At 38.9% G+C, this 143,781-nt stretch overlaps 8 protein-coding genes and 1 long non-coding RNA gene across 18 annotated transcripts in view; 4 read left to right on the top strand and 5 right to left on the bottom strand.

Annotated features, from left to right (window-relative positions):
* The window catches only part of LOC129751127 (cyclin-T), a 13,729-nt gene extending 6,789 nt beyond the window's left edge, over positions 1-6,940 (top strand). For both annotated transcript variants that reach the window (XM_055746437.1, XM_055746436.1), the window contains exons 3-9: positions 1-9; positions 77-287; positions 361-497; positions 586-744; positions 815-962; positions 1,060-3,710; positions 5,423-6,940. The exon at positions 1-9 is cut by the window's left edge and continues 109 nt beyond it. In XM_055746437.1, coding sequence (XP_055602412.1) covers positions 1-9; positions 77-287; positions 361-497; positions 586-744; positions 815-962; positions 1,060-3,710; positions 5,423-5,791 — 3,684 coding nt within the window. In that variant the 3' untranslated portion in view covers positions 5,792-6,940. The remainder of the gene's footprint in view (positions 10-76; positions 288-360; positions 498-585; positions 745-814; positions 963-1,059; positions 3,711-5,422) is intronic.
* A 5,575-nt stretch (positions 6,941-12,515) lies between these two features.
* LOC129754113 (protein lin-7 homolog C) lies at positions 12,516-14,428 on the top strand. Of its 2 annotated transcripts, none has more exons than XM_055749976.1 (4): positions 12,516-12,687; positions 12,793-12,859; positions 12,944-13,210; positions 13,785-14,428. In XM_055749976.1, exons 2-4 carry the CDS (start codon positions 12,823-12,825, stop codon positions 14,072-14,074), a joined length of 594 nt encoding a protein of 197 aa, XP_055605951.1. In that variant the 5' UTR covers positions 12,516-12,687; positions 12,793-12,822; the 3' UTR covers positions 14,075-14,428. The 2 variants fall into 2 exon arrangements, with proteins under 2 accessions (XP_055605951.1, XP_055605950.1); XM_055749975.1 differs by having other exon boundaries at positions 12,517-12,687; positions 12,787-12,859.
* On the bottom strand, positions 13,791-15,995 carry LOC129754112 (actin-related protein 6). The gene is made up of 4 exons (XM_055749974.1): positions 15,790-15,995; positions 14,675-15,664; positions 14,470-14,610; positions 13,791-14,351 (listed from the first exon to the last, which is right to left on the bottom strand). The coding sequence occupies exons 1-3, from the start codon at positions 15,867-15,869 to the stop codon at positions 14,481-14,483; spliced, it is 1,200 nt and encodes a 399-aa protein (XP_055605949.1). The 5' UTR covers positions 15,870-15,995; the 3' UTR covers positions 13,791-14,351; positions 14,470-14,480.
* A 4,413-nt stretch (positions 15,996-20,408) lies between these two features.
* Positions 20,409-43,943, bottom strand: LOC129751927 (protein nervous wreck). The gene is made up of 9 exons (XM_055747715.1): positions 43,332-43,943; positions 40,525-40,754; positions 30,880-31,963; positions 30,675-30,810; positions 29,860-30,431; positions 29,561-29,801; positions 29,373-29,492; positions 29,266-29,288; positions 20,409-23,162 (listed from the first exon to the last, which is right to left on the bottom strand). The coding sequence occupies exons 1-9, from the start codon at positions 43,350-43,352 to the stop codon at positions 22,473-22,475; spliced, it is 3,117 nt and encodes a 1,038-aa protein (XP_055603690.1). The 5' UTR covers positions 43,353-43,943; the 3' UTR covers positions 20,409-22,472.
* Positions 43,944-62,384: 18,441 nt separating this feature from the next.
* LOC129758169 (PHD finger protein rhinoceros) lies at positions 62,385-103,460 on the bottom strand. Of its 3 annotated transcripts, XM_055755632.1 has the most exons (8): positions 102,744-103,460; positions 96,481-96,501; positions 87,813-88,069; positions 75,559-76,086; positions 75,285-75,479; positions 75,003-75,219; positions 74,753-74,942; positions 62,385-74,599 (listed from the first exon to the last, which is right to left on the bottom strand). In XM_055755632.1, exons 4-8 carry the CDS (start codon positions 75,792-75,794, stop codon positions 64,788-64,790), a joined length of 10,650 nt encoding a protein of 3,549 aa, XP_055611607.1. In that variant the 5' UTR covers positions 75,795-76,086; positions 87,813-88,069; positions 96,481-96,501; positions 102,744-103,460; the 3' UTR covers positions 62,385-64,787. The 3 variants fall into 3 exon arrangements, with proteins under 3 accessions (XP_055611607.1, XP_055611605.1, XP_055611606.1); XM_055755630.1 differs by lacking the exon at positions 96,481-96,501; XM_055755631.1 differs by lacking the exons at positions 96,481-96,501; positions 102,744-103,460 and adding an exon at positions 94,796-95,377.
* Positions 103,461-105,142: 1,682 nt separating this feature from the next.
* Positions 105,143-131,836, top strand: LOC129758425 (BTB/POZ domain-containing protein 10). 3 transcript variants are annotated; one of them, XM_055755927.1, is made up of 5 exons: positions 105,143-105,388; positions 105,484-105,955; positions 123,475-124,001; positions 124,070-124,447; positions 131,211-131,836. In XM_055755927.1, the coding sequence occupies exons 2-5, from the start codon at positions 105,681-105,683 to the stop codon at positions 131,369-131,371; spliced, it is 1,341 nt and encodes a 446-aa protein (XP_055611902.1). In that variant the 5' UTR covers positions 105,143-105,388; positions 105,484-105,680; the 3' UTR covers positions 131,372-131,836. The 3 variants fall into 3 exon arrangements, with proteins under 3 accessions (XP_055611902.1, XP_055611903.1, XP_055611904.1); XM_055755928.1 differs by lacking the exons at positions 105,143-105,388; positions 105,484-105,955 and adding an exon at positions 120,874-121,408; XM_055755929.1 differs by lacking the exons at positions 105,143-105,388; positions 105,484-105,955 and adding an exon at positions 123,304-123,326.
* Positions 106,501-108,364, top strand: LOC129758427 (uncharacterized). The gene is made up of 3 exons (XR_008739979.1): positions 106,501-107,724; positions 107,781-107,978; positions 108,037-108,364. It is a non-coding gene; the product is annotated as an uncharacterized LOC129758427 (long non-coding RNA).
* On the bottom strand, positions 131,729-134,042 carry LOC129758423 (glycerol kinase). Of its 4 annotated transcripts, XM_055755926.1 has the most exons (5): positions 133,947-134,032; positions 133,827-133,881; positions 133,101-133,742; positions 132,163-133,044; positions 131,729-132,104 (listed from the first exon to the last, which is right to left on the bottom strand). In XM_055755926.1, the coding sequence occupies exons 3-5, from the start codon at positions 133,590-133,592 to the stop codon at positions 131,925-131,927; spliced, it is 1,554 nt and encodes a 517-aa protein (XP_055611901.1). In that variant the 5' UTR covers positions 133,593-133,742; positions 133,827-133,881; positions 133,947-134,032; the 3' UTR covers positions 131,729-131,924. The 4 variants fall into 4 exon arrangements, with proteins under 4 accessions (XP_055611901.1, XP_055611900.1, XP_055611899.1 ...); XM_055755925.1 differs by having other exon boundaries at positions 133,101-133,760; positions 133,827-134,042; XM_055755924.1 differs by having other exon boundaries at positions 133,827-134,042.
* A 782-nt stretch (positions 134,043-134,824) lies between these two features.
* On the bottom strand, positions 134,825-136,305 carry LOC129758426 (acireductone dioxygenase). Its single transcript, XM_055755931.1, has 4 exons — positions 136,048-136,305; positions 135,779-135,984; positions 135,498-135,594; positions 134,825-135,055 (listed from the first exon to the last, which is right to left on the bottom strand). The coding sequence occupies exons 1-4, from the start codon at positions 136,168-136,170 to the stop codon at positions 134,930-134,932; spliced, it is 552 nt and encodes a 183-aa protein (XP_055611906.1). The 5' UTR covers positions 136,171-136,305; the 3' UTR covers positions 134,825-134,929.
* Between the last annotated feature and the right edge of the window lie 7,476 nt (positions 136,306-143,781).

The following is a 143,781-nucleotide window of genomic DNA, read 5'->3' as shown; positions in this document are numbered from 1 at the left end:
GCAGCCAAGGTAAATGGGTCTCGCCGCCATTATCAAAGGTAACATTCCACAATACTAACTAGGTGCGTTTTCGCAGGTCGAAGAGCAACCGCGCAAGCTCGAACACATTATCAAGGTGGTCAGCATCTGTCTCAACCTAGAGGCACCCGATCCTTCCAAGGAGAGCTACGCCGAACAGGCTCAGGATCTGGTGTTCAACGAGAATGTGCTCTTGCAAACGCTCGGTTTCGACGTTGCGATCGATCATCCGCACACGCACGTCGTCAAGACCTGCCATCTGGTCAAAGGTAAGTGGTATCTGTGCCCTTTTAATGTGTGTACATTTCAGTAATTGTTTTTTTTTTTTTAAATTTGTTGCAGCTTCCAAAGACTTGGCACAGACTTCTTACTTCATGGCATCCAACAGTTTACATCTGACAACCATGTGTCTTCAATACAGACCGACAGTGGTCGCTTGCTTTTGCATACATCTAGCTTGCAAATGGTCACGATGGGAGGTGAGTAATTTTATTGTTTTTTTTTTATATTTTTAGTTCGCTCCACAACTTGAAACTAATTGAAATGTATTCCTTTTTTTTTTTTAAGATTCCTCAATCGAACGAGGGTCGCCACTGGTTCCAGTACGTAGACAAAACCGTCACCTTGGACATGCTAAAACAGCTGACCGACGAGTTCCTTCATATCTTCGATCGCTGCCCAACGCGGCTCAAGAGTAAGATGAAATCGATACGTGCAGATCCCTCGGTAAGTGATCACTATTGTACGATATTTTTTGTATCCAAACATTCTCACCAATGTTCGCTGAACTCTACAGGAGGATTCGAGCAGACGGAGTGGCTCATCCGGGATGCCCGCCCCCTCCATTCCGCGGGGTATCGACGACGCTGGATCGTCGTCCTCCTCTAGTCACCACCGATCGTCATCATCGTCGCATTCACACTCTAAGCAAAGCTCTTCTAGTGGTGAGTACAATACAGTTTAAAAATCTTCAAAAATTGATGTTTTGAAATGATTTTCCTATTCTAAGTCAAAAAATTATTCACTCTTCCCTATTTACAGGTGACCCAATGATGAAACAATCCTCAGGAAACCACAAAATTCCTTCCCTTTCGTCGTCGTCGAGTTCGCGATCGCGAAATGATCGTATCCCATCATCGCAGCAACAGATGCATGCCCAACAGCAGCAGCAGATGATGTCCGGTAGTGGTGGTCATTACGGTTCAAGCAGTAGCTCCGGAAATAAGATGCCATCTTCAATGGCACATCACAGCAGCAGCAGTCGCTCAGGTATGCCCCCTACTTCTTCGTCCTCCTCTTCGCGAGGGCCAGGCTATATGCACGATGGGTCATCAAGAGATTCCAAGAACCGTATGATGCCAACGGCTGGAGGAAGCAGCAGTAGTTCCTCATCCATGGGATCGATGCATCCGTACGGACAGAACAAAATGGACCGGCACAGCAGTAGTGGAAGCAACAGCAGCAGCAGTCAGAAAAGCCAATCGATGGCCCACATGGATAGTAAGAGTGCGATGAAGGCCTCCATGATGGGTGGTCATTTCAGCGCCACAAGTCAGCCGGATGGCAGATCTTCAACTTCCATGGTGAAGCAACAGCAACAAATGCCCTACGGGTCTCACCCGCCAAGCTACAGCCAATCGATGAGTAACCGTAACAGTGGCATGCCAACAAATGAAAGCGTTTCCGTCCCTACATCGCAGCAGTTTAAAAATCCTATGCAACCCATTCCAACGGGATCCGAGTCTACCTTCCGACTCATTGATGATAATAACCGATTAGCCGATCCCGTACAGATATCAACACCTCCCAAGCAGTCAAAACCCTCGTCGATTTTCAGTCCAGATTGGAAGGACAACCAAGGGGACAGCGTATCGAATACCGCTGGTAGCAAATCTCGCTCACAAGTGCACCCATCAATTAATCCTGCCACGGGGAAACCTATCAAAGAGAGCCCTAGCAGTAGGGATAAGAAACCAGTTCTGCCTTCGTACGCCGATCAACAAGGCCAAAAACCTCGTACAGAAACGCCGAAAAAGGACCGACGCACGGATTCAGGTACAGGTGCTGGAGGTGTCAATCATCAACCAAAATCCGCGGAAAAGAAATCCTCCACAACATCGTCATCAAGCTCATCGAGCAGCTTGAAACGATCATTAGAATCTAACATGATGCCGCCCATGTCCGGGTCATTGGGAGGTGCACACACGGGCAGTACTATTGATCCTATTGAACTGCTAGGTATCAATAAAATACCATCTAGCCAGTCGTCCACATCCAAACGTTCACTACCCAACAGTGAACAGGTTCGACAAGAAGATGGAACCGATTTCCGAGAGGCAAAGTTGAGAAAAGTGGAAGTACCTTCGCCTTCCGATCAGCTTTTTGCATCGACATTCGAGATGGGCACAACCTTCGATAAAAATGATGACGGATTTTCATTGTTTTCATTCAACGACCCTGGATCACTACTATCCCAACCGTTGCTTAGTGATTCTAAACCAATAATCTCTGGTAAAAGTAGTAGTTTCCCCAGTACGCTGAACGGAATCGAAACGAATCCGGCGCTTGTGAGTAGTTTGTTGAAAGAGAGTTTAAGCAGCAATGAAACCAAATTCGGAACACTCAGCAGCAACAGTGGTTCGAGTAGTGCGTCCAACATTACAGGAAACACAACCACAAGCGGTATCTCATCAGCACCATCGTTGGCATCTACCGGTGCTAGTGCTGCCTTATCATCAACTTCCAATCTCAACGCACTGTCCTCAACGCAAAGCGTATTGTCAAACGTACCTGATAAAATCAAGAAAGAGGCTCCATCGCTTATCGATATCAACGCCCCAGCAACGATCAGTAGCTTACTCGCCCAACCTACTCCGGCCGTATCAGCGATGTCTACGATACCGACGATCGCGAGCAACTCTATCGCCAAAACGTCGAGCGGCATCGACACTCTTACAGGTGATATCTCGGACTCCAAAGACGATGATCACCGGTCCAAATCCGATAAGAAGAAGAAAAAAGAGAAACATAAGCACAAGGAAAAGAATAAATCCAAGGATAAAGATCGGGAAGAGCGTAAAAAACACAAGAAGGAAAAGAATAGACATAAGGACCGCGAACGATCTGATCAGAGCGCTGATTCTGGAACGCTCAATCCGCCAGGTCCGATCAAAATCAAGCTTCCGAAGGACAAACTGAATCTCCCTACACTCTCGGATGGTGCTACGGCGGGACATCCTCCATTGGCATCGGATTCAGGGCTCAAGATTAAAATACCCAAGGATCGACTATCCGGATCATCCTCAATCAACACCTCGGGATCGGCGACTACCGCGTCTGGTTCCGGAGGCAGTGGTGCCAATACTGGGCCACCGCCAACAAATCCGCTCAAGTTAAAAATCTCCAAGGATAAAATTGAAAGCTACATCAGCGGTACGGATGGGGTCGGTGGTTTTAACAATGGATCCGGGCACGGTCAAGGCGCTGGCGTCACCGGCGGTGTTGCCTTGGGATCTTCAGGTGGAAGCGGCCATCACGGTCACAGCAGCAAAAAGAAAGATCGCGACAAAGAACGTGACAAGGGCAAATCGAACAAATCCAGCAGCGATCACAAGCAGAATGGTAGCGGAGGGTCATCTTCAATAGGTGCTCCGGCCGGGACGACCACTTCCAGTAAATCTTCCTCCAGCAAGGTAAGTGACGATCTGTCATTATTTTTCTGACAAACGTGTACTGTCGTAGTTAAAAAATTAGTTTTTTCTGAAGTTGAGCTTTACCTGTCGGGTATGGCGTTGCAGCCGTTTTAACGGCGGAAAATTCTTCCGATGAATTCCGTTGACAAAACCTGTCAATCCACTGTATATAAACCCCTTTGTTCCTCCCAGACGTGTTCGGAAACTTGAGAAAGATCTGGAATCAGTATGGACCAACATGAGGGTATCCAACATGATTTGTCTGTGCAACAATTTACTTTTCTTGTTCCTTCTCAGCTTCGTACGGTCTGTGTTGAACAAATATTAATGTTCTATTTAGCATTAGAAATAATAAAAGAATAGGGTCGTCCTAGAAGGAAAACATCCCACAAGCAAGAGATATTTTTGTTTAGTTAAACAACGACTATTATATTATTCCTACCGTTTATGTTTGGAGCTTGGTACTAAGTGCTCGTTTCGTTCATTCGATGAATGCAGAGTATGTGCTCAATTACACCAGCTTTTATAGACAATTGTTCAAATTCGAAAATGTTCCAGTACGCATGTATCGCTCTGATGCGCCAGCCATGTGATACCTCTTGTTCTTAGATGAAAAACGCAGAGACAACCGTTTCAATACAAAAGACGTTAGCAAAACCTGAAGATGTGGTTGATTGGATTCAACCGGAAGTAACGATAGAGGAAAAGCCAGACAATGTTATGTGATTCGCTACTAGTAACAGATCGATAGTGACTGTCATGATTTGTAATGGTATTAAATAAAAATGTATTTTTTATAAAAAAAAAAAAATCAAATCATTCACGTGCAAATTTCAATTGCACCTTCTTTGTTTCCAATACATAAAACTGATCGAAAGAAATTTCCACTGTAGCCATTTTGAATTGGACGTTAGATCCTACTGGATTTTCATTCCTCAAAATATATTCGTATTCATCTTCTAGTGATGTTATTTGGGATAACGACTTCCATCGATTTTGGCTTCAATTCACCAGACGTTCGAATTATAAATTTTTCATACTGTTCATGACATAAATATTACAGGAGTTAATTCATTAAAAAATGTTAGACGACGAAAATTTAAATAAACGTTCAATTAATTCTTTTAAAAACACAGTGCAATTTATTCATTAAAAAAGAAAAAAAAGTCGAACTTACAAATCTAGCCTTTATGTTTGCATTTCAATGAAAACCACATTCCATGGGTAAGTATCAGTATAAAAGTGCAGAAAGATGGCCAACAAACCTTCAGTTAAAATCTTCAATAAAGCCAATAAATGACTTGTTCAATGGATCTGTGTTTTTGTTGATCTGTTCCAAAAAAAAGTTATACCCCCAACGTATGGACTGTGAAAATTTTCGCATTAAAACGATAACAACTTTAGCTTTAGCTATTTGGAATTATGGTTCATGAAGTTTGGGCTATTTAATTTAAAATTTCAGAGTTATTTCTCGGGACGAATCCAGCAGACAGTAATATTGTAGAGTTATTTTACAAAATGACTTGTTGATAACACTCGTAGTACTTTAGATTTACTTATAGTGTTTTATAAGTAGAAACTATCTAGACATTTGATTTAAACGGCATAAAACGAATTGATAACTAGATATTACTTATGTTCAAAAATCATTTAGCAATGTTTCCGAGCCTAAACTTCTATGTGATTATACCTTCCCTCGTTTTCGATCACAGCAAAAAATAGCTTCCATGGTATCGCAACAACAGTATTCTTTGTTCGGTACTGCGGCCGGTGGTTCTGACCAACATCCGGCAGGCACGACGGTTCCTGCTATGCCGCAGCATCCGGCGAGTTTCGATTTCATGCAGCATGCTCAGGCACCGACACTGCAGCAGCAGCAACAGCAACAACAGTACTACAGTCAGTTCGGTGCCTTCAACACGACGACGTCCCAGCAACAGCAACAGCAGATGATGCTGAACACTAGTGCCATGAAGATGTCTGGCACAGGAAATGCAAATAATTCTACCGGCGCATTACCAAACTATGGTTACTATGGTTCCGGTAGTCAGAATAACGGTAGCAACACTGGCAAAAAATAGCAACTTCCGCAGCCGAGGAATCCGCTTCTGCTAAGTTTGCGAGTTCGGCAAAGAAAACCCTAGATTTAAGTAGTTGAATTATCTTTTTTTTAATTATTTTTTTTTTCATGTTAAGTTTTTTTTATACTTTCCAAAACGTTTTCTTTCTGGACAGAAAATAAATTATGATGTTACTGGTCATCATCCGATTAACTTAATAGGGACTGTACATAGTAGTAAATATGGAAATATATAGAATTTGAACACCTTACAAAGCAATATTTATAATTCGTTTGCTAATCTCCGTTGCAGAGTGGCACGGAATGTTATGAAAATTAATGTTAGAATTTCAATTTAGGCATAATCCCAAGCGGAATATCTATATCATTACTCGAGCGCCTAACAGATAACAGCACTAATTTTAACCATATGGATGCTAACTGTCTAGTATAATGCACGAGTGTGCTTGAAATTGGAGCTATTCATCTGGCGAGATCTAAATTGTTAAAACAAAATACTATCTAAAATGTCGATAAACTGCTGCAGATATTCGACTCAAAAAGGTTAGACAAAATTCGTTCACCAATCATCAGCTATAAAAAAAGGAATCCCTTATTCGATGGCTAGTATAAAAAAATTGTCACCAACCTAAAACGGTGAACACTTAATACACGAAATCAAGCACATGATAGTTGTTAAATGCGTTAGGGAAACACTAAAAATTCCTACTAGTTACAGAAAATATTTATATATTAAAAACATCAAGCATGAAATGAAAAGTCTGAGCCTGAGAAGTGAAAAAGCATAGGAATATAAAACAAAACACCCAAGCACCTTATCAGAAAAAATAAGCATACTAAAATCGTATCGGACCAATTTCTGTCGCCGATACGCGCTAATGAACATAAACTGAAAATAAAACTATGATATTGTACTGAATAAAATGGAAAATCCAATCTTGTAGTTAGTTAATACAAAAAAAAAGGAAATAACAATCGCATCGTATCAACTGTTCTGAACGTGGTGGTACATTTGAATAAGGAAAAAAAACCCTACTAAACCACTACCTATACAAGTACATAAGTGTAGTGAGCAGAGGAAAAGCATCGAACAAAAAATGTGAATAATAAAAATAAAAATAAATGGCGCACCACGCCTTTACTACTTGCAGGTTACAATCGTTTCTAAATTTACTCAATCAATCCGAAATGTCCTTGGCATTCCTAGGTAATTCACAAACCAAATTTTTGTTGGAAAATCCGCTCATAGACTTCCACCGTAATTTTTTTATCACTAATTATTTGGTAAGAGCTAAACACGTTCCCTAAATTACTCGATACACTACAGAGTGTGTTCATAAAGTTGAAAGAAATCTTTTCTGGCAGTAACGAATTTTCCACATTTTTCTGGTGCCGCAAATCAACCACGAAGAAGCCTGTCACATTCGAAAAAATAGTCAAGCTGTGTTACAGTTCTACAAGAGGTAGTTCAGCGATATTGGTCGCAAATAGTAGGATCTAGCCGATCCTCAGACAACCCAGCCTTTAGATCATTTCTAATCTACGTATACTGGTGTCTTACACCACTTACACGTGTTTATGAGCTTTACATAAACGCAGTCAAGCGGCCAGGTTGAAAGAAACCGAGAAGGTGTCTCCAGGTGCTCGTCAGGGAAAAAAGCATAGAACTCTATCATCCAGGCTTACGTTTCATCTCCCTGTGGTAGCTCTTTCATTTCTCTAATGAGAGTGAAATCTACTTGAAACGATCAGTTGGTTAAGGGGATCGACTGCCGTTCCAGTTAAAACTGGCAAGTCTATGGAGAGTTGAACAGACCATTCAGTAGGTGCGGGCGCCGGATAGCTCCCTCCAAGGCCCCGAAAGGGATAATCTGGGGCTTGTGGTAGAGACCTAGAAAAGGCCATACGCAGTGGAAACCTCCAGTTTTTACACAGCACTAACAGAGGAAATTCTGGGCAACCATTCATTCAGTCAAGAAACTTGTTTATTTTATAACCCTGGTGGTAAATTGTTTTTACGAATTGCATCCCTAGGCATGGCAAGCACCCGCATTCCGCCAGTGTGCTAATCTAGATTACGGGCACAGTAGGACGACTATATATACACTCTATGCCCTAAAATCTACCTGGAGCTCTTAATCCCACCTGGAAACTGCTCGAAGGCATTTGCATCGAATGATAGGCCATATTCGCGTTTAACGTTAACACATCCATTTAAAGCTTATATTACTCTTATAAAGACCACTCCTGTAACAATTCCTGTAACGGTCCCCGTGAAGGACAATACATGTCCAATGTTCGAAGGCGGAGCGTGAGGAGTCTGGTCTATAAATATTGTAGAAATGTTGGTCAATAAAATATACAATGATTTTACAACAACTGGTGGTGATTCCAATTTCTAATCCGGACAAACCTAATGACCATGTGCCACGTGCTCCTCTATGTGCATAGCGACGAGTTCACGTGTCTAACTAAACCCATTGTACATGAAGCATCCGTGAACCGTGAACCGTAACGCAGTCTACACGTAGACCGTGTAGACTGCGTTAGGATTGCTTCATGTAGGAATTTACCTCACCGTGGTTTTGGTCAAGCCAAAAACCGAAATTGGGGATCAAGCAATAGGTTCACCATCCGCTTTCCGAGCTGTCCCACAGCTGCTGCCAGTTGGTCATCGAGGCCTCTCTAGCGTGTCTCCGCGCTGCAGGCTTAAATTTATCCTAGGCCTAACACAAGGGCCCATGCAAAATTTGGACTAGATCGGACCACGGGAAGTGGTCGCGCAACAAACCTGAAGTTTGTTTGGAATTTTTACACATTTTTTTCGGGAAGAACATAAAAATCAGTTTTCCATCAAAGCTTCCTTTCTTAAAGACCGAATTCTTTTGAAGATGGACCTTGGCATATTTTGTCAAATAAATTATAGATTTCAACTATTTTCGTTGCGTTGAAAAACAAAATCATTGAATTTCATTCCAACAAAAATGGTTGACATTCAAATACATACAAATATTATATTTCAGGGTGTTCCATGATCGCGGCCTTCACTACAGTATTTGGGATGCCATCAGGGCCCGGAGCCCCAGAGCTTTATTTTCAGCTGGATGGGCTTAGCAATTTCCCACAGTTCCTCCACTGAAATTTGCTCCTCGCTCGCATTCAAATTGTACCGGACCCGCAGACAACTGGTTACCTTTGTTTCGATAATAGTCGTTTTAACATCTTTATGTTTTTCGCGATATATATATGAACGATGCAGTTGGCGGACAGAAATTGAAAAACTTATCCGGTACAACTGTGATCGATGGGGCTCGAACTGACGAACTCACGGACATCGTCTCAGTAAGAAAATGAAATACTTTTGTTTTGTTAGGATTTTAAACCAAATGGTTTATTCAGCCTCGAAAATGAAATGCTTTTTTTTTTCCGGGAATTAAACACAACGGTCATTCTTCCCAAAAGTGAAATGCTTTTTTTTTTTTTTTTTTTTTTTTTTTTTTTTTTTTTTTTTTTTTTTTTTTTTTTTTTTTTTTTTTTTTGGTTTTGGGATTTTAAACAAGTGAAATGTTTTTTTTTTTTTCCGGGAATTTAACACAACGGTCATTCTTCCCAACTAGTGAAATGCTATCGCCTCATCGATAGTTAGATACAGGCGAGTCCTGTTATAGCAGCGATGCCTAACATCGGTGTAACTTCAGTGATAGACAGCGACCATATAAGCGCAGTTGCATCACAAACTCCTTTCATCGTGTTGAGCTCGACCCACACAATGGTGCATCCCCACTCCGCGTCTTAACACGTTCGAGACCGATTGCACACCGTGTGTGCAATGGAATTTTTGAGCCTTTGTCAGAACAATCATTCATTGTGAGTTTACTATTACTCAGAAAAATTATATTTTTATACGAATGGAATCCGAAAATGTTAGGCAAAATGTATTAAGAAATAGTTTTGATGAAATTCAAACGACATAAAAGTTATCTAAGGATAAAGTACTATGAGTTCGAATGTAGTGAAAAGGCCTCCGTCTCGAATGGGTTAAGCGGGCCATACACTACACCACACTTGTACAAATGCGATGACATTCTGTCGCTGTGATCACGATTTGCGTCGTGTATGGCACTGCTTGAATGAGCGCGCAAACGGTTGGAGTAAAATCGGTCGGGATCGAAATATTTTGTACAAACCATCCTCCCAGCCGGGGCGGAGATGGTTTTTTTTTGTTGCTGTTGCTGTTTTCGCCAGCAATCGTTTGTGTTCGCATGAAATATGTTTGTATCGTGTGTGGGCGAGCATAGATCAAGCAATCGTCGTGGAATCATCGAATTTGCCCATTCCAATTTATGTAGTCTATGGCCCGCTTCAGCCATGACAATCCTGTATCAAATCCCGGCAATGTTAAGCAGACCACAGACTACACCACATTCGTACAAATGCGATGAAGTCTGTCGCTGTGAATACGATTTGCATTCGCTTCAAGGCCAGTTGGGCACTACCTTATTGTAACGGATAGTCTGAGCTCTGTTGAAGCAATGCGCTCAATAAAACCGGGAAAGCACTCGCCGTACTTCCTCGAGAAGATACGAAATAATTTGAGTGCTTTATCAAAACGTCGCTTTACCATCACCTTTGTTTGGGTTCCCTCCCATTGCACGATACAGGGTGATGAGAAGGCAGACTCTTTGGCAAAGGTGGGGGCGATGGAAGGCGACACGTATCCACGTGAAATCGTCTTCAACGAATTTTACTTTTTGGTTCGAAGAAACTCTCTTGTCAACTGGCAGCGCAAATGGGACGAGGATGACATGGGTCGGTGGCTCCACTCGATTATCCCAAAGGTAAGCCTTAAACCCTGGTTTAATAGATTGGACCTGAGTCGGGATTTTATTCGTATATTTTCCGATCTCATGTCCAATCATTGTTCCTTAGATGCGGTACTCTATCGTTTTGACATTGCTGGCAGCAATTTGTGTGGTTGCGACCAAGGTTACCATGACATCGAGCATATTGTTTGGTCGTGTGAGGTCCACCTTATCGCCAGAACGAATTTTATAGACTCCCTTCGGGCCCGAGGAAAGCCACCCAACGTTCCGGTGAGATGTGCTTGCTATGCTTGACTTGGACTACATGTTCGAAATGTACCTTTTCCTTAAAGCTATCGATCTTCGCCTATGAATCTTTTTATTTTCATGTTTCCCTTTCTATCTCTCTTTTCCTCTAAAATAAGTGTTAAGCTAAGAAATAAATTGTTAAAAAAAACGAGTTTGGCTCCTTAAAGCCTTAAGGTATGAGCCGTTTCAAATAAAGGATTTACAAAAAAAAAAAAATACGAATTGCATCGTGTATGGCATTGCTTGAATGACCGCACAAACCGTTTGAGTGAAATCGGTCGGGATCAACATTTTTTGTACGAGCAACCCTCTGTGACATGGTGTATGGTACTGCTTGTACAAAACTCCGGCCATTTACTAAGCCCCAACCGGGGTGGAGAGGGTTTTTGTTGTTGCTGTTTTCGCCAGCAATCGGTTGAAATATGTTTGTATCGTGTGTGGGCGAGTGTAGAATCAAACAATCGTCGTGGAATCATCGAATTTGCTCAGACCATTTGTGTAGTCTATGGCCCGCTTTATACACACCGTGCACGGTCCACATGTGGAGCACACCTCTAAGATTTAAGCTTTTTTGACAGATTTAAGCTTTTTTTCTCAGATTTGAGCTTTCATCTCCTATGCTCTCAAGGCAAAAAAAGCTTAAATCTGAGGAAAAAAAAGCTTAAAAACTAGATTCACCATCACTTATTTAAAAGATGTTGGTCACACGATACAGAGACAAATCGTGTAAGGTTGCCGAGATCTGTCCTGTATACGCATTAGCCCGAGGCTGTTATTGGCATCTTGGCAGAGTTGCATGGAGCGTACCGTTTTACTCGCCTTGATCGCCCTGCAGAGAGCAGAATTCGCACTTGTGTAGGAAGGCCTACGGAGACGCTCATCCCTTACTAACTGAGTCCTCGCTCACGGTAAACGTCGGCTAGCCTGGAGACAGCTAGTACGCAGGTTTGCGATTTCCACCGTTCATCAGTATACAGGTTGCCGAGCGTCTTTGCGTTTGGCCTTCCACGTCGAGGGCCCGTCGCAAGCGCGTACAAGTACCCTCACAAGGCTTTCTGCGGAAAGCCATTTCCAGGTCTTGCTTTCACTTCAACGTTTCGACAAAAAAGGTCTGATCGAATTGTTTTGCTAGGGCCTCCAGCAGTATTTTTGGTAACGTTTGCCAAATGGCTTTATGTCAAACGGTAGGCAATCATCAGAAAAGGCATCAAACACAGAATCAGAGAGCTCTGATTTTGATTTGTGACTTTGTGAGTCTCCGAAACTTTTGGCGGTTACGTCAGATCTCGATCTTTCCGAATTTTTATCTCTAATCTGTGCTCTAATATCGAATTCGTGCTGTTGTACGGGAGCGAAATTTGGTGCATCTCGAACGTGGATGATGGAACTACCTCATCGTCAAAAGCAATAGAATCGTGATAAATGTTCTCGAGATCTGCAACGAGATCTTTTCCCACTTGCACCTTAATCGAAAGCCTGGTGTTCGGATTCAGTACTAAACATCGAATCGGTTCAACCTGGTTAAACCCGTCGTTGACGTTCTGTTTTGCGTCGTCTCTTTTCCCTTGCTGCCTGCTGTGAACATCCCACCCACTTTTTTATGCTTTCATGCTCCCTCATAATTAAATCTTTTATGTGTTTTGTTGGGTGCGGAGCAATTTTAGCAGTCAAATTGAAAGTACCAAAAGAAAATTTCGAAGTTCAGGGTAAAACAAAATTTGGATTGACCATTTATGGACAAAAATTGAACAATAAGCGAGGATCACTTTGTCTGCAGGTGGAATTGGTGAGATAATGGAGGGTTTTTAAGGGTTTCCAAACAGGAATAAAATTTTTGAAGTAGAAAAAATCGATTATTGCTTTTTTTGTTCTCTCTCTCTGGTAGGAATAGCTTTTGGTTACGAAAATATAAAAAGGAACAATGGCCAACGTTTGCGAACCTTTAACTCTGGCGAAAGGTATGTTGTTGGGTGCCAACTAAAAATAAAGTAGCTTATGCTGGGAAAAGGAATTTAATTTCTCTTCTAATTTTTGTCCCGAAGATGTGAAACGATCGATCGAGCTGTTGGAGAAGCTGCAGATGAGCGGAGAGGTTCCGGCTACCAAGCTGGCCGCCCTGCAAAAGGTGCTGCAAAGTGACTTCCTGAATGCGGTCCGCGAGGTGTACGAGCATGTGTACGAAACGGTCGACGTTCAGGGATCGCTGGATGTGCGTGCTTCCGCCACGGCGAAGGCCACAATCGCAGCATTTGCGGCCAGCGAGGGTCACGCACACCCGCGCGTTGTCGAACTGCCCAAAACCGACGAAGGTGAGTGGGTTTGGAATGGTGGGGTGGGAAGTGTTTGACGACAATGGTACAGTTAAATATAGGAAAGAATTCATTATTGTTTCGATTTAAAGATTAACAGCCATAATCAGATTCTATGTGGAATCAGTATCAAAATAGAGATTACAGGTTTAGAATTTAAGTTCCTAATTAAAGATTTCCAAATCAAATTTAAATTCCAGAATACAGATTCAGAGTTCCGGTTACAAAACTCAGAATTCAAAATGAATTTGGAATTCAAATTCAAAATTAAGAAATAAAACTTTAGAATACAGATTCAAGAATTTAAATTCGAAATCTAAAAATTAAGATTTGAAACATTCAAAAATCATACTCAGTAATTTTGATTAGATTCCAGATTAAAAAAAAAACAGGCAGAATTCAGAATGAAGATTCAGATTCGGAATTTAAGATAAGAATTATTCTAGTTTATAGTATTTAGTCGGATTTTAGTTTGTACATAGATCAAAATTTCATTGTCAATTTGGAAAAGCAAATAAAAATCCTTTAGCTGTGTGTGGAAAGGACAATAATTATTGAAAATCAAAATTTCCAGGTCTAGGATTCAACGTTATGGGTGGCAAGGAGCAGAACTCACCCATCTACATTTCCCGTATCATCCCCGGTGGCGTGGCCGATCGCCACGGTGGTCTGAAGCGGGGCGATCAGCTGCTTTCGGTCAATGGAGTCTCAGTCGAGGGCGAGAACCACGAGAAGGCCGTTGAGCTGCTCAAGCAAGCCGTGGGATCGGTCAAGCTGGTCGTCCGATACACTCCCAAGGTGCTGGAGGAAATGGAGATGCGTTTCGATAAGCAGCGTGCCGCCAGAAGGCGCCAACAATACTAGGTCATGATCTCCCCGGTTACATGTTTGCCATGTTATGTTTAAAGAAAAAAATCAATCACTTTCGAAGCAAAAGTGTAATTGTAATACCAATCTCGATCGATATTCGCAACTTAGCAAGGATTTCTCATATTTTCATACAAAAACTACTCCGTTTCTCACAGTCGAGGGAATATTTATGGAATCATTTCATCGCGTAACTGTCTTCGTAGAATCATCCAGCTACCGAATGCCCATTTTAAATAGATGCTATTTACAATTTATGTTACTCAGCAGTACTCTATATGTTATGAAACAAGAAAAACGTTTGTCAAAATAAACCTTGAATGTCACGTTGACTGTGTAAGAATCCCAAAAGCAGAGTGGTTTGTTTTTAAGAAGGAAAGAAAAACACTTACCTTCACTTAGATCAGGATTCGTACTTTTCTATCAGATGTTTAATTCCGCCTTCTTCGTACTGAGCGCGACTCATGCAGGATTTGAGAAAACTCAACGATTGGGAATACTCTTTTCCACCTCGCCATGAGTAGGATACGGGACTGCAAAAAAAAAAAACAGAATCAAGTTAAAGGTTAAAATTTATAAAACAAAATCAATGCTCACTCTTTTGGAACGGTGACACGAACGGCGAATTCGTCCGGTGCTAGGGCCCGGACTTCTTTCTGTATTCGCGGCTGCATCCCACTGAATAACGAGCTGCCACCGCACACGACAATGTTCTGAAAAAGGTGCGGTTTTGTTTCCTCTGGACACGCCTGGATGGCATCGACGATTGCTTCGGCCACTCCCATCTGCTGGATTCCGATATCCGAAGGATGGAACAGCACCTCGGGAATGACAAATCGTTCATTATTCAATCGCAACGTTTGTAGTTCATCGTTTTCGGTGTTCTTGTCATCCAAAGTTTTAAGATACCCCCGACGGATTTGAGTGTAGTCTGGAAGAACGTACTCCCTGATGATGGAGTTTTCAGGAAACTTTTTCCTAGCAATCCGCATATCTTCATTGAAGTTTTGCGATACGAAACAGCTGTCTTCTTTGACCTGATTTATAACGTAGGACTCGTCCATTACATTCAGTTGTCGATAGGAAATAATTTCCTTTAAATGATTGGTTAGCAGCTTCCCTCCAACATCTATCCTCCGGATGGCATCCTTAACTTTCGTCCCCTTTATGTAGGGAACGATGTGTGTGAAGCTGTATCCCATATCTACGACCACACAGCATAGCGGTTTTGTTTGGCTGTCCCCATGTGTATAGTTAAACGCAGCAAGGTCCACGGAATTCGTTTTGCAAACCGCATCGCATTCGTATTCTTCGTAAAGTATTTCAAGCATCGCCTCTTGAATAGATTGAAAGTTAAATAACGGTTCCGTTATCAGCAGGGGAACTTCTGCAAAATTCACCGAGCAGCAGTCCGCACTAAACATGTAATCCCAGACCGTTTTCTGTATGTCCCAATTAGTAAGATACCCGCGCTGGAAGCACAGTATGTAGAACAAACCAGACACATCCCGACATTCGTTGATCTGGTCGCCAATAAAAGGACGCCGTCGCTCCGATTTTGCTTTGGTGATACAGTTTGGTATGATCCTAAGCAAATACAAAAATTAAAAATTTTATGAAAATTAAATACGTGTTTTTTGAAAATTTAAACTAGCCACTGTCCAGTATTAGAAAACCGTACGGTACAAAACCAGAATGGAAATAAACATTACTTGGGTTCGTTCCAGTCGGAGTATCCGGCTTTGGCAAAATAGGCACCGTTGTCTAGCACGAAGACATTACTGTCGGACATTTTGGTCCATTCACTTAAACTTAAAGCTCTTGTAGTCGGAACAAGCTTCACGTAGAATTTAACAAACGAATTTTAAACGAAATCGTGAGCGACGAACAGGCAGCAAACCGGCGCGAACTTTTTTGTTTTTGTATTATTTTTTGTTTGGACATGCACGCTTTTTATTTTTAAGCCAATATAAACAAAATTACAGTCATTCCACATTTCTGGAATTCATTCGTATCCATTCAATTAAAATTTAATTGAATGAAGAAAATTGTTTTAATTTCTTATTTGATGACTTTATGACTATTTGATATCATAACGCCCACCACAAAACATTTTCAACTGTAACAGCGTGTTCTTAAATTGATTTTTTCTATTTAGAAATTTGGAAGCTCCAGAACATTTATCTGCACCATGAATGCTGTGTGACGGAAGTTTCCAGTTATATTCTTTGTTGACTTTTCTAGTAAAAACCCGAAGGAATTAAATCTGCCACGTTTCAGGATTTTATTGTTGGTAATTCCTAAAATCTCTCATTTAAGTTCGAGGCTAAATAACATGAATAAGACATAATGCAAAAAGTCAGATAAAACACACCGAATTCTAAATGGATAAAACTTATAAATTTCGATCTCATGAAGAACATGGTTATGATCTCTTTGCAATAAAAAAATATTAAATAATTATTAAATTCTAATTCAAAGTATATGAAATTTATATAAATATTAAATTCTTAAAATTATTCAAAACTAATGTGAGTTCATATTTGTAACAGTGTAGGAAAGAATCAAAAACCGATGGCTGCACGGTTCTGTGGGCGAAAAAGAAAGTCCGCGTGCGCGATAGAATTTTGTGATTTAAATTTGAATTATAATTAGTATGAATATTAAAAATATTAATCAAAAATCGTTCTAGTGCAAGTGAATATTGTGAAATTAGTGTGATTATGTCGTCGATTACAGTTGAGTTCCCTTTCTGCTGGCATCGAAAAAGGTAAGTTAAAGCAAAATTCTATTTTTTGCATCTTGCATGGCATGCTTTTCGCGTGGTTCCGTTTTCCTTTCGTTCCGAAGGATGCAATGGTTCGTAAATGAATAGGGTGTTTCAATGCAAGAACATAAATGAGAAATTTTCTTCAATAGTCCTATTTACCGGTAGTTGATTTGGGTCATAAATATTTTGTTTCATGCAACTCGACACGAAACAATTTAAAGTCTTTAATAAAAAACTTAATAAGGTGATCGCCAACCCGCCGTAGGAAGCGGCGGTCTTATTAAATTGGTCTAGGTCTGCGGGGGCTTCGAAGATCTGCGTGAAAGCTATATGGAGATCTTTCACGTTCGAACGCGCAGCGTGAGGAGTCCCCTACCAAAACGATTTTTAAAAGGCACGGTGATTAAAATAAAATAAATTAAAGTACCCAAACCTTTAACAAAATACAATACTGGTTCTAGAATAAATTTAGTTGGAAACGAATGTTCAATTCAACAAAATTACTTTGAAATTTTAATTTCAAATCATATGAAATTTAATAAATAATTTAGATTAAACAACAGTGAAAAAAACTCTGGAGATTTTTTTTTCAGGGAATTGGTTCATTCTGGTTTGATTTGAGGTATTTGTCATTCTGGGGAAAATCATTCTGGGCAAAAGTTTTCTAGTTAACGGGAAACAATGATAGATTTCTACTTATTTTTATTTTATTTATTTATTTACTATTGACTATTTAATTATTCACTTATACCGTATTTGTTTATTCCGAGCGTTGCACTAGTGCACCACTAAGTGCTGTCATCTTGTTTGTTTATTCGGACAGTGTTTCGTCTCACTACATAATTTCGGCGCGGCTCGTTCCTATCGGATACGTGGCAGGCGTCCGGCATTCGCGCAACATGTCCTGCCCAGCGTATTCGGCCAGCCTTCACCACCTTCTGGATACTGGGTTCGCTCGAATACTCCGAATGTACGCAGGTCCTCCTCAAGCAATATCCATGTCTCGTGCCCTTAGACAACGACCGATCTAATGAGCGTCATTTACAGGTTACACTTCGTGCGAGGGCTAAGTCTTCTCGACCGCAGTTGCTTGTGGAGTTCATTGTAGGCACGACTTTAGCTGGTCATTCGCCGCCGGATCTCACGGCTGGTGTCATTGTCTGCGGTCACCAGGCCGAAATAGACAAAATCTTCGACTATCTCCAGCTCGTCGCCGTCGATTGTTAAAGGGCAAACAGGAAATTATTGCGACACATTCATTAGGGCATAACTTTTGTATCATTAGGTAAAAAACAACCAAATTTTGCTCACTTTCTCATTGATGTGTATTGTTTACATGCTGTCAAACTCGAAGTCGTGTTTTTCGATTCAACGAAAATGGAGGTAGAAATCGCTGGATATATGGTCTTTCCATTCAGTGGATCTTCGAAGAAATCCACGACTAGAGGAAGAAGAAGAAGAAGAAAATGGATGTGAACCAACGCGAGTCAAGAGCACAAAATATTCTTTCCAAACACCTGAAATTTCCTGACCTGTCGCACCGGCAGTTGGGAAAAATGTTAAACAATCACCATTCAAGCGTCTCCAGATTGATGAAGCGGTTCCAGGAGCGGTTGACGTTGGACCACGGCAAATGAGATGGAAGAAAAACGGGACCGGAGAACAAAAAGGCGACGGGAAAGGTGAAACGGATGATTAAAGCAAATCCCAACGTCTCAAGCCGTGATTTGGCTAAAGAGAACGGCATGTCGCAGAGCTTCGTCCAGAATGCAAAGAAGAGGTGGACTACATACATACAAGGTACAGAACTTCCCAAACGGCGATGAGCGGCAACAATCGACGGCTAAAACTCTGGCACGGAAGCTCTACGAGAAGATGCTGACAAAATATGGCTGCTGTGTGATGGACGACGAATCGTATATAAAAGCCGATTTTAAGCTAATTCCGGGGTTGGAGTTTTTTACCGGCAAGAGCAATTTCGATGTCGACGACAAATTAAAAAAGAAGAAAATGTCGAAGTTCGCCTCTAAATATCTCGTTTGGCAGGCCATCTGCTCTTGCGGACTAAGGAGTGAGCTTTCCGAGACAAAGGGCCCAGTAAATGGCAAGATCTACAAATCTGAGTGCCTCGAGAAGCGCCTTCTGACGTTCTTGCAGCAGCACGACGAAGCTCCGCTATTTTCTCCAGATTTGGCGTCATGCCACTATTCTAAAAGTGTCCTGGAATGGTATGAGGAAAACTCTGTCCATTTTGTTCCAGAAAACATGAACCCGGCAAACTGTCCGGAGCTGCACTCGGTGGTGCAGTACTGGGCAATAATGAAGCGGGAACTTCGGAAGAGCAATAAGACAGTCAAAGACGAGAAGGACATGTTAAACAAATCTGAGAAACTGGTACTGGACGACCTGAAAAGACTGATGAAGGGTATCAAGCGAAAATGCGTCAATTTTACACTCAAGGCTCCATCGATTAACTTTTCTTTTGATTTTTTAAGCAAATATATGTATAAAACAACCCCCAAATTTTGATTTGATTCTAAACATATGAAAATTGGCATGACATTTTCGGTATCGCAATAATTTCGTGTTCGTCCTTTATTACTGGACAAGCGGGTTCGATCGGTTTCGGATCAGCAGGCCAGCATGTACTTCGTCTTGAACGTATTAATCATCAACCCAATCCTTCCTGCTTCGCATTTCAGGTTGCGATAGATCCCCTTCACCGCCGCAGATTATCTGCCGACTATATCAATGCCATCTGCAAAGCAGACAAGTTGAATGGGTCGGTTGAAAATCGTGCCCCGCATTTCGTCCACCGCTCATCGAATTATACCTTCTTTCTAGCGCCACGTTGAACATCCTGCAAGATGGACTATCACCTTGTCGAAGCCCCCTGCTTGATTCGAATGATCTCGACAATTCACCCAAAATCCGTACACAGCACTATCTCCATCGTTTTGATCAGTCTGGTCAGCTTCCCCGAAAAGCCGTTCTCTTCCATGATTTTCCAAGCTTATCACGGTCGATTGTGTTGTATGCGGCTTTGAAATAGATGTTGCGAGGGGGAGAGAGGAACTTGGTGTTCCCGGCATTTTTGGAGGATTTGTCGTAATGTGAAGATCTGGCCCGTCGTAGAACGTCCCTCCATGAAGCCGGCCTGATGACTTCCCACGAATCTGGCTTTTGGCCTTAGGCGGCGGTGTAGGATTCGAGATAACATTTGCTACAAATTTGAAATATATACAGTACTGAAGACTCGATTTTTTTCTTTTTCCATCAATCATGTAGAAAGATTGTGCAAAATCAAAAGAATTAACTTTCTACAACTACGAAAATTTATTGTAAACCAAATCATCACCACTTCTTCATTACCAACACTATTTCCTTTATTCCTTTTCCGAAAGAGTCGTTCTAGTTATTTGGTCCCTAACGAAAGTTTGGACTCTCTGGAGCCACCTTAGTTTAACTTGCGATGGTTTGTGAAAGGTTAATCGAAACACACGTGTTGCTGTTTGTCTGGTGGGATTTCTCAACTCATCATCGAATCAAATGTACCTGTAATTGACTTATTTTTATTTTTATACTTTTATTCTGTGGATAGGATACTGTCTTCCTTCTTCATCATTTTAATGACCATTTTTGCGGTGGAATTAAATACAGTTAATAGAGCATAATATTTTTCTTATTTTCCTTTCTTTTTTGTTTTTTTATATATAACCACAAATGACAATGGTGATGGTTACCAATTCCATGAGGGTGGAAAACCTAAAAATAGGAATTTATACTACTGTAAATATTGCACTTAACGTAACGTTTCTTTTCGTCCTTCATAACTCAAGCATTTTTACTTATGTTGATCAATAAATGTTAGGTTTTGTATATAGTTGCCTAATTTAAGTACTTTTTTGCTCAAAGATTTTCGATATTTGTTTCTTTCCGTGATAGGTACGAGTATAGTGTTTTTGGTTCAAGTCAAGATAATCAAACAATAGTTTATAATTCGGCGCTGATCTGCTAGTCTCGCTTTATTTCTGTTTGGAAATGGTGACTCTATGAGGTTGAAGAAATGGGTTTCTTGCCGTCTTTTTGCGTTTTTATTTATCTCGATTAGAACTAATTCAACAATAAATCCTTATTATTGCTACACATAATGCTTGACTATTGGTATCGGGAGTACTAAATTGATGTCGTGCGCTTTTTACTTACGTAAACATATGATTATTTTTTGCAGAGGATGCGTTAATGCTATTTTTTCATTCTTTTTTTTTATTACTTTAGATGGTATTTCCAATTAAGAGTTTATCAGATGGTTTGTTAAGATTATATATTTTTTGAAAGCGTTAACAGTACGAACGATCTAGAGGTTCTTATTATTCGTCAAACAGAACGCAATTTTCTACAAACGACGTTTGAAAATTATACGATTTAACTTGAAAGTTATACAAGTTACAAACGATAATCATGAAATCACGCGGTTATTTTATCAGACAAATTTATAGTTTGGTTTTTGATTGCATTTCGATAATATTAGCGTTGAAGGCTAGTGGAGAAGAGTTGCGCGACTGTCGGTTTGTTTTCTTCGATCTTTTGTTTTTTCACTATCCGGTCGATTGTTTTTTCAATAATTTTAATCTGTTAAGCGGTTCATAAGCAACCACTGCGATTGGATTTCCAGGACCAAAAGCAGCCTTCTTATAGTTATAAATAAATCGATACTAGAGGCGATAGGCTATGTGTGTTTCAGTTTCCTTCAACAATTCAGAATGATCTAGTTCTGCTCAGGTTTAGCTACCATCATATTTGTTCTATGCTTTTCTTTATTGATTACAATCGCGAAAACATACAATTTATTTTATTGTTCATGGTCGGTAAAGTTGTATCAATGGAATCTCACTTGGTTTTCATTTTAATTTTTTCATCAATACAACAATAATCAAATGAACCTTCTTTCGAAATCATCCATTACATTGAAAATTATCCCTCCGAAAGGCTTCGAAGTTAAAAATTTAAAAATAAAATACTGAACTGTTCACGTTAAATATGAAATTTGAAATCCAATTTGCTAGAAGGTATGTTCTCTATCTCTGCTCTGGATCTACATTCTGAGAGTTTGAATCTTGAAAACATTCTTGCCATTTACGGATGGAGACCTTGAAGTAATTCGCCACGAACAACGTCCAGACAGGAATCTTCCAAAACAAGGAAGCTGAAGAAGGTTTTCAGAGATATGCAGTTCATTTATCTTTGAAGGGATCGCTCACTTACGGAATGAAAAACAGCCAATCCATGAGCTGCTTGAAAATATCGCTAGTTCAGCTGAACCCGAATTTTACGTAAATTTTACCTTGAATCTGAATTAAGTTTAAATTTAGCTATTAAGATTCAGTATAATATGATAGCTTCGATCGTGTGTTTATTTTTACACAATTCTAAGTTGTTACTTGTATGTGCTTGTATGGATGATGCATTTGTAGATGCCCGTGTGTATGTTTGTATATTTTCTGGTACGATTCCGCTAAATAGAATAGAAGTAATTCGTCGATAGTAGTGAACCTTTTGCGTTTTTGTATGTTTACTATAACAGTTGTGTATGTGTTTGCCCATAACAGTAAGCGATTGTGCCCATTATGCGTTAGATTCTTTGAGATTTTGCAGCCGGGCCAGCTGATGCGGTTCCAGTTCCTCAGGAATGCTTGCCCTGCCACCGACCACTTGTTTCGGTATTTCCGGTTCCGGTTCCGGCTGACTGTTGCTGCTGCTGCTGCTACCGAATGCATCGTCGAAGTTGGCCGCAAAGTTTGCCTCGAAGTTGGCCTCGAATGTGGTCTCAAACGGTGCAACCGGGTCCTCGATAGGTGCTGCTGGGGGCTGTTCAGGTTCCTTCGCGGCCGCAGGTGGATCCGGTTTTGGCTTAACCTTGGCGATGACGGTTGGTTTGGCCGGTTTTGGGGGAGACGGAGGTTTGGCAGGTTTCGGAGGAGTCGGTGGCTTTGTCACGGGCGGTTGGGGCGGCTTCGGTTGTTCCTTGGGAGGTGAGTCCACTTTGGACTTTTCCTTTGCACTTACCTCTGCCTTTTCTTGTTCTTGCTTTTCAATGATTTCCGTTTGCTGCTCCTCGGCTGAGTCCTCGTCGGCCTGGGCGTCTTCCGGCGGAGGCGGGAACTTCTTGTCGGGCTCTTCATGCATGGGCGTGGCAGCAGTTACGATTATTTGGGCCGACATCAGATTGAGCTGGTCCTGTTCACTTTTAGCAATAGCTGCTGCTGTTTCGGTACGTGGTGGCTCCTGCTCTTCTTCTTCCTCTTCCTCCTCCTCCTTTAAAAAAAAGTTGAAAAGAAGCAAAGTTATTCTACAGGTTTAGATGGAAGTTGAAAATAAAATCTTGAATGTTTCTTTTACGTGTGACCAAAATTATTTGTCAAACCGTTGTCTTTGTTAGGCGATGAAGGTGTTTGTTTTTATTCTACAGGTTGTGCGAAGAAAATTTGTCTAGATTTATAGTGTTCGAAAAGTTACAATTAACTAAAAAAAATCACAAAATGTGTTGCTGTAAACACGGAACCTTAAGGAGTCCATTACCGAAATAAAAGCAGCTGAATTTACGGATCAACATGGTAAAAAATATTAAAAAAAAACAGATGGCGGCAACTAGGTAACCAACAAATCATAATCGGCCGCGATGTGGATAACAGGAAAAACCCCTATTTCAAAAATAGATATGATTTAAGGCAGAAACACAATACAGCGTCGGTCGTCTCTTGACGCTGAATTGTGATGCAAAAATCGTCGGGTGCGTCGCGTCCGCGTTTTAGTACTTATCGACAGCGTTGACCGCTGACGTGACGCGACGACCGACGCTGTATTGTGTTTCTGCCTTTAGTCGAGGTGCTCACGGGGGAGAGCCCCATGTTCATTGCCGGGGACTAAAACGCTTAGACCGAAAAATAGGGTCGCGGACTTACAAACCCCAAATACATATGTAACGGCCTGTAGTTGGCTAAGTGGTAATATCCGTAGTATCTCCAATGCATAATTTGAACTTGTATCATGTCAGTATTATTGGGAGTGGATCTTTGTGTGCTGAAATGTATTTCGGTAAAATGGAAATTCCACTCATAACGACTACGGAATAACTTATCGTTATTTTGACAGTCATCATGAGCTACCAAAGGTGGCTTTCCTATGGGGTTTTCTTTGAGACCAAAAAAAAAACCTGGAGGTCTTAGCATTTTGAACCCTACTGCCTTCAACTATTTTCCTCTATAAATCCGCCCGAATAGTACGTGCCGCGCAAGTTGTGATTCGAGTCTACGACGATCTCGGGAGTTAAAAGCCTAGCTATACGTTTTGGCATCCAACCTCAGCCCGGGAAAGTTTTCTGGCGGTAGCTTGTGTGCAGGTGCAAGGACGATTTTATCGGTAAGTTTGCAGTTTAGTTACCTTTGTAAACGTCTTTTTTAAGCGTTGTGTTTGGTCATTTTATGCTGCGGAGAACTACGGATATTACCCCGGCGACTAAGTTCGTGAACCTACACAAACTTCCCTCATTTCGCCAACACCATTTTGTTTAGTCTTCTCTGGAAGCCCACCCCTGGGAAGAAAGTCCGGGTTTTAAGAGACTTCAGCACATCAACTTTTTAGTTGTTGACGATGAAGTGCTGTCAAGTTGAGTCTTTTCCGAAAGGGGAACTTTGATAAGATTTATAAGGAAAACTTCACACGCCAAGTCAGTTTAAAACTAGAGAATGCTCCGGAGCCAGGCGGTATGCACGTTGCAGTAGAGACCTTGACAGTGGAATTCTTCGAAGGCCATTCAGAGAGCCATCAGTACAACTTGTAAGATATTAGAGAAGATGATTCAGAGATGGACCCGATCCATACTGCGGTACGTGGCCTGGCAAGTTGGGCAGGTTAGACAAGCAGTGTAACTTGCGGAAACTCAGTAGTTTGCAGAGACTGATAAACCTTTGAAAGTTGCCAGCTTTATGTATGGCGTATGTATGTATGTATTATGCATACCTGTGGAAACCACATAATGCCAAAGTGACGATTGAGGAACGTCCGCGGTGCATAGGAGAGGTCCATTACGATAGCGATAGCTAACGACGAACTCATGACGAGTGCCCGTGCCCGTAGATGCGTCATATAATATGCACTGCGGTTCTCATATTGAGCTTGACCCACACAATACCCATCTCGGTTCTGCTTAAAGTAGAATGTTTATTAAGGAAATTAGGAAACGACCGGTTGACGAATTGAATCTGCGATGTGACTTACAAAACTCCCTCAATTAAAACAAAAGTGCGAAAACGAAAATCTAAAGGGCGAACACGAAATTATTGTGACACATTTAACAGGGCATAATTTTTTTCTACCATTGTGTAAAAATCAACAAAATTTGGCACACTTTCTCATAGATGTGTATTGTTTACAAGCTGTGAAACTCAAAGTCGTATTTTTTGATTCAACAAAAAAAGGAAGTGAACCAACGCGAGTCCAGGGTAACAAATTCTTTCCAAAGCCCTGGAATTACCGGACCTGTCGCACCGGCAATTGGGAAAAATGTTGAACATTCACCATTCAACCGTCCCCAGAGTGTTGAAGCGGTTTCAGGAGCGGTCGACGTTGAACCAAGGCAAAGCAGCTGGAAGAAAACCGGGACCGGAGAACAAAAAGACGGAGGGAAAGTTGAAACGGATGATTAAAGCAAATCCCAACGTCTCAAGCCGTGATTTGGCTAAAAACATCGGCATGCCGCAGAGCTACACTGCCGGCCAAAAGTTTGGGATCACCCACTAAAAAACATGCTAATTTTGATCGTTCATATCTCAGCCGTCTTAGGACATATTGAAAATCTTCTGATCTCATTTGAAAGATAATGAGCAATAGCTATCTCGGAGGTATTTTGCTCAAATATAATGTTTTAGTTTTGAACTTAAATCTTAACCTAAAGTTATAACATTTTCAAAAAATCGCACTCAATATTCAAAGCCGATCATCTCGGGATAGGGTGGATCAAATCTCAAAATTTGAGTGGCATTAGAATCCCTATTCTTTACTCCTCAAAACACAATCAAAAAAATTTGAGAAAAAAATCAAGAATGTATTTTCAATTTATAAAATAGACACTTGAGTTATCGTCCAAAAGTTTGGGATCACCCCTTTGTATGGTGAGTTTGGGATCATTCTTATAAAAACATGCAAATTTTTTTTATTCATATCTTTCTCATCTAACATCGTATTGCAGATCTGAAGGGTTCATTTGGAAGCTTAGGAATTGTTGTTTATTAATAAGTTCATTCAAAAATTATATTTTAAGGTGAGAACTATTAAAAAAATCCGGGAACTTTCAAAAAAACAATTAATTTTAGGTGATTTTTTATGGTTATCACTTCAAAATATAATTTTTGAATGTATTTATTAAAAAACAACAATTTCTTAGCTTCCAAATGAACCTTTCAGATCTGCAATACGATGTTAGATGAGAAAGATATGAATAAAATGAATTTGCATGTTTTTATAAGAATGATCCCAAACTCACCATACAAAGAGGTGATCCCAAACTTTTGGACGATAACTCAAGTGTCTATTTTATTCATTAAAAATACATTTTTGAATTTTTTCTCAATTTTTTTTTATTGTGTTTTGAGAAGTAAAGAACAGCAATTCTAATGCCACTCAAATTTTGAGATTTGGTCCACCCTATCCGGAGATGATCGGCTTTGAATATTGAGTGCGATTTTTTGAAAAGGTTATAACTTTAGGTTAAGTTTTAAGTTCAAAACTAAAACATTATATTTGGGCAGAATACCTCCGAGATAGCTATTGCTCATTATCTTTCAAATAAAATCAGAAGATTTTCAATATGTCCTAAGACGGCTGAGATATGAACGATCAAAATTTGCATGTTTTTTAGTGGGTGATCCCAAACTTTTGGCCGGCAGTGTACGTCCAGAATGCAAAGAAGAGAGCTGGACTACATACATACAAGGTACAGAACTTCTTGAACCGCGATGAACGGCAACAATCGACGGCTAAAACTCGGGCACGGAAGCTCTACGAGAAGATGCTGACAAAATATGGCTGCTGTGTGATGGACGACGAAACGTATATAAAAGCCGATTCTAAGCAAATTCCAGAGTTGGAGAGCAAGTTCGATGTGGACGACAAATTTAAGAAGAAGAAAATGTCGAAGTTCGCCTCCGAATATCTCGTCTGCTCTTGCGAACTAAGTAGTGAGCCTTTCGTGACAAAGAGCACAGCAAATAGCGAGATCTACAAATCTGAGTGCCTCGAGAAGCGCCTTTTGCCGTTCTTGCAGCAGCACGACTATTTTGGCCAGATTTGGCATCATGCCACTATTCTAAAAGTGTCCTGGAATGGTATGTGGCCAATTCTGTCCATTTTGTTCCAAAGGACATGAACCCGCCAAACTGTCCGGAGCTGCGCCCGGTGAAGCAGTACATACTGGGCAATAATAAAGCAGGAACTTCAGAAGAGTCAAAGACGAACATGTTATGAAAATGGAAAAAAAAACTGTGAAATTGGTACCGGTAACACTGTAAAGACTTTGATGGAGGGCATCAAGCGAAAATGCGTTCAATTTTACATTCAAGGCTCCATCGATTTACTTTTCTTTTGATTTTCGAAGTAAATATGCACAAAACTACCTTAAACTTTTGGTTTGATTCTAAACATTGTAAGAAAATTGGCATAATATTTTCGGTGTCGAAATAATTTCGAGTTCGCCCTTTTCTAGTTTGAGCACACTAACGAAATATAGCAATATTACAATCAAAGATAAAGGGTGATACGGGCAAAATTTGGTCAATATCAACTTGACGAGTTTCTTTCAATTTTGCATTTAAAAAACCTGAACACCCCTCATTTTGAAGGTGATTGTGTGTGTGTAGAATGTTGCTCCTATTTTAATTTTGGAATTCACTCTTCAGTTGTCAAAATGCCGTCCAAGGAAGAAGAGCAGCGTATCAAAATTTTGCTCGCGCATTGCAAAAATCCGAGCTACTCGCACGCAAAGCTGGCAAAATCGCTAAAAGTTGCCAAATCAACCGTTACAAATGTAATTAAAGTGTTTGGGGAACGTTTGTCGGCAGTCAGGAAGTCTGGATCGGGGGGAAATCGAAAACCGGAAGCCGCTGAAACGACAAAGAGAGTTGCCGGTAGTTTCAAGCGAAACACTAACTAAGCTGGGTGTATCGTCTACAACCGTGCATCGAGCCAAAAAACGAGCCGGACTATCGACTTACAAGAAGGTAGTGACTCCGAATCGCGATGATACGACAGCCAAAGCGCGATCCCGGAGGCTGTACACGACGATGCTGACGAAGTTTGACTGGGTGGTAATGGACGACGAAACCTACGTCAAAGCCGACTACAAGCTGCTTCCGGGACAGGAGTTTTATACGGCAAAAGGAAGGGGAAAGGTAGCAGATATTTCCAAACACATGAAACTGTCAAAATTCGCGAAGAAATAGCTGGTTTGGCAAGCCATCTGTACCTGTGGCTTGAAAAGCAGCATTTTCGTAGCTTTCGGGAATGTCAACCAAGAAATTTACGTGAAGGAGTGTTTGAATAAACGTCTGCTGCCTTTCCTGAAGAAACGGTGGTTCCCAAGGACATGAACCCTCCCAACACACCAGAGCTCTGCCCTATTGAGAAATACTGGGCTATTGTCAAGCAGAACCTAAAGAAGACCAAAAAAACTGCTAAGGACGAGCAGCAGTTCAAGGCAAACTGGCTTTCTGCGGCGAAGAAGGTGGACAAGGTGGCTGTACAAAATCTGATGACAGAGGTTAAGCGTAAGGCCCGGCAATTCGGGTTTGGAAAAGCGGAAGCCTAACTGAATATTTTTCCTGAATTTTATACTAATTAAACTTGAAAAAGAAATTTAATTTGATTTTTTAAATAAACGATTTCGCCGATTTACACGCGTCTTGATCAAATTTTGACCGTATCACCCTTTACCTAAATAGAAGGCATTAAAGTGCTGATTTTTGATAACACATTCGCATTTCGGTTATGAAACTCCGGGAAATGTGTGTTTCAAGGATTAAAAAGTAAACAAATAAACGCTACACTTGACTAGACTCTAGTAAACCTTCGGTATGATCAGTAACCTCTTCGTGCGGATGGGAAACGAGAGAGTCCACTTGTCTTGTCTTGTCTACAAATACAACATGTGGTTGTGGTGGCTGTATCTTCTTCGAGCACAATGGCAACTATGGCAGTGACAGAAAATAAGCTCCCTCTACACGAAAAGATAAGGAAAATTATATCAGTCTAAAAAGCAGGGGCCATTATTAGGGAAATTTATCGATGTTTAGCTCTTGCAGATTGGTCAATGTTATGTCGAGAGTGATCGATAACTATAATTTGTATGTGAACGTTTAAAGGTTACCTCTGGCTCTTCACATATAACAACTGAGCAGCGTTGGAGAAACGATAGAAAATTGTTAGTTGAATTAGCGTTTTCAATTGAGTTTATATGAGAAGTTTAGTATTCACCTGGTGGAGGCTGAGATGGTGGCGGTGCCGAAAACTGGGAACCATATTTATCGTACTGATCATCGTTAAGTTCAAGTTCGAATCGATCTACAGCCGGAACTGAGTTTCTGCTCTCGGGATCTGCGTAAAATGTAAACAAAAAAATCTGTTAGATTAGAAATTCAACAATCAATTTAGGATCAATCGACCTGGGCTCTGTCCTTCCGGAGGAGTGGCCTCATGTAGAACCATCGGCGGTGGAGCTGGTGCCGCGAACATTGGTGGAGCCGATGGTGGGGGTGATTCATCTTCGGCATCCGTCAGTGGTTCCCCGTTTTCGTCACATTCTTCAACTACGAGTGACGGGAAGTTTCCAATTTTGCCTCCCAACTCACCCTCCCACCAACCATCGTCGACTCCGTGGGGGCTCTTGGTGATAAGTTTAATTATCTGTAAAAAAGGATTATTCGAACAATACTCAAATTTTAATAAACTTGCAGATTTGTACCTGTCCTTCTTCGAAAGTGAGTTCGTCTTCTGCTGTGGCATCGTAGTCATAGAGTGCAACGCAGTACATCTGCTGAATCTTGCGCGGAGCAGAGATGACTGAAATTTGATCCGGCGATTGACCAGAATCTTGCATCTGATCTTGATCCTCATTATCCACGGTATAATCGACCGAAGAGAATGAAATCTGAGAAGTTAGTTGGGCTGGTGTGTGAGTGTCCACCGGTGTATCCCGTTCCACATCCAGATAGTTATGTGGGACGAATCCTTCCTCACCACGATAGTTCCGGGCGCGCAACCATCCATCTCCATCGCCCTCGCCAACCACCTCCAGCTGCTCGCTTTCGACGATCGTTAGCTCGTCCGGATTTTGTGCGGTGTAAGAGTAGAGTGCCGTGCATTTGAATGTTTGTCCGGCACCCGATTGTTGAGCCGGAATTTGAGAAGACGGCATTGCTGCTGCAGCAGCCGTTTCAGCTTCCTCGGCGCCGGCACCCCAGTCGACGTTGATCGGGTCATCCCAGGTGTGGGAGATCTGCTCGATTTTCTGGCGTTCCTGTTCGACTTCGAAGTCTGAAAATAAGCGATGATGTTTCTTGTTTGAAAGCGCCCTGTTTTAATGTTATATATATGAGGCCCCAGATCTAAGAGGTACAAGTGCCAAAATGATCGGTTTTGAGTTTACCAAACGATTCTTCATTCTTCAAACTATAAATTGATGTTTGTTTAGAATTTTAGAATTTTATTTACATTTCTCGAAATTAGGCTTTCTTGCACTCATACTCCAAGGGCCTCATATTTAGAATTCTATCTCACCTTCATCCTCATCGCTATCGATGGGGAAACCATCCGCTGGCGGTTCCGGTTGTTTCGGTGCTGGCGATGATTCCGACATTGGTTGATCTTGTTCAGCATTGTCACTGTCATAGAATGAGTCAGAGCTGGGATTCTCCTAGAATGAATCAAAAACAACAATCAATAAAATCCACCGGTTGGAAAAACCCCCCAGACTTTAACTCACCCCTTGTCCAGAGGCATCGGTTCGCATTGACAACGAACTGGCCGATCGGGGCATCTCCTGCACGCTCAACGTTTCCGCCTCTTGGATCCATTCGTCCACGTTGATGCCGCCGACTCTCAAACACTCTAGCCGGGCTTCGGCTTTGCATTTGTAGGTTTCAGCCTTGCGAATATTTTCCCGGAACTCTTCGATCTTGGTTTCCAAATCCGGTCCGTTTTGGTCGTTCGGATCATTGCGATGGCCCGCCTCACGCAGCGCTGTGCAAATGGCCAGTTTTTTGGCGTTCTCCCTTATGACGTTGCTTTCGCGTGCCACACGACCTGCCCAGCGTTTGCCCTCTCGGTTCAAAGTTTCAGTGGCAGATTCGTGATCGGCCGTGATCTTCCTGACCGGGTCATTATCGCACGGTTCGAACTCGTACTGAATGTGTTGCTTGAGAACCGGATAGTACAGATAACAACATTGAAGATTGTACTCGCGCGTGAGCTGCTGAGCTTGGTCTCGAATCTTTCCGAAAGAGTTCTGAGTAGCCGAACAGGTCAGAAGTTCCGTACGTCCTATTAAGGCTAGATAGTCGGCTACCCGTTCGTAAACGTAATTTTCCATCGTAGCCATTGTGGTCTGCAGATCGATGGTGAAATAGTGATTCTGATGAGCGTTGGCCGATGCCAAACTCAAAATGTAATCGTTACGAGCCCCGGTAGATTTCTCCTCAAGCTGTTCCTTACGCGAAGTCACTCGAGCACTATTCTTCTGCAGCGATGTTATCGACTGGAAAAATGATCCCTTTTTCTTCTTCAACTTTTCCTCTATGTCACGCGCTTTGTCACGCACATCATGAGCGCAATGTTCCTCGTCGAAATAACACTTTTTGGTTTTGTCCACATCCTGCACCGAGAGCTGGAGTTCTTTCTGGACCACGGCCAGATGCTCGACACATTTCTTGCTGGTGCCGAGCTTGCTGCTGCGAAGAAGTTTGGCCTCATCTGCTATCTGCTGCTGGAACACTTCTACTGCGGCCAGCCTAGCCCTGGCGAGCTTTTCGTTCTCCTCCAGAACCGTCTGCCATACGCTCCACATATTCCTGATGGAAAATGAGAAAGAAAAGAGGCTTAGAACTGGAGATGTACCGAATATTCGGTCGGCCGAATACATGTAAATTTTTTTAAATGATTTTGGATAATTCATAAAATATCCAAACGTATGTTGTAAGACCAGGCCCACCAATGGTTGCTAAACCTCGAATCGCGTACATTCAGCAACATATCTATCAACCCATCATCGCACCAACAGTCGCTAACTTGATTCGAGAAATAGCATTCGAGCAGTAGGTTGTTACAGGATGCGTTTATGTAGCAACCCGGTAGCAACGCAGCCGGTCGTCTCTATCAGAAAATAAACAAACACCAACCAAGATGGCAACAATGGATGCGAAAATCAGTAAGTAGATAAAAACGCAACCAATCAAAGCATCTTAAATACCGACCGAAATAGCAACGCCCGGTGGGTTTGGTCTAAAGCTACACAATCATTATAAATTTGTGGTTTCAGCAAAACATCTAAGGTGTACCCGCGAATCTTTCACTGTAGATCATACAGGAGAATGCTGACAAGTATCGCTTTATACTTTGATTTTAGTTTATTCTAGATTTTCTGTATATATTCATGCTTGCCCATAAATCCAGTGAAGATTCCAGATAAGCCTAATCTGGCCGGAATGTCTAGATATTTTTAAAGCTTTCCAAATTTTGATCGGGTTTATTCAGATTAATTGCTAAATCAAATAAAAAACTCAAATTTCTCTTTGAAAATTTTTAGATTTTGTGTTAATAACAATTTCCCAAAAATTTCAAAATAAATGTAATTTTTGCCCTTTTTTTAATTATTTTCTCATAAATCGTCCTGAATGCCTGACCGTGTGGATACGTGTGGTTGAAAGTATGGTATGCTCAAGGTTAAAGATCATCGTTCTTTTTAATAAATATTTTGAAGATATCTTGCTCAAACTCGACCTTTATCTAATTAAATATCAAAGAAGCACTTTCGAATAGCTTGGCACCTGTTCCGACATGTTTTGTTTCAGATTTCACAGGAACGCAATCTCTTTGGTGATAAACGCCCTAGAAGCGACTAGACCAACTTGCCTAACTGCCATTGCTTATTAACTTAGCCCCAAGTACACGCTCTCTCCTATTAGGAGGGCGCAGCAGTTGCATAGAAGATGCTCTGCAGTTTCTTTTTCGAGCCCCCTTGGTTCAAGCAACGAGCAAACAGATTCGTGGGAAGTCATCAGGCCGGCTTCATGGAGGGACGGTCAACGACGGACCAGATATTCACATTACGGCAAATCCTCCAAAAATGCCGGGAACACCAAGTCCCTACGCACCATCTATTCATCGACTTCAAAGCCGTCTACGACACGATCGACCGTAACGAGCTAACTATGGAAAATCATGGACGAGAACGGCTTTTCCGGGAAGCTGATCAGACTGATCAAGGCGACGATGGATGGAACGCAGTGCTGTGTGCGGATTTCGGGTGAATTGTCGAGTTCATTCGAATCGCGCAGGGGGCTTCGACAAGGTGATGGTCTATCCTGCATGATGTTCAACGTGGCGCTAGAAGGTGTTATTCGACGAGCGGTGGGCGAAATGCGGGGCACGATTTTCAACAGATCCAGTCAACTTATCTGCTTTGCCGATGACATTGATATAGTCGGCAGATCATCTGCGGCGGTGGAGGGATCTACCGCAAACTGAAACACGAAGCAGGAAGGATTAGGTTGATGATTAATACGTCCAAGACGAAGTACATGCTGGCCTGCGGATCCGAGACCGACCGAACCCGCTTGTCCAGTAATAACAAGGTCACGATAGACGGCGACGAGCTGGAGATAGTCGAAGACTTTGTCTATCTCGGCTCACTGGTGACCGCAGACAATGACACCAGCCGTGAGATCCGGAGGCGAATTATCAGCGGAAGTCGTGCCTACTATGGACTCCACAAGCAACTGCGGTCGAGAAGACTTAGCTTTCTCACGTAACCTGTATATGACGCTCATTAGACCGGTTGTTATCTACGGGCACGAGACATGGATATTGCTCGAGGAGGACCTGCGTACACTCGGAGTATTCGAGCGACGAGTGTTAAGAACCATCTTTGGCGACGTATAGGAGAACGGAGTTTGGAGGCGAAGGATGAACCACGAGCTCGCGCGACTCTACGGCGAACCCAGTATCCAGAAGGTGGTGAAGGCTGGCCGGATACGCTGGGCGGGACATCTTGCGAGAATGCCGGACGACTGTCCTGCAAAACAGGTGTTTGCTACGAATCCGGTAGGAACAAGACGAGCGGGGGCGCAACGAGTGAGGTGGTTAGACCATGTGGAGCGTGATCTGGCGAACGTGGGATGTCCGAGAAATTGGAGAACGGTTGCCATGGACCGAGTGATTATAGGAATTATGTTCGTCAAGTTATGTCGTGAGACGGTATACTATGTAAATAATTAATAATGGTTCAATGAATCTTGAACCAAGCGCACGACTCTCCAAAACATGTTGAACCTAAGCAAGCACGAGTTAAGTACTTACACAGGTCTCTTGACCGGACATTGTCCTACAAAACTACATCTCAAACGGATAAACATTGTTCAAAACGATGACTGTCGGGTCTGCGGGCTCGGAAAAGAAACTGCAGAGCATCTTCTATGCAACTGCTGTGCCCTGCTAAATAGGAGAGAGCGTGTACTTGGGGCTAAGTTAATAAGCAATGGCAGATAGGCAAGTTGGTGATAAATTTGCTGTGGCTCCATAGAGTGCTAATAACCCTAAGTATCTCTACATTTTATATCGACTGGAACTGGACGGCCTATAGCAATGATCATTTAGTATCACTTTGTTTCGATGATAGCTACGTTATTAGAGCTCGGATATGCAAAAATTTAGCAGCGTGTGTTGGTTATAAAAAGGACTATCGTATCTGTCAATTTCAGATTTTTAAATTTACTTGAGTTTGAGATATTTACGATGCAGAAAGACATGATAAAAAATTTTTTCGCACAATCGCTTTAGAAATTCTTCATTGTCGATTTGAAAATTCATGAACTGTTGATTTTTTCTGAAACTTTTTTGGGCTCAAATGGTTAAGAAGTATAAGAAGCCACTCTAGGATGCTCACGGAGTTCAAACCATACATCGTAGTGGAATCCTTGATCTCAACTAAGGTTAAAAATCTTTGGTTATTGGGGATAACTTAATGCAGACTCCTTAACTTAGCAGTAAATCCGTTTCCGGCAGGCAAAAAGTGCTGTCTGTCTAGTAGACACCCAAAAAATAACAATGGGCAGTTACATGGATCTATGCAACCGGTTTTTGCGCAATGTGACAGATATGTTCTGATAGACAAAGAAATTTATGTTGAAACCGAATTTAAGAGGTCAAATTCTTCGAGATGCCTACTCATGAAAAGGTTCCAACCAGATTCCAATTTGTTTTTCCAGGTTAATTTGTGTAAAATATCATGATTTTGTAAAGGTTTTGCGTCATAACTGAAAAAGTGTGCAAAGATAAAAAAGAGATTTTATAATAAGGTAAGAGTATTTCTTGAAATCAACAGTAATTTTTTTTTATATATTTTTACATTAAATATCATATAAACACCTTCATTTTCTCCATAGAAAGTTTTTCGATCAAATGACTAGTTTTTGAAATACACACGTTTGTAACTGGCCGGGTTCTTAATGATCATAGCCTTAGTAGGGTAAAAATTTAGCAAGACTTCTTAATTTCGTCCGTACTTGTGAGGTTGTTTGACACTGTTTGAAGTTTTTAAAGACTTCACGAAATATCTGCTGTTAGTTTTTGGTTTTTTGGTAATCATCCATAAAGGTTATGTGAGTTCATTTCATTATTAACGCCGGGTTTAAGATGATAAAAGAGCATCCCTAATTAGACATGATTTAAAGGAAAATATTGGATACTAATTGTAAGGTGGCTCCAGAGAGGCGATAAGAAGATTCTTTAGATAAAACACGAACAAACATTTAACGTAGGAAATATTTTAGACAGTTTTTTTTTCTTTAATTTTCTAATATCATGTTTAAAAATGTAGGTTATAATTTTTTGTTGAAATGGGACGTCACTTCAATTTGAACTAACTTTAACTAACATTACTTTTTTTTTCTTTGGTGATACTTTTTGGTCAAATTTCTATCGGAGACACATCAACTAAAGCTTGCTTCATTTAATTGGAACAAACTTTTGCTCATATTCAGGGTTGCTAGCGAACCGGAAAAACCGGGAATACCGATAAAACTTTGGAATTTCATCGCGTCACCGGGAAATCGGGATAAACCCGGGAATTTCGGCACCTCACCGGGAAAATTGCCATTGTTTGAAAAATATCCAGAGAATTTCAAAAATCTTTTGAAATTAACTTTTTAATGTAAGAGTAGTTTTTGACAGTCTCGATATAGATTTACCTGGTAAACGAATATATTCGTATATTAGTAGACAGACAAAGCTTAACACTAAACGTACCGGAGGCGGTCAAATGACGGTTTTTGAACTTTAAACGATGATTACGCCTTATATGATTGTTTTTTCGCAAATTTAACGACAAGACTATTTTTGTTTTTGAAATGCAAGTATTTTTACGTTTTTAAATTTTTTTTAAGTGTTACGGCTTTCGAATAACGTATGTGGTATACCTATTCATACCGCGAGCGGTCAAATGACGGCAAACACCGTTTTCGCTAAAGCTCCCTTGTTTCTCAACCGATTTCTATCAAATTTAAAGTTTTGAATAGCTTATAATTCGACTCAAATATGTTTCTCAGACAATTTTCATCTACAATCAATAACTTTAAAGTTATTTACAGTACAAGAAAAAATTTATGAAAAAACATGCTTCAGGAAAAAGGTTGTAAATCAGTTATTAAGTGCTCGAAAAAAATTTCACTTAGTGCCTGAGAAAGCTGAAGTTAGAAGCTATATGTTACACATATGGAAAATTTTTTTGAAAATTTTCTAAGATCATGGCTACAAAAAATGTAAAAAAGTTGTGTAAAACCCGTACTTTTCAATCAATCAACCGCCAAAGCTGTTCCTGTTACAGTAGAAAATTTTGAAAAAGTGAATTGAAAAGTAGACGTAATTTGTCACATTTTGGCATCTTAAGATTTTTTGAAATACGAAGTACATAATTTATGACGACTTTTCAAAGGTAGCTGTTTTTCGAACTTTTTATCATTTTGGATTTTCTAAGACAATTCCTACACCTAAGCTCAGCTTTGCACTGGGTTTTGAGTACGTTAACGTAAGGTTTAGGCAATAAAACTATATGCAAAAGAAAGCTTATTTCATACCGGTTCTAGTGGTGTAACTGCATTGGCGGTGCAATGCTTGGCAAAAATATGATAAATAAAACAGTGAACTAGTTTCTGAATTTTGAGAAGTCAGCACAAATTCTTGCTTGGCAGACGGGCGCAGTGGGTGGTAATATCTCAAAGCTATTTTGCACACGAAGACGGATGAAAGGAAATGAAAAAACAAACGAGCATTCGCTCAAATTTTCTGGTTTTACTTTCAGAAATATATTTATTATATTTTTTTCAAGCATCGCACCGCCAATGCAGTTACATCACTAGAACCGGTATGAAATTTGCTTTCTTTTGCATATAGTTTTATTGCCTAAACTATACGTTAACGTACTCAAAATCCAGTGCAAAGCTGAATTTAAGTGTAGGGATTGTCTCAGAAACTCCAGATTCATAAAAAGTTCGCAAAACAACTACCTTTGAAAAGCCGTCAAAAATTATGTATTTAGTATTTTAAAAATCTAAAGATGCCAAAATGTGACAAATTACGTCTCCTTTTCAATTCACTTTTTCAAAATTTTCTACTGTAACAGGAACAGCTTTGGCGGTCGATTGATTGAAAAGTACGGGTTTTACACAACTTTTTTACATTTTTTGTGGCCATGATCTTAGAAAATTTTCAAAAAAAATTTCCATATGTGCAACATATAGCTTCTAACTTCAGCTTTCTCAGGCACTAAGTGAAATTTTTTTCGAGCACTTAATAACTGATTTACAACCTTTTTCCTGAAGCATGTTTTTTCATAAATTTTTTTTTGTACTGTAAATAACTTTAAAGTTATTGATTGTAGATGAAAATTGTCTGAGAAACATATTTGAGTCGAATTATAAGCTATTCAAAACTTTAAATTTGGTAGAAATCGGTTGAGAAACAAGGGAGTTCTAGCGAAAACGGTGTTTGCCGTCATTTGACCGCTCGCGGTATGAATAGGTATATACAAAGTGTCGGTATGTTTAGTGTTAAATCACTTTTTCAACTGATTGCGGAGAAAATATGAGATAGCTCATATTCTCTCTCTCCGCAAGTGTGCTACACTTACAAGCATAACTCTATTGTCTTAAATTTAATAATGAAACTATATTGGACAAAACTAAACACAAAACGTTTGGTAACTCAACGATACCAAGTTTGTCGAATGTCGGTATTTTTCGGCGTATATTTCTTTGCGTTCCTTAATATGGAATTTTAAACTTTGAGTACCTAAGTTATTCCACTGCAATCATCCATGAAAATATATTAGCGGAAACTAAAAATCAATATTCTAGTTCTGTTTCTCCGATCAATAATACACTGGCTGTAGAAGGCGATTTTAAATAAGTCTGTTCGAAATAATATTTCGTTTTTTTAACACAGAAAATTATAAAATATAACTTTTCAAAAAACAAAAGATAAAGGAAGTGCTGATTTTTGTTCTGATCCATGCCAAAGCGCGTAAATTTTGATTTTTGACTTCTAAAAATTTTCTTGTAGTAAGCTACATGAAATTGAAAAAACAAACAAATTTGTTTTAAGCTCAATGTAGTTGACTTAAAAATGCCTAAAACGTTGTTTTTTTTTACCGAAAATTGACTTCGTGTGCTTTTTATACAAACAATTTTCTAGACAATTAAATAATACTCATTGCATGATTGCAGTCACTCGATTAAAAACCCCAATACGAAACTGGTACGCACTCCGCATGTATTTTAATTGTAACAAAAGTATTGTTAACTTTACCCTCATTCCCCTCGCTTGATCCATTAGATGAGTCGGAATCTTACTTCTCTGTGGCTCCAGAGAGTAGATAAAACTTTCTTTTTTTAAATAAAATATCTTCTTACAATTTTATATTCACCCAAAACTCTATATTAATTCTGAAATGTTTCAAACAGTCCTTCAATTTTTCTAAAAATTTCTGTTTACGTAGCTGAACATTCGATCATGAAATGTATTTTGGAAAAAAATTTAAAAAAAACAGGCGTTGGCTGACTGATTGTTGCATAGAGAACATGATAAATCTCTTCATAAAATTACTGTTTACTTGTTTCATCACTTCTTTCCTGTTTCGTGTTTTGAGAGCAGAGGAAGAAAATAACAGATCTCATGAAGTTGTTTGATTGAATCGGAAAAAAAAAAATAAAGAATGTATTAACAGAATGTTTCCATAAAAATCTAAGTTTTAAAAATAAAGTTGTTTAAAATAAGTCTGACTTGTAAAATATTGTCAAATATTTTTCTGTTTAAGCAATTCTATAACAATAAAGGCATTTTTTTATTTCACAGGTAAGGAATATGCACCAAACCAAAATAAATTCAATTGAGCTGCTGGTGAGTAATAGTCTGTAATTTATGAATATTTTATTGATTTCTATGTTGATATATTCATTGTTCACCACAAACGAGTATAAAAGTGAGGGCTTACAAAACTCACAATTAATGAAAATCAGAGATGAAATAACTCAATTGGCTCGAGATGTTGGGAATGTGTACATCGCCAACAGTTAAAATCTTGATCGTTGAAAATTTGGACTCAAAGGGGGCTCCAGAGAGTCCCTTGTAAGACGTTTTCATGACCTTATCCAAAACTACAATCATAAAGCGCTAAATCATTCACATCTTAGAGATACTCGACCGACAGAAATACAAAAAATAAAATTATGACATATGAGCCTATCTCTTATTGATATTTTTGGTTTTCCCACTCTACTTTTATGAACGGAATGAAAAAAAATTTTTTTGTCAAAATAATATCCAGTGATTTTCAAGTTATAAAAAAACCATATTGACCTATTTCGATGAAGAGCTACTGCTTCAAACCTGATTCGGTCTAGTGCCACAGTTGGTTAAGCTTTATCACCAACCGGAACTTCGAATCTAAAATTTCACACCCACTCAAACACATCAGACCGAAGACCAACTGACATCATTAAACGGCATTCATCATTGTTATCTCATTTGGCAAACCGCCCCGAAAACGTTGCTCCTTAACGAGTTGGAGATAGATTTTATTTTTTTTTATACTGATGCTGTTCTTGGATGCGTTCGTTTCCTTTTATTCTAAATTTAAATTAATGTTATCAAACTTCCAAAAATAGCCAAAAACAGATTTACCTCATCGAATTTAGATTTGTGGGAAAACAAAACTCAATTCCCCCTTCCTCTAGATTCTGTGTTCTTCCGTCGATTTATTTATGTTGGGTAGCGTAATAATAATAAAATTCAAGCCATATATACGTAGGTATCTTTGTATGTAGTATGTGTTCTGTGAGGAATAGGCATTGATATTTACCATCGTTCGTCGGCGCCATCCATTTTAATTTCCGGTATGCAGGCTTGCTTTTTGTTGAGGAAGGCGGACGAAATTTTGAGCAGCGCCTCGCTGTACGACTTCTCGATGGCGGAACGCTTGAGCGTAAACTGCCGGATGTCCTCCAGCAGTTCGCACTCATTCTGATTCTTGAGCGCTAGCTTAGCGAGCTGTTCGGTGTGCAGGTTCTTGAGGAATTTTGTGTAGTTGCCCTAGAATGATGAGGAAAATTGGGACTAAGATTAGCGAATTTGAGTTCTGAATAAGAACTGTGAGTGAGAATAAAATTCAACATCATGATTTTGAAACGGACCCCAGCATAAAACCACGATATAAATTCAGGAATGGAAGTCAGACTTCAGATGTAGATTTCTGATTGAAATTTCTGAGTGAGATTTCAAATCTAGATTAAAAATTCAGATTTCAGTTTCAGAGTTCAGATTCAGATTTCAGATTCAGATTTCAGATTCAGATTTCAGATTCAGATTTCAAATTTCAGATTCAGATTTCAGATTCAGATTTCAGATTCTATTAATTATGATTAATCATCGTGATTTATGTTTTTGAAATAAATTGAAATTAAAGAAAAAATAAAAAATAAAAAAAAATTCCACCCGCTCATTTTCAACACCTATAATTTTCTTCTAATCTTCTTCTATCCATCTATAATTTTCAATTCTTGAAATGTTCTCACTATCAGAACATAACATTCACCGATAAGGCCGTAAAAAATAATTTCAAAAAGATTTCAGATTCAGATTTCAGATTTCAGATTCAGATTCAGATTTCAGATTCAGATTTCAGATTTCAGATTCAGATTCAGATTCAGATTTCAGATTTCAGATTCAGATTCAGATTTCAGATTCAGATTTCAGATTCAGATTTCAGATTCAGATTTCAGATTCAGATTTCAGATTCAGATTCAGATTTCAGATTTCAGATTCAGATTTCAGATTTCAGATTTCAGATTTCAGATTTCAGATTTCAGATTTCAGATTTCAGATTTCAGATTTCAGATTTCAGATTCAGATTTCAGATTCAGATTTCAGATTTCAGATTCAGATTCAGATTTCAGATTTCAGAATCAGATTTTAGATTCAGATTTCAGATTCAGATTTCAGATTCAGATTTCAGATTCAGATTTCAGATTTAGATTTCAGATTCAGATTTCAGATTCAGATTTCAGATTCAGATTTCAGATTCAGATTTCAGATTTCAGATTCAGATTTCAGATTTCAGATTCAGATTTCAGATTCAGATTTCAGATTCAGATTTCAGATTCAGATTCAGATTTCAGATTTCAGATTTCAGATTTCAGATTTCAGATTCAGATTTCAGATTCAGATTCAGATTCAGATTTCTGATTCAGATTTCAGATTCAGATTTCAGATTCAGTCTGTTGTGGTATGAGCCTACTTGGTTGAATGATTCAACTGAATCAAAGCAATCGAAAGATTCCTTTTAATTCAACCACGGTAAATGATAAGTTCATATACCAGTATTTCGATAGCAACTTACTACCTTCTTCAGTGAACGTTTTCGATTGATGAATGTGTATCGTTTCCCTCCCTTATATTGTCCGGGTTAGGTAAGCTACTACTACTAGGTAGCAAAAACCTCCGAATGCTCGGCAATTGTGCCGTTGTCTGTTTTTTGGGTCTACCTACCCTATTCTGGGTGTTTTCTGGTAGTGCTAAATTGTTTTCTACCCGTTTTTGGGCATTGTCAGGTAAATTATTGTATTTCTTTTTACCTAAGAATTTGAACAACCAAGTGTGCCCTGGTCCGGTGTCTCCGTTTAAGAGATGAACTGATTTTTCATTGAGATTTCAGATTCAGATTTCAGATTCAGATTTTAGATTCAGGTTTCAGATTCAGATTTTAAATATAGTTTTCAAATTCAGATTTCAGATTTAGATTTTTGATTTAGATTTCAGAATTCAAATCTCAGATTCTGAGTTCAGACTCAGATTTCGGATTCGGATTTCAGAGATTCAGTGATTTGAATATAAGATTTAGAAATAAAATGAATGCAGATTATAGGTTCAGAGATCCGAGTTCAGATTTAGATTCAAGATTCAGATTTCAGATTATGTTTTCAGATGCAGAATTCCAGCATAAATTTCCAGATGCAGAATTCAGATAAAGATACCAGATTCAGATTTCACATTAAGATTCAGATTCAGATTCCAGATAGAGATTCAATATTTAGGATTTAAAATTTTCAGTTTTAAATTAAAATTTAGAATCCAACCTTACAACTTCTAAGCTTTATGGAAAATGATGTCTTCACTCTTGTTAAACTTAATATTACAAATTATGTTTAAAATGAAATGTTTTCTATGTCAATTTCCAACTAAAACTATATTCGATATAATTCTCATAACCTTAGAACGAGAATATTCAGATTAAAAAGGCAGAAAATTAAACTTTAAACCATAACAAAAAATTCCGAATTGGAACGGAATATTTCAGTGAGAATTCAAGAATTGAAATTCACCTAAATTTGCAATCTTCCTGAGAATTATTGTTGAGTTGAATTTAATGTCAGAATAAGCGTCTCTTAAGCGAAAAACTGGTTCAATTACCAGTTTTCCGGAACGAAATTTACTATTCTGCGTTCTCGAATATTCATAACTCGTTTGTTTCTCCATTTTTTTTCTCGAGATAGGTGCTAAATTCAATATTCATTTCTTCGAAATTATTATTTTTTCCACATAGTAGTCATCCCATGAAAATTACACACATACACTGGCGCATGAATAAAAAATCGTTCTTATTTTTCTTACTTTTCGAGGTGGGGGCTGCATTTTGCTATCGCTGACTTTTTCGAGTTTCGACTGGGGGTATAATTAACGCCACTCAACGGACGCAGCAGAAAGCTTTCGATTGGTTCAGATCCTTTTCTCGGTTTTCGAGAGCTTCCGAGGGGTCTGTATTTAATCCAAGTAAGGTATCCAAACAGGACCCGGAAACCGACCAGACGCACGCTAGACTCGCTCGATGATCCCGTGGCCCGAAATCCACCCGGATCAATAATAGATGACGTTTTTCCAGCCCTCTTTTTCACTGTATCCCCACACAGAGGCCCCGTGTTCCGGATGAAAATGAATGGGCGAAAAATCGACTTCAATGGGCACAACCACAAGACAACTTGGACCGATTAGCGATGGCCATTGGCACTGTCCTTGATCAGTAAATAGGAAATTCCGACGATCCGCATACCGTTTATGTAATCCAAACGCGAAAAACTCTATCCGATATCACATTTTCCACCCTTTCGAGACACACTAGGAATAGCGAAAAATTCCTCAGCACCCCAGCGAGAAGGAAAAATGTTACACACTTATCGTGGTATCGATTCTCCGAGTTTTCATCCCCTTTTATCGTCGCGTAGGAAAAGTGAATGGAAAACGGCTTTCATTGAGGCTTTCCTTTGGCTGGCAGGCAGCTCACGTGTTCTCTTCTCATCCTGCGTTAACTTGGACTCGCTCATGTTCGCTTCGCTTTTCTCACACTCGAACGTCAGTTTCTGGCTGCTGATTGCTGGATGGATTGGAGTGTTGTGTGTTGGGCCTAGTGAATCCTGGAAAAGCTCCCCCATTTCGAACTCATCCTGTCGGAACGGATTTGGTGAGCTAACCGAGCTACATAGCCTTTCGTTTTTTCTCGTTTTGTTCAGTTTCGACTCGACTCGCGGTGATTGGCTCAATTCCAAAAAGTGCTAACACTATTATTTATTACGTTTATGTTCATTCATATGTCGGTTTATTATGACTACTAGTGGAGTATCGTTTTTTAAACATCTTTTAAATATACTATGTTAAATTAATAACTATCTATTTAAAACATGCCTTTAAAAATATCTTACTGATGAAAATTCCGAGTAACCCTTTAGTCCTAGGAAGATGACTAGTTATGGAGCACAAGAGTACTTCGTACATATGCCAACAATAACACATGGATTTTTTTTCAGTTTTAGGTATACTATTATTTTATGATAAGTATGTGATAGATGGAACGAAAAAACAAAAACAGTTTAACCCTCATCCGCATTAGAGTGTCATTTTGACACTATTGCATGTTTGGAGGCTTGTAACTTTTTTCAGAAGCTTCAAAAAACAAAAAATTCTTGGGGGACCCTAAATGAATTCAAAAGTTCTTTAATATTGCATCTTTACTTTTTTATGGACAAACCCTGGAAGCCTGGACAAAAAAACTCCCTTTTCCGACTTAGTTGACACTTCAAAAGCAAAATCTATCCAAGTCGTTGGAATTATAATTAACTAGCTGACCCGGCTAAGTATTTTTCTTAAATATATTTCTAGCTATTATTCAGAGAGTTTGCGTGTGTGTGTGTGTGTGTGTGTGTGTGTGTGTGTGTGTGTGTGTGTGTGTGTGTGTGTGTGTGTGTGTGTGTGTGTGTGTGTGTGTGTGTGTGTGTGTGTGTGTGTGTGTGTGTGTGTGTGTGTGTGTGTGTGTGTGTGTGTGTGTGTGTGTGTGTGTGTGTGTGTGTGTGTGTGTGTGTGTGTGTGTGTGTGTGTGTGTGTGTGTGTGTGTGTGTGTGTGTGTGTGTGTGTGTGTGTGTGTGTGTGTGTGTGTGTGTGTGTGTGTGTGTGTGTGTGTGCTCTACTCGTCTTTCAATGCTGTTTCTAAAATTGGCATGTAATTTGAAATATAGATGGCGCAGTTCATTCGTTAAGAAAAAAGCTAAATATTTTGGTACTTTCGTTAAAGCTGGTTATAGAATAATTAGTATCGAATTTTGAAAAAGGTGACTTCGCCAGCGAAGTTGTTTAAAGGAAATCAGAAAAATAGATACCTACCAGGTATTAGAACAGTTTATTATATTGATTCTTAAGATGATGAATTGTGAATGTGATGAATTGATTGATCGGCAGTTGAATACCGATAGATAAGTTCAAATTGACATATTTGGTTTGCAAGTTTTTTTTTCTCTTTTCTTCTGGCTGAGAAAATTCATTGATCTATTGCTGTTGAAATTAAATACAGTAATTTGTTGTTGTTAGTAGTCTTACATTTTTGATAAGATGTTTCCTGTTTATCTTTATGTTCAAATAAACTTAGTTTTTCAGAATTGATACTTGTTTTGAATGCTGATTGAAAAGAGGTGTGTAAAATAAGTAAACTCAATTAGAACTCTTTGGAAATAAAATCATTTTCCTTGAAATTTGATTATTGATAATTGTTTTATCAACTTTTTAATTTTAATTTAATCATTATAACATAATTAAACTTTTTTCAATACAATTTTTTAATTGAAATTTTGATTTTCCTCTTTTTTTTTTGTTTTTGGCTTAAGTCTGAGTGCTTCGATCTCTACTATCATGATTAGTGGTCTTATTATTCAACTGAATAAAAATGTTTTTGTTATATATATATAAAAAAAGTATTTGTTCTTAGAAGCTTTGAAAAGGTTGTTGTACCCCAGGAAAAAACTTAAGTACCTCAGGAAAAGAAACTTAGTTTTGAAAGAATTTCAATTTTTGGTTGTAGATAAGGAAATACAGGTATATGCGTTTTGTTTTTGCCCAAGTTACAAATATTTATTTTTTATGAGTAGTTTTTTAATAAGGTATTGTTAGCTTTTTTGTTTATGATGAAAGTAAGTCATTCTTCACAACATCAATAAAACACTATATAATATATTATTTTGTAAATCTTTACATGATTAACATGTTGTTTCAAATATATTTGTTATCACTATAGATATAGTTGTTGAACACAATTACACGCTACATAATTGAATGATGCTAAAGCAATGTGTGTATTTACTTTATACATTTTTTTAATCAAAACCGAATCAAATTTATGCCGCAGCCCGTGGCGTAGAGGATAGCCTTCCAGTCTTCTAAGCCAACGGTCATGAGATCAAATCCCGGTCACGGCATACATAGTACACTTTCTGTGGATTGGTAGTTTTAGCATTTGTAAGATGCTAGCCATCATATCCTCGAAAGATGTACGCTTAGAGTTAAGTGAAAGGAATCTCTTCGAGGAAACATTAAGTTTCATTGAGATCCTGTATGTGTTTGTGTTCGTTTTTAAATTTTGCTATGAGATAAGTACTGTTTAGTAATCATCGTTATATTTTTGACGACATGAAACACTAAAAAAATACAATTTGAATGAGATAGTAACTGAGGAATCGACTACATCAAGATACTCATTTAGCATAGTTATATTTGTACTGAAATATCTGAGCATTTTTGCATTTTTTTATAATTTTTTTTTTTATAATAGAACACTTTTTGATTTTTGCGAATCTTCTCAAACAATAGTTCTCAAAATTGGTTCGAACTAAAACTTATTGTAGTATTGTTGTTTTCAACCTCTACTACATAAGAGCCCATAGGAACTTTTTTTTTTTAGTTTTGATGCTATTGATTATTTAAAACTATTTCAATGTTTCCGAAATTTAATACGAAACAATAAAATTCAAAGAACATGTTGAAATTTTTTATGTCGTTGCTTGAACAATCCGATTAAAACTAATAAGAAAAACTTTTTTTTTAATACATCTCTAAGAATATAAAGGTATATAAATCGACAAATACTACGTAGAACACAAATATTTTTTTTTGTTTAGTATTCGGTGAGGTATTTGAATGCTAAATAAAAAAGTGAAATTATGGGAGGATATAAAAAATAGATTAGTTTTCAATTCAATGTAATAAATTTTTATTACTGTTACAAAGGACATAGGACTTCGAAAACCAATATGATAGTTTGTTATTCCTTATGAGGGATTTTCGCTAGATTTTGTTTTAAAACACTTCATTCAACTTGAATTTAAATGGTAATTTTGGCTCTAGAAGGATAGGAGAATAGGATTTTCAAAATTAGATCACACTAGTCAAAAGTGTCTCCAGATCATATCCTTTCACCCACCCTCCCAAACAAGATTATTTGCTAGGATGCAGAGGTGACCTCGGTCCTAAAGCACGAATTATTTCTTTCATCCCTTTCTATTTTTTCATACCTATCTATTGACTACTAGGACGTGGCCGGCGCCGTTATTGACAATCAAAGAGAGAGCATCAGTTTTGGGCAATGTGAATGAATGTCAATCCCAGACACCATTCATTTGACCGTTGGACAAAATTGGTGGCCTCGGTCAATCACGGAGTAGCAACCATTGGCGATGTGAAGTGCAAGATGGTATAGCCAACGTCTCAAGATCGCTTACTATTCTAAGCTGCCTACTCTAAACTTTTATTTCCCTGACCCCTCTACCCACATTTCCTTTTCAGCGTCAGCTTCTCACAGCTATTTAAACGCCACAAAAAAAAAATTTTTTTGAGAAGGGCGCACGATCAACGCGATTTTCAGCACTAATATCGACAAATTCGCCCTGTGGAAAAGCGATACACAGGTGCTCGTGTTTTGATTTTTTTGGGTGTTCAGGGCTGCCAAATGCATTGATATTTGAGAAAATGATTATATTTTTTCTAATGGAATGTTATTGAAAAACCTTTTCATGAGTACTGAGCATTTCACAACTTTCCCGTAGATTTCTATCGAATGTTAATTCGCATCAAACGCATTAAACGCATCATTTATCTGAACGAAATAACAACTTACTGTATCGCTCTCTGTAACGAAGTATCGAATTATGTGGATATGTTTAAAATAATCAGAGCATGTAGGCAATTATTTTCAAACTCAACATAGTCGGGGCTTTCATTAATTTACTTGTTTGTAACAGTTAATGATTTTGCATTCGTTTAGAAGTTATAAACCACTCTTTTTTAATCAACCAAGCAGTACATGAAAATATATTTCAGATGTTTTGAATTCACCTTGAAAATTCATTAGCAAAAGATGGCTTATCTTAATCCGTTTAGAGACGCCTCGTAATGAATTCAAACATTTAGCTGATGATAGTTAAAAAATTTAATCAACTCAGAAGTATTATAATTAGTGTAAAACAAGCAAATACTGATTTTAGAAACGCACCTAGCATCACTGGGGAGGCCGCCAGCAATCCAAAATTTTAGGTTATGGCTGAGGCCAATTTTTCGCCAATACTATCGTCCGTATATACCCTTATAAGGGTATATACGGGCGCCAGTATTGGTGAAAAATTGGCCTCAGCCATAACCTCAAACTTTAATGAACTGACGGCCTCACCAGTGATGCTAGGCGCGTTACTAAAATCAGTATTGGTTTTTTTTTAAACTAATTATAATATTTCTGAATTGATTAAATTTTTTAACAATCAACAACTAATCGTTTGAATTCATTACGGGGCGTCTCTAATAAAATTGATGAAGATAAGCCATCTTCCGCTAATGAATTTTAAAGGTGAATTTAAAACATCTGAAATATATTTTCATGTACACTGCAAAAAATCGACATTTATAGTTTATGTTCCTTCACACATAAGCCAATTAATGTCTGCTGCTATATGATTCAAATAATATTTATGTTTGAGTTTTAGTATTAATTGGATTGGAATATGATGTTCATTACCTTACACATAACTTTTATGAATATCATCTTTGAAAAATTTCACTCTTTCAAAATGGCCGAGATTGATAAAGAAACACGAGGTGCGCGATAAAAAAACCTTTTTCTCGGAATAATAAGGACAAATAAGGTTAGTAAATTTTATTAAAACTTTAAAAGAAGGTGTTTACGATAACAACACAGCCTATGTGTATATTTTTATCCTATCTCTCTTTCACAGCAAGTTTTGGTGTTTGTTGCGGCCTTAAGCAATGTGAAATACAGTGCTAGATTCGGAAAAGGAACCTCGGATTTTTCGGATGATGAGCCACGATGAGCCACCGGAAATGACAATAGTTTAGTGACAAAAAGTATTGAATAATTTACACGAAAAAAAAATTAATAAATAAATGATATCATTTTAAACAAAATCACAATTTTCCTGCTTATTTGGAGACTAGATTTGAAAAAAACCTAATTTAAAGCCTACTTTTAGGCGTTTTCATTGCACATATAACATCCATATGTGTGAATTTATCATTTTCATGAGTCGCATATAAACCTGAAATATTTCCAGAAAATATGTGTGACACATAAATTTCAATTGGGAGACAAATTGCAAAAGTCTATATAGGCTCACACATAGCCCCAATGTGTCGATTTGGTTGAGTGTACTGCTCGGTAAAGTAAAAAGAGTTGTTTCCAACTTCTAAACGAATGCAAAATCATTCACTGTTACAAAAAAAAGTAAATTAATAAAAGCGACGTTGATGTTGACTATGAAAATAATAGCCTGCATGCTCTGATTATTTATAACATTTTCACATAATTCGCTACATCGTTTAAATGTGCGATACAGACAGTTGTTATTCAGTTCAGATAAATGTTGCGTTTAATTTCATATTCTAATAGAAATCTAGGGGAAAGTTGCAAATTCTCAGTACTCATGAAAACGTTTTTCAATAAACATTCAATTTAAAATATAATCATTTTCCAAATATCCATGCACTTGGCAGCCCTGACCACCCAAAAAAATCAAAACACGAGCATCTGTGTGTCGCTTTTCCACAGGGCGAATTTGTCGATATTAGTACCGCAAAATCGCGTTTATCGTGCGCCCTTCTCAAAAATTGATTCTGTTCTCCCATGGTTTGAGGTTAGGGCTGAGGCCTCCTGTTAAGGTGGTGTTCGTGTAAAACTGTCAATATATCCTAAAAGAGAGATGGATGCACATCAGTAAGCCTTGATTGCTTTTGGCGCCTTCCTACTCTGAGTGATTCGAATGAAAAAAAAAGGGAAATTGGGTGCCATGACTTTTATTTGATACGAAAAAAAAACTAAATATTAATTTTCAAATTCCACAAAAACATTTTCGAAATTATCTCTCCGTGGTGTTATTCTTCGCGTGAAGACAAACACAACAAAAAAAATCACATGCAAATCGGATGATCCAGTGAAGAGTTTTGCGTGTTCGTACATTTCAGTATGGTCTGTCTCTCTCCCTGTTTTATATATACACTGCAAAATATCCACATATTAGGGTTATGTGTCGGCCTATATAGATTTTTGCAATTTGTCTTCCAATTGAAAAATATGTGCCACACATATATTCTGGGAAATATTTCAACGCTATATGCGACACATGGACATGATAAAATTTCACACATAGATGTTATATGTTTGAAATATTCGTTTGAAAAACGCCTAAAAATAGGCAGCAGATTGTTGAATAATATTTTTTCTCTTATCTACTTTCCGGCGTTAAAATTATGCAGTCATATTTCCTAAATACCATTTTTTTATCAATTATATTTATTTTTACAGATTTATTAAATTTTATCCTTATTTTTCTTGTTTAACGTCCTAAATATTGTTCGAAATCTGTGGCCAATCGTCCGAGCCGTTTTTTTCACGCTCCTACTCAGCATCCGAGCCAGAAAATGGATTGTATTGATCTAGAAGCAGATGGAAATAAATTTAACATTAATCAGCAACATAAAATGAATTCTCAACTCACCTTTCATTAACCTGCGTTTTGTTGTCATTGAAGGGCCGATCGCTATTCGGAGATGGGAGAAGAGATAATATTCAACAACTCTGCAGTCCTTGCTTGGCGAAAATTGCAGTTTAACTTTATATTAGATAATTATTTAACTGTTGTATTGGTCAATACAAAATTGCGTGTTTCTATACAGCACTTCATTTTTTTCTAATTGCAGCCATTTTGATTTTGTGAAATAATTCAAAGATGATAATCATGAAAGCTATGTGTGAAACATAAATTTTATTTGTATCATATAACGGAAGAAATCCAATAGCGTATGTGTGGAGAAACATATATTTTAAGTGTGGATTTTTAGCAGTGTATAGATTTCATATAAATCTTTTATCAATAGAAACTTTGTAATGTCAGTAAAATATGTTTAGCACATTATATACAGCTAGAGCTACTAGTTTTCGGCTCTCGGCTTCTCTCTCTGCCGAAATCACCACCCACCGTACCAACTCGGAGAGCAAACAAACACGTTCTGCTGGACGCGCTGCTTGTGGTTCTAGAAATTCAGGAATGATTTTACGGTTATAATTTTCCTATTTTTTTTAAATCTCACAGCGTGAATTGTTGCACCTCACTAGAATGTAGATTAAATTTGCTTTCCAATGAATATACTTTTTATTGGTCCAAACAAAGATAAAGCACTGAAAATCCGGGTACAACCTGACGGTGGACCACAAAAACAAATGAAATTTCAATTTGTAAAAAAATCGCGCAAAGTAGTCAACTTTGAAAAATTCCCGTTAATTCAATTTTTGTTGCATCAAAAATCTAAAGACAACAAAATGTCAGAATTAGAATAAAATTTGTAATGATATTTTCTCAAAAGCTCTACCACCGCTCAAACAGTTTTTACTAGCAATCTAATGAAAAGTAGGTTTTTCAGACCACTTTAAAAAAAAAATTGTTTAAATATTTCTTGGCTTCATGATGTAGACATTAACTTCAGCTTCAGTGTAATATATGAACTACAGCACTTTTCCTGAGGCATGTTTTTTCGGATTTTTTTTTCTTTCATGCTGAATAACGAGAAAACTAAAAGCTTTAGCTATATATAATGTTCTAAACATATTTTACTGACATTACAAGGTTTCTATTGATATAAGTTTCATTGTAATCGGTTAGATATAAAAAGAGTTATGATTTTAGCTTGGAGTGTCAAATTGACACTCCTAGTGCTGATTAGGATAATGAAATCTAATGCGGATGAAGGTTAAAGTAACGAAATCTAATGCGGATGAGGGTTAAAAGTACTCTTCATTCGAGTACGCCATTTTGGATGTGGTACAAGCTGGTTTTTTTGGCTACGTATTTAAAATCGGAAAATCGAATTAAAAGTGCCGAAAAATAAGTTAAAGTATAACTCGAATAGCGATCAATCAATGGAAAGCGAAATTTCGTTTCGGAAAAGCCCAAAATCTTGAGAAAATCAAAAAGTTTGAGGCGATAAGGCTTATGTTAAGAGTGAGGTTAGAGTGATGGAAAGCGTCATGAAGATACCGGACCCACCGGATCCGGAGCAAACAGCAACTGGTGCGATCAAAAAATCAAAACTGGACTGGATAGATGAACTGGACAAAGATGCGGAACAGCCCACCGGAAGCAAAAAAAAGGAGTATGAAAATTTCAACTATGCAATCACAGATACTGGCCCATATCGAGTGTACTTTGAGTTGCGGAGAGGATCAACAACCGAAATCAAAAAGATCAACAAATTTGCATTAGGAAGCACACTACGTAAGATGAGTAATTACAAACACTGTATCACCGACATGAAATACGTAAGTAAACAAAAAATCATTGTTTTCTTAAGTAGCTATGCGAAAGCGAATCAGCTAGTAGTAGAGATGAATGTAGAGGGCTCGGAATATAAAGCTTATATCCCAAAACATTTAGTTTGTATTACGGGCATTGTAGCGGGCATTCCGACAAACATAGATCTTAATGAGTTGAAAGAGGACACCGAAAGCTTTGTTCCAATCGTAAGCATCGATCGAATGCATCGCGGAAAAGAAAAAGAGCCAATTAACAGACTGAGAATCACCTTTCGAGCACAACAACTTCCGGAATCCGTTAGGATTTTCGGTTGTCCCGCGAGAGTAAGACCGTTTACACCCACAATTATTTTATGCCACCGTTGTCTCAGATTTGGTCACAATACAAGTAATTGTAAAGGGACCAAACGCTGTGACAAATGCTCAGAGCGACACGAGCTTACCGAAAATTTTGAGAACTGCCAAAACCCAATTAAATGCGCTAATTGTAGGAATCCAGGACATAGATCAACAGACAACAACTGCCCAGAACGAAAAAGACAGCAGGATATTAAAATCGTAATGTCTAAACGTAATTGGACTTACGCAGAAGCACGGGAGCAAGTTTCAATGGTCAGCCAAAATTTGTATACACCTCTTCAAGATGCCACAGAATTTCCTACACCCACAGAAAGCTTCGCGAGTATGACGCGGAACAACTACAGATATAAGGACCCCCTGAGAGACCAATGGATGAAGACAAACCAAGAACGAAAGACTATCCAAGCAGCTGTAAAGTTATATCAGGATCAACCAACCTCATCATCATCGAAAGGGAAACGAGCCCGAGTTGAAAACTCTTCGTCGAAAACCATGGCTGAAAACATCACTGACCAGCGAAATAATATTGTTAGCAGCATCGAAAGTAACAATGTAGGTCTAGGTCTCCGCAACCCTTGGAACGTGGGAGACAAGGAACGGTACCAAAATGAGGTAAGAGAAGCCCAGGCAAAAATGGAACGTTCATTTCAGGAAAAAATGATTACATTTTATACGGAATTCATCGGCCTATTGGGGCCTCAAGATCAAGTCAGAGAACTGTTTAATAGTTGTACAAGAAGACATTTTAATTTGGCTAATTCGGTAGTAGGCAACCCAAAATAAATAAAAAGCAAAAACCAACCTATTGTGTCACCCCTTATCTTTTTAAAATACTAAAAATGGCTACGAACTACGGATTTAAGATTTTACAAGCGAACGTGCAGAGTTTGTATAAAAACAAAGCAGAAATCCAAAGGGTTTTAACGGGGGATGAGTTCGCAGCGGCCATCCTATCTGAAACATGGACCAATGAACTGCTAGAAGGAACAAATAAATATAATATTACTGGCTATCACTTTGTGCCACAATCTAGGGAAGATAACTATGGTGGATCAGGGATTCTGTTGAAGAATTGCTACAGCTACTCTAAACTTACCACACCTCCAAATCTCTCACAATCAACACAGGTAGTAAGCATAAAAATCAATAAACTGGATTTAATTCTTTGTTCTGTATATATCAGCCCTTCGATCTCCTTAGCAGAGTTCGAGCTCGATGCTCAGGCAATTCTTTCTAGTCTTGACCAATACCAAAAAGTTATAGTAGGGGGCGATTTTAACGCCCACCACGTTGAATGGGGAGACGATAACTGTGACTCTAAAGGAGAAAAATTGCTAAATGCCATCAACTGCAGTAGGTTCCTGATAACAAATGACGGAAGTAAGACATATATTCCCCTCCAAATAAACAAGAGCTCATCTGCAATAGATGTTACAATGTGTTCGACTAACATGATAAACCGTGTAACATGGAGAGTTTTAGATTACAGCATTGCTAGCGATCATATGTGTATAGAAATAGACTGGTTGATCGAACTACCTGCCCAGAAACATTTTTACCATAACAAATCCAAGATAGCCAAGCAATTATCTGAACTTAATGCCTCTGAAATAGATACGGTCAGTGATCTGTTAAATAACGTAAAGAAAATACACAAACAAAATCGCATGAAATGCAAAAAGACCCCCAAATTCTGGTGGTCAGACAGTATTGACGAGGCGTGGAAAGAAAAAACATCAGCCAGAAGAGAGTATAATAGAATATCATCCCCAGAAAATCTAATTGAATTTAAAAAGAAAGCTGCTATTTTTCAAAAGAAAAAGAGAGAGGAAATCAGGAAAAAATTTGATGAGTTTCCAAACGAGATTGGTCCGTTTACAAGTTCAAAGGAACTTTGGTTGAAAGTTAGTAGATTAACAGGAAAACGTTTTTTCAAGAAAGAGAATAATTTTCTGAAAGATGATGAAAACTTGGTAGAACAGTTTTTGGACACTCATTTTGGGCCTCACGATCCACAAATAATACATAGCCCTACACACGTCGCCCAAGACAATTTACTAGAAAAGGAAAACTGGCACAGGATTCTTAGTAAAAAGAAAAAAACATCGGCTCCAGGAGAAGATAATCTCTCCTACGATCTTTTGGCTCATCTTAACACTGAGGTCAGGGACAAGTTAATATTCCTATTAAATGATATGTGGAGAAAAGGTGTCATTGATAACAACCTGAAAATTATCAAAGTCATAGCGATTCCTAAGCCTGGTCGAGATCAGAACACCATAGCAGGGAAAAGACCTATCTCTCTCGTTCCAGCAATCACAAAAATTGCAAACTCAGCAGTGTTAGAACGTCTACAAAGATTCCTAGATGAAAAACAGCTTCTACCCGACACCTCATTTGGTTTTCGAAAACATCTTTCCACCAACACATGTGTCAATTTTGCGCTCAACTGGATAAATCAAAGCAAACGTTTGAATTTCCTAACAGCGTTGATCTGTTTAGATCTCTCAAATGCCTTCAACGCGGTCCGTATTGAAAAACTCGAAGAAATCCTAGTGAAGATCGGAGTCCTACCGGATGTTCTAATGTGGACAATTTCATTTCTACAAAACCGTCAAGTAATGTTCCATATGAGCACTAAGACGATTTCCCGAACTATTAACAACGGGCTTCCCCAGGGAGACGTTTTGTCCCCTACCCTGTTTAATATATACACAATTGATCTTCACCGAAAAGTTGACACAGATACAATGTTGGTACAATACGCCGATGACTTCGGTATTTTAATTCGGGGAAAAGACATCAACGCACTTAATGCCCTGGGACAAACATACTTGGATTTTTTCACCAGCACAGCTGATACGTTAAACTTTTCCATCAACCCAGATAAAACAAAAACCATATTCTTCCAACGGGGTACTAAAGAACTGGACTTCTTTATTAATAATACCAGGCTAGAAAACGTTAGAAGCCACAAATACCTTGGAGTAACCTTCGACCGTTCGCTCAATTTTGGAATACATGTCAAACAGCTTAGAACAAAGGTACAGGATCGACTCAACATGATCAAGGTCCTCAGTGGGGTCAAAAGCGGAACTCATCCACAAGCGATGATAAAAATTCATATGGCTCTGTTTCGAGGCACCTTGGAACAAAATAGCTCCGTGTACAATAATGCAAGTGTAACAAACAGGAAATTACTTGAGGTGGTTAACAACCAATGCTTAAGAAAAGTCATTGGGGCGACAAAGTCTACCCCGAGAAACGTATTAGTTGCTCTCAGTGGACAAGAACCAGTTGGGCTGAGGCAAGAGTTTGTAACAACTAAGGAAATCAGCAGACATTTCTCGAGGAACAATGTAGTGGCAGAGCAATTAAGAAGCGTACGGTTACCTGAAGATAGAAGTAGTTGGCACAAGTTCTCATACCTAGAACAGATCTATTGGCAGAACAAGGCAATACTCGATCGAGTACAACCGGTGATCCGTCTGAGCATTCGACAAGAAGTCGATATTTCATCCGACTTGGAAGGTCTTACAACAGCAAAGCAAAATACAAATCCAGCACGAGCTAAACAATTGGCAGGATGGAACAAAATGTTCGATAGGTGTGTACTTCGAAACGACCGGCTGTTCGCGTCCCTGAGCATGGAGACAAGCATCACATCAGCCGAGCTGATAGCTATAAAAGAAGCTACACGAATTATTGAAGAAAACTCACTATCTCACTCTGTTATATACACCGATTCAAAAGCATCATGCTTGATGCTACAATCTGCACAAGATAACAGATATGACGAAAGCATCCTGATCGAAATCCTAAGAACATGCTCCTCATACAATGTCGCGATACAATGGATTCCCAGTCACGTTTCCATCACAGGCAACGAAATCGCAGACGGTCTGGCCAAACATGGATTGCATTCGGACTACGTTTACGAAAATAATCTTATGCTCAAAGACAGTATATTCTTGTTTAAAAGATCACTAAACGAAAAAACAGATAGGTGGTACAGTAATTACTCTACAGATAAGGGAAAAAGCTTCTACTACATACAACCCGCATTCTCAAAAGTCCCGTGGTTCTTCGGAAAAGACATGAGTGGCCGGGACATCCGGCTCCTGAACAGATTAATGGCTGCACATGAGTACTCCAAATACTGGCTGGCGAAAATGAGAATCCTAGATAACGCTAATTGCGACTCCTGTTTAACACCAGAAACGGCTAATCACACAATCATGGAATGCCCTCTTTTTAACACACTGAGAAGGCAGTATGATTTCCATGGCAAATATACTAACCTTCAAGAGCTATTTAAATCAAATAACATCGAACACTACAAGGAAATAGTAGAATTTGCACGCAATGCAAAGTTAAATTACTAAGTCATAGTGACTAAATGAAAACAGGGCATATAGTCTTTGCCACTAGCCCTTCCCCCTTTGGGCTGGCCCGGAAAACGGTGCGCAGTCCAAAAGTAGAAAGAAGAAGAAGAAGAAGAAAAGTACTCTTTACAAGATTTTATCTTAACACATTGCACTTGCCGCTATTGTGAATTCAAATATTTTTTTTGGAAAAGTCGCTGGTGAACTGACAACTGAACACAGACTTCTGACGATCTAGTGATTTATTTTCCTTTGTCGGAAATCAATCGGAAGTCCGGACTTCCGAAGTAAAATTAGTGTTAGCGCTATAATAACACATTTTTTGGTCAGATTGTTTGTTTTTTACTTTATTTTTCCTCTTCCGTAGTCTCAAAATGGACACCACGCAAGAAAAAGAGCGTTTATAAATTTAGCACACTCTCCAAGAATTGTGTAGCATGTTCATTTGTCAAAAAAGCTCGAATTTCTGAATACACGTTGTCTAAATCCAATAATTTTACACGGGGACGGAAAGGAAAAATGTGGAAGAGATATTATCACGCCAGAGCTAAATTTTACTTCAGTAGTCCAGACTAAAGCCCTACTGTGGGGCTTTAGTCCGGACTTCCGACAAAGGAAAATAAAGTACTAGATTGTCGGAAGTCTGTATTCTGCTGTCAATTCACTCAGGGTGGCCACCGAACCGGGAAAACCGGGACTTGAAAATGGAACCAGGAAAAACATAGTATCTCGAATCAAAACCGGAAAAATTCTGTATGAATAGTTTTTCTCATATACAAATCTGTTGAATCCTTAGGTCATTTCAACACAACGAGCTTGAAGTTTGTTTGGGATTTTGAGACATTTTGTTCGGGAGAAACATGAAAAACCAGTTTTTCATCAATAACGTTGGTTTCCTTCGGCCGATTTCTTTTAAAAACGGGTTTTCTTAAAGCCTAAATGATGACAAATACCCTTAAGGGGGGGGGGTAGGGTCTAACGGGTAAAAAAAAAACACCATTTTCACGATTTTTTCTAGAGCTATCGTTCAAACAAATGTATTCAAATTTTTTGCATTATACAAAGCATTGTTAAAAGAACATTTAGTAATTTTTTCGTAGAAAAATATTGAAAAATGAGCCGGTGACGGAGCACTTTCGAGGATGCCTTTTAGAAAACAGGATTTGCGGTGGACACTGTATCTCAGCACAGAATCATCTGAAGTCAAAAAATCAGAGCAAAATATTTTTAATACATGTTTTTCTGGACCCCAACGTTTTTATTTAACTTAAAAAATTTTTTATGAAATTTTTGTGACTGTTTGAAGTAAAAACTACGATTTTTCACGAAAAAATCCGCCATTTTTTATCTGTAAAATCTCCCCAAAGAAAAAAAAAGAAAAACGTGAGGGTCTGGTATTTTATATGTAGAAAATATGTTCCAAATTTGAAAAGAATCGGATAAGTAGTTTTCAAATGACGATGTCCACGGACTTTAAAAATGTGCTTTCGAGAAAAACGCGCTTGAAGTTTCTGCTCTTGCTTTCTTGCAGTATTAGATAGGAGGAGATAAAGGCCTATAATTTCTACAGTTTTGCTTCAATTGACTTGAAAATTTGACACAACATTCTTGAAATGTTTAACAATAAGAAAATAAAAAAAATCGATTTTTTGAAAGTGTTAGACCCAACGTCCCCCCCCCCCCCCCCCTTAAAAAAGTTAGCCCATTTTTGAAGCCTAATAATTTTTTTTATTTTAACTCGAATCGATTTGCAGTCTTCGAATGAAATATTTGTCATAATTTGGGCTTTGAGAAAACCCGTTTTTAAATGAAATCGGCCGAAGGAAACCAAAGTTATCCATGAAAAATTGGATTTTCATGTTTCTCCCGAACAAAATGTCTCAAAATCCCGTGATCCGATCTGGCCCAAATTTGGCATGAGATCTTGTACTAGGCATAGGATTAATTTTAACATGCAGCACATAACTTTTTCGAAAGTCGGGTCATTTGGGGCACTCTAACGTACACGTTTACGTTTTTAATTTTATCTTAACCATACGTCAAGTTTTCATTCCATTAATAATATATTTAAAAATAAAATTAAATAAAACTCTATTTTTTTGGATTGTGTTATTGATAAATTTTGTGCTTTTACTGATAACCGCATTCTTCATTAGAACAAAAAAATGTGAAAAAATACTAATCATATGTGTATGAGTTTCGGAATAATATTCATTAAGAATCCAGAATTTAAAAATTTCACCCCAAGCACGGTTTTGAAAATTTGAATTAAAATTTCAAATTTAAAGTTTTCAATAATATGTATATTCATATATTTTCGGGGCCGGACTGAAAATTCTAAGATTTTTGATATTGCTAATCCAGAATCCAGAGCTCAGACTCTAGATACGCAATATTAAAAAAAATATTTTAAAGTTATCCAAGAAAAAACTGAGTTTCCAAAGAAAATGAATTTTGAGCTAACATCAGGAAATTTTAATTTAAATTCGAATTATGAATCCCAATTTGAAATTTAGTTTTTGTTATTGGATCAGTAATTCAATCCGAAATTAATTGTTCATGATCATAGTTCAAATATCAGAAGCCAGAGTAAAAAGAAAAAAATAAACAAATTTTTCATTGAAACTTCACCTTGAAATTTTCAGATCACATGGCGTTATATTAAAGCAATATTTTGTCAAATTTAAACCATGAAAATAAATTTTACAAAAAGCGAAGTTGTTGTCATAGACTGAGAAGAAGGTGGCAATATTCGACGAGATTTCGAAGGATACTAGAATTATTTTCTACAAAAATTATTTTTTTGAAGCTTTGCATTTGAATTTGTTAATATTTTATTTTCTGTAAAATATCCAAAAAAATATTCATACACATAAGTAGTGTATTCGAAAAAAATGCAACACTTTATTTTGTGAATAACTTTGGAATGCATGGATGAAAATTGATGAAATTTTCAGTGAAGCTATCTAGTAATGTAATGTGTACGTGTACAAAATTGGGTGACGATCTGTCAAGGGGTTTATGAGATAGCGTCCAATACTGAAGTTCATGGACTAAATTTTTAGGGCAGGATCAAGAAAAATCCAGAAAAGTCCCATTGGACGACCCAAAACCAGCTGGGTATGAACTATTCGATCAAAATTCACATGGTAAATCGTTTAGGATGCCCTAGAGGGTTCAATAGTGAGCAATAATTTGAATAAAAGTAAAGATGATTGATTCCATGGAGTTAAGGGATATGAGAGGTGTTTTCAAGCTCATTTCGAAAATATTATTAGAGGAATTGATAACAAAGAAAAAAAAATCTGACTGGTTTCTAGCTGACTAATAAACAGACCTGACTTCATTTCTACAAGGTAGAAAAGCTGCCCAATGGTAAAATAAACAATATACGGTGATCAAATGTGGGAAGATATTTTGACAGATTTCGTAATGGACAGCAAAACGAACTCTTTAGCGGTCACCTGGCTGGTTTCCAACCAGAACCTTTTCTTTGACAAGTTTCGCCTGTATTTCCCGGAGATAAAAGGAAAAATTGAGAAATTTAATGTCTAGTACTTGAGGACACTATCGATCTGTGGAAACTGCAAATCACTCAGTGTTTCATGACAATTGACACGATAAACGGCTAAAAATACAAAGAAGACTCCTCATATCCTAGTGATCAATGGTCCAAGATTTTTATTGAAAAAATTGTATACGACGCACGGTCACCCAGTCTATAGAATTTAACTCAGGTTTATTTTGCTCGTGTCTTGGCTCGTGTCGTGTCGAACGTACTATTTTACGGTCTGATGCGACTCTTATGGTTCAAATTTTTTGTTATGCTTATGGTTTATGAGTTCTGGCATGATACTATAAAATATGATGTACTTAAAGATGTTTTTGAGATTTTTTGGTATCTTAAAGTAGCGTTAATCACGTCATAATCATGATAAGCTTGTAGCTCCCAGTTTTAGAAACATTCCGAGTGGAAATCGTAATTCACTCTAGTTTATCCGATGAAATGGAAGGTTTATATAATATATTTTTGGAAATCAAGATGATGTTCAATAAAAATTCGTGCCAAGGTTTGGCAAAAATGCCATCCAGCTCATTCACAATTAAAGAGCTTCCTATCGCCCTTTCTACCATGCCGATTCTCTTCGTTGTGATAGTGGGTTTCATGGATATCGGTTTTGTTGTGACGAATGTTTTGCTTTAAAGTTTTCTGCCATAATCAAGCGCTTTTCGATACTATCATAAAACTGCGACCAGATCATTCAGACGTCAGTGTTAATTTGTCAAAATATTAATCAAATGAATAAGACAGAGTGGCTTGAAGCTTAAAACTTTTGACGTTTTAACCTAAATGACTTACCGTTCTTCTTAACCGTATCCTCGTCCGGTGGATCTTAGCTTGCAATCGGGAGGACATAGCAGTCGTTCAAAGCAATCAAAACCACCGAATCCTACCAAAAACAATGGAAATAATTTTTTAGACTAAACGACAGGTAAACGACATAATGACGACAATATCAAACAGCGATTTTGCAACTAAAGCCGACACGTTTTACTGACATTCTACAAGTGGGCCGAACGAATGTTTTATCTGGCTAAAACGACCAATACCGATGGTCAATGACAGACTGTGGCGGCCCTGAAGCGTTTTTTAGTCTGTTATCAATACAGCTACCTAGTTAGTAAGTGATAAGAAAACTTGCCGAACCGATGTATTCGCGCGAATTTCCCGGATGGGATGGCACGAGGTAGAGAGCTTGAGCTTTTCGGATGTAAGGAAAGAATCAAAGGCGCCGGTTTTGGATTATTTCATTTTTCAATTATGTATTTTTAAGAATAATTTATTTATATTTATTTTGTTGTAAATTTTCATAATTTACAGAGATTTGAAAGAAATTAAATATAAAAAATAAAAATATATTGCGTTTTTGTTTGTTTTGAATGGATTAATCTTTGCGATTCGCGCTTTCCCTACAACTGAATTTCCTTCAGGTTTTGTTGTTTTTGCAATAATAATAATGCTTTGTTACATGATATTTGACATTTACTTGTTCTATGTATGAAACTAAGAGAGATTTTTTACAAATTACCGTTTGCTTGCACCTCGTCGGTACACGTTTCCTTAAACTATGCTTTGTTGTTCACCATTCCATATCATTTGCCTATTACTTTCGCATCGCATTTTGTATGCACTTTAATTCTCAGATATACAGTTAAACTTTGTCCTGTGTTTCTTTTGTTTAGATTTAATGGTATTATAATACATTAATAGTTACGATTCATTTAGTCAACACGCGTTTTTGTAACCAATTCATGTGGTGTGGTTCTGTTTTCATACGAATACAAAAAAAACAAACGATCATCATTCACCATTCTGTTAATGGTTTTTCTATCTGCTAGGTTTCGAAATTTTCATGTCTTCCTCTATAGTTTACACATGTTAACTAACCCTATGCGATAAGGGGGTTTCCGGATTGTGTTCATATAAATAAATTAAATAGTTTTCTTGGACAAATTAAAGTAGGGTATTGGTTGGTATTACGACACGAAAATTAATACTAATCGTAACTAATCGGGGGTTATCGCTGTGGATCTATTTTGTTGAACCTTATCGCGTATTTCACTTATAAGATTAAATCCTTCTCTGCTATTTTGTTTTTATTTTGTTATAAAGTCACATAACTCATTTTACCTAATGTGTTGTCCCTAGATCTTTTTAAAGATTGTGAAGCATTATAATGTTTCACTTTTTTATTTGCTACTACTGTACACTAACACGTCAACAGATCAACGATCTGATCTGCCCGTTTCCCATTTCACAATCTCACTTTTCACGTTTTTTTTAAACAAATGATTCCTCCTTGCTTAAATATATAAAAACATATTAGGATTATAATTAGCTTAGTTTTTTCGCTTTTTTATTTTATACAAAGTGTGATACCGTTTTCAGTGGAGCAGTGTTTGATTTACGTTTCGTTTAGTTCTGCACGAACCGAAATCGGTTATCTTTCAGATGATGCAGTAATGAATCGTGTTTTGTTAGTTATTTATATAATATGTACACAGTGTTGGTATCAAGATTTACCACTGGTCGTTTCCCGCGCCCAGCAGGTTCTTTCGTTACGATCTTAGGATGAGGATAGTAAGTCGGATACAGTTTTAGATTCTTATTATTTTAGATAGTACGCTTTTGCCACCTCGAGAACAAGACAGGTTTTTTTGTTTCTATTAACGAGATCAGGATTTTAATGATGTATTAGCTCCTAACGATTCGCAGAGCAATTCCTCTCGTCATATCAAATAGACATCTTTATCAATTCATGCCACAATATACAGATCAGTTCGGATTGCAACACAGTACTTCTGTCATCGTAGAATTGTTCCAAGATTGTTCGGCTGGTGTATATTTTAGAATTGCGAAAACAAGGTCCCAGGAACGGCTATCCTGTTTCTCTAAACTACGCTCCTCTGTGTGTTCACTATAAACTACATGTTTCATTTACTGGTTTCAGTTTTATTTTATTTGCTTTAACTAAATTACTCTTCATAAACTTTAGAAGGTTTACTACTACTGTTTCGGTTATGCATTTCATTTGCTGTTAAATTAATTTTTACACATTTTTTGATTCAGTTAAAACTCTATGTTGTATGCAATTACAGATGTATAGATTGTATGTGCCTAGGTATTGGTTGTCTTATCGCTAACTGCGTGGGTGTCGAATTTGAACAAATGGTTTTTCGGCTTTCTTCTCTATAAAATCTAAAAAATAAACATCAAAAACATAATAAACTCACATACTTCAATATTTCTTTCTTTATCTCTATCTCACAAGGAAACATAGGAAGATCTTGTCTGCTGCAGAAAAGCTACACAGAGTATAATACAATCATAGAATTAGAGAAAATATTTCCCATTCACAGTTTTCATCTACCTAAAACATCATCTTCCTGACGCCCCAGGAGAGCATTTGAAAGACACATTTGAGTAAAGGGTAATAACAAAACTTGCAAACATTCTGATTCACACACATAGACCAACAGGAAATGATCATCGGCAGGCAGGTAAATAAACAAAAAGGAAAACAATTTACACAACACTGTTGATTCCATGCGCCGCCAGCATCCGCGCCGAGATCGTGCATGGAGCGACAAAAAACGGGAATTATTTTCCCACAGGAACGTGACTATTTACACAAACTGTCATCTCACTTCACAGTCTTTGCTAGTGGTCAAATCTTGCTGCTTTTGCTGCTGCTGTGGTTGTTGCTGATTTTGTTGTGGAACGACGGATTGTTGATGTTGTTGAGACAATCCAGGCAATCCGAAAGGATTGAACGCCGACGAAGTCCCATCACTGGCGGCAAGATGACTGAAAGACATTGACGATTCTGCTACGGTAGCTGACACAGTGGAATTTGAGGTTGAAGTTGAAAGCGGGTTGGTGGTTGCGTTCATGGCAAATGACGAAATTGATGAGAAAGTGGACATGGCGGCACCCAACAAGTCGGCTTCTCCTGAATCCCATGCGTGGTGACTTTCACCGGATGTTGCTTTGGCACTGCTATTATCTAGCGCGTCCACAGTTGTTGGCACAATTGGTTGTAGACTAGTAGGAGTTGACTTGGTAGAACCTATTTTCTCGCTTATCGCTTTCTTAGTACTCAGATTGAATTTGGGCAGATTGAATTTGGCCAGCTCCAGCTTAGGTAGAACAATATTCAACGTTTTGGTTTCTTCGCATCCTTCTGGTAACCTATTGCTGGTTTCTCCGCTACGACCACTGTTCTTGGATGACATAACATAACCTCCACCAGAAGAGCTTCTTGCCAATTTTAATCGGATCGGAGTAATCAAAGGCTTCATGACGTTGCTGCTACAATTGCTACTGTCGTTGGAATTGTGCAGCTCTGCCAGATCTAATGCTAGAGGGTCTATTTCTGGAGTGTTTTGCCCACTAAGCGTTGCTTCCGGCATAGGAACACTCATAGTTTCGTCGGATTGAGGTTTTCTACCGCCAAGTCGAATCACTATCCTTGGAGCATCGTCTGAAGTTTTCACGATTTCTATTTTCTCCTCCTTTTCGCCTTTATCCTTTTTGTGTTTTTTCTCCTTCTTTCGCTTCTTGTGCTCTCGATCACGTTCTTTGTCCTTATTTTTGTGCCGTTTCTTCCGACCTCCTTCTTCGTCATCAAACATCATCTGTTCAGCGTACATCAACGCGTCCCGCCTCAAATCCTCAAGAGTAGGTGGCACTATCGTCGCAAGACGTTTCTTAGGTGGTCTTATTCTATCGCTGTATGATCCACCGGACGCTTCCACCATGTCCGATCCTAACTTAATCTTAAGTTTCGGTGCCGCCTGCGGCTGATTAACGGTTGTTACCGTGGCCGTACGATTGTTTCTGGATCGTCTTTTAGCTACTGGTGAAATGTCCGAAGCAAGATTGCTGTTTGATCCGTTACTGCCAGTGGAACCGACGCTTTGACGTCGTGCCATAATCTCATGTTCCGTCGGTACCAATCCTCGCAACTCTCTCGACATGTTGGATGAAAGCTTTCGCCGTTTCTTGAAATCGACTCCACCGTAATCCTTGTAATCATCCTTTGTCGGTATAGTGCACAGCGAATCCATTGCTTTCGGAATGCCTACCGTTCGACTGATGGACGGATTCAACGAGAGGTTGGGATTCTGATCCACCACCTGGAAACCTGTCTGATCATCATGGTTCATATCCTGAGTCCAGTATTGCCGCAACAATTCTTTCTTTCTCATCCGTCGCAAGTTGGACGAGCCTGCACCAACATTAACACCCATAGAGTTCGACATCATCGGGGCATTTAGGCTAGGGTCCAATACACTCGCCTGTTGTAACGTGGCTGTAGACGACGAGGAACTATTATCCAACTGTGCAAGGGGACCTTTTATCTTGAGTTTCATGATATTCCGTGAATCCGATAGCGAAACTTTAGTTGTAATGATATCGAAATCGTTGGTTTCCTCCTGGGGAATTTCTATAGCTTCCGGCAGTACAGGTAGCGATGTTGGAGCGATACCAGCACTTGTAGCTGTGGTCAAACTCGTCGATGTGGTCGTTGTTGAGGTCATGGAAGTGCTAGAGCTTTCTGATATCGCAACAACCGATGGAGCGATTGCCACCGAAGCCGGCGGAGTAGTGTCCACCTTGCTGTTGCTTGCTTTCAGTGCCGACTGCAGTTCGTTCTCCATATCTTCATCGAGATCGGCTAGCGTCTGATCGGCCGTACCACTAGCGAAGGCACCTAACAAATGGTTATTGTACGCATCAGTATTTGCTGATGAATCAAACCCGCTGCTATAAGTTCGCATATCAACCGGACCCGGAAGCACCGTTTGCACCATATCCTGTAAACTTGTGGAAACACTCGGCTGCGTTACGCTATCTGCACCTGAAACCAACGATGAACTCAACCCACTTGGCATGGAGCTTGGTGTGAAAGAATTGCGATTAGATTTACCTCCAATACCGCTTGCTGTTGACGGGAACAAATTCAAACCCGGAAACTTTGGCGATTTGGAAGGTTCTCGGGAAGTTCGGTAAGAATCCGACATACGACAGTCAATCGATCGTCGTCTATCTCGCATATCTCGCAATTTTTCCATACTGTTACAGGCTAAATCGTCATCGAAATCAGGATCGTAAACTGTTCCAATTAATTTGTTATGTATGGTACCGCCCATAAAATCATTGTAATCGTTATGAGGCAGCTGTGGCATGAAATTAATTGGCTGTCGCCCTCCACGCGATTGCCGTCCATTTTTACCTCGGGTTGACATTCCACCGCGAGAGCCTTGATTTGCACCACCGCCACGAGGTCCTCTGGGACCTCGTTTCGCACCCCCGCCTTCAGGTTTTAGTGGCTTCACTAGCAAAGGTGGCTGTTGCTGCGGAATAGGCTTGGGATCATAGGTTTTTGGACTCTTACCAGGACTAATGTTTGCTGGTGACTTCATCTGACCCAAACCGGCGTCATGAGATTGATTCTGCTGAATACGGGACGACGATCTGGATGATTTAGCAGGAGACTTCTTGGAAACACTGTTTTGATCGAGCGATTGCAGTATACTGGAACCATCTCGTTGAGGTGTGTGCTGCTGTTGCATTTGTGGTGTTTGTGGTCCCGCCATCATTGCAGGTGAATGATTCATCATGAAGTTATGCTCCGGCGTTGGCTGTTGCTGCTGTTGGTTTCCAGGTGAAACCATAGCAGCGAGCGGTGAAGACATATTATCTGTCATTTGCGGAGTCATGGGCTGTTTCTGCTGCTGTTGAGGAGTTGGAGGTGAAACTATAGCATCCGTCATGCCTAGATTATGAGATGGATTGGTAAACATGCTATTTCCTACCACCATATCATCTGGTTTGGTTCCATGTGGTTGTTGCTGCTGTTGGTTCTGCGACTGGGATTGAGACTGCTGTTGTTGACCGCCAGCTCCTGCAGTTGGCAACATAGGATGATGAGGCTGCTGCTGTTGCTGTTTACTCGATTGAAAGTTGGGGGCGAAATTCGGTGGGAACATTGCCGTACCTGGTGAGGGAAATGGAACTTGTACGTTGGTGGGTGGAAAAAGCGCCACTGCTCCCGGATATTGAGTAGTCTGGTTGTAGTTGTACTGCTCCAGGGGATTCATTCCACTATTGGTTGTTGTATTGTGTTGCTGTTGTGGTCCTTGTGCTTGTGCCAGCTGACTTATTTCCATAAAATTGTTGAGATCATTGAGCTTGTTACGGTGATTGTTGGCATTCAGATCATGTTGCTGTTGCTGCTGCTGCTTCAACAGCATGTTTTCCTTCTCCTGCATAACAGAGCATTCATGTTTCTTCTGATTTGGTGGCATCATTTCGTTCCACCGTCGCTGAGAATGCGATTGTGGTTGTTGCTGTTGTTGGAGATTTTCAAATAGAAGTGAGGTAGCTTCATTTGAATTCGCCGCCACACTTTTGATCGTCTGCATAAAGTCTAACCCTTGCAACTGATTAATGTCATCCAGATGCGGGTGCTGTGATTGATGATGATGGTTTGTCTGCTGTTGAACGATATTATCGAACAAACCGGGCACTTGTGGACCCATGTGTGCGGATTGTTTCTGCTGATTGGTCCCGACAGATTGGTTGTTGAGTAATCCAGCTGCGGCTTCCATGCAACTTGGAGGTTGAGTTGGTTGCGACTGTTGTTGTTGTTGTTGTTGCGTTTGCTGTTGTTGATGTATCAAACCTCGACTTTCACCGCCCAAGGTTGAAGGAACTTGTTGTTGTTGCGTTGATTGTTGATGTGATTGAGTAGCAGTAACATCTGGCAACAAAGATGGAGGAACCCACCGCTCGTCTGAGGGTCGACTGGCCAGATGGTCCATATGATCTTCTTTCAAGCTCTTTTTACTGATGGGTAGTGATGCTAAAATGTCTGCACTTATGCGAAATTTACTGAAGTAGTCCAAGTCATTGTTCGACATAGGCTTACTCTTTTCCAAAGCTTGAGCTATAGCAGGAATGTCTTTCGTAGCATTGAAATCGAGTGCTGCCTGAGCACCAGTTTCAAATAGTTTACCATCGTCGTCCAGTGAAATGATATCAGAAGAACGTGAATCTTTGGACTCGTCCTGCTTTGCATCGTGCCCACCGACGGATCCCTTCTTGTACTTCTGACGCAACTTTTCCACTAGATTCAGCGTTTCTCGTTGGGTGTCTTCCTTGCAGTCTTCCATGAATGGGAAATTCAGGGGCGGATTCAAGCCAAATGTATCCGACTCAGAAAGTAAATCAAATATCGATAAAGCACCACCGGCAGCATTCAAGCCTGTGTCTTTGGTGGCAGAAGTATTGCTCGTATTGTTGTTGTTATTGTTGTTGTTACTATTATTACTGCTACTACTACTACTGCTATTGGTGAAGTTGTTCATGATGTTGCTCATACTATTGGTGGTAGGTGGAATGTTATCAACGCTCGTGGAGCTTACAGAGAAAGCTGAAGATGTAACAGGTGGTGGCGGCACCGCTGCCATTGCCAATGACTCAAGCTCGAATTGCTTTTTCTCCTCTTGATCAATTGTTACATCAGTTGATGGAACATCGACTGAAGTAATTTCCGTATTGATTGGTAACGTGCATCCATCATCCTTTTTCTTATCTACCTTAACTTCCGCTTCCGTTTTCTCTGTTTTTGTGTCGTTCGAACCATCATCAACGATTACCACATCTCTTCCATCATTTGACCGAGAATCGTCAACCAATGAAATGATTTCGATATCCTTTTTACTATCTGCCAGCAGATCTTTTGTTTTGTCCTTTGGGACCACCGGTGGAAGATTCATTTCTTCCTTTCTATCAGTTCCTTCGTTCTTAGTGTCTTCTTTCGGTTCTTTAATATCATTTTTGGTTTCTACACTTTCAACAATTGCTTCCTTAACAGTTGTTCTACTATTATCGTTTGGACTTGCTGAGTATTTTTCTTTCTTATCTTCAATACTAACTACTTCTTTGCCGACGATTTCTGACTGATTGTGGACCTTTTCATCTTTTACACTACTCTCCTCTACACTAGCAGGTAAAGTTTGTTCTAGCTCCGGTATCTTCTTCGCCGTAGGTACAACTCCCACTTCATCTTTCTTATCTCCGGTGCTCTTGGATGAAGAATCATCGATGAGAATGATATCCTCTTTTTCTTTTTCCTCAATTTTAGAGTTAACTCGTTTCGAACGACTACTACTCCTGCCTTGTTTCACATCGCCCGTTTTAACTGCTTCCGTTTCTATTTGTTGTGAAGTTTCAACAACTGCTGCCGCAACTGCTTCAATTACACTAATTCCAACAGGGGGAACAGTTTCCTTCTCTAAAACTGCTGGCATTGGCTCAACAAACTTCTCTTTGGCGGATACAGATTTTTCAGTTTTTTCCGCTTCTAGTTTTCTTTGTTGTTGAGCCTCCCGGATAGTTTTCTCTGCCTCCTCTGCAATTAACCGTTCGTTTTCCTTCTTTTCCCAATCACGATCCACGAACACAGACTTTCGTCGGTTCCGAAGTGGCACCGGTTTAGTAGCACCACCCTTTGCCGTAGTGTTTTCCTCCGATAATGGTTTGACTGCATTAGGAGATACGTAGCACGAGTTTCGCCTGCTGGGCATTACTTTGCTGCTAGCGGTACTCTTAGAATTATCTCCCGATTTGAGCATGTCAACAGCTCGGAACCGATCGTTAGACATTTTGTCCTTGACGCTGGGTGAAGTTGTTGATGAACTCGATTTTGCGGCCTCAATGCCGCCGCTAGCTGATGGTTGAGGCTCATTGGGTACGGTTGATGTCTTACTCTGTGGTTGTGGTTTTGTGCTACTAACCTTGTCGGTGGTTTTGTTGGAGGGTTCAGCAGCTGCCACTGGTGGAGACTGTTCTCTTTTAGCGGCAATTGGATTTTTATCAGCTGCACGTGTGGTTGCAGCCGCAGTTGTTGTTGTTGTTGTTGAATTTGTGGAACCTTTTTTGTTAGAGATAGATTCGGACGTTTCCTTTCGATTGATTTGTTTCTTAGGACTAGAGCCTCGCCGAGATGAGACTGATTTACGTCGATTACCTCCACTTTTCGTTTGCAATCGCGACGAGTCATCACTTTGACAACTGCTTGAGTCGGAATCGCTGTCAGATGAGGAAGAACTGGTACCAGAATCGGAAGATTTACTCTTGTCAAGAAAAGGCATCTGTCGATCTGTTTTACGAGCAGCGGCTGTAGCCGTTTTACCACCAACAATTGATGCTGACGAACCAACTTTCGAACCCGCAGCCGTAGCTTTGGTTGGTGGGATCGATAGCGTCTTCTTGTTGCTGATGCTATCTTCCTCATCTTCATCGCTATCCGAGCCCGAGCTGCTGGTGCTGGAACATGAGGATGAACTAGTTTCCGAGCTAGAGCTACTGGATGGAGTGGAAAGTTTCTTTTCTTCTTTTTTAGCTGACGAAAGAGGTGCTGCTTTAGTCGATGCCTTCGTTTGTCGTTCTTCGACTGCTGGAATCTTGGCTGAAGCTTTCGTTTGGCGTTCCTCAACAACAGGAACAGAACCTTGCGTAGCAGGAGCATCTGACGGTTTGGTAGTTCCACTTTTTAACTGCTCCGCTGCTTTCCTAGCAGCTTGCCGTTGTGGTACGTAGGTCAAAATATCTGCGGTCGAAAGTTCTTTAGCGGAGTCACGTGATTTCTCAGATGTAGGTTTATCCTTATCCTGATCATCTCGTTCTTTTTGCAACGTACGTTCTTTGGATGCAATCTTCTCGCGTTTCTCACGGTCAGATTGCCGTGCTTCTTTCTCCAGATTAGCTGCCTTAAGGCTTGGTTCTGATGGCTGTGCCGTTTGAGACTGTTTGACTGCTTTAGAAGTGTTCCGCTTAGCAGCTGTAGCTGAAACTTTCGGTGGCGCTTCTGAGGTAATCTCTTTGACAGTTTTACTACTGGCTGCTGCAGAAGATTTGCTGGAATCTTGATCCTTAGTGCCACTGCCGGTACTGATTCCACTGCTGCTACTTGTGCTGCTGCTGTTACTACTATGGCTTCCAGTACTACTGATGGAACTTGTGCTACCACTGCTACTGCTACTGCTTGAACTACTACTACTGCTACTGCTGCTACTACTGGATGCTGCTTCTCGATTCTCTTTCGCTTCTTTTCTCGTTACCGCCGGTGGTTGTTGTTGTTGTTGTTGCTGCTGCTGCGAGGATGATTGCACAGGGGGTGGAACAACGTTAGTTTTCATTAGATTCTCGGAAGCTTTCTTGGCAGCTTCACGTTGAGGTACAACCATAAAATCGGCCATAAATTCTTTTTTATTTTGTTGTTGTTTTGTCGTGCTGACCGCTTCCTTTTCTTGGTTCTGTTTCCGCCGACCGGGTGCGCTACTTTCTTTAGTGTTGGCTTTATTTGCTGATGCATAGCCACTACTGGTGCTACCACTCGTCGCCGTTGATGCAACATTCGGTTCAGTGGAAGGTGTAGACTTTTTAGGGTCAGTTTTAGACGCAACCGTTGGAGTCGCATTTACGGTCGCATTATGTACTGCAGTCGTTTTATTTGGTTTTACAGGGGAAACCGATTTCTGTTTAAGCCGATCCGCTTCTGCAAGATTAAACTCTTTCATTGCTGCTTTGGTACGGAAGGGATGCTGTTGCGAATCACTTGCTGTATTATCAGTCTTGTCCTTGTCGGTGCTGTCCGAGTCGGAGTAAATCGGTTGATTTTTGTTGCCAACATATGCATTGTTGCCGGAAGCCGGAGCGCCACGAGAAATAATAGATACTATCTCATCGCTGTCATTTGAATCCGATAAATGCATACGATCGTCGACGAGTTCGCGTTCCATCTGCCGGAGGGATGCATTTCGCGATTGAGGAGTGGTTTTCTTGGCTTGTGTATCGACGCCCGACGCCAAGGCAGTCGAACCTTTGATTCTCTCGTTGACTTCATCATCGCTTGAGCTTTCCATCGAGTTGTTACGATTCTTTTCGGCCGATGAACTAACTTTCCTTCTTTTTCGATCTGCTGCCTTTGTTTGTCGACCTTTCTTCCGAGCTGCCGGAGGAGAAATTTTCTTTGCATTTTCCTCTTCAGTAGAACTCGCACTCGTACTCTTGTTCCGTCTCGAGCGAGTGTCGCTTTCACTTGAAATGTCACTCAAACTTCGCCTGGCGGCACCATTGATGTACGTCCGTTTGTAGATGTTTTCTTGCTTGTTGGGCAATTGTCGCTGAACAACGGCAGCCTTGTTAATACCGTTAACATCGGCCACCTTCTTGTTGGTACTACTAGCGTTGGCTTCCTCCTTGTCCTTGTCCTTGTCCTTACCCTTGTCGTTTTGCTGTTTGCGGTTGTTTATCTTACTGCTGCTAGTAGCAGCGTTGCTATTACTATGTACACCAATAATACGCTCTAACATATCCTCTAAACTCATCACTGCCCTATTACTAACGGAATCACTTGAATATAGTCTATCATATATCGTAGGACCATGGTTCGCCTGCATAATAACGTCAATGGTGGATTCATCAAGGGGCTTCTTTTCGCTAGTCCGCCCAGTAAGAGCCGCAACCTGCTTATGAAACGTTTGCTCTCTCATTCTGAAGAAAGATCGGGACAGTTTTTCCCTCCTACTAACCATGTAACAAAGATTTCTAACCCTTTCCAAGTCTTGCCGTAGGTGGACAAACATTTTCATCTTCTCCAGGTCGTCAGCTTGCTCTTGATTCTGCGCAACCATATCAACTTCATCAGATTTCGGTGGCAAAAGCGGACGATTATGACCGGACTTACGTTTCAAAACCCAATAGTTGTAAATGTAATGAATTGCTTCTTGATCAACATCTAACAAATGACAACTTATATCTTTAACACTAACATGTTTGTCGAATTCGGCCTCGATTTCCTGCATACGTTGCGCTCGGGCCTGGTTTCGTTCTTCGGAAGTCATATCTTTACGCTTACGACGTTTGATTTCCCCACCACCTCCACCACCACTAGCACCACCCCCGGCATTGCTGCCGTTGTCTTCTTCGGTGTCGGTGCCGGCGTTAGCGCTAGGATTTCTATGGTCACCACGTTTACCTTTGTTGACGCCGTGCTTCTGGCAATACGAGCGCAGCTTCACCCCGTCTTCCGCGTTCTCATCCTCGATGATAGCTCGCATCTCCAGGCCATGCTGGAAAGCGCATGTCACGTGGTACGCCGTCTTGCAGGTCTTCACCGAGCACTGGATGCAGGCGCCGACCCGTTCCCTACAAAGCACGCAGATCAGGGCCCATCGGCTTGCCGGGATGCTGGAAATTTTGGTGATCGGTTCCATTCGGTCCACCGAACCTATGCTGACTTCCGGAATCCACAGGGCACAGGAGACGTGGGCCCACTTCTGGCCAGATCTCGTCGATTTCATGGCGCCACCCTTGTTCGGACAGAGCACGCAGTCCGGCTTCTGTCCCATCGAACACGTTCGACACAGCCATTGACCTGTAATTGAAATTAAAAAATTGCTACTGCTGTGCGGAAAACTTGACCTATTGCTTTAGTGCAACATGTGTTTTTTTAAGGTGGATGGCTGATAATATGATATAAGGTATATCTATCTTAAAATGTTAAGGTTTCCGGAATCGATTGACTCACCGGACGGTATATTGGTTATGCCGTAGCAGGCCTGATGCACGCAAATATTGCAATTATCACAGAACACCATCTCGTTAGCTTCCTCCGAATCCGGCGACCGACAGACATCGCATATTACATTCTCGTCATACTCGATGCCGAGACCCTCTTCCGTTTTCATAATCGATTGGATCTTGTCCCAACATCGAACCTAGAGAAAAAGAGTTTAAGTTTGATTAGAGTTTTGTTGTCTTTATGTTGACAGGCTTACCTCTAGTTCTTCAACGACCCTCTCGAACTGTTCATCCGTCACCGGCACCAGTCCTGCTAGATTCCGTTCTCCGTTGAAAATTTTCAACCATGCCTCGTCACACTGATCCAGGTCGTAGTAACAAACCTGTTCGGAAATGGCCGGTGTGTTGGATAAGTAGTGTTGATCGTGCGAAAACGATTCGTCCTTGGTTATTCGAATGTATTTGTTTTTGGGACTGCAACGATTACAGAGGCATGAGTTACACATTGCTGGTTGGTCGAAGATTAAAAAGTAACTTACAGTTTAAAATCTTGCCGCTTCTTGTAGAAGTTTTCCCGCAGATAGGACACGGAAGGCTCCGGCAGCGAGTCCGGATTTACCGGAACTTGTACACCACGCTCCCACTCCTGCTTCCACTGGTCATTGATGACCCAGTACTCGTCGACCGCGAGCGGTTCGGAATCGGGAAGCTTCATAGCACTAATAAGATCTTTCCTGTTGTGCGAATGAGAAAAGTTATAATGTTAATTTTAGCCGTTTCCGTTACGACTTGCTAACAATAATGTCCACCTACCTAAACAGTTCAGCCGGTGCTTCCGGTGCAGTACGGTTATAGATGCTGGACATCTTGAGGTCGATGACCGCCCGCGGTTGCCAGTTCTTGGTTGGTGTCGTCGGCCCACCGGTATTGGAGGTGAGCGAGTTGTCGTCCTCCAGGGACGAAACCGTGGGCCGGCCCTTTCGCTTCTTATTCGGCGGGGGTCCTTCATTTTCGGTACGATTTGGTCGTTTCTGGCCCTTCTGCGACATACTTCATGCGAAGGACACGGAACACAAATCAGGCTTTGTGTACCGGAATGGTGTTTCCTTTTTGTGTGTGTGTGTGTTTGTGAGGTTTCTTGATGAGACAGTTTCTACTAGGGTTTTTGAGTAATATATTACAGGTGCTGAACCTCTTTCCTGGTGAGATCGAGGTAATAGGCTTTGGTGCTGCTAACTGCTCAAGTTTTCAGCGTCTTTAAGACTTATTCTTATCTTTCGTGAGTTGATGATTAATGTGACTTAACGGTTATTACATTATAGTTAGAAATTAAATATTAACCTGCAAAAACAAAAAACTAAATTAGTATTGTTTACTCAAACTGATCATTCAATTCAAAATCATCGATTATTTCGTATTGCCGGAAATGATCAATAATCCCCCTGAAACAAGAGACATGAACTTTTTTCAATAGATAATAACATTTTTATCAAACGTATTACGCAGCATTGAAGATAGTAAACAAAACAAACTTCGAATCGCTGCATGTTGGGTAAGGTAACATTTTACCAGCATTTATTCAGAGAAAGAGAGCGAGAGAACTGATCGCGTGAATAACAACAATTTTCCACCTGTATCGCGCGGGTAAATCGTCGGCGGACGACGAAGATGACGGTGGAGCAATTTTTCATTGTCGTCGTCAACATATGTATCATCTATCTTTACTACCAACAACCGACTACTGGCGCGCGTGAGACGTCACAGCACATGATGATAACACACCGTAGAAGCAATCCCGCGCATCCTTTCACCGAAAAAAACGAGCAAATCTTGATGCGCATATAACTAGTGGCTGGTAAAACGTCTCACCTACCAACAACAACCGGGCGGCTTCATGCTATCAATGAAAGCCCAGTTAGCAATACGATTTTCAATAATTATTTGTCGTCTACTTGTTGCCGTTGTCTCCAACCGCCGGATGAACCTCCAACTATGCGAAGATAATAACCAAAACCTTTACTGAGAGCGAGTGTGTGTGCGCAAGATTCCTTACGTAATGCTTAAACCGAGCACGAGATGTTCATTGAATTCCATAACCGAAGCGAAAATGAAGTTGACAATTTAGGTGAACTTAATTTTTATGAAATATTTTTAAATTAAATGACCGGATCACAAAATGAGCACAAATATCCTACATCTTCAAATAAGCAATCAAAATTGTAATTGAATTAAGTTCAAAGCTGTTATATTTTTCAAAGTTCGTGAAAAATTGACATAATCTACTACAGATTTTGAAAGTTCGCTGAAAATATGACATTAGAGGAATAGACGGCTATAACATAAAAAATACTCAAACCACTAAATTTAAGATGGGCTGTAAACCGTTGAGAGATTCCTTCAGGGAACCGTGACCTAAGACATTTAGTGGTATGAATAAGGTTTAGCAATTGCTTCGATAGCTTTTACTTAGCTCGAAATCAATCAAAGCAAAAGTCCAAAGCATTTGCTTAGTTTGGTATGAATAAACATTTGCTTAGCGAATGTGTACTAAAGTCTTAGAACATAGCATTTGCTTCGAAAAATAGAGCTATCCAACCAGCAGAATCTGAAGTTTTCTAAAGTAAAATGAAAGAAGACGATCAGAAAATTGAAAAGTACGGCTAAAGTAGCCTTGAAGTCGACGAAGCGGTTGGTGGGTGTAAGAACGATCGGAATTTTTTTGGTAAACGCGTGCTCGTGTGTTGATGTTTAAAGAAAAATGAAAATATATTCGAATATTGTAAAACAAAAAATTGCCTAACTTTAATATTTTTTTAATTTGAAATATTTACTAATTGATTTGTTTAATTTTATCTTAGACGAATGATTTTATACAACGACAGGAATATGAAAAAAGTTGGGTTATCACTTCGAATTTTCTTTATCCATGTTGAAAATGCCTTTTTGAATTGTTTTGAAGTGAAATATTGCTAATTTGATAAATTCATGACGTTATTAAAGAATTTTTATTGTAAAAGTCTGCTACTGAGCATGCTTAGAAAATAAAGCAATTGCTAGGAGATTTGTCGAGCAATTGCTTCAGATTTGAGCTTTATTCATACCAAACTAGCTTGTTCTAAAAGTAAAAGCTCCTGACTGAGAAAACAGCTGTCAAAAAAACTTTATTAATAACAACCGAAGCAATTGCTTTAAGCGACTGCTCGACTGCTCGATTTAGTTTAGCAAAAGCAATTACTAGGTTTTTTTCATACCACCCATTTTGACAATTCATTTTTTTCTGTGAACTCTTCAAGGCTATTAGAAATTCAGCTGTATTAACACCTCAGATGAGCTTAAAAAAATTGCATCAAAAATTCAGGATGTGGTTCAGGAACATTTATGAGTTTTATGTGCATTTGTAACACTAGAAGTCAACGTGTTTTTCAATAAACCGTTTCGGAACTTGCAAGTTCTATAGAGCATAAAATCAGGGTAGCTAGCGAACCGGGAAAACCGGGAAAAACTTTGGAATTTTATCTCATCACCGGGAAACCGGGAATTTCGGTACATCACCGGGAAAATTGTCATGTAACGAGATTTTACACATAATTTCAAAAATATTTTTAAATTAATTTCTAAATTTAAGAGTAGTTTTCGGCAGATTCGATATACCGTCATAATCATTTCTTTTCATTTTTTTCTGCTCTCAGCAGTAAGTGTGCTACACCTACAAGCATAACTCAAATGTTAGAAATTGAATAATAAATTTATAATCAACAAAACAAAACATAAAACGTTTGGTAACTGGATGATACTATGTTTGTATAATTTAAAAGACATACACTGTCTTAGCCGATTTAGGCTTTACAGACTGAATAAATGACGTTGACAACTTAAGATTAACATTTAAACACCCAGTACCGAGATGGGAATCGAACCCATGCCATCAGTGGATCAGCAATTACCGTCTTACCACGCTAACCACTCGACCACCGAGGACGTTGGTCCAGTGGTTTCAGATAAATATACAGAGTACCGAATTTTGGTGTTTTCCGGCGTAGATTTCTTCGCGGTCCTTAATGTGTTACCTAATAACCGTTTAAGTTATTTAGTTTCCGACTACCAGTTTTAGTTTTGATATACAATGTTTGATATACATGTTCCAATGAATTATTTATATTTTCCTGAAATAACTAAATATTTCCACGAAATCTAATGATTTTTAGTTTTGTAAGAAAAATCCCGTCTCATGTAGACAAGATGATTTAATATTATATTTCGATGTATTTTCTACATATTTCTATCAATGTTGCCGAAAAAAATGTGTGTTTTGACGAAAAACAAGCTGATTTTCTGTGATTTTACCCATAAATTCTGTCTACTTTTTTCAATAAATTCGTTAAAAGTAATGTCAAATCTCGTCTTTTTATATTTTACTTGAGAAAAATCAATTAACATTACTATTTGATTCATATTTTTCAATTCATAGTTAAAATCCAAAATTTATATTGACGTAAAAAGATCAAATTTAGAGAAACGTATGCAATTTAAAATTCTATGAAATCTGTAAATATTTCTGAAATTCATTGTTCTGTGACAAAGATTCTGTAATGAAAATTTGCTCAGCATTCCGTGAAATGATAGACACTTCTGTGATTTCTTTACAAACTGTATAATTTTTTTTCTACAACTTTGTACAAATTCTCGAAAAACTTTAATTTTCATAGTGGCTGAAAAGAACTTTAAAACTGTGAAAATTTGAAGATCGAGTCAGCCAAACTTGTCTTTCAAATTGTTGATTGATTGATTGTTTGATTAGAGAGACTTTAAGCTTAAAAGTACATTCATCTCTGTCCAAATTGTTGAAATTGTGGAGCAAAATGAATAGACGCCAATTTCGTTGAATTCGTTCTAAAATTTATGGAAAGCTGTCAATTTAATGCGGAAAGATTACATGTTAAAAGACGAACCGGTCTACAAGTTTCAGGAAACAATTGTTAGAAAAATTGGGGCTTTACATTGAATATTTTTGTTCACTATGATTTTATGTTAAAAAACGGGTATAATAAATACCGAGAAAATCACCATTTTTAACCGAGAAAAAATCGGGGGAAAACCGGGAAAAACTTTGGAATTTCAAAATGAAAAATCGCCAGCAACCCTGATAAAATTTAACCTCTAATCAGAATCATAAAAATCATTACGTTGGGGTTTTGAAAGGACGTTATAAACTTGAATTTTCTGCTATGAAGCATGTTATAAGTGCCCACAAGAAGCCGAATAAGCTTTTAAGAGCTCGGTGTATGGAGCTTTTGATTACTTGAGGAGAAATCGTGACCGAGATAAAGTTTGTTTTCGTTCTTTACTTCCTTTAAATGTGAATTTACAAATATTGTTTTTTCAAAGAGATCGAGGCAAAGGAAATGAATATTTCCTGAAAAGAGTTTTGATCACAAAGAATTTCGCGGCATACACCTTTATTCCTCCGATCACCTCAATTCAGCCGACTTAATTGCTTTGTTTTCAACTTGGTTCGGTACATGCCGGCACGTACGCTATTTATTTTTACGTTTTATTTGCTTACTCAAACAATCAAACAACCTTATGAAAAAATTAGATCTGATACCAGATTTGAACCACGACACTTCGAAATAATAGCCAAACACGCTGCCACGAGGCCACGCCTAGATGTTGCCTTACCAGCAGCTAAAATTCGAACTGCTTTCCTAGAATAATAAGTGGTAATAAGCTTCAAGATTTAAGCCAACGGCCAGCAGCGAAGACGCATGTTAATTATAACTTAGAAACATTACGAAACGGCATATGAATCAAACATCCGTTAAAATAATATCGGTTTAAAAAAATACAAATTCTTGAGTTTATCTAGATATTGAATTCATGAATTGCTTCAACTGACTTTCCATGGGTGAAATTTGTTGAAAGTAAGTATAGTTGGACGAAATTTTTATAAGTGAAAAAATAACTTATTTCAAAAAAAAATTCTGTTCTGAGTTGAAATTCCAATATAAATTATACATTTCAACAATTTCAAAGCTACAAAAAGGATTTATTGATTATATGCCCTTTGAGATGTTCGTTCATATTTCATATTCATGAAATGACGGACATGTCTCAAAAAAACTATTTGTGGAACTTTTTGGAACTTCAATTCCATCCGTACCCTAAGTTGCAATGGGTTAACGGCTGCGGTGTGTATATTTGTGAAAATGATGGATCAACCCATCATTTTCCTGACAGTGTCGTTACACACAATCTTGTTAAACATGGTGTCATAATATGGCCTAAATTAGAAGAGGAGCTTGACATCTTTATTTAGTTTAAATTCAGCAGTAGGTTCAAAGATGTCTATTTTTTTTTCATGATCCATGTTGATAAGATGAATGGGAGTTGAAACACTTGCCCTCCCTTCCGCAGAACAATCGCAACATTTGGTAGTGAAAGTATCACAATTTACCATAATAAAAGTTGATACTTTCAATAGGGCATAATTCGTTTGGTTAGGTAGTTAGATGGTTTAGTCTTGTAGAATTAAAAATAGAGAAAACGTGTGAAAAGTATTACGATGTTAGGTAAAGGTTATGGTATTCGCCTCCCCAATGCTCTAGTAAGTGTGTATTTGCGGTTTATGAATTTCGTTGGCTTATTCTTAAATCAAGCATTTTACAAGAACTAGAGGCTCATTGGATGGGAATGCTGTTGTTGGAAAATGTTATATTTCATTTGGTAAGACGTTTTTTTGCTTTTTATTTAATTATTCATTTTTAGCAAATCTTTACGTTTTTCGGTTTAGTTTGAAATTCATCTATGGAAGTATATATTAGAATGTACGGTTTTGAAGAATAACAATGAGTAGGTAGTCCTAATTACTGATTTCGGGCATTTTACAATAGGCATGCGGTATATTTTAATAGAACCCCTATGTAGATTTTTTGTTAATTATGATGGATTTTAACATTCAACTATGTGAGGTAGGTAGGGTACGGTAAGATGTGCTCTAATATCTATATTCTGGTAAATTTTCATGATTTTGTGATGTTGTGATAGGAATAAGGTAGCTTACTTCTACTATTAATTTGAGCTAGAATTTTTATTAGTTTGAAATAGGCTTGCTCCAAAAAGCAAAACAAACTCTCACATCCATATTTTGGTAAAATAGTATGATTAGCAAAGAAATGGAAAAACTCTAAAAAGAAAAACAAAAATTTCAAAATTTAGAAAATGAAAGGCAAAAAATTAGGGAAAAACAGCAAATAACACTTCAATTACTTCATGCAAGAACTAATTCCTTCCTTTATATTTCTCTTTCCTCTCCTTTTCTCTTTCTTTTATTTTCATATACCCCTGCGCATACGATTCGGAGTCATATGATGACTGGACCCCGAGACAACTATCACGAAACCCATCACACATACCAGTGGAATTGGGGCGGAGACACGAAGCAGACGTTCAACAGACGACGACGAAGGAAGGAAAAACATATAAGATAAGTTAAAATGATTCCTTTAATAACACAAAAATTAAATGTAGTTAGATGCGTGGGGAGTATGTAGAGGCCAGTCTCGAACCCGCCCATGTCCTTCCTCCAACTGGTATCGGGAGGGGTTGGTTTATTATCTTGAACTGCATTTTATCCATATTCCATGGATATAATGAAGTGCTTGATGGTTTAACCAACGTCTCAAGATCGCTTACTATTCTACGCTGCCTTCTCTAAACTTTAAATTTTCTTCTCCAAACTATTCTAATTTTCATTTCCAGCGTCAGCTCCCCGAGCTATTTAAACGCCATAAAAAAAAAAAAAAAAAACTTTTTGGAACTTCAATTCCATAGAAGGCTATTTGAGACAAAATTTGTAACGTTTATACTGAATGGATGCCATTGACATGTCACAAAAAAAGGCTTTTTAAGGAACTTCAAGTCCATAGAAGGCTATTTGAGGCCCTATTTGCAACTTTGATACTGAGTGATGCAGTTGACGTGTCAGAAAAAGGATCATTTTGTAACTTTCATGCTCGCATTCGAGAAAATTCGGTACCAATTCGCTTTGGAACCTTTGTCGAGGCGCACGATTAGGTAGATATTAAACTTTCGGTTGCTTGGGTTATCATCATTCGATGATTTGTGCAAATGCACTTTGGATTATTCCAAAGCATCGAAACTGAAACTATTTTTTAAGACTAACTTCATTAGAACTTGAGCTAAATTTTGATCATTTTTTGATAATTTTCACCAAATAGTGATCATAGAGATACACTTGAGATAAAAATGTTTTAGAAGACTGATCCCAAAATATTTTGGCCGTTACACCATACTGCGGAGTGATCCCAAACTGTTGGGCAAAATCTTACGAAGCTATTTTCTATATTTTAAGTACATTTCAAATTTTTTGCACAAAATTAAACAAATGTATTCCGATAAGTATGGAAAAAGGATTCGAATGCAAATCGAATTTTGAAATTTTATCCCCCCATCTCGAGATGATCGGGTTTGAATTTGAAGTGCAGTTTTTAGAAAATGTTCGAATTTTAAGCTAAATTTAAGTCAGATCAACTTAACATATACTTTTAGTCAAAAAAAATACAAAGAAGGTTTTGCTCACGATCTTCCGAGTGAGATCTGAAGAATTGTAGTATGTCATAGGATGGCTGAGATATGGCTGATCGAAATGTTCATATTTTTGAAGGGGGGATCCCAAATTTATAGCTGGCAGTGTATTTAGTTTAAATCTATAACCCGTCACTTAGAAATCCCATTGCGAATTCTTCATCTTATTCCTATGTACCAATATAGCAAAAAGAATGAACTTTCAATATAGACAACCCCTGTTGTTAGCCCCTCATACAAAATTTGTATGAGTAAACCCGTCTCGTAAAACCCTGATGTGCAACTTTTAATCTTAATTCTATGCATGATAACGTAAATACAGCAAAATTTTCAACTGTTAATCTGGAAAACACCTTTTTTGACATCTTTTGCGAAATTTGATAACTGAAATCGATTGTCCGTCACTAAAAACACTCGTGGCAAATATTCTTTCCAATCCAAAGTTTAATTACATGAATATGGTCAAACCCGTTAATAATATGGACGACTTTAGCTGGCCCCTGGCACAAAATTTAAAACCTGAAATTAATTTCTCGGCTCGAAAAACCCCGTTTACAAATTTTCATTCCAACCCAATTCATAATAACGTCATTTTATTCAAATCTGAGAACAGTTAATATGAACGACCCCTTTTTTTAAATCCTGACACAAAATTTGAAACCTAAGACCAATTGAAAACTCCCGTGTGCATAATTTCTTCCAATTTAATGCATCATAACCTCAATATCACCAAAACATTGAACAGTTAATATGGATGACAAAACTGATAATTGAAATCAAATGCTTGTCTTTGGAAACCCCCGTGTGCCAGTTTTCACCTCAATCCGATGTATATTAACGGAAATATCGAAAAAAAAAAAAACAGTGAAAAGTTTATATGGACGACCCCCTTGGCCGACCCCTGACTCAAAATTTGACATCTAAAATACAATTTTTCGTCCTTAAATACATGCAAATTATCATCTCAATTCGAACTATGAAAACGTCAATACCTCTAAAACAATATTCGTGATGTATAGATGACCCCCTTTAATGCATAGTGTTGTTTTAAAACCACTCTTATCAAAATCCCAATATCTCAGAAACGCTTGGATATTCTTAAGAGATTTGATGACAAAAAATATGTTTGATATTAAAATAAATATGGTATTTTAAGGAATGTGTAGTGAGATATCGAACAAAGTATGCAAAAAAATTCAAAAACCCAATTATTTTTTTTTTTGAAAAAAGGAAATTTTGGAAAATTGCTGTTATTTCTTTAGATTTGTGTTAACTTTCTTTAGATTTGCAAATTCTAACAAATTTTCTAATCTCAATCAATCACAAACACCTTCCTGCACCCAATTAACAAGGTTTGGAAAGAAAAGAAAAATCGTATTGAAATGAATCAAGAATTTCTGAAATTATTTTTTTCAAATTTGATGGGCCATAACTTATATAATACTCAAAATAACGACTTAAAACCTGTTCTGTTGTTTTATAAGAAATGAAATGATATCATTTCACTGAATCAATAACTGCTATTCTCATTTACCAAAAGTCATGTGAGTAAAAATGGGTCATCCGTAAAACTTCATTGTTCCTGCCCATAACAAACTAATGCCAAATTTCAGCTCTCTAGTCTAAAGATGGCTGTGTTTATTAAAGACAAAACAAACAGAAATTGCTTTTTATTTATGAAGATTTTCAATTGGAAATCACACATTTTTGTTGTGTTAAAACAATTTGAAGCTATTCAACGACTCAACTTAAAAAAAATGTAATGGCAAGGCTGCACGATTTTTTTTTCAACAAAAAAGTCACTTTTTTCATACTTATTCCCATGAAAACATAGAATTTCTGCTACAGCCCATGTCAGATTCTCGAGCCACCAAAATTTGAACAGTTGTTATTTGTTCCAACCCAAAGGGAACTCAAAGCCGTTTTTGGGCTCAATTTAGAACAATCTAATATCATCTATTGGAAAAGATAGATTAGTAAAAAGTCTTCTTGCAAAATAATCATTAGGTTCATTTGAGTAAAGAAAAAGGTTCACATTGTTCGTACAAATTAATGTTTTAAAACTTCAGTAGGGTAATATATATTTCTTCAAACGTAAAGGGTCAGTCAAAATATTTTAGGAAATCAGTTAATAAACAAAATCGAGTGCGATATATTGCTGCTAAAGTATGCTTTTCTAGGATTTTATCCTGTTTAACGAATTTGGTTATGGTTGAAAAAAAAAATCCAGGTGCTCAGATTGTAAACAAACCGTTGCTTGATTGCTAGTTCAACTCAAATTTCCCACAAAATCGACAAACCGACCCTAAAGGTAACTGAGGAACAGCCATAAGCCGTTTTATCAACTTTATTCCAAAGAAACTTGTGTGACTTTTTATTTGGAACAATTTTGCAAATTTCTAGGATAGGTGTTCGAAATTTAGCGATTCAACCCCATAATTTCAGATCTTGTTATTTCGGAACGGCTTCTTCCTTCGTATGATATAATCCAAAATGACTGTTTGTTACTTATTTTCATCTCACATCAGTTTATGTATCATAAACCGATTTTTCAGGCGGCTTTTTAACGAATATTATCGATTTTACAATTGATATCAAATCTTTTCTTACTGGAATACTGAGAGTAATTTCCCTTTATTTTCAAAAATGTGCATTGGAAAACGCGGAAAAAGAATGAAGCTAATCTGGCTCCTCCGGACATCGAGCACACAACACACATGCGAGAACAAATAAACAAATCCGCACATCGCACTTTGAAGGTACAGAATGACGACATTGCACCTCTCACCTACTCGTTGCTAGTGGTGTACAGTTCAGTTCTATGGTGTTTACAGAAAAAAAAAACTCTAGAGGCAAAAATTACACACCACCAACACCACCCCTATACCAATATATTCACGTTTTGTCGTTATTATTTTTGATATTATTGTTATTATTATTGTCATTAGTACATTTGTGCTGGCTGCTACCCGATGATGGGTATTTTCCTCGTCCCTTTACAGCATTACGGATAGGTACATGCTTTCAGAGGTTTCGGGTTTTCGCTGTATATTGTTATTATTATTGCTGACGCTCTGGTGTGTTGTGTATATAGAGGAGCCGTCCTCCGAACTTACGACTGACGGCCTGCCATTGAGTTCATGCCTGGCAGCTTTATTCTCAGCTTGCGAATATAGTCAATTTCTCTTCTTCTATCTTCACCGAAGTCGTCGTGCTAGTCATTCATCGCGTGTATCTTTTATATCACTCTTGCTTGACTCTTACGACCGACGGCACGAATTCACACAGCAGCATCATCACACCAATATTCATCAGGAGAGTGTTCACTAAATGTATTTTCATTTCACGAGAGAAAATAGTAATGGTCAAAGAGAGAATTCAACTGGCAGACATCATAAAAGAGTGCAATGGAAATTTCATTTCTTACACAGACACTTTTTGCTTCATTGTCGTCGACACCGAATTCCTTGCGGTACCATACCATAACTCTTCGTTTGAGTTTTATAAATTAACCCACCCTCAATGCATCTTTCACTTGTTTAAGTGGTATAGATTACCCATTTGATTCACCAGCGACTTTCGTCATCCGACGGTCCACAGAATGCTACCCACTACTTATACACATACGAGAGTCGTACCACGCCAATGAGTATCCCCAGTAAATTCAATATAATCATTGCAACTTCATCCATGATCCATTAAACTAGACTCTCACTTTGCTGGAATGCTTCTTGATTCGCCGTTCGTAGGTTGTTTAGTGATGTACTACGGTCACACCAATTACGAAATGCTGTCACAGCATCCGCGAATAACATGTCTACATTTCACCACCGGGCAACAACAGGAGAGATGATAGTCACAAAACAAATTGTGAGTGAGAGTAAGAAACCGAGAGAGGTCAGCATATCGCCATGAACACATCACGCGGAGGCTTGCTTCAAACATTTAGAAACTTCGTACCAGTATATTCACTTTTTTTTGGAAATAACCTCTACATCTTAAAATTTTTTTCATATCCATAAAACATCCCACAACCCCACCGGAAGCCACACAACAGATCGGAAAGTATACCCCCAAACGAAACGGTGGAATGCTTCCGCAGCGATTCATCCGTCCACCGTAGGAAGATCACGACGAAAACGGAAACGCCAAAACAACACCAAATCACTTCGAGACGTAAAAATTGATCTCCAGGCAATATTCCCACCCATAGACACAGCTCATTTACCATCCGTTCCAACAAAATACGAAACAATCGATGAAATCGTTTTTTTTTCTTCTTTCTCTTCGTTCGCGGCAGCATTTCTTCGCCCGAACTGCGTCACTCCACGATCATCTGCTACCAGCTCGAAGCGATTGTTAGAGCTAGCTAGCTGTTGGCAGAGTGAAGGTGGCAAAATGTAACGCCGAAAAGAGAAATCTGCCAACGAACGAATATCCGCGCGCGCCTCTCCTATACTTACACTTTGTGGATATTTTCTATTATTTTTGTTTGTTTTTGTTTCTTCTGTTATTTGCGTTTTCCTTCTGGGAAGCTACTTTAATATGCAGAGCAGCCATTGATTTTACATTGCACCGCCAGATACCCTTAGTTGGGATTGTGTTGTCGTATGTTGACGCGAATATGCTGCTGCTGCAGTAACCGTTGTTTTTGTTGGTTCAACGCCAACCACCTCTGCTGGGGTGGTGCGTCGTAACGTATACGCAGAACTTAGTGTTCCTGAAAAAAAACAAGAGGAACAGTATAAATCATACGTTCATTCTATAGAAATTTCAGTTATCCTAGGTATTCTTCTAACTACGGTTTGCCCAAATTAAGATAACAGGTGAAAAACTTATAAATGTAAAACATCAGAGTATTCTGTAACCTTAACATTATCTGTATCATAATCCCTGTATCCAAATGAAGGAATGATCTAAAGTTTAGGCAAAAGATGAAACTACTTGCATGGCGACCGTGAAAGACTAGCACTGTTTATCTTTTTTTTTATTGGAGTGTTCAGAAACCATATTCTTCAGGACTACGTTTATAACCCCCCCCCCCCCCAAAGAATTTTTTCCAAGTAAAATTTTCGAAGTAGTAAAGAGAAATTACTTGATCTTTGAAGGTGTAAAATAAGTGTTACAAGAAAGTCAGAAATTTGTTTCGTCTCCGGCGGAAATCAGTCTTAAATCACCGTAGGCTTCAGACATTTTATTTTCCGACATTACATACATATTGCCGTTCACAAATTGAAACTAATTTTAATTGTAAATGTCGATTTGCAATTCATCAACCTTTTTCATTGAAACTCTAAACTTGACATACAAAAACCCTACCTCGTCTTTAGAATGGGTTTTCATTCAGAAGTGTAACCAAACAAACTCAGAATTTTAACTTCAAAGTTAATTCATCGAATACGAATATTATACATCAACAAGTTGGAAGCCATGTATCATGACTCACGATGGTCATCGGAATTAGTAAAATAGAATCTAAATCCTAGTCTCCTCTACTTTATTACTAAAAATTTTAATTTACACAAAAATTTGATTTACAAGAAATTTTGCTGACATGAAATATTCTTCAACAAACAAATTGCAGTCTCATTTATATTTTGTGTTTCTTGTTCTTCTAACTATCAACATCACATTTCAAAACGTTTTTATAAATTACACAAGGCCACAGCATAAACATCCTACGAGGTGAAAATAATTTAATAGCTAATTTTGACTAGTTTGGGTGCTCTGGGTCTAAAAACGCAATTTTACTAACAGCGTTTGTTTTTTGAATAACTTGAATGATTACTGAATATTTTAAAATCATTTATGAAATTTCTGCATTTTTTAGACAAAACATCAAAACAAAAACACAACATCTAAAAATAAAAGTAATAATAAATTTTCAACTTTCCTCAAGACTTCAAGTAATTTTGAGTTCTGCGAAAAAGTTTTTCAATTTGTGTACTTTTTCCCATTTTTCATGAAGTTTTAAGCCACATAGAATTTTAGATATTTTTAAAGCAAAATCTAATCGTTTAGCAGGTTGGAACAAATTTTGTTAAAAGAGTTCAATTTTTTCAAAACTTTATTCATAATGTCAGAAATACTTGTTATGATATCCTTCCAAATTGTTATAAACTGCAGAATTTAACTTTTTTGATCATCATCATTATCATCATCTTTGGAATATTATTCCTTAATTGAATTAAATGGGTATAAAAAACAAATTCAGAATCAGATTTTTTTTCTGTAACCGTAGACTTGTTACTTCATTAGTTATCAATGATTGATTTCACTTTAAACTGATACATTTTAAAGCTTATAAACTCCATATTACCAAAACTAAATTTTAATAACAAAAACATAGTTTCCACCTTCTGTCCTTTTCGGGACCAAATATTCCAATTGATAGCGACAAAATATTCAGATCTTAAATTATTAAACTTTGAAACCTTGAAAATTCATGAAAGTTTCTCTAATTTTATGAAGGATCAATCACCGTAATTTATATGGGAGAGTGGGGAATCATGGGCCACTTTTTTCGTTGTTTCATAACTTTTTTATTATAGAATATAAAATGAAAATAAAAAATGGAATGGTTTTCTTCATTTTCAAGGTATCATAAGGTTTTTTTTTAATTCAATAAGTTATTTTCTCCAAATTCTGACGGTTTGAAAAAAGGCAATATTTTTTGGAATTTGAAAAATGGTGGGGAATCGTGGGCCACCAAATCCAAATTGACCAAATAACATGCAAAGTTTATGAGTTGACCCAAAAGTGTGATTTCCTAATTCATTTCGTTATTTAAAAGCAATTGATCAAAAAACCTGGCTCGCGACCATTTTGGCAAAATTTCTTATATAGGATGGGCAAAATATTTTTCATAACTCTTCATTTGGCATAAGAAAACTGTGCAGATAGGTAAAACGTATTTTAAGTTCTGAATGTGTAAAAAACATAAAAATATAGGTGATTCAAGAAGTGTGGCCCACGATTCCCCACAAGCTATGATTTACAAATTGGTTGCGTTTGTGTGACTTATTGATGTTTCATCAAAAATTCCTTTTCATGTGAAAGATCATGACAAAACTAAGATCATAAGCGTATGAGCATATTTTTGTTATGCACGTTAGATTCCCCATCGATGAAATTAGCGGGTGTTTTTTTAATTATGTAAGTAAATTTTTCTAACTTTTTTTAGCTTGATAAATAAAAGAAGCATATGATGCGTATTTCAGTCAACTACATATAGGAATATATGCTCACGCAAAGCGACGACGATGACAGTTGGTTTGAGATTTTTATCTCAACACACATCTGCGATATTAAAAGTGACCCACGTTTCCCCATGGCCCACGATACCCCACTCTCCCCAACTTGTAGATTTAATTTATCGGCCTAGCGGTGAAAAGTGATGTCCTTTTTAGTAGGGACATCTAAAGATTATGAAGTGTTTTTTTTATATAGGTGGATAGAAGGTTAGATGAAAATGAAAGATGTTGTCTTTCATTTTCAGTCAGTCAGATGTTGTCTTTCATTTTCATCTAACCTTCTATCCACCTATTTAAAAAAAACACTTCATAATCTTTAGATGTCCCTACTAAAAAGGACATCACTTTTCACCGCTAGGCCGATACATTAAATCTACAAGTTTCTCTAATTTTCATTATTTTTTAAATCATGTTTTATTATCGATCATAATTTTTACTTTATCTAATCTATAATTGATTTGATTGGGAGTAGCAATTTTAAAGTCAAATTTTAATGCGCAATGTTAACTAAATTTGTATTATCTTAGTGCTTTCAATATTTACAATAAAACTTGGAACTAATTATTTTTATTTTATTAATTTCTTATTTATCATTTTCCAATTTGTAATTTGTCAGTGTAACTGAACATGTTGTATTAACAAAGTTATTATTTTGAACTTCAGAACTGTTTAGCCTTTATTTTTAATAACTGTTAATGAAAGTAAATCATTTGACAAATTTTAATATAGGAAAGGGTTTTTTCTTTGACTTACAATCTTGGAATAAAATTAATTTTTTCATATTTTTATAAAATAAAATTCAATTATCAACATTTGATATGTTCCAAAGTTCAAAATGTTTTTTCTCTAATGTAAAATTCAAGATTTTACAGCGGATGTTTTTAATCAATCCTTCCATTGAAAATGAAGAAAATAATAAATGTAAAGTAAGAGTAACAAAAAACTTCATTTTAATTTTTCTTATAAACATATCCTAAAATAACCCTCATAGTTATATAATAGTTTTTTTTTTGCTCTAGCTTCTAATTTATTTTCTGCATCACAAACAAATCGTCCTAATTTTTGTGCATGACTATGTATTGTTACATGCTGTCAAAAACTGTGAATTTAACGAAACATTGAAATTTTCCAAAAGAAAACTATGATAAGAACAAAAAAAATGAAAGCAAGTCACTCCAGTCCTCCCTTCTGTGGATAAGTGGATTGTTACCTAATTTCAGAACGCTGTTAAATCCGAAAGAAACTTAAGAAAATGTTTAGCCTCCCGTTCCCTTTCATTAAACACGCAACATTGTTTTTGTTGAAATAGCATACCAAGGAAAGCAACACATAAATTCCAGGAGTAAGAAAAGGTGAAAAAACGTACCAAATAGAATGAAAAATATCTTATATTGAACATCCTTATTAAATTTTTGGCTCTATCGGAAGTTCTTGTGTATTTGAATATATAGACTTTTTTGTGTGGTTGGTAACTTAGAAATTTACTAGACAGGATCTACACAGAAAGTGCCAGATTCAGCTTGTCCTGCGCATTCGCCTCATCGCATTGTCAGCGCAAAACAATTAGGTCATGTTGTCACTTTTCTCTGGAGCTTCGAAACGTCTATTCATATTGTCTCAATTCTCAGTCACGAATCCAATTTTTTTTTGCGAAGCAGAAAAAAAACACTTATGGCTCTTCCATATATGTAGGTATAAGCAGCAAAATAAACTGCACTGTTGAAGGACTACCACACTCAACTCAACACCACAGCACCTTACTGCTACTGCTGCTGTTGTTCTCTCAACGAGTTGCAAAACATTGCATCGGGCACGTACGAGCAAAAAAACCTCTAGCGACATTGGAACGATGGAATGAGGGGAAAGATGGTCGACGGCTGCAGTGTTGATGACGAAGAAACCGACGACGTCGATAACAAGGTACCCTCAGCAGAGTCGCAGAGTGATTTGCTGTTGCCGTAGCTTGATGGTCAGTGTTGTTTAGCACCACGCTACTGTTGCTGCCATCGCATCGCACCATAACAGCGCACTCCGTTCGGTACATCTCGTGCGGGGTAATGAATGAAAGGAGCAAAATGCTCTACAAGAAAAGTGCGCCTCAATTTGAGGGCCGTCGACAAACAGAAAACGAAAAAAAAGCAAGAAATCGAGCGCGCGGATCAGTCTCGGAATTGGAACCAACCAGATTGGCACCTTTCGGTGTATGTGTGTTTGCATGTGTGTGAAGCAGAGTATGACAGAGAGATGGATTGGTGGATAGATGGATAACTACTGGCTGGCTGGTTCGTTTTCACTGGTAATACACGAATGAATGGTAGAGAATGAGTAACGGGTCACACGCCACCACTACAAGAGCCGAGGCACGAAGAGTAATTCATGAGGTGCCCACATTCATAGAGAGCCGAACAACCGTGGCAGACGACGATGACGGCGGATTATAGCAAACAACAATAAGCAAAGTTACTGAACTGACTGAACAACTCGGGTTGTTTGCTGTAGGTGTTCACGAGCAGTGCGCTACGAAATCGACAGAATTAAGAGCTAGATACTGTGTAAACAGTGCTCCCAACTTATTTACTCGGTTTACCCAAGGTTACGATGATTGGTGTGGACGATATACAGTTGAATCGATTGAACCGTTTGTTTCCGGATCGCCGGAAATTGTTTATATGTAAAGCCATTAGCTTCCGCAAAGCTAATCCTTTCTTTAGCTAGATGTCTCAAGCTTTGTGCGTGATATACTATAACACAGTAGAATCTCACCAAATCTGATAAATCTCAATTGTTAAAATCTTTTACACCTAAATTTTCACTTTTCTCCATTCACTCCAGCTGAATTCACCAGCTAAAACTCAATAAAAACGTTCTTATAATAAAGAACAGTTCTTCAGTACAAAGGTACGGTTTATGCATCAGGTACATATAAAACAAAATCCTCATTGATCTCTAGGTAGGAATTATGTGTTTGGTGTAATAAGGAAGTGTTCACCTCAATTGCACAGTTTCTAACAACTTTGAGCACCAACTATCAAGTGCTGTTGATTTTTTTATGTCCGGTTCCTATTCGTTATGCAATCAATCGGTTCGGTGATTTTGTTTAAATAAATATAGCATTCTTAACGCACATGTTAAAAATATATGAACCGATCTAGAAATACTCCAAATATTCTTAAACCTTTGCTCCGCTCCTAAATGTTAATCAATCTTTTGGCTTGTAAGAAAGTGGTCACTAAAACATTTAAGCCAAATAGGAAGATTTAGAGTAATCCTACATGTTTTGATTCAGCATGCACCTGACGTCGATTGAATTTCAATTAATCAGTTTCAAAAATGACTTCGACACCAAGATTCTGGCATCTCTGGGACTTTTACTGCTCCCCGTTGTCAACCGGACCCATCATGCAGCGCTCTCTGTGCGGAGAAGGAACGGTTAGACTGGCTGCTAGCTAGCTGACTGCCAGCCTGCCCAACTAACGGGAATGATGGGGCACTACGAGACGAACGATGATGATGGTGGAGAATCCACCGCTCCATCGTAAAACCGAAGCATATTGAGAAGAGGCAGCGAGTGAGAGCGCGCGGTCTGTTGGTTTGAATGGTTGAATTTGGTACTGTGTGTGGGGCCTGCGCCACCGGAGACGTGGAGGAAAGACAGCCAAGTGCGGCGTAGGAGAAAACTCGGTGCTGCTATGCTATGTTACTGCTAGATTGTATACCAACCAAATCGAATAATATGCTTTTTATAGGTGAGCCGCTTGGTCGAAGAGAGGAGAAGGTATGGAGCAGGCAAGTTGTAGCTGCCAGCGTATCTCTTATATGTGCTGCTCTGTCCTCCTTTATATGTACAGTTTGAGCCTCGGGAACCGGGGGATGAACCCAGTAAGACCATCTACCCGTTAATGATATCAATTTATCGATATCTGGCATGATACAAACGGATGAAAAATTTCCAAAAATATTTGCCAGCCACAAATTTTTGTCACACGGTTCTGTTTAACTGCTTGCATACATTGAAGCGCCATGCCCAAGTGATGAGAAAGGATCGATGGAAATCGATTCATGCTATCCCCCATTTTCGCAATTGCATTTTTTCCACTGGTTCCCACTCCTCTTTTCGTTCCATTAGTGATATTTCAACATCTTACAGGGACCCCACCAAGAAAAAAAAATGGTACCACATACAAGACACTCACTTTTTCTTCCAATTGTGTAATGTCCAGAAATGAAAATCTGTAGCAGCAATTCGAACTACATTCATTGTCACTGTCTGAGTTGGTGCTTATCTTCTTATTTTTCATGCGTACTGGCCATGGTAATCCAATTCCGCCAGGCCATCATTTGGGATCTCCACCTGGATCTCGATCAATGAAATCGAATATCGAAAACTAACCGATTGTTTCCCGTCACTGATCCACGATTAATTTTCATTTATTCAGCCTTTTAGTGCTTGCCAAATCTCTACAATCCAATCATCGTAGACATATTACATACAAGACGACAGAAGAAATCCAACAATCCAAAGTGAAAAAGTTCCTCCTGGTCGCACAAGAGTAAACAACAAATCGCTAGCGCACCATTGTTTTCACCAAATATTTCCTCGAAACGGCACTACCGCACCCGGATTTGGCCATCCGTAAGGCCAGGGTCACTTCCGACGTCAGTACGCGGGTACTAATTCCGTCCCGAACCGAATATAATGCGTTTAATTTGTAGAAAATTATCGACACGGCGAGACAGCAGCAGCGCCGCCATTATAATTTTCCATCTTTTTCTTGATGATATGTGTGTGTCCTCCTTCTACTCCTCGGCACTGCCTTTTCTTCAGCTACTTGCTATTCGACTGGCAGCAGTTCATTCATTCATCCTCTCATTCACACTTCGCTGCTCTCTGCGTGCACTCTCCCATTCTCTCACTGGTACGCTCCCATTTTCGAAGTTTCGATTCACGTCTACCTACCACCACTCACTCGCTGTCCTTCGTGTCGATGATCGAAAAAATGATTCATTCTTTGGTGTGGGGTAGAGATTGTTTCTACTCGACAAGGTGTATCGATAATGAGAGTCTTCGGTGTGAAAACGAGTAATGTTTTACGTTATTGTAAACAATGTGTGGAAATGTTGATAAAACAATATCTAAATTTTTCAAATTTACTTGAATACTGTTTAGAGGGTTCCATAGGAAAAGGTTTTGCTAATAACTCCATCTTTCGTAACGCAGGAACACTCAATAAAAACATATCTGAAGGATAAAAATCCAACCTGAAATTTTTAACCTGTCTTTTTCATTAGTATCGTCATGTCAGTTTTATCTAAAGGCTACGGGGTACACCTCTGGTGAAAATGAAAAATCTTATTTCACTGATAACTAAAATAAAACAACATTAGTTGGTATTGTAACGTGGTGGGATCGCCTACAATTAACATTTTAAAAATTATCTGCTGATAGATTGCTGTGATAACGTACAAATTTTTGAGGCTCTCTCATCTTCAAAGGCTAGTATTTTATTTATTTTGATGATTTTCTCGCCGTCAGGAAATTTCTGATTATTCCATAATAATAGTTTTTGAATTTAACAGGCTTGTAAAATTTTGAAAATCTAAAACAAAACATTGCTACGTAAGTGTAATAAGGTGAAAAAAACTACAGAAATGCCGTTTCATGGTTTTTTCCTGCTAAGAATTTGTATCCTCATTCTTTCTTGTGTTAACGTCTTTTTATGAGTATCAGTATGAACCTTTTTAAAAAAATAGTCGACTGAACAACATACCTTAAAATCCAGAATGTGTTTTTTTTCTATTATTTTTTCTCACGATCTTTTCTGCGTTTTTGGGGATATGTTTTAGAAATACGTTTTTTGCTCATTTGTGGTTTACTCACTCAAGAGATGGATCAACAGCTCTGAAAAGGAAGAAAAATGAAAATATTGTAAGTTAATCTAAAACAGGAAAGTGGGATATCATCATTACGGCGGAAATGGTTTTGCAGTTTTTAATTAAGGGTGTCTACGATGAACACACGCAAAATTGATTCGCAAAATTCGAGTTTTCATCCGATTGCCACCAAATTTTCAGGGATTGAAAAATAACTATTAAACTTCATTTTACCATTTTACTCGTATTTTATTTACAGTCTTTACGCAAATGCCCGCACCTTGGCCTTAACCCCGGCCATAAGATTCTGTACAACCTGTTAATCCACCCTTTTTTTGCATGTAAACCCATACTTTCTTCAATTCCTCGACTGTTTTCACTACCTTAGGTCGTTTAAAAAGGTGCTGCTTCATAATCGCCCAGTACTTCTCGATGGGGCGGAGCTCCGGAGTGTTGAACATTTTCGTCACGAAATTGACCTTATTGTCCGCATACCACTTCAGCACGTCCTTGGAGTAGTTGCATGAGGCCAAATTCGACCAGAAGATTGTTGGGACGTTGTGGGCCTTCATTAGAGGAAGCAGCCGCTTCTGGAGGAACTGTTTTATGTACACTTGTCCGTTCATCGTATCCTGGATCACGAAGGGTGCACTCTGCTTCCCGCACGTACAGATGGCTTGCCAAACAAGGAATTTATTCGCAATCTGTTTGAAATCGGCCTTATTTGTTTCGTCGTCCATGATGCAGCATTCAAGTTTCGTCAGCATGTTGAGTTACAACTTCCTGGTACGGGTTTTGGCGGACTTGTTCTGCTTCTCGTCGCGATTAGGGGCCTTTTGTACCTTGAACTTTCGAAGCCTAGCCTTAGTTTTGACCTTCTTGACAAAACTTCGGCTTAGGTGCAGCTTTCTAGCCACATCCCGAACGGAGGCGTTCGAGAAGGCCCCAACTACGCGGTTGTAATTTTTGGTGTTTTGGTGTTGTACGGAATACTCTTTACTTCACTTCTGGGCTTCTGATCGGTGGACAATCGTTCCTTAATCACTCGCGACACCGTGGAATTCGCGATTCTCAACGTTTTAGCAATGGAACGATGCGAGAGATCTGTGGGATTCTCGTAAACTTGAAATAAGGACACAATCACGTAATAAAATATTATAATTTATTTAGAATCCTTGAGTCACTCCGTTCTGGTTTACGTCTCTCAAACTACTCGTCTTTTCATCTAGTCGGTTACTATGTTTTTTAAAACATTTTAAAGACAAGACACTACAGCCCCCTTCTCTTTTTTCTTTTATTATTAATCAATGCGGAACATAATCCTTAAATTTGATTGGTTCTTCCCTTGGGCGCCTTATTGGTTGACCTTCTGCATCTTTCTCACTACTAGAACTTGCAGCTTTCAAGCCGGGTGTTTCTTTATTTTCAGAAAGCAATACCGTAGTCTCATTCTCAGAAATATCAGGTATCTTCTTCAGATGCATTGTATTACGTCTACATTTCTTTCCGTCTACTGACGACCGTAAGACTACCTCTGCACCATTTCGCTTGATAACCGTATGTTCTTCTGGTGAAAACTCCGTACTTAATTTCTTTTCCTTCCTAAATCTTTCGATTAGGACTCTTTCACCCACCTGAATGTCGCTTTCGTGAGCTCGACGCTTATGATCTGCATAAACTTTTCCTTTTTCCTTCATCAATCTGTCATGATCACTTACACCTTCATCTTGCCATATTTCACGAGGTACCTGAGGAAGCTTACTGCGTATATTACGTCCAAACATAAGTTCAGAAGGCGACCGTCCTGTCGTAGGATGAGGTGTTGAGTGATACTTCAATATGAATTGACTTAAAACAATTCGCCAATCCTCGCCTAATTCTTGAGCAATTTTAAGTCGCTTGAGTATCGTCCGATTCTGCCTCTCCACCTCTCCGATTTGTTGAGGCCAGTAAGGAATTGTGTTTACCAATCGAATACCCATATCTTCACAAAATCCTTTGAACTCCTCACAAGCGGCGCTGAACTGTGGTCCATTATCAGCGCGGAGCGTTCTCGGAACACCATAACGAGCGAAAATCTTAGACAACTGTAGTATCGTTTCTGTCGCACCAGTTCGTTCCACCTCACAAACCTCAACAAAACAGCTATAATAGTCGATGATTACCAGAAGCATTTGTCCCTCAGGAAGTGGACCTAAAAATCGACAGCAATTTCTTCCCAAGGCCCATACGGTAATTCTTTCCTTATCATAGGAATTGGTGGTTCTGGAGCCGCTACTAATGCACACGAACGACATTTTTTAAACAAATTATTCTACATCGTAATCCATTTTTGGCCACCAAACAGCACAACGTAAATGTGATTTCATCATACGCATTCCGATGTGACCCTCATGTGCAACTCGTAGCACTTTATCACGAAGTTCAGTGGGAATAACAATCCTATCCGCTCTAAGTAAGACGTCTCCACAGCAACAAAGTTCATTGGCTTCCGTTCTGTTTTACGTCTCCCAAACTACTCGTCTTTTCATCTAATCGGTTACTATGTTTTTTAAAACATCTTAAAGACAAGACACGAGTTGTTCTTTCGACTCAATTTCCGCGAGTTTTGATCACAGGACTTTTAGGTCGAATTCACAGTGAGCGCGGTGCGAAGTGCGAAGCGAATTTCCAATTCGCGCGAAAAACCGCTTCTCATTGAAACACGTTGAAAAAAACATCGACCGGCCACAGTGCAAGCGAATTTTCGTGCGAACACCTGGCTGGATCGCGCGAATTCATCCTGTTCATCCGGACATACACTGAAAATATTCTCTCGGATATTTTTTATCGTAAAATGATTTATCAAAAATTTTTTTTTCAAAAGTTTATTTATTTAATTATCATTGCCGTTTCTGTTTTGGTAATGAAAAATGCACGGTTTTTTAGCGCGGATTTTCGAAACAAACGCGGTTTCAGTCTTTTTCTATTGAAACAAATTATAACTGGCAATAAACGACCGGTGGCATGAAAGCCCCACAATATGTGTATAGGGTGAAGGGGCTAAACGGATAGAAGTTGGAATTTGTTATCCGACGCCATCTTGAAATCCAATATGGCCCCTTTCACTCAACTTTAAAATGCTGGAAGTGACTGAAAAGCACATGAAACTCCCACAATATGGGTATTGGATGAAAGTACTCAATAAGTAGAAGTCGAATTTGGCTGTCCGACGCCATTTTGAAATACAAGATGGCGGTTTCCGCTTAATTCAAAATGCAATAAATAACTGAAAATCGTAAGGTCCATCCACAATATAAGAAATCAGTAAAAGGGATAAAAAAGTAGATGAAAAATTACTGACAAAAATTTAACAAAAATTTTGAGAGAACTGCAAAAAAGCACTGAAAAGAATAAACAAAAATATAACAAGTGTTATAAAACTTAAGTAATATTGACAAAAATAATACAAAACTGTGGGAAAATATGAATAACTATTACTAAAATTAAAAAATATGACAAAAAAATAGTGACAAATGACAAAACTTTGGATAAAACACGCCAAATGTGGTTAAATAATTAAGCCAAAAAATATGACAAATATTACAAAATTAGACAAAAATATGAGAAAAAAATCACAGAAATGGCAAAACTATGACAAATGAGAAAAAAAAAATTATGATAAAATTATAATCAAAATTTGATAATGAAATGACCTGACAGAACTAATATAAGGACCAATATTTGACAATAAATTTACAAAAATGACAAAATAATAACAACAAATTTACAATAAAATCACAAAAATCTGACAAAAAATAAGGCAAAATGGCTAGAATATGATAAAGTTTTGAAAAAAATATGACAAAAAATTGTCAAAAATAATGACAATAATCTAACAAAATTATGAAAAATGAGATAAAAATATAACAAAATACTTTCAAATATATGTAAGAAAAATGACAAAATGATGACAAATACGACATAAAAATCACAAAATTAAAAAAAAAAGACAAATCCAAACATATAATAATAATAATAATAATTTATTAATGATGAATATGTAAAAAATACATCGCAAATACGACGAAAAAATGACACAATCTATAAAAATCTATGGGCTTGTGATATGTGTAACTCAGTTGGCATGTTAATTCCCTCCTAAGCCAATGTCCGTGAGTTCAAATACAAGAGTAATCATCGAATGCATTTGTACTGGAAAAGACTTTCAGTATGAAGAGAAGGTGGTAAAACGAATATAATCGAACGAAAAAAGACAAAACTATAAAAAAAACTTACAATCAAATGAACAAAAAATCTGACAGAACTATGACAAAAATATGACAAACGAAAACATGACAAAATTATAACAAAAATTAAAATAAAATGACAAAAATCTTACAGTACTATGACAACCTTTGTCAATTGTCATAGTTTTGTTTTATCATAGTTTTGTAACATTTTTTCATACTTTTGTTGCATATACTTTTATCACATTTGTAAGATTTTGGTCATAGTATTGCCAGATTTATGTTATTTTATTTCAAAATTTTGTCATACAGACCCCGCTTGATTTTGGCAACATCCGAGCAAAAACCGTTCGTTTTTGGCAACATCCAAAAAAGACGTTTTTTTGTCTTTTTTTTATTTTTTATTTTCATTTTAAACAAATAAAAATTAATGTAAAACGTAATATTAGCATGAAATTTTTTCATTCGGCTTAATTATGATAGTTTTAAACAGTAAAAACATGATTTTTTCCATGTTTAATGCTCATAACTAATATAATTGAGTCAAATTGAAAAATTGTATGCTAATATAAGGTTTTACATAAATTTTGACTAATTTGAATTAAAAATCAAAAATAAAAAAGTGACAAAAAAAACCGTTCGATTTTGGCAACATAAAATTTTCGGGCGTGTTGCCAAAAACGAACGGGGTCTGTATTTGTAATTTTTGATTAGTTATTATATTTGTCATATTTTTATTTCATTTTTCATATTTTCCATAATGTTGTCAAATATTTGTCAAAGTTTTTAATTTCGAGTTTTGGCATTATTACTAATTTGTTGTTATTATTCAGTCAACTTTTATTAATTTTTGTCAGTTTTTTTTTTAAATTTGGTCATGGCTTTGCCATTTCAATGTCAAATTTATCATAGAATTGGTATATTTTTCTAATATTTTTGTAATATTTTTATCACCATTGCCATATTTTTATTAAAGTTTTGTCAGCGTTTCGTAATATTTGTTATTATTATATTGTATTTTTTTTTCAAAATTTTGTTATATTTATGTCATAGTTTTAGAAGATTTTTTTTGCGATTTTCAGTCATTAAAATTATTTTAAAGTTGAACGGAAACCGCCGTATTGGATTTTAAGATGGCGTTTCATAGCGTCAGAAAAATTCGACTGTTACTAATTGATTGAGTTTTTCGGAATTAACGCGGATTGGTTTTTTTTTTGCGCGGTGCGTATCCCTCGCTCACAGTTTTGTTAATTTGCAAAGATTTTTTCACATGTGATTAATTTTTGCAACACCGAAGGTTTTTTTCAGTGTTGAACCGCTTCGCAATTCGCGTGCACTGTGGCCGGCCTTCAAAAGCGAACTTGCGAAATTCATCCGGTGAATGAATATTTCGCTTCGCAGTTCGCTTCGCGCTCACTGTGTTCGTACCCTTAAACTTGCAGGATGTAAACAATGCACTATGAACTACATCCATCCAAATTTTCATTAAATTCTACCCAACGGTTAAAAAGTTAGAGCAAACTAATAATGTGGCAATTTCATCGAGGACACAATTTATTTAGAAATGTGAAAGCATGACAAGGAACATGTATCGTAAATTGCCTGATACATCAACTAACCCATAAACGGAATCCAACGGATAACAGCATCGTAAAACTTTGTTTATGATAAATTGAATTTTTTTTCACAACATTAAAAAAGAGCCTAATACAATGTTAAAATTAACGAAAAAATTCCATTCCTATTTCCATGTTTAATTCTTTAAATAGCGCCAGACATTTCTATGACTCACAAAACAATGTTTTGTGGTTTGGATAATGTTCAGCTAGATTTACAAATATTCTAATAAAAAAAATGTCTATGTCTTGAGACAGAATGAATCGTGATAACGAATTTACGATACCTGTTTTGTATTACATTCATGTTGCTTATAAATTCCAAGGGCCCTTAAGCACGTATTACTTTAGATTTGACCGACGATTTGGGCGCGACATAAATACATATTTTGATCAAATAATGCGCAATTTTGCATAAAACTTACCTGGGAGACAACTCCAATGAATTTCTACCGCTCCAACTCCAAAGATTCTGATGCACAAAATTGTTTTCGTAAACTACACTGACGTCACACGTCACTATATGGGTTTATTTTTCTGTTTTCTACATCACCTTCAAAGCGTTACCGCTAGATGTCACTAGGCACAATTGGCCTTTTGCAAGTGTTGACATGAACCTTTTGAAGTAAACGAAGCAAACCATCGAAGGTGCTGCCATCTCAGCAAGCACAGATTTTTTTTTGTCACTTCCAGTATTTTTTCTGCTTTTTCGTTCACTTTCTTTTTAACAAATTCCGTCGAGAATCGATTAACAATGATCATTGTCGCAATTAACACTTTTTTCAAGCTTCCACCAATGAATTATGCAGGTTTTATCAGTTTTATGCACCGAATAATCAATCCCTCCTATCGATTCGCTTCTTCTGTTCCCTTCAAAACAATTATAACCATCATCACTTCTACGACCACTAGTAAAACGAAAAAGACGACGACGATGATGATGGCAAACGGGATCCATTTTTTTCAAACTGAAACCCGATAAATCCGGATTTCCACCTAGTAAAACACCGAACCCGCACGGAATACACATCCCCCCTCACGATAGTAGCCAATTTTTGCCATTTAATGACACTTTTCGCACCGGATTCCAGAAAATAACGCAAATTTTCACTGAACGTCCTGCTGCGGGGAGTTTTTCTTTTCCACACACTAACACATACGTTCGATATTGGAGGTGAATAAAGCGCGTTTTGGCGAAAAAAGAAAACGAAAAATTTCCAAGCGTGGTGAATAAAGGTGGAGAAATTTTGGAAATGTCAAACCAAAATGTTCGAAATTTATAACAGTTTGTGGGGACACTGAAAGTTTTTCGTTGCGTTTTATGTTTAGAAATTTGGAAAAAAGTTTTGCATTTTAATACTCACTGTTCCTGGAAAGAATTTTTTAGAAAAGTTTTTGATCCATAAAGTAACTGCCCGCATTTCTCACAGAGACTGAAAAATTCGTTTTGTAAGTTTCTGGGCAACTTTACGTTTCCCATTCAAGTTAAGGTCAGGTTAATCACATGTGTCTGTTATTTTTCTCTCGGTTCTCTCGCGGCTCGATTATCTATGGTTCTGTCAAATCGAAAATCCACCTGTTTAACAGGTCGCAAGGACCCATATCGAATTATGTTTTCATATGATTAGTTCAATATTACTTAATTAGATCACAAAACTATTAAATTACATGAAACGAACAACATGTCTATCAAATCTTTTTTTTTCACTATAAACGAAAGAATAAAAATTATTCATTTGCCTGGAATCCCAGGTTCGCTTTAATCGTGTTCCCTATAAATTACTTTTTTTTCCTTGTTGGGTACCTATCACTGCGACCAGTTAGTTGATCTATTGTAATATGTCCCCTGTTTAATATATGCTAAGTCAAGGAAGATCACTTCTATATATTTAGATAGTGTCCCTATCTTGAGATTTAGCATTTTCCCAATCTGGTATAACCGCTCTTATGAAGCTGTTCACCTTTTTAGGATCAATTGAAAAAAACTTCGGAGGGATCTAATATGCCACAGCCGATTATTTTAATCCGTTTCGATATAAGAGAAGGACATTCGCAAAGATGATGCTCTGACGATTCCTTCTCCATACTGCAGAAACGACACTCGTCAGAGTTGATTCTGCCAATTTTATTTATGTGATATCTGCATTCACAGTGACCTGTAACGAGCCCTGTAAACATTTTAAGGTCTTTCTTAGAATTGAATTACTTTCTATTACCGTATTCGTTTTCGCCACTCGATAGAGTTGCATCGTCCAGGCCAAAAACAAGCATAAAATGAGTTTTGCCCTCACCTGTAGTCGATGTGCGTGAAAGCACCGGTGCAAAACTGAACGAAAACGAATACGGTAGTTGGTTGACTTTTCCAACACTCAGAGAAAACTTGGGTTTTGAAACAAAACAATACTGCACTCAGAGAAATCTTGGTGTTTGAACCAAAAAAAAATAATTTGGATTAAAAAAAATATTCTTTTGAAGCAAACTCTTTTTTATTTAACACAATGTATTATGAGTTTGATTCTAAAGAAAAAATATTGGAAAGAAAGGATTTGCTTGTGTTTGCAACTTCTTCTTCTTTTTTTTGTGGATTATGAAAAATTCACGGATGGATTGGTGACAGTGACCATATATCCAGCGGTGCGTTTGCAACTGACGTTATCAACTTATGAAATGATTTGTCGCTAGTTGTCGTCAAACATCTGATTTTCAATGGATCATTAAAATTTATTTTTCGTGTTTCTAATTTTTTTCATTTCCAACTGTTATACAAGCGTCATAAAGGTCCGAAGTCTGTGGCGTTTTTTCGTTCAAAGATCAGCAGGACGAAAACGGCCGAAGCAAGAGTGAAGAGGGGTGAAAATTATTGCAAACAAAAAGTTCACACAAAAATTACCTTCTCAATTTTTTTTAATTTTTAAAAGCAAATTTTACCGTAACTAGTGCCAGTTACCTCTAGTTGGTTTGTAGCTAGTGCGAACCGCTACGGAAAATCAGAAATCTGCTTTGATTACGGTGATTTGGCTTCGTTTCATAGTGAAAATCGAGCTGCCTTAATGGCAGATTCAAGCGAAAGGTAAGACTGCACTTTATATCTACTTCGTCATTGTTCTCTCCTTTCTCTTGGTTCGAAGTCAAGAACGTGCATGAAACCTGATTTGCATATTGCAGAAGGACGTACTAGCTGTAGCAGCGATATTGCACAACTCCTCTTGTAAAAATTTCGACTGAGAATCAGCTGCGCAGCTGATCGAACGCGTACATTTAAGATAGTGGACCACGGTGGAATCCGGTGGTGGATCATAGGCAGAAACACCCGAAGCAAAGAGTACCTCTTTCGGATTAGTAGCTGGATCAAGCGTTGGGTGATGGAACTACACCATCAGCAGCGGAAACAAAACTCAACTTCATCCGCCTCGTCCTCATCCGGAGCCTCTCCTGGTGGCGGCGGAGGCGGAGGAGGGGTAGCCTGTCTAGCCAGCAGCTCAGGCACGGTCGTCGGTATCCTGTCCGGAAGTGGAGGCGGAGGTGGAGCGGGCCCAAACAAGAACGACTACGACGACAGCTCCCACAGCAGCAGCAACACCGAGGAGTACACCGATAACGACGAGCGGCGTCGTCGGATTATGAAAAATCGAGCCCGGTAAGTTTCTGAGCCATTATTTATAATTGCAGAAACTCTTTGAATTAGAGTGCAAATTATGATGGTTAACTTGATACGATATTATAGAGTAGATCAAGTCGCCTGGCAATATGACAAAAACCAAGTTGTTAATATACAGTGGTTTCATCAACCAATGCAATTTTTGAATGAGAGATACTTATAATCATATTGTTCGCATTCATAGATTTTTAATGAATATATTAAGTTTAATAAGTTTTTAAGTTTACGGAAATGTTGATGTTATATTCAAATGTTCTTCTGAACTACTAAATTACCTAAGCATGGAAAAAATTTGTTATAAAAAAAGCTGATAATATTTTCCACGACCTCTAAATCTTTAAACGCAATTTATTTACGAAAAAAATAAAATTTGATTTGATTTTTTTATGTGTATATATGGGCTGAGCTCGTCATTCCGCCTGTATTAAAAAAAACTTACATTAAGTTGTCTAAGTAAGGTATAGCTATTTATGGTAATCGAAACATTTTGATTGTATTCAATAACGCTGTTAATACTGTTAATTTCTCTCATGAATCTAAGTAAAAAAGGGGGTTCAGGTCAAAAAGTGGCCAAACTAAATTGCTTGTAAATCGATTATTAGCTTATTGAAAATATTAAAGCATTTTACGGAAGAAATACTCAGTTAGGATTCCGGTCGACCTAGTCCAAATGGGCAAGTCTTTTGTTTGAAGCCTCTCATTAGATTTTGTACAGTCATCTTATCCACTTTCTTCGTCGCAGAACGTCAGAACTGATTCTCGCTTGTCAACAGTTTTTTGGGTCTTCTAAAAGTTCTGCTCAACTATCGCCAAAAATATTTCGTTTGGACGAAATTGGGAGGATTCTTATCCTTGGGCACAACCTGAATACACGGAGAAAAAAGTCGAAAGTTGTTCCAATTATTTCAGCTAATTATACCAATCATCAAGGTGTAGTTGATTTTTTCGCATTCAACTATAAATATAAAAGGTTCAACAACAAATTGCTGATTGTCCTTACGCAATCAACTACAAATATAGTAGATTCAACTGTAATTGATTCAAATATAAATATGATAAATTCAACTACAATCGTATGATTTATTTTAGGCATTCAACTATACTTATAATAGAATCAACTACACCCTGTTGATAATTAATTCCACTCTAAACAGAATAGATTCAATTACGATTGTACAATTGATATTAAACATTCAACTCATAAATATAATAATTTCTATTACTTTTATGATTAATTGCATCAAACTTTATTTTAACCAACATTTGAGTATAGTTGCGCATGAGTGCAGAGAAAAACAGAAAAAAAACGGCGATAAATTCAATTCTCGTTAACGTGAAACCCGCGGGAAATATTTTTCCGAAACCGCTATCGCTTAACCGTTTCCAATCCACCAAGGATTCCTGTGTGTATTCTCCTGGCAGCGGTTGTGGTGCTCGACCAGCACTTGGCCTCGTTTGGAAACCGCAACTGTCCACAAATCCGGCAGAATAGAAATTTGTTCAAAGGGGTAGCCGAAACCGATGGGAACCTCAACCTCAGCTGACCGTTCGAAAGATTCTAGAAAAGTCCTCCAACGAAACTCCCAGTCTAAGAAAACAGGCTACAATAAACGGCCGGCGACTTCAGCGGCATGGAAAAACTCAATTCTACTCGGAGCAAGACGGCGGAAGCTAGACATGGCCTCAAACAATTTCACCGGGAACAATCGAACGATGCTACTAATCTGTCAGGGACGTCAAGTGTGCTGGTGAGGAGGAAGTTTCCAAAAAAGTGGACCGAATCAATTTTTTTTTATTATTTTAGATTATTGGGAGCTTAACTCGGCCAGCAAAGTATTTCCCTGGGATCACTGCCGACTTACCGGAACCTGGGATTTTGTCACTGGGATCGATTGACAAGAGACCACACCTGACGTCCTATACGGTCCCCCGAAACGCTGCTCGTCGAATAGCATAAATGTTGGTTGCCCGTTCACCGATAAAGCCCAAAAAAATACGCCGGGTAAAACTTACAACATTACTTTTTCTCCGTTTTTTCAATGTACTTTTTTCCCTGGCAGCTTTCTTTCGTTCTACCTACCCTGTTGCTGAGATCGGTGGGCTTTCCGGCTGGGAAGTAATCAGCAGTAGCAGGACAAACAATTCGGATCAAAATGCAGTTGTATTCCTGTAAATTTACCACCACCACCCGATGGCAGTTTCTTTGGTCGGTTTCGGGCGGAGGCTGAACGTTGAACGGGCCAGAAATAAAATTTTGTTTTGTGTAAATAGTGTGAAAAACCAATAAAAATAAAATATAATTGGAATAACCGCTAGAACCGACTAGAAAGCAAACAATAAATATGATGGCTTCCAAAACAAACATTTGTTGAATCTACAATATCTATAGTTGATCTCATAAAACCAATCATAGAAATATAATTATATCTATTATATTTACAGTTGAATCAATTATACCAGTATAGTTGAATTTATTATATTTCTTGTTGAAAGCACAACATCAATTATTGACTATACAGTAATACCTCGATATAAAGCAACCTCTTTTTAAAGCAACCTCGATATAACGTAACCCAATATAAAGCAACTTTTGCCTCTATATTACGTAACTTTTAAAAATGTTTCTAATTTGAATAAATACGTTTATTTTGAATACTTTTTTGTCATGAAAATATAAAAATGTTGTTTCTGAGCCATACGGTAAATTCTCAGAGGCATAAAGAGCGGATGAGCGCAAGCGTTAAAAATGTAACTCCAGTACTTTGAGTATTGTGATAGTCGCTTTTGTGCTTTGTATGGAAATTTCAAATTCTTAAATTTTTACATCTCCCATGACTTTTCTTGGTTGTTTTTGCTGCCCGAAATAGCAATACAAATTCTGGAAGCGATCCATCTAGTCCTGAATTAGCGCAACGAGTTTTTAGTTTGTATGGAAATTTGTATGGGAAAACAAAATTTTTCATTCAAAAATCGCCAAAGATGTTCTAAAAGTTCCAAAAAAATATAACTTTAAATGAAAATGTTCCTTGATTCTTGCAGTACATTTCATGTGAACAAAGCACAAACCTTTTTTGTTCCCCAGAAAAGTTATTCAATGTTTTATAAAATTTTACTTTTCAAAATCAATTTTTTTAAATATATCATTTTTGACTGTTTGTTTGAAAGCTGTGTAACAGTAGGATGGAAATAAAAAATCTCAAAAAACTGCTTTGCATTGCGACAGAATTTATTGACTAATAAAGCCTTTGCAGAATCATTTCATGCAATTATTAACAGCTCTAGCAAGCAAAGTCTGCCATTTTTGAATACTTTTTAATGGATTCAGATTTTTTATTTTGAAATGGTTATAACTTTTTTCATGAAATTCTTAGCTTCTTGTCATGTAAGCAAAAAATGAAGCCTAAGAATAGTCAAAACTAAAAATTAAAGACCCACTTCATTTTGAGCTTATTTGAATTTTCTGGATGATTTAATGTGCAAAAATGTCTTCTTCCATACAAAATTGAATCGCGTTGCGCTAACTCAGGTAACAACCAAATCATCTCAAATTTTACACTGCTGCTTTGTGACCCTTTGGCAGCGAAAAAACATATGGAAGCAAAAAGTCATTTTTTGCAGCAGTCTACTGTACAGACTTCTGTACCATCGCGAATGCACGGATTTCATCACTTGCTATGAAAATAACAAAGAAACATTTCTGATGTTTCTGAGCCGTTTTGAAAATATGTACACCCTCTTTGGGATTTTTGTTTGGTTTCAATCGCCTATCAGAATGTCATTATTTGGTGACATTTATCACAATTATTAAACGTCAAGGAATCCATTGAATTAATAGATAAAAAACAAAACTGTCTGCAGATGGCGCTTTTGGGCATAGCAGGAGCGATTAGAGCATTGAAGCCAAGATTTTTAATGGTAAAAAATATTAAAACCGTACAAACAGAATTTAGAATCAACTTTTTCACATTTACGATCACTATCGATGCTCCAAAGGACCATTTTAAGTAGTGTTTCGATATAACGTAACTTCGATATAAAGCAACGAAAAAAAAAATTTCGTTGCTTTATATCGAGGTATTACTGTAGTTGAATCTATTATATTTATAGTTGAATGCAAAAAAATCAATCATATCGGTATAATTGAATCTATTATATGCACACAAAAACAATCCGATAATCTATTGTATATATAATTGAAAATTTGATATTTATAGTTAGCCGAGAAATAATCAGAAATATGATTGAATAAAAGTGGATTATTGTTAAAAATACTATACTTTTTTCTCCGTGTATTGTTAGCGGCATACCACTCCATGGCCTTTTTTCCATAATGGTAGGATACCAAATCCGGCCAAAACTACAGACAAATCATAAGCAAACGCTTTTGAAGACACTCTTTCACGTGAATGACTAGTAGACGGTTCCTGCCTAACAACCTTCCTTGTTCCTGATTTGACAAACTTTGATAGTTTAATATGCTTGAAAATGTCTGCCATCCGGTTGCTGTATAATACTCTTGTCCAGGAAGCTGCCTGAAGTTTTCTTTGGCGTAGGTTTCGTCGTCCATTACCATCGCAATAAACTTTGTCAACAATGTCGTTTACAGCTTCTCGGATCTCTTTATTTTGCCAGAGAGAGTAAAGTTGGTTGGTTTCGCGGACGACGTCGTGCTACTAACAACGAGTTACTCAACAGATATCGTCCAGCTAAGAGCTTCAAAGGCTGTAGAAGCGGTGGAGAGCTGGGATGCACTCCAAGAGTTAGCAGTTGGCTTACCACAAAACCGAGATGGTCCTGATATCAAATCTGATTTCACCGCAAACAGGCAGGATTGCAGTTGGATCATGCATTTGGGTGCAAATTTTTGGGTGTGATGATTGACGACCGGCTCAGCTTTAAAAGCCACATATGTGTAACAGGCAACAGCAACAGAACCGGCCGCATATACGAGGATAATGACGAACAACTCGGGGATCCGAAGTAGTCAGCGGAGTGTAATTTCGAGTTCGCTTTCGTCAGTCCTTCGATATTGAATGGAAAGATTTCCATCCAGTGTTGGTTATAACCAACAGAAGCTAAACATCGTACAGAGGCGAATGAATTTGCGGGTCATCAGTGCGTACCGCACTGGCAACAACAACATGGTGATCGGTGGATCGCTCTTCCCCCATCGACCAGCAAATAAGGTCACTTGAGTATCCCGAGATGGCCGAACAGAAAATCAAATTGACCACATCTGCATCAGCCGAAAATGGAGAAGGAGCCTTCTTGATGTCCGCAACATACGAAGCGCAGACATTGCACCTGACCATAACCTCGTCCTTGGCGAGATACGACTGAGAGTTGCGCGTGTCCAACGGCGCGAGGAGAAAGTCGGGTGTCGATACGACGTCCGCCGGAACCTAGAGGTGAAAAGGGCATACGTTGAATAGCTAGAATCCCGAGCCTTGGAGCTGCCGACAGACGGAACAGTCGAAGAACAGTGGTGTGGAATCAAGAATGCCTTTATCACGACGAGCCATGGTACTCTCGGTAAAGTTTGTGGAAGAAGAAGTGAATGAATGTCGGATGAAACTTGGAGGATGGTCGATGATCGGAGAAAGGCGAAAGTCGGAATTGAGCAGGCATGTACCGGGTCAGCCAAAGCAGCCGCCCGCTTACGATATGCGGAGCTGGAAAAGGCAGTTAAACGAGCTTGTAGACGAGACAAGAGAGCCTGGACAAACTCCCTAGCCGAAGAGGGGGAAAGAGCCGCCGCCAATGGAGATATCCGATTACTTTATGACATTTCTCGCCGCCTCAGTGGTGCAAGGACTAATGCAAGAATGCCGCTGAAAGACCGAGCAGGTCAGTTATTGACCGATCGAACAGATCAGCTCAAACGATGGACTGAGCACTTCGAACAACTCTTCCGAGTCACGAATAGCGATGGGCAACAGAACCCGCAGCTTGAAGCGCCAACAGTAAGTCGCATAAATGGCGTCAACTCGGAAGCGCCCTCGCTGGCTGAAATAGAAGCGGCAATCAAAAACATGAAATCCAACAAAGCACCTGGGATCGATTGTATCCCTGCTGAAATGCTGAAAGCCGACCCTGCCCTGTCAGCACAAATGTTGCACCGTCTTTTCGCTGACATCTGGGATACTGCAACATTCCCGGCCGACTGGATGCAAAGTATCCTCGTAAAGGTCCCGAAGAAAGGAGACCTGACAGAGTGCGGTAACTGGCGAGGCATAACGTTGATCTGTACAACCTTCAAAGTACTCTGCAAAGTGATCCTGAACAGGATCCAGGAGAAAATCGACGCTACACTCCGACGGCAACAAGCTGGATTCCGACCCGGACGATCATGTGTGGACCACATCACAACGCTACGAATCATACTGGAACAAATCAGAGATTTCCAGGACTCTCTTCTGCTGGTGTTCGTTGATTTCGAAAAAGCATTCGACCGACTTAACCATGAAAACATCTGGGCGGCTCTAAGGCGACGAGGGGCCCCAGAGAAACTAGTGCATCTCATCGAAGCACAATACGAGGCATTCTCGTGCAAGGTCTTGCACGACGGTGTCTTGTCCGAATCAATCCCGGTAACTGCTGGAGTGAGACAAGGATGTATTATATCACCGCTACTTTGTCTAATCGTAATGGATGAGATTCTGACTGGATCGATCGACTGTGCACAGAACCGAGGATTGCCGTGGAATCCTTCAACAATGGAGCATCTGAACGACCTTAACTTGGATGACGATATTGTTTTGCTCGCCCAAACGCAACCGGATATGGTAGCTGTGCAACAAGTTGAGAAAGTGGAGTGCTTCCAGTATCTTGGTAGCCAGATAACGCCTGATGGTGGTACCAGGAAAGACATCGAAACCCGGATCAGAAAGGCCCGATTTGCGTTTGCGAGTCTCCGAAACATCTGGCGGTCACGCCAGATCTCTCTACGAACAAAAATCCGAATCTTCAACTCAAACGTCAAATCCGTATTGCTGTACGGGTGCGAAACTTGGTGCACATATGCGGTGACGACGCGAAAACTGAAAGTATTTGTAAACCGCTGCCTGCGGAATATCATCCGCGCTTGGTGGCCTGGCAACTGGATCTCGAGTGAGGAACTACATCGCCGGTGTCATCAAAGGGCTCTACGAATCGAGATTCGGGAACGTAAGTGGAGATGGATTGGGCACACGCTGCGAAAAGATGAAAACGAGATTTGCAAAGAGGCGCTAGATTGGAATCCAGAAGGTCATCGAAGAAGAGGCAGGCCCAGAAACTCGTGGCGACGAAGCCTAGCCGCTGAAATCCGAACTGTCGACGAGAATCTTGACTGGGACCAGGTGAAGACGCTGGTTCCGGATCGTCAACAGTGGAGGTCTTTTACCACGGCCCTATGCACCGGAGGATCGGCGCGGGACCATTAAGTAAGTAAGTAGTGCGTACCGCACCGTTTCGTCGGAGGCTGCGTGCGTTGTAGCGACAGTCATGCCCATCTTAGTTTTCTTGGTGGAGAACTCCTATTGCTATACGAAAATAAAGGCACGCAAAAAGTGAGAACACGAGCCAGGGATATCTCCATGGATAACTGGCAGCAGCTGTGGAAAAGAGGAAGGTGGATGGTTTGATTCCAAACATCAAGAAGTGGATGGCATGGCGAAGTGAATTTCTACATGACGCAATTCCTGACTGGTCCGGGCTTCATGAAGTATCATCACAGGTTCGGACATATGACCTCGCCGGTCTGCCTAACATGCGGTGACGCGGACGAGACACCCGAACACGTAGTATTCTATTGTCCAAGATTTGGAGAGGAACGTGTCAATATAGTCGCTGCCTGCGGACCAGACACGACAGTCGACAAAATATTGCAGAAGATGTGTGATGACATGACATAGCACTTGGCATATGGTCTGCGATGGGCTCGCCCGGATAATCACTGCTCTGCAAAGGAGTTGGAGACTGACGCAAATTGCGATCGACGTAGGATAACCTAACTTTACTAAGCTGAATGACTCCGAAGCTATCAAATTAACCACGTCAACGTAGTTGATCGGACCACGACGTGAAGATGACCTCGGTCAGTCAGGGTAATAATAATTTTAAATATGAACTTTTTAGTGAATGTTGCATTAGTAGCGCATATGCGCGAATAAGACTTCCCTTTTTTCGTTATGATCTGAAGCCCCAGGCGGAATTTATATAGGGCGTATGTATATACGGATGATTAGGGGAACTGGGGGTAAGCCCGGCTCCCTAAGGAAAATGATTATTTTGCAAGAACTGAAACAAGTTTTGTTCTATTTCTTTCACAAAAATAGCCTTCAAATTGTCTTCAATAAGATATCTACGCTGTCAGTGATTTCAAGCCGTTTTTTTATCAGTATAGTATTAATTTATAAAAACAGTGACAAAAACAGTATTAATAAACTAGTGGGGGTAAAACCGGCACCCCGCGGGGTTAAGACCGGCACCTGAAATTGGAATTAATTTTCTCAATATAAACTAAACCGATTTACATCTCAAAACCTCTCAATGAAAGACATTATTATTCTTTACTATGCAGATAAGTATGGCATTTATCTGTTTACCGGTTCCGGATATTTTACCGAAACAGGTTCCAAAATATGAAATCAAGAAACTAGACATTGTGTATAGGTATCACCCGACATATAAAATTACACTTAAATTCAGTGATTAGCTCAAGTGATGTTAAATGTTTTAGGAGGCCGGCCACATTCCTCGTGGACAGTTAAGTGAGTGGGAGGGAGTAGAATATGGAATTTCTATTGTCTTGAGACATGAACACATGGAATGGCCAGTTTTCTGACTTGATTCATTTCTCATGTGACACCTCTACTCACTAGTTTCGAGCTTGCCACCTTTCTCGACATATGATCATGTAATGTGGCCTGGGAATTCCAAGTCTTGGAGGCACTTTTGACAGAAGCCCCACAAGCGATAGCCTCTTTCGAAAGGGTAAGGCTCTCTTGGGTCCAACTATCACGGATAGTTTTCCTTTGGTTCTTGCCAGGCATCTGAAGAAGAAAATTTGTTTTAGTAACACCTTACTATCCACAAACTATGCTGGGGTTACTCAAAAATTGACGGTTTTACAGTGTTTAAAAACATTAAAAATCTAGGTTTTCTAGTAAAACTCCGAGGGTGACGAGCTTACCACCGGTTCTCCTATATATGAGTCGACCCATTGGTTCCTATTGGGCCTGTGAGATCGGTTCCGGGGTCTACCGGAGAACCGCTACGGCGATCTCGATGATGCCTTCATCCGGACAAACGGACGTGAGTCGCGCGGCAAAACTGCGCGACCGTCGAGGTGCGCGAAAGACGAACGAATGCCGAATTGGCTGGACCTGTGTGTGACAATGGGTGGTATGAAAAAAACCTAGTAATTGCTTTTGCTAAACTAAATCGAGCAGTCGAGCAGTCGCTTAAAGCAATTGCTTCGGTTGTTATGAATAAAGTTTTTTTGACAGCTGTTTTCTCAGTCAGGAGCTTTTACTTTTAGAACAAGCTAGTTTGGTATGAATAAAGCTCAAATCTGAAGCAATTGCTCGACAAATCTCCTAGCAATTGCTTTATTTTCTAAGCATGCTCGGTAGCAGACTTTTTCAATAAAAAATTCTTTAATAACGTCATGAATTTATCAAATTAGCAATATTTCACTTCAAAAAAATTCAAAAAGGCATTTTCAACATGGATTAAGAAAATTCGAAGTGATAACCCAACTTTTTTCATATTCCTGTCGTTGTATAAAATCATTCGTCTAAGATAAAATTAAAAAAAATCAATTAGTAAATATTTCAAATTAAAAAAAATATGGTTATAGTGGAAGAAGTCCCAATTGGCTCAAAGTAAGAAATAAATTGTAATAATTTAAAATATTATACAGATCTATCATTTTTATATAATTTTGTTATAATCCTAAGATTTAAAAAAATCTAAATTAAAATGCGCGCCTATTGCCTTTTTTTTATACATCGGATTATCCCGATCCGAATAAATGTGGAAGAGCTTATGATAAATATTAAAGTTAGGAAATTTTTCGTTTGACAATATTCGAATATGTTTTCATTTTTCTTTAAACATCAACATACGAGCACGCATTTACCAAAAAAAATTCCGGTCGTTCTTACACCCACCAACCGCTTCGTCGAGTTCAAGGCTACTTTAGCCGTACTTTTCAATTTTCTGATCGTCTTCTTTCATTTTACTTTAGAAAACTTCAGATTCTGCTGGTTGGATAGCTCTATTTTTCGAAGCAAAAGCTATGTTCTAAGACTTTAGTACACATCCGCTAAGAAAATGTTTATTCATACCAAACTTAGCAAATGCTTTAGACTTTTGCTTTGATTGATTTCGAGCTAAGTAAAAGCTATCGAAGCAATTGCTGAACCTTATTCATACCACTAAATGCGCTGGAGAGAAGGAGAAGGATTAGAGCCCATGAGCTAGATGTAGAGGTGTGGAGGAACTCGGTTTGCCGTGGTATAGGTGATCGAAAAAACGTAAACATTGTGTGTATTACAGTGATGACGTCATAAAATCATCGGGGCTGCAGTGCGTAATACAGTTTACTAGAAAAGTTGTCAAATTAACATGATTAAAGTACTATAATACTGAAAATAGTGAACGCTCGTATAAAAGGTGAAACACATATCCTTGTTGAGTGAATTTCCCATCTCAAAATGAGTATTGAATGGCTTTTTTCAGCGTGATTCGGTTGTTACAGAACGCGTTTTTTTTTACCGTGGATTGTTCCCTCGTCGTGGAATAACCATCTTAGAAGATATTGTTATCGAGGGCGATGACTTCAACTGATCCCCAAGTTTGCATTTCTCTGTAGAAATTCTTCGACTACTTGCTTCCGGTTCCTCACTTTAGCTCTGTCTGATGGATCGAGCAGACTCAGTTGGAGGGCAACGCACGGATGGCAAAGCTGAGAGAAAAAACGAAACATAAAGAATATTGCGATAATAGGTGGTATGAAAAACCCCTAGCAATTGCTTTTGCTAAACTAAATCGAGCATTCGAGCAGTCGCAGAAAGCAATTGCTTCGGTTGGTATGAATAAAGTTTTTTCTGACAGCTGTTTTCTCAGTCAGGAGCTTTTACTTTTGGAACAAGCTAGTTCGGTATGAATAAAGCCCAAATCTGAAGCAATCGCTCGAGAAATCTCCTAGCAATTACTTTATTTTCTAAGCATGCTTGGTAGCAGACTTTTCCAACTTCAACAACGTCATGAATTTATAAAATTAGCAATATTACACTGCAATACAATTTAAAAAGGCATTTTCAACATAGATAAAGAACAGTCGAAGTGATAACCCAACTTTTTTTCATATTCCTGTTGTTGTATGAAATGATTCGTCTACACAGTAAACGAAAATTACCGAGTTCGGTAATTTTTTTACCGAAATCCTAACATGTGTAAATCGGTAAACTGTTCGGTAATTTTTTCGGTAAAAAATAAACGAACATCGGTAAATCGATTCTTTATTTACCGATGTACGTTTATTTTTTACCGAAAAAAATACCGAACAGTTTACCGATTTACACATGTTAGGATTTCGGTAAAAAAATTACCGAACTCGGTAATTTTCGTTTACTGTGTAAGATGAAACAAAACAAATCAATTAGTAAATATTTCAAATAAAAAAAATCCGACTACAGTGGAAGAAGTCCCAATCGGCTTGAAGTTGGAAGAAAGTTGTAATAATTTTAAACATAATTCAGATCTCCCAAATTTATATGATTTTTTTATAATTCAAAGATTAAAAAAAAAACATCTAAGTTAAAGTGCGCGCCTATTGCCTATTTTTTTATATATCGGATTATCCCGATCCGAAAACGTGTGGGAGAGCTTATGATAAATGTAAAAAAGCTAGGCCAATTTTTGTTTGACAATATTCAATTTTCTTTAAACATCAACATGCGAGCATGTATTGACTTAAATTTTTCCGATCGTTCTTACACCCACAACCCGCACCGTCGATTACATGGCTATTTTAGCCGTACTTTTCAATTTTTTTATCGTCTTCTTTCATTTTACTTTAGAAAATTTCAGATTCTGCTGGTTGGATAGCTCTTTTTTTCGAAGCAAAAGCTATGTTCTAAGACTTTAGTACACATCTGCTAAGCAAACGTTTATTCATACCAAACTAAGCAAATGCTTTGGGCTTTTGCTTTGCTTGATTTCGAGCAAAGTAAAAGCTACCGAAGCAATTGCTAAACCTTATTCATACCACTAAATGGCCTAAGTTAGAAATACTTACCAGATTTTATAAGAACCCTCCTTGCGTTTTCCATATAAACATTGACCAACTCCGTCAATTCGAAATGCTGGGAGCACACGTATATGCCGGATCCATCCTTACGGCCACAGAACGCGAGCCATTTTTTGCGTACCGCGGGTTCCTTCGGTAGCTGATGAAAACTCACTGCTCTATTTTGCTTCTTAGCATCGACCTGCGAAATTTTGCAGGATTTTATTCAGCACTTGGTCATTTTTTCATTTAAAAAAATTTATCTAAATCAAAAACTCTTCCGTAATTGCAACCCAAACAACTGTTATGACGTCATTGATGCGAATCAGACCGCATTGCATGCACACCAGTCTGAAGATACTGATGTATTTGTGACAGCATCAAAATATCTCCGCACCTTATGTAAAGCTCATGGGATTAGAGCGAGATGGACATCATTCGTGGCGTTTGTGACAGATCTAACAATACTGGCAAATAGTGGTGCCAGCTGCACTGTTTATCTTAATCAAACATTCACATGATTTTTCACTGACAGGGCCCAGATTAGTTTTGGCGAGACCGGTAACTTGACGTGCCTTGGTACCAATTCATAAAATTCCTTCTTCGAATTTACCACCACAAAAAAAAGACACACACACACAAGTAGGGGTGTTCAGGTTTTTATATGAATGATAAGATAAAAACACGGTGAATTTTAGTTGACCACTTTTTGATCCTCTGTAATAAAATATCTGATAAAAGATCGTTAAATAGCCCATAAAATTAAAATTCTTAAAAATCAGCTCAGTTTTAACCAGTGATTGAATTTTGCTGAGCATGAGTTGATCAACCATCTCTCGCTCAACGCTTTACTCGGAAGCAAAGGTTGCTTTGAGGCAGCGAAAACGACAAAACCGATTATGTACACGCTCTCAACATGGCCACCTTCATGAAGCAATATACATTCGAGGCAGCGAATCCAAAAAACTAAACGAATGGCTCTCACTCATCTCCTGTCACAACCTTGAGGGAACCGAATTCAAAAGGCAGAGCAAACCCGAGTCTCCTCGTTTGTGCCTGGATCGAATGCGTGAGGTTTTTCTGCTATTGCTATTATTGCACAGCAACCGCACGCAGGCAGCTAGTTTTTTCATTTATTTTTCTTCCCCCCTCTTTCACCATACGTTGCGGGCCGTGCAACGCAATAAGTTCGGTTTTTTTTGTTGTTGCCTCAACCTTTGCGGTCGGCTCGAGTTATTCAAATTCAACAACGTAAATGAGTATGTGTGCCTCGTCTTCTTCATGCATCATGTAGCAACCGAACGTTGAGAGAGTTCGTTCGGGGCAGCAAACGGATAGTGTCTCTCAGAGCAGATCCTCCTCATGGGGGGAGGTTTGAATGAATGTATATGTATCGTCTCCTGTATACCTATGCGAGGCCTCAAAGTGTGTATTTTGAATGCCTCTGATGAGAAAATTGGTGAGGATTTCAATCACTGGTTTTAACACAGAGAACAGACGTACAAGCTAGCCCACGAAACTTGTGTAAAAATCCCAACACCCTTTTTGAACTAATTTTTGTTTTTTGGCTACAATCGAAAACTGGGCAATTTAAAGTTGATTTGTAACTCTTGAACGGCGCAATAGATGGCACTGTTTGCAGTCAGTTTCTAACGTATTTTTTTGGTGATAGCATTCGAAATTTTACAAACTTTTTTTACGGTTTTTTGTTCGAGCTTGTACGTCTGTTTTCTGTGGTTTTAAGTTATTCAAAATCGGGAGTTTCGTGGAAAAATGCGAGAAAAAGTCGGATATAATGCTATAGGAATCAAAACATTTTCGTACCCAAGAATGCAATTTTTCCGCTCGGCATAAAGACTCCTATTCAAATCACAGTGAAATCGCATGATTATTGCGAAGTTGGGATGGAAATTCATCCAAAATTTCTGATGCCTCATTACTCCTGAAATTCGTTATGAAATTTTAACGACTGCAAACATGCGCGTAACTGCATGTTATCAGAGTGCAAGAGTAGCAAATGGCTCATGAATCTATTGTGAATTTTGATTTTCAATAAAAGCATTATAGGTTTCTTCTTGATTTATTTTGAATTTTATTTGTTCTTTTTTTTTAAATGTTAATTATCCAAAAAGCTGGAACCTTTTGAAATATTATTTCAAACAAAAAAATGTTTAATTCATTTATCCCTTTTCACACCTAAAACTAATATGAAAAAAAAAAACCCAATGAACATAGTGGTTTTTTACGACCAACCCCTTATGTACCGAAAACACATAATATGGTTGCACTCTGGTCTGGTACCTTGTGTCCTGTTTAGGTTGTGCTGTCTGCGCCCCAAATGTGCGCGTCCTGCCAGAGAAACCAACAACAGGGCAGAAGAAAAAAATCGCTACTGGTATGATGTGTAATGTGGAAAACAACTTCGTCGTCGCACATGGCAACCAGACCAGACGGCGATGAGAAAATGGGGTTTTCCTTTGTATCACCACCCCACTAACCATGTACCTACAAATGTCGGGCGGGAGCAGACTGCCAGACTGGGTGAGAAATGCAACAAGCAGCAGCAGCATCAGCAAGCAGCATGAATAGTTGTTGCAATTTTATTCGTTTCAGGACATCCAGTCTTTGTGACACACTATCTAGTGGCTGGTGGTGTTCCTCGAAGCGCTCTACTACTCGCCAAGCCTAATCGCTGGGAGATGTTGTTCCACACTGCTGCTGCCTCTGCTTCTATACTTCTAACTGATTCAACACGACGAGCATCGAAGATCTTTTGTCGTCTGCAGTTCGACTAGTCATTGCCCTTTTTTCGGTTCGGGAGCTAAATTCCGTTTTGTTGGTCTCCTTTTTCGAGAAACTATACCCCATTTTCGTCGGGATGGAAAACTGACCTTGCCCAAGTCGCGATGCTGACTCCCAGTGTAGTTACTAGCTTGAAGACGTTTGATGATACCGTGTGTGTGACCGAGTTTTCGTTTCCTGCTGCTGCTATAGTGAGATTGTGATTTTTTGGTAGTCGAATCATTAATTATCTCTATGAGATAGATTTGGGCCTGCAGTTTACCTCTATAGTCAATTTTTTCTATGTATTGAAAGGGTTCCGTTTTTGGAAACCCATCAATGAGTGAGTACGTAAGATGCTGCTTTAGGAGGTGAGAAACGTAAAATGTGCTTTAAGTAATCCTATGTATAGTATTCGGACAGTTCAAGCTGGTTTGAAGAATTCACAAATGAATAGTTCGTCTGGCAGGTGAACAGAAAAAAGCAAATTTCTAACAACGTAACGGAAACCTAAGTTCCAACACGATTTAACAGTGTCTGGTGAATTTCTTCTAGGGCCTTTATTCTCATGGATTCCAATTATTAATTATACGATAATTCCCTCCAAAAAATCTATGCTTTTCCTATACAAAGACGTTTAATATTGTGTGTTCCTAAAAGAAAAGCTTCGAAATCGTGTCGATGTTCAAAATTACTTACGTTAACTTTTCATTGCATAATTTAAAAAATTTCTACTCCTACTGAAACAACTTTAACGGCACCAGTCTTATCAATCCGAGCATCGAGGATGGCCCACAGATTTTCGATGGGGTTCAGATCAGGACTTTGTGGGGGCCATTCAAGGGGTTTGATTCGGCAGGAACGGAAAAATGACTTCGTCAGTTTGGCCGTATGCTTCGGATCGTTATCCTGCTGGAAAACGAAGCCCGTCTTGATGAGGGATACCTCGAAGTTTTCCCGCAGGATATTGCAATATGACTCAGCTGTCATGATTCCGTCAATTTCGACCAAACTGCCCACTCTACCCCAAGAAAAGCACCCCCACACCATAACGTTACCTCCTCCGTGCTTGACTGTTCCTTGGATATGGCGGTCTTGAAGCTCCTTACCCGACTTGCGCCACACACGATTCCGGTTTTCCGGTTGAATAGCTCGAATTTGGATTCGTCGGTCCATTTTCCAGTATTCGAGCGTTTTATCGGCGTGTTCCTTGGCGAACTTGAGCCTTGTTCACCTGGCTGATGAAAGGCCTTCTCACTGTGATCTTGCTACGGTACTCCTTCGCATGGATGCGGCGACGGACAGTACGACGCGATACCGAAAGTGAGCTCTTCTTGTATCTGCCGGATCGTAATTTTTGGGTTTTTCTTGACCTCAAGAATGATTTTCTTGTCCGTTCTGGCAACTGTCTTGGTCTTCCCCCGTCCTCTTCCCGGGCGATCCACCACCGACCCGAACGTTTTCACCTTCTTCATGATTTTTGATACCGCTGATTTCGTAGTGCTTGGCCACTTACCGGTGTGTTGGACCGTTATTGACATCACGAACAACCAGTTTCCGAACGGACAACGGAATGGAACCAGAATTTTTTTGCGTTCTCCATATTTTACAACTTATTCGAATGTAGACACCTGTTTGAATACTTCAGAGCCAAGCCAGTGTCTATGAAACGTCAAAATACAAAAAAACAAACAAATTAGAGGAACCTCGCGATGGAAACTTATCGAAATTATATTGATTTTTGAGTTTCACACTTTATTTTGCCCATTATTTTTTTGAAATATTAACGGTTTTTTTTCTATCAGAAAAACTTTTTTTTTACCAGCGCAACATTAACAAAAACTGAAAAGAACATAATAAACAATACTTGAAAAATGACTACGATGTGTTTTCGTTGAATTTTAACCATAAAAATTAAAGAAAAAAAATTGGACACTTTATTTTGCCCCTCACTGTACGTGCGATTTGGCTCTTGAGACCACCATACTTAACTTGCCTTGATATCTTCCCACCTTCATTCTCAAGTCAGAGCTTTTATTTCATGATTTGTGTTTAACTTTTGCAACAGCCTTTCATATCTGTGCTTCTCCAGGTACTCCGTTTCCTAAAAAAACCAGTTGGCGGTGCATTTCAAACAGTTTTGTTGCAAATCGACAATATTTTTATGTTCGTTGGTTCTAGGTGCTGCTTCAAGCAAAGACTCCGCTAAAAATTCTCACACCTGTCAACAGATGTCGCTATCGGGTATCGATCTATCAATAAAATTTTATAATTCGAGTAAATGAGTAGGTTTGTAAATTCAATTAAATTGTGTTGGATTTTTGGTTTCAGAAAATAATTTTTTATCAAAGTTAATTAATTTTTTATTAAATTTTGGCATAAGTCAGTTTTCAGTTTGTATTTGTATTTTAAAATCTAATGTGTTCGTTTTGCGCAGAAACAACCGTCTAATGCAACAACAGGCCCACCAGCACAGCTCGGTCGGCAAGTCCGCGGCCCAGAAGAAGCACCTGGACACCGAGGAGCGCATCACCCTGGTCGTGGACAACACGACCTTCTCGATCAACCCGTCCCTGTTCACCGCGCACCCGAACACGATGCTGGGCCGGATGTTCAGCTCCGGGATGGACTTCACCCACCCGAACGAGCGCGGCGAGTACGAGGTTGCCGATGGAATTTCGCACAGTGTATTCCGAGCCATCCTGGAGTACTATCGCAACGGGGTGATCCGTTGCCCGCCGACGGTCTCAGTTCAGGAGCTGCGCGAGGCTTGCGACTATCTGTTGATCCCGTTCACGGTCGACACCATCCGGTGTCAGAATCTGCGGGGACTGTTGCACGAACTGAGCAACGAAGGTGCCCGCGAACAGTTTGAGGTGTTTCTGGAATCGCTGATTCTACCGCTAATGGTGGCCTCGGCTCAACGGGGTGATCGGGAGTGTCACGTGGTCGTCTTGAGTGATGGTGAGTATTTGTTTGAAATTTTGTGTTTGAAACATTCATTCCTAACAGGATTTTATGTTCAATTTTAGATGATGTGGTCGATTGGGACGAAGAGTATCCGCCGCAGATGGGCGAAGAGTACTGCCAAACAGTTTCTAGCACAGCAATGTATCGCTTTTTTAAGTACATTGAAAATCGCGACGTAGCCAAGCAGGTCCTCAAGGATAGGGGTCTTAAAAAGATTCGGCTCGGCATCGAGGGCTATCCCACGTACAAGGAGAAAATAAAAAAGCGAGCCAGCGGCCGAGTGGAGGTGATTTACAATTACTTGCAGCGTCCGTTCATTCACATGTCGTGGGAGAAGGAGGAGGCCAAAAGTCGCCACGTGGATTTCCAGTGTGTGAAATCCAAGTCGGTGACCAATTTGGCGGAAGCAACCGCTGATCCAGCGTTGGAATTGGATTCAGGTAAGCTTTGAAATCTACTGTGATTACAATTTACGCAAACATGGGATTAGGTTGCTGAAGCCCTAGAAACTCATCGGTCAGTTCGACACTTCACAAGTGACGTTCTGCATGTCGATAAAACTAAACGATTTTTTTTTTTAAATATGTCTTTATTAGTCTTTTAAAGCTTAGTTCTTTTAGAAATGGGACACTTTCATTTGCTAATAGCTCGTTAACTAGTTATTGGATATTAAAAATTTTGACAGCATTTTGTTGCCTGTAAAAAGTACTATTCGACCTATTTTTTTCAAAATTTAAAATTTACGCGTTTTTGAGATATGTACGATGTAAGAGAAAAAGAAAAAAATAATTTTGCACAGTTTCCTTTAAAGTTCGTCATTATCAAATTGATAGCTGACAAAACCGTTGATTATTCAAAGAATTACTGAGTTTTTGTGGTGGATAAGTATGCAAACACTGTCAATAATGTCCACAAAGTTCAAATCAAGCATTGTAGTGAAGAAAATGATCGGCAACAACGGTTAAGGATCATCAGGGAAGTCAAGTCTCATACCAGCATTTTTAATTTTCAATAAACGAAAAACTAAGGGTAGACCGCTGAAATATCCAAAACAATTTTCTCCGATAAGCTGAAAGTGTTGCCTAGTGATGACTCATAGAAATCCAACCTCAAACAACCATTTTTTGATAGTTCCAAAGCTCTTAAGCTGTAAAACCGGTACCGAAAAAAAAAACGTTCAAAAATGTGGTCAAAAATAATCAAATTTGTTCATTTCGAAACAACTGTATCCACTTAAATGCTTCCAGTTTCCAGTTTCCAGAGAAGTATTGGACCAAAAATTATCAGAAATTGAAGAAGGAGGGTGAAGCCACCTAAAATATAGATTTTACGAAGTATAAGTTGGAGAAACTGATCAATACCATGACTGAAAAAAGTGTGCGCCGGCCAATGGGAGATACCAAGAATAAAGTAGAAATTTCTTTAACAAAAAACGGTAAATATTTTTTTTCAAATTTTTTCATGAAATATCATAACATTACCTTCATTTTCTTCATAGAAAGTATTTGGTTCAAAAGAATGGTTTTTGAGATACAGGCATTCGTAACTGTCCCATTTCTAAAAGAACTAAGCTTTAATCATTACATTTAAGTTACATTATTAAAGTTAAATTAAAGTGTTCAGATCAATTATGATCAGTTCAACTCTTTGATACAGTTAATTTTAAACATTGTTTATTTTATTTAAATTTGCTTTAGCAATAAATAATTTGATTTATAGGAGAATATCCTGTTAAGCAAAAAAAAAAAAAAGGAAAAACTTAATCCTAAATCCTAAAAACTAACTTAATTGTAAAGAGAACGAATCTCTGCGATGGAAGACTGCATCGATTTGCCTCTGAAGTTGGAGATAATTTTGTTGGCCATCTCTCCGATCGATTCAATGCCCGCAATCCGATGAAGATCTTCGGTGCTGTGCCAAGGTGGAAGCCGCAAAATCATTTTCAGAACCTTGTTCTGAATCCGCTGGATGGCTTTCTTCCTCGTCGCGCAGCAGCTAGACCAAATCGGAACTGCATACATTATCGCTGGTCGAAAGACCTGTTTGTAGATTAACATCTTATTTCGCAGACACAACCTGGATTTTCTGTTGATGAGAGAATAGAGAGATTTAGTGTATTTATTACATTTAGATTGAATATCTTCAATGTGATTTTTAAAAGTAAGATTCCGATCAAGTGTAAGTCCCAAGTACTTCACGTGATCAGACCATTCTAATGAAACCCCATTAAAAGTTATGGAATGATTTTCATTAGGTTTTAAAAAATTTGCTCTTGGCTTATGAGGAAATAAAATAAGTTGAGTTTTGGAAGCGTTAGGAGAAATTTTCCACATTTTCAAGTAATTCAAAAAAGAATTTAAATTTTGTTGCAATCTACTGCGTACCACCCGTAAATTTCGACCTTTGGCTGAAAGCAAAGTATCATCAGCAAATAATCTTCTACCTTTTCCTTCTGGTACATCAGGAAGATCAGAAGTAAAAATATTATATAAAATTGGCCCAAGTATACTACCCTGAGGGACACCAGCTCTAATGGGTGTCCTTTCAGAGCATGAATTTTGATAGCTTACTTGTAAGGTTCGGCTAGTCAAATAATTTTGAATAATTTTGGTGAGATATACAGGAAAATCAAATCGAGCTAATTTAGCTACTAAACCTTTGTGCCAAACACTGTCAAAAGCTTTTTCAATATCAAGAAGAGCAACACCAGTTGAATAACCTTCAGATTTGCTAGCGTTAATCATATTAGTTACACTCAAAAGTTGATGTGTAGTAGAATGTCCATGACGAAAACCAAATTGTTCATCAGGGAAAATAGAATTCTGATTAATGTGAATCATCATTCTATTCAAAATAACTCTCTCAAATAGTTTACTTAAAGAAGGAAGCAAACTAATTGGTCGATAACTTGAAGGCTCTGAAGCACTTTTTCCAGGTTTTAAAATTGGAGTTACTTTGGCATTTTTCCATTTATTGGGAAAATAAGCCAAGTGAAAACATTTGTTGAAGATTTTAACTAAAAAATTTAAAGTGCTTTCAGGCAACTTTTTAATAAGAATATAGAAAATCCCATCTTCCCCTGGAGCTTTCATATTTTTAAATTTTTTGAAAATCAATTTAAGTTCATCAATATTTGTCTCAGAAGAACTTTCAAACACATTTTGCTTAGAAAGAATATCATCAAATTCTAGGGAAATTTGAGCATCAATTGGACTAACAACGTTTAAATTAAAATCATGAGCAGACTCAAATTGTTGGGCTAATTTTTGAGCTTTTTCTGAATTAGTTAAAAGAAGTTTATCCCCATCTTTCAAAGTAGGAATTGGCTTCTGGGGCTTTTTAAGAATTTTAGTTAATTTCCAAAATGGCTTTGAGTAGGGTTTTATGTCCTCTACTGCTTTAGCAAAATTTTCATTACGAATGAAATTTAAACGACGTTTGATCTCTTTTTGAAGGTCGCAATAAATAAATTTTAAATAAGGATCCCTAGTACGTTGATATTGGCGTCGACGAATGTTTTTCAGTCGTATCAAAAACTGAAGATCATCATCAATTAAAGGTTGATTAAATTTATGTTTAACTTTAGGTATTGAGGCGGCTTTAGCATTGACTATTGAAGTTGTCAAATTTTCTACAGCCAAATCAATATCTTCTATTGAATTCAGTGGAACGTTCACATCTAAATTACGTTCAATAAAATTCATATATCGCTCCCAGTTAGCCTTTTGAAAGTTAAAAGTTGATTTTAAAGGGTGTTCAATGGGACTTTGGGATAAAGAGAAAGTTACTGGAAGGTGGTCTGAATCGAGGTCCGCATGAGTAACTAATTGACTACAATGCTCGCCTAAATCCGTTAGAACCAAATCAATTGTGGAGGGATTTCTAATTGAAGAAAAACAAGTATGCCCATTAGGATATTCAACAGTATAATAACCTGCAGAGCAATCATTAAACAAAATATTCCCATTAGAATTTGATGAAATATTATTCCAAGATCGGTGTTTGGCATTAAAGTCACCAATAATAAAAAATTTAGATTTATTTCTGGTGAGTTTTTGTAAATCTCCCTTCAAAAAATTTTTCTGTTCACCGCTGCATTGGAAAGGCAAATATGCGGCAACAATTATAATTTTCCCCATAGAAGTTTCTAATTCAATTCCTATTGTTTCTAAGACTTTTGTATTGAAAGAAGGAAGAAGTCTAAATTTGAGACGACTATTGATGACAATAGCTACACCCCCACCTTGTCGATCAAGTCGATCATTTCGTAAAATTTTAAAGAAAGCATTGCTTTTCAAGTTATTGTCTGGCTTTAAAAAAGTTTCAGTGATGGCAGCAATATGTATGTTTTGAGTTTTCAAAAATAAAAAGAATTCATCTTGGTTAGCCAGCAAAGATCTAGCATTCCAATTCATAATATTTAAACATCTATTTGGATCCATGAGGGAATCGTAAAGTCATAATAATTTTGTTAGCATAATTAAAAGAAGTTTGGAAAGCTTCAAACATTGAATTTGCTTTCAACATAAGTTGCATCATTTCCATTAAATTTTGATGCAAAAATTTCAATTTTTCCTCAGTAATCTCACCCAAATCAACAAAATTGTTAGGATCAGAAAATGAAGGAGAAGAACAAGTATTTGAATTTCGGGGATTTTCCCAAGCCTTCGCATGAACGTTGAGACTTGGTTTTTTCCCATTTTTATTAGTTAAACCTGAAGAGGGCAACCCATTTTCAACCACCTCTGAGAACGATAAACAACGAGTCTGAGGCGCAGAATCAGCCCAGGTAACATTAAAATCACTTCGGGTATTACCCAGCCGTGATTCCAATGTAGGCCGGGGCTGACCGCGAACAGGCAGGTTGTTTGCCGGCCCGACGTGTGAAGACGAAAAAGAGGAAGGAGGAGAAGAAACTTTTCTGGAAACTTTGGGATTTTTCCTAGAAGCAATAATTTTTGCCCTGATGGGAAAGTCTAGCGAATTCGAGGAATGATTACCTGCGCAATTTGCACACTTAAAAAATTCTGTTTTTGGTTTATCACCACCAAAAAGGCATTTAGATTTTTCATGATCGAATGAGCCGCAAAACATGCATCTGGCATTCATTCTACAATTTTTAGTGCCATGACAAAAAGCTTGACAACGACGACATTGCGTAATGTTTTGTAAAAAATTGGTAGTAGATTTACGAAAAGGTTCAAATTTTACTCGACAATGAAACATAAGACGAGCCTTTTCCAGTATTTTTAAATTATAAACCTGATCCTTTTTAAAATGGATCAAATAAAGTTCAGGAGCAAAACCAACACTACTGGTATTATTCGTGTTGGTTCTTTTCCTCATTTGAATTACTTGAATTGGAGAAAAACCTAACAAAGAATTTAATTCAGTTGTGATCTCATCCGGTGTCTGATCGCCGGTGAGACCCCGAAGTACAACTTTAAAAGGACGATCACTTCTAGTGTCGTACGTAAAAAATTGGTGTTTTTTATTATTCAAATAAGTTAAAATTTTTTGAAAATCATTAAAAGATTCCGCCAATATACGAGCAGTTCCCCTTCGACCGATCTGAAAAGAAATCTTCACATCCTTGACGGAAGTGACGATTTCTTTTCGAAAGGCATTGAAGTCAGGAATCGTGACCGTTATTGGTGGAATCTTTTCGTTTTTAAGAGTATAAGAAGAAGAAGGTTTCTTAGTACTCTTATCAGAATTAAATATGAATATTTCCTCATCACCGATGTTATGAAGGACATCGAATGAATTGGAAATTTCAACTTTTTTGGGCGATAGACCTGAATTAGGTTCGGCAATCCGTTTACGCCCGGCCCTTGAGCCGGCCGATGACTTCCCCATGCTGGAAAGAAAAAAGAAAATATGAATAAAAGAAAATGAAAATAATTTTAGCACTGAAAAGTGCTGATTGAAATACAGGTAAAGATAAAATAAATAATGTAAAATGTTCCTGCAGGTACACAGCAACGATACGATGCTCCGGCGTAAAGTCTGCTTCATTTAATATTGGAACAAATTCTTTTGCTCATTGTGGCGCTCCTAGTGGACGGATTTGTAAACTTTTTTCACCCACGTGTAGGGAAATTCATTACCTTTCACCATGTATTTATGTCATAACACCAAACGATAGCATTTTGTAAACAACCGCCATGGAAGCCGAACGGAGAGATCAAATTGTGCACAGTTTTCTTACGAGTACGAGTACGAGAATTTCTTCGAAACAGCAATGAATAATTTTTTTAATTTTTTTTATGAAAGAGTAAAGAAAATGCTACATTTGTATGAAAAACAAATTATGAATTCGTTAATAAATGACTGAACTACACGCAATTGTTTGTGTTCCAATATTAAATGAAGCAGACTTTACATCCGTCGAACTTGGTCAGCACTTGGTCGTACAGCTTTCGAGCACGGATTCTGGCCACATTGTTCTGCTTCAGCGTCCGATTTGGCTGTTTGCTGGCTCGGAATGACCTTATTCCTTCCCGGAGACGAATTCGTCGCACCGTACTGTGAGCGGCCTGGAATTTATTGGCCAAATCGCGGTCTGAAAGATTGGGATTCCTCTTGACGGCCTTGATGACTTTCCCACGCAGTTTCCGGTCGACAGTTCCACTCCGACGCTTCGAATGCGGCTTCCGAGCCGTCGTCAATGTTTCCTTGTACTGCTTGATAACACGCCATACGGTATTTCTGGGCATTTTAAGCTGTTTAGCTAGCTTCGATGCCGACAACAATGGATTTTCAAGAAAACTGTGCACAATTTGATCTCTCAGTTCGGCTTCCATGGCGGTTGTTTACAAAATGCTATCGTTTGGTGTTATGACATAAATACATGGTGAAAGGTAATGAATTTCCCGACACGTGAGTGAAAAAAGTTTCCAAATCCGTCCACTAGGAGCGCCACAATGAGCAAAAGAATTTGTTCCAATATTAAATGAAGCAGACTTTACGTGTTGACGGCTCAACGGTACAGATGGAAGTGAAAACTAAACGATTTATTTTGCTTAGTCAATTAGTCAATTTTAAAATGTTTCCGTTAGAATCTGTTCATGACAATAATTTGCTATATTTTCAAGCTTCTGAACGACTTGCTAAAAGTAATTAGCAAGTCGATTTTGTTGTAGTTGTAGTTATGATTGTTTAAGAAAAATGCAGTTAATTCTAGCTTGATTACTATTTCAGCTGGTAATCCGCTGCCGCAGCGTCACTTCGATATCTCCAACGAGCCGGATGTGGATGCTATCCGCCCGATTGTGGCAGCCATTGCCATCGACGGAGAGGAGGGTGCGATCGGTGGCATTGCCAATCCTGAAGAGATTGCCGGCTCTGAAGAACCCCAATAAGTTTAGGTGTAGTGTAGTAAAATCGCTCCTCCGCAGCCGCCGCCGTTGCCAATGGCTTGTTGTTTGTATTATCGTACTATTGGAAGCGCTCCTCCCTACAAGCTTTGAAGAGCCGGTTGTAGCTGATACGCAAGGTAACCCTGTAATCTCTATAGCTAAATTCCGATCGCTAAATGTCTGCTATTGAATTTGATTTTTACTTTTATCACAGTATAGCTTTCTTTTGTTGTATGAAATTTATAACTATCACAAGAAGTGTTTATTTTTTGATTTATGCGATTTGAGTTCGATTTTTTTTTAAACAAATAACCAATTAATTACGATTTCTTTATAAATTAAATTCAACAGAACTGGGGCAACAAAAACATCCTCTTTATTTATCCTCTGCGTTTTTTATAACTATGATTAAGAGCTTGAACATCGCAAAGCGTTAAAAGTCAAAATAAAAGAAATTGATTATAATAAGTCCCTCGACGTGTTAGCAATCCGTAACACATATCACGTCCATAACCAATTTGTACTCAATAACGTTAATGTACACAGATAGCGGTTTTCAAGCAATCGTACTGCTTTCCCATCCGAATGATCGCTCTACAGCCATTTTCCATTTGCTGTATCGCATGTCTCGTTCATCTTCGGTAATCTGTGGTTTGAAGGAAGTACTGTTGCTTTCAACGCTCACATTGTCCACGTCCCAGCAGCCGACTGCACGACCTGCGGCCATGGCTGCTCCCTAAAAGATAAACAAGAAATTAGCAAGGCAATAAAATTCGATATCTTCAGATACCTACAACAGCAGTTGTTTCAACCACAACCGGTCGCTGAACTTCCAACCCTATCAAATCCGACTGCCACTGCATTAGAAGTGAGTTGACTGTCATTCCTCCGTCTACCTTCAACTTAACCAGTGGAAATCCACAATCCTTGTTCATTGCGTCCAGAATATCCCGTACCTGGAAACAAACGGCTTCCAAACTAGCACGTATAATATGACCACGCTGGGTATCTTCAGTGATTCCACAAATTACTCCCCGGGCTTCTTGGTTCCAGTATGGAGCATACAATCCACTGAAAGCTGGCACGAAATAAACATCTCCATTGTTCTCCACCGAGAGTGCCAGCTCTTCCGATTCCTTGGCGCTTTCAAGAAGATTCATATTGTCCCGCAACCAACCGAGGGCAGCTCCCGCAACGGCAACGGAACCTTCCAGAGCATATGTCGGTTGAGCTTCCGGGCCCATTTGATAACCCACCGTTGTTATCAATCCATGCGTAGATTCGATCAACGCGTTGCCCGTGTTGTACAACAAAAAGCAACCCGTCCCATAAGTAGCCTTTGCTTTCCCCCGACTCAGGCACTCCTGACCAACCAAGGCAGCCTGTTGATCCCCCAGGCAACCACTCAGGGGCACATTCTCCAGAGAGCGCAACTTAATCAGACCATAAACCTCCGAACTGGAGCGAATTTCCGGCAGGATTTCGAACGGAATGTCGAAGAACTTTCCCAGCGTCTTATCGTAGCGTAGGGTTTCGATGTTCATCAGCATCGTTCGGGAGGCATTGGTGACATCAGTCACATGGACACCTCCGTTGACACCACCGGTAAGATTCCAAATCAACCAAGAGTCTACGGTTCCGAACAGGCAGTTGTTGTTTTTGATGGCACTTTTAACCTGAGAGGATATTGCAAATTTCAATGTGAATCAAGATTTAAAAAGGTCTCACTCACCTTCGGAACATTATCAATCAGCCAGCGAAGCTTGACCGCCGAAAAATATGGCGACAGAGGCAAACCGCATAGCGGTTTCAGGTAGTTCTTGTTCCTAGTCTTATTTGGCACCGTTTCGAGAAGTTGATCAACCGTGGAAGTGGTTCGCATATCCAACCACACGATGGCATTATACAGTGGTTCACCGGTCGTTTTGTCCCACACTATGGTGGTCTCGCGCTGATTGGTTACACCAATGGCCATAACGTCCGCGACGCTTCCACCGAGGGCCACAAGCTTTTCCATCGTTCGTTCGATACACTCCTCGACGACGGACATTATCTCCAGTGGGTCCTGCTCGACCCATCCCTCCTGGGGATAGATTTGACGCAGTTCCTTCTGATGGAAGCACACGATTTCGGTCGTCTCGGCACGAAACAGAATGAACCGAGCCGAACTGGTACCCTCGTCGATTGAACCCACTAGATCTCCAAACTTTTTAGAGGTTGTCATTGCGAAAAAAGGTTTCTCAAAGTCGTCGTCGTCGTCGGCTTCACTTCAAAATCACCCTTCTCAAATCACGTAAGACTGCTGCAAAGCTCCGGTGTTCGAGATGATGAGGAATGCGATAAGCAGCAAGCAGCCTTAACGTCGTCGTCGGAGCTGGTTTATCGATAATTTCTTTATGATTACAATATTGATATTTTGCTCCGAGATTCTTATCTAATCTGGGCGGTTTTTAATTACCTTCAATTCTACTTGCCATCAAAACGTGACGTTTTACGATGGAGTAAAGGTCGTGCTATAGAAGTTGACACACCATTTTAAGTTACTTTCTTAAGTCTAGAATATTTAATAAGTACCTACTTGGATTTATACACTTCAAATAAGCGCTGAGATAAGGAATCGACCTTCAGGAAAAGTAACTAAACACGCACTGAGAGGGGAGTTTTGCAAAACATGTTTACAAGTTCACGGTTGTCATCATGGTTTGTTTGTGTTTTACTATTCCTGACAGCTGAATCATGCGAATCAAGCATATAGAATAGCGGTTATTTCAAACTTTTCTGGGATTCCGTAATTGAATCCGTTAAAACCAACAATATTGCAACTAGGGCCTTTGACCATGAGTTTACAGTCAGTTCTTTTCAAGAATTTGTGGACAACAAGTGCTCGATTTTATTCCTGGTCAATTGCTTAGCACGAAATCATTATAGTGGGATTGACACTCCCAAGCAACGAATTCATTTTTTTTACGATTTTGCAAGCACGCTGTAAATCTCCGTTAGAAATTTGGTTCAAAGTTTTATAACCTCCTAACGTTGACATAATAACGATTTTATATGATTAGAAAGGCTATATACCTAGATGAGGTTTTACAGAGCAAATTGTACAAGTCAACGAAATTTTTCCGAGGTAAAAAAAAGCTAATGGCTTTAAAAAAAGAAAATTCAATTCGTAAATTTGTGAGCTTTTTTTGGCAAAATTTTGGATTATTGCAAGATTTGAAAATTAATAAAAGTCGTGGGAAGCTAGTTTTCAAATCTTAAACTGGTAAGCCCACAGTTTGGATGAAATACTTTAAAAAAATTTACTAGTTTAGTTAGTTGTACTATACAGTTGTATTTAAATTACATTTACCTATACTTTGTAAAAAAAAAGGCCTTCAATAAACTAGTTGTAAATACAAAAAAGTTGTTTTTAAACAGGACTTACGAACAAACAAATCAAATAAAATGTAGGTATAAGTTTAGAATATTTAATCAAATCTTTTAATAAATCCGTTTATAAAATTATCATAATTCCAGATGCCAATAGGGTGCTCAGTTCCAGTCAAAGCTGTGGTCTTTTCATGCTGCAAATCCGGCCTGCATTTTGGAAAGGTATTGCTTTCGGCATTCCATATCGTCGGCCGGTCGATTGTACGGTAGCCATACAGGTTCCCCAACAAAGTAGCGCTTAGCACGAATGAAGTTCTAAAAAAACAGAAATGTTTGTTGTTGATTTGTGTAGACTTAAAAAGTTTATGTTGAATTTTTTTTATTAATACAATAGTCCCGCTTCCATGTGATTCAAGCTTCCGCGTTATCCGAGCCATCATTTGCACACATAAGTTGTGTTTTATCACCGAAATATATTGTTATGCTAGTTAATCGACATTTGTCGGCAAGTTGAAAGTGTCGTTGAAAAATGTCGATTAAATAGCAAAACAAAATTCATGTGTATCCTAACTATGCGTCTGGATGATATGCAATACCAGAGCAAATGGATAGGGTTTTCACTTATCCGTGGTGGTCCTTCCCCCGATTACCTCGGATATGCGGGGTTCTACTGTATATTAAAACCGTAGTTCTCCTAACAAATTGGCATGCAATTTTCATCTTCTTGTAGCTGTTCAATTTGCAAAATCAAATTTACCTTGACGTCCAAAGTAAAGCGATGATAAATTCCACTAGGGATCACAATCATGTCCCCAGCCACAACTTCGATCCGAATCCATTGATCATCTTTGCCACTGGAAAATAAAGCAAAAAGTTAGTTTACTATCATCTAATGCGAGTCCCACACACATTCAATCTATCAGTTTTTCAGCATTTACACACAATTACGCCTCACGGTTGCGGATGTCTGACGACTTAACATTAGAACTTACTAGAAGGCGTTCGATGTCTAACAACACTAACAATAACAACACATACTTGCGAACATCGAAATAACCGGATCCGTCCAGCACGAATCTGATTTCCTCATCCGTGTGCAGATGCTCGGTGAAAAAGTTTTTCAGTTTGTTTTCGTAATCGGGCAGACACTCCTTGGAACAGGTGATCTCGTCCTCGTAGCTGTAGCCGCGATCCTTCCGTATTTGCTCCAGTATCCCATCGCTGTCGTAGGTTGGAACGTTGATCTAAAATAAAAAAAAAGATTATGATTTGCACTTACACTGGTTGATTGAAATGTCCTCCAATACCTTAAAATATTCCACACCGGTAAACTTGAATAGCTGGTCTAGGTCCAGGAACTCGGGTGGATTGCGTTGGTGTTCTAGGCGTTGATCGGTTGACTCATCATCCATGAACCAGGCACGAACCATTTTACTCGAGATGGATGGGTCAAACAAGAATTCTACTTAAAAAGTTGCTTGATTTGATGAGTAAATTATAATCCTCCCCGTAGGACTTGATCACTGGAAGTTTATTCGGAAAGTGATACACTTATCGGTGTAGAAGTAAGAAGTGTAGGTAATCAAAATAGATGCGATAGAATAAGGTAATTGGACTTCTTGTAGCCTTGGCCTATACCTATTTTATTTGAATATTGAATTTCTGCAAAAGCAGTTATTTGTTATATTTTTTAACAAAAAAATATTAAAAATTTTGGTGTCCTTTGAACTAGGTTGCGTTTACTCTTAATAGTTCAACACATCCGAGTTCACAGTATAGGAGTAAGGTAAATGAAGTTATGCTAGACTTGTATGAAGTTTATAGAATAAGTTTTTTTTTATTTACAACTAGTTTATTAAAGGCCTTTTACTTTAACAAAGTTTTAATGTGCCGATGGTATTCGTTTCACTCGTTAGTAGGGAAGGGGGCCGTAATAGTCGCGGCAACTCAACAGTTAAAAAAAACTTTAAATAAGGGACAAGGAAGGGGTTTATGGGGTTATTCTTCTTATTATCAGTTTTCTATTAGGGTCCGGTGGTGGCCTGCTGTAGCTGTGGCTTCGGTAGCTACGGTTTGGTATCGGTTTCCGACCTTCTGGCCAGCCTTCTACAGGAATGTTTTGAACCCGTTGGATGAGAAGTGGTACTAATAAATAAACAAAACAGACATTAAATGAAGAACACACAAGGGGAGAGTTTACGTGGGTAAGCGGACTAAACAACCAAGTCAGACAGTTTGAGATATTTGTAAATTGGGATCAAATATCCAAAATCTAAGTTTGCCAGAATGTCTCGAATTGGAACACCAGGTAATCTACCTCGGGCCCTAAGGGTATCCAGTAGCCAAGCCCTTGTTTGACCATACCTTTCACACGTCCATACAACATGATCGATGTCGTGGTAGCCATCCCCAAAAACGCAAACATTGGTTGCAGCGAGATTAATACGAAACAAGTGCGCGTCAAGCCGGCAGTGATTTGACATGAGCCGAGAAATCACGCGAATGAAGTCGCGACTCAAGTTAAAATGCTTAAACCATGCCTTCGTCGGAACCTTAGGGATAATCGTATGGAGCCAACGTCCCAGTGTGCCATCATCTCAGTGTGCCATCATCCCAGCTAGACTGCCAAGCGTTAATCGCTAAAGTGCGAGGTATTGAACAGTATTCATTATAAGTTATTATCTTCTCAAAGATTTCACCTTGTAACACGCCCACCTTACCCAATGAGTCCGCCTTCTCATTGCCTTGTATAAGACAATGAGACGGGATCCAAGCTAAGCTAATCCTATACGAATTTTCGATCAGAGCGCCCAATATCCCAGAAATTTCCAGCAAGAAATGGGAAGAGCGCTTCATCAGTTTCATCGATCGAATTGCCTCAACGGAGCTGAGACTATCCGAGTAGATGAAATAGTGGTCTACGGGCAGTGTGCGAATGTGTTCCAAGGTGTAGTAAACAGCAGTGTAAACGGAGCATGGCTCTCGAAGCTTGAACGAAGCTTCAAAGCCCTCATTATACACTGCGAAGCCAGTCGCGTTGTCGATTCTAGAACCATCAGTAAAGAACATTTTTAAAGGATCAATTTCACGTACTTTTGAAGCAAAGATTGAAGGAATAATGTTGGGTCGGACGTGATCTGGTATTCCACGGATGTCGGCGGTCATGGACAGATCGAATCTTATCAAGAAACTGCTACTCGGGTAAAAGTGACTCGCGTGTCCGAATTTAATAAAGAAGGATTTATTTCTAATTGATTAAAAGTTTTATAATTATTTACATATTTTACTTGCGGATTAATATTCATAAGCCTTTCCAAATTTTCTATCACCAAAGGATTCATTGATTCACTTCGAATTAGGAAACGTAGCGATAAATCGAAGAACCGATTTTTCAACGGCATCACTCCCGCCAATACTTCGAGACTCATCGTATGTGTCGATTGCGTACAACCCATGGCAATACGCAAACAACGATACTGTATTCGTTCTAGTTTGATCAAGTGAGTTTTCGCGGCGGACTCAAAGCAAAAGCTTCCGTATTCTTTGACCGACAGTATCGTTGTTTGGTATAACCTGATGAGGTCCTGCGGGTGAGCACCCCACCAGGTTCCAGTAATCGTTCGAAGGAAATTGATTCTCTTTTGGCATTTTTGAGTCCAGTACCTAATATGTTTTCCCCAGAGGCATTTAGAGTCGAACCAGACACCCAAATATTTAAAACTAAGATATTGAGTTAGAGTTCTACCCATCATAAGGAGCTCTATTTGAGGAGGGGAATGCTTCCTTGAAAAAACTACTAACTCGGTTATACTAGGTGAAAACTCGATACCTATGATTCCTGGCCCAGTGTGATAAGTAATTTAGAGTTTCTTGCAAAGGAGGTTTTATTTGAGTGTCAACACAGTCATCCGCAAGCTGTCGTAGCGAACAATTTTGTGCCATACATCTATCGATTTCTCGGACATAAAAGTTGTATAGCAGGGGGCTTAAACATGAGCCTTGGGGTAGACCCATGTAACTAATTCGTTCAACTTTGGTTTCTCCATGGCTAAAATGCATGATTTTTTCAGACAACAGGTTAAATAGAAAATTGTTCAAAATTGGTGAAAGTCCGCAAGAGTTAAGATTACTAGATAGCACTTCTATGGACACCGAATCGAATGCCCCTTTGATGTCCAGCAATACTGCCCCCATCTGCTCTTTTTGGGCAAACGCCAATTGAATGTCTGATGAAAGTAATGCTAGACAGTCGTTCGTACCCTTGCCTCTACGGAATCCAAATTGTGTACTTGACAACAGATTGTTTGATTCAACCCATTTATCCAGCCGAAAGAGAATCATTTTTTCGAGCAATTTCCGGAGACACGAGAGCATTGCAATCGGCCTATACGAGTTGTAATTAGAAACTGGTTTTCCCGGTTTTTGGATGGCGATGACTTTCACTTGTCTCCATTCATGCGGCACAATGTTCAGCTCTAAACACTTATTGAATAAATTCAACAAGCGTTTCTTTGCAATATCTGGCAGATTTTTCAACAAGTTGAATTTGATTCTGTCCAGTCCGGGAGCTGAATTGTTACAAGACCAGAGCGCAAGTGAAAGTTCGACCATCGTTTCGGAACTATTCTCTGGACTCTCCGGACAGACCTTTTTCGCGAACTGTGTCAGCCAACGACTCGAGCTGTTCTCACTTTTGTTCGAAGGTGTGTGATTTTGCATTTTCGAGCTGTTTTCCAAAGCGTATGTAGAGACGTTTCTTGAGATAACTCATCCACGAATCGCCGCCAGTACCCTCGTTTCTTGCCCCTGATCAAGTTCTTGAACTTACGTTCCAAGGACAAGTAACGTTGGAACTTCTCTGGCAATCCGGTTCTGCGAAACTCAGCAAACGCCTTGCACGTGAGCAGTCTCCATCCCACAACGGAGTAGGATGCCGTTTCTGTATCGTCGAATTGTCACTCCGTCTGACCTGAGCTCCGATTGCACAGTCCACAATTGTCCCGGACATAAAGCTGTACTCTGCCTCCGGAGGCAGTTCGTCCGTTGAGTCGATGGCTTCAATGATACCTGATGCATACTTTTTCCAATCTATATTCTTTGTGAGGTCATAAGGAATATTGATCTCTTCGGGTGGACTACGACCACTGGTGATAGAAATATTGATAGGCAAATGATCGCTTCCCTGAGGGTCTTGGATTACCTTCCACGTACAATCCAAGCTCAGAAAGGAAGAAGCTAAAGAAAGGTCTAAAATACTATGCTGTGATTGGGATCCATTAATTCGAGTCACTTCCCCATTATTTAAGACAGTCATGTTGAAGTCGTCGCACAGCTCATAAATAATGTTAGCACGATCATCATCACGTGAGCTACCCCAGCCCATGCCATGGGAGTTGAAATCTCCCAGAACTAACCGGGGTTCTGGGAGAAGTGAAACTGTTGGGACCCTGGATACGCCGCTGGGCTCACGGTTGGCAACAGTGCTTGCCGACCTGCTGATGCCACGTCAGCACAATAGTCAGTTAGAATTGAGATCTCCATATTGTAACACAGCTAAATTACGTCCGCACAAAAGTATATTTTTATCGGTAATAAAAGAAGAATTTTATAGTAGTCTACGTCGTTCGCGTTCTTACTTTTACCTCGGTCACACCCCGTCACGAACGTCGTAACAGTGGCGACGAGTATGTCGCGTAATTGAGTGAAAATTAAGCGCAATAATCTTCACTTAAGAGGCGCGTCACCCACGCGGAAATATCGGTGCACTATGGAGAACAATAACCTCAATTCGCATTCGCCGCCGGAATTCACAAACGCTGGAGAAGCTCTCCAATCCGGCCCGCAACACCATGGAGGACAGAATCATCTCCAGCAGCCGATATTTGGTCACCATGGTCAACAGCAGCAGCCACGCTCGATCCCTTCGGATCCGTACCTCGCGCAGTTTTTCCAACAACAGCAAGCCTACACGAACCAAATGCTCCAGCAGCAACAACAGTTCATGCAGCAACAACTTACACAATTCCGGGACGCCCTGTTAGCCATCAACGTTCAGGTGCCCTCCAATCCGGAAATCATTCTCGACTCTTTGGCCAACAACGTGAAGGAATTCCGTTTCGACCCAGAGAGCAACATAACCTTCGCCACGTGGTATGGGAGGTACGATGATCTCTTCGAAAAAGATGCTGCAAGGCTTGATGATCCAGCATAAGTTCGCCTGCTCATGCGAAAACTTGGAGCAGCGGAGCACGAGCGCTACGTAAGTTTCATCCTCCCTAGGCAACCAAAAGATTTTACATTCACGGAGACATTGGACAAATTAAAAGTCATTTTCGGTTCCACTGAATCCGTGCTCAATCGCCGTTACCGTTGCCTACGTCTGGAGAAACAACCAAACGAGGACTACACCTCCTATGCTTGCCGCATAAATAAATCTTGCGTCGAATTCGAGCTGCAGAAACTCTCCGAGGAGGAGTTTAAATGTTTGATGTTCGTCTGTGGCCTGAAAGCAGAAAAAGATTCCGAGGTGCGAACTCGCTTGCTGTGTAAAATTGAGGATAGACGGGACGTCACACTTGAGCAGCTATCCGATGATTGTCAGCGTCTTCTATCCCTCAAAAGAGACACCGCAATGATTGAAGCTACACCGCCGGCCGCGGTGCAACAGTTGAAACGTCATCATCATCATCGAAACAACAACAAACATCCAGCTGCAAAGGTAAACAGTTCGAACAAGAATCTACCTTCTACTCCGTGCTGGCTCTGTGGTGCCATGCACTATGTGCGTGATTGCAGTTTTAAGGGACACAAGTGCAGCACCTGTGGCAATACGGGCCATCGTGAAGGATATTGCTCAACAGCGAGGCAGAATCGGAAATTTTCCAGCCGAAACAACAAGCCTCATCGAGTCTACACAAAAACGGTGAGTGTCCTTGTAAATAAATTGCATAATAGCCGTCGTTTCGTTCAAGCTAAGCTAGACGGCATTGATGTACGTCTCCAATTGGACACTGGTTCCGACATCAGTGTCATTTCCCTCCAAACATGGGAGCGTATGGGTAAACCACCAGGTACTCGGTCGTTCAGGTCGGCGGAATCGGCATCCGGAGATCACTTGAGGTTGCTTTTCCGTTTCGATTGTGATGCCATTATCCACGATGAGAAACGCCGTGCTCAATTCCACGTCGTTGATAGCCCACTCCACCTACTGGGCATCGACATGATGAACGTCTTCCAGCTATGGTCAATTCCGATCGATACCTACTGCAATCTCATCACCCGTTGCTGTGACAGCGTGGAATCATTGAAAGCAACCTTCCCTGCTGTCTTCCAAGAGCGACTCGGTCTCTGCAACAAAACCCAAATCCATCTGCACCTCAAGCCTGACGCAGTCCCCGTCTTCCGTCCGAAACGTCCCGTAGCCTATGCGATCTACAACACCGTGGACGATGAACTTGATCGCCTGGAACGGATAGGAATCATCTCTCCAGTCGACTACTCCGATTGGGCTGCGCCTATCGTCGTGGTGCGAAAATCGAACGGCACGATTCGCATCTGCGGCGATTATAGTACTGGTCTCAACACGGCTCTTCAACCTCACCAGTACCCCCTTCCGTTGCCGGAGGATATTTTTGCGAAGCTGGCAAACTGCACCGTCTTCAGCCAAATCGATTTGTCGGAAGCGTTCCTGCAGGTGGAGGTCGACGAAAGCAGCAGGCACCTTTTAACGATAAACACTGTTACATTTAATACTTTTCGTTTTTATTCAGATACGATATTCGAGCGAAGTCGCAAACTATTTAGAATTTACCCATTTCCCCATAAACAATAAGAAGCGTGCAATCAAGATTTGAACGAATTCACACACCCCTGGCCAAAGATAAACAAACAAATCAGAAAAGGATTCGGAACGTGAAAAATTGGCATCCGTGGACAGAAAAATAGACGCTTGAAAGTTGGCAACATTTGTGCTGTCAAGTTCTTGCTTCCGTGAGAAGAAGAGTAAAAAAAAGAGTGGTGGTGGAAAAAACGGCTGCAACTTCCACGCTGATCGGCTACGCCGAAGGTAAGCCAAAATTTATAAAAAACCACTGGATGGAAATTAATTACCGCTCCCACTAAACAGATTTCGCTCCATCACACGGTTCGGCATTAGTGGCACTCGAAGGTGCTCAAATTGGCCGCCGAAAAGGAAGCTAGCCGAAAAAAGCTGCCAGAAGACATTCGTGGCACGCGATTTCTTCGAGCGTGAGAGGGAGCCGGAAGCAAGGTAAATAAAATCAAAAAACCACTGCCACCTGGTTGCTAACTCAAGGTCAACCTTCACAGGTAACACTCACCGCCGGAACATCGAGCCAGCACCCGGTTACGGTGTGACCTGTTTGCCAAGCCATTAGCAAACACGGAGAAAAGGGGTCAAAGCGTGAGTAGCAAATTTTCATTGCAATTAAACATAACCTGAATGGAAAATTTATCCTCTTCAGGACCCCTTTTTTGTTACGGAAGATATTGTTCCGGGCTTACGTTTATTGGCCAATAGCTTACCGCCATTTGAGGCAGGTTTGAAGCCCGTTCCGGAAAGTCCGGTTTGAGCCTCTTGTTACGGCTTTGTATGCTGAAGGCCACGTTTTGTGGAAGTTTGTCATTTCTTCGGAACTTTTCGGAGCGACACACTGGCCAGCTCCTGAATATTATTTTGACCTTGCCACAGCAGTGCTTCGTTCGGAAGGTACCGATTGCACCGCATCCTCGGCGGTTAGCGGAAAAGGAAAGTGCACTGTTGGTTTCCCGGAAGGTTTCCGGAAGTGCGCCTGTGTGGCCCCCGAGGCTCGGCGTTCCTTTGGCCTTGATGACCATTAGTGTACGAGGAACAAACGTGGTTCTGCTACGGAAATCGAAGCTCGGCATTGATTGCTGGGTTATTTGTCGTGTGTCGGAGTTGTGCGAGGATCCTGCGAGAAGAAGGAACAGGAAAGGAAGGCCAAGAGTGCTCTGTCCTCATCGACAGCCGAAAGTGCACCCACAGGGCGACCTGCTCTGTC

The sequence above is a fragment of the Uranotaenia lowii genome, chromosome 3, assembly GCF_029784155.1.
Source record: "Uranotaenia lowii strain MFRU-FL chromosome 3, ASM2978415v1, whole genome shotgun sequence".
In the NCBI taxonomy this organism is placed as follows: Eukaryota; Metazoa; Arthropoda; class Insecta; order Diptera; family Culicidae; genus Uranotaenia; species Uranotaenia lowii.
The sequence above is the reverse complement of the archived record's forward strand: the minus strand, read 5'-3'. Positions and strand labels throughout refer to the sequence as shown.

Bases quoted from the DNA above. Each gene is read 5' to 3' on its own strand.
- LOC129754113 (XM_055749976.1), top strand. From the start codon at position 12,823: ATGGCCAACGTTTGCGAACCTTTAACTCTGGCGAAAG. The intron at 12,860-12,943 runs GTATGTTGTTGG...TTTGTCCCGAAG, and splicing joins ACCTTTAACTCTGGCGAAAG to ATGTGAAACGATCGATCGAG. The intron at 13,211-13,784 runs GTGAGTGGGTTT...CAAAATTTCCAG, and splicing joins ACTGCCCAAAACCGACGAAG to GTCTAGGATTCAACGTTATG.
- LOC129754112 (XM_055749974.1), bottom strand. From the start codon at position 15,869: ATGTCCGACAGTAATGTCTTCGTGCTAGACAACGGTGCCTATTTTGCC. The intron at 15,665-15,789 runs GTAATGTTTATT...GTATTTGCTTAG, and splicing joins TCCGACTGGAACGAACCCAA to GATCATACCAAACTGTATCA. The intron at 14,611-14,674 runs GTGAGCATTGAT...TTTTTTTTGCAG, and splicing joins CGTGTCACCGTTCCAAAAGA to TCCCGTATCCTACTCATGGC.
- LOC129751927 (XM_055747715.1), bottom strand. From the start codon at position 43,352: ATGCAGCCCCCACCTCGAAAA. The intron at 29,493-29,560 runs GTCGATTGATCC...CATTTTACGCAG, and splicing joins TCCGGAAGGACAGAGCCCAG to ATCCCGAGAGCAGAAACTCA. The intron at 29,289-29,372 runs GTGAATACTAAA...AACGCTGCTCAG, and splicing joins ACCATCTCAGCCTCCACCAG to TTGTTATATGTGAAGAGCCA.
- LOC129758169 (XM_055755632.1), bottom strand. From the start codon at position 75,794: ATGTCGCAGAAGGGCCAGAAACGACCAAATCGTACCGAAAATGAAGGA. The intron at 75,220-75,284 runs GTAAGTTACTTT...TAATCGTTGCAG, and splicing joins AAGCGGCAAGATTTTAAACT to TCCCAAAAACAAATACATTC. The intron at 74,943-75,002 runs GTAAGCCTGTCA...CTTTTTCTCTAG, and splicing joins GGGTCGTTGAAGAACTAGAG to GTTCGATGTTGGGACAAGAT.
- LOC129758425 (XM_055755927.1), top strand. From the start codon at position 105,681: ATGGAACTACACCATCAGCAGCGGAAACAAAACTCAACTTCATCCGCC. The intron at 124,002-124,069 runs GTGAGTATTTGT...GTTCAATTTTAG, and splicing joins CGTGGTCGTCTTGAGTGATG to ATGATGTGGTCGATTGGGAC. The intron at 124,448-131,210 runs GTAAGCTTTGAA...TTACTATTTCAG, and splicing joins AGCGTTGGAATTGGATTCAG to CTGGTAATCCGCTGCCGCAG.
- LOC129758423 (XM_055755923.1), bottom strand. From the start codon at position 133,592: ATGACAACCTCTAAAAAGTTTGGAGATCTAGTGGGTTCAATCGACGAG. The intron at 133,045-133,100 runs GTGAGTGAGACC...ATATCCTCTCAG, and splicing joins TGATTGATAATGTTCCGAAG to GTTAAAAGTGCCATCAAAAA. The intron at 132,105-132,162 runs GTAGGTATCTGA...TTTATCTTTTAG, and splicing joins TGGTTGAAACAACTGCTGTT to GGAGCAGCCATGGCCGCAGG.
- LOC129758426 (XM_055755931.1), bottom strand. From the start codon at position 136,170: ATGGTTCGTGCCTGGTTCATGGATGATGAGTCAACCGATCAACGCCTA. The intron at 135,985-136,047 runs GTATTGGAGGAC...TTTTTATTTTAG, and splicing joins CCGGTGTGGAATATTTTAAG to ATCAACGTTCCAACCTACGA. The intron at 135,056-135,497 runs GTAAATTTGATT...CTGTTTTTTTAG, and splicing joins GCTTTACTTTGGACGTCAAG to AACTTCATTCGTGCTAAGCG.